The sequence below is a fragment of the Diabrotica virgifera genome, chromosome 1, assembly GCF_917563875.1.
Source record: "Diabrotica virgifera virgifera chromosome 1, PGI_DIABVI_V3a".
NCBI classification, from domain to species: domain Eukaryota; kingdom Metazoa; phylum Arthropoda; class Insecta; order Coleoptera; family Chrysomelidae; genus Diabrotica; species Diabrotica virgifera.
This window is the reverse complement of record NC_065443.1, coordinates 277,131,828-277,240,181: the sequence shown is the minus strand read 5'-3', so window position 1 is coordinate 277,240,181 and position 108,354 is coordinate 277,131,828. Positions and strand designations below refer to the sequence as shown.

Here is a 108,354-nt window from a genome sequence, read left to right as displayed (position 1 = left end):
AAGGACTTTTCTGTAAGTTTTGCCTTTATATAATCATAGTAGCCGTAGTATAGTAGAGTAGAGGCTGGCTTAGGAGATGGACACTAACTCTCCCGGCCCCTCTGACAAAGGGGGCGGGATCTATGCTTTGCTTTCATTGAACTCGCAAATTTTTTTAAATTCCATACACATGCTAGCCCCGAGACATAAAAATAACATTAATTTAATAGAAAAAGAACTCTGTGCTTTAAAAAATAAATTCCAAAACGATCAGATCATGTTAACAGAAGTTAATAACTTATCATCTAGGATTGAAAATATTAGTAGAAGAAAAGTTGAATACAAGGACACTGACTTCGGCCCATTCCTTATTATGATAGAGAGTGACAAGGGAAAAGCAGGAAATATCCATCCTATGGATATTGGGAAAGTATTTCATACAATGGGTACGACTGGAATTAAAGAAATTAGTAGAAACGGCATGAATAGAATTGGAGTAATTTTTAACACCTCCAAACAGGCAAATATGGTACTAAATAGTACAGAAATCCTTGAGAAAGGATTTCTTGCTTATATACCTCAAAAAATGCTAACATCAAGGGGTATTATTAGAGATGTAAGTATAAATATTTCAATGGAAAACATAGTTAACGACAGTAAATTACAAAAAAACGTGAAAATTATATCGGCCAGAAGACTTAACAGAAGAGTTTTAGATAGCAGTGGGACCGTTACATACATTCCAACAGGAACTGTACAACTACTCTTTGACGTAAGAACTCCCCCTAAAGAAATAATCATATATTCAAACTTGGTAACAGTAGATCCATACATCCCTCCTGTACAGCAATGCTTCAAATGCCTAAGATTTGGGCACTCACAAAGACAGTGCAGGGGAAAAGCAAGATGCCCGAAATGTTCCGATGAACATACAGTACAAAGCTGCACAGTTTCTGTACCAAAATGCCTATACTGCGATCTTGATCACCTTGCCACAAATAAAATTTGCAAAGAATTCGAAAGACAGAAAAAGATAAATGAAGTAATGGTCTTCCAAGATCTCACCTTTTTTGAAGCTGCCAAGCTGTTTCCCCCAATTAAGGAAAAGCCAGAGAATTCGAGAATGTTTCAGAGGAGAAGTAGGGATTTTCCTTCTTTACTATCCAGCTCACCCAGAGCATTTACTCAAGCACTTCAAAAATCCCCATCCTCCACTCCCCATTTCCAGAGTCAAAGTCATGTGGTCCCAGTTAAAAGGAAAAATAAAGTAATTCTTAAAGACATTAGTTATGACAAAGAGGCGCATAAAGCTCTATTAAATGAGGATCTAAGCAGAAATTTACCTAGATTACCGATTTTAAACAAATTAAATGATTCACAAAAGTATACGGGATCACAAGGCCCAAGTTTTGCACTCTCATTAACAAGCAATCGTGTACATTCTCAGGATAGTGTATTTTCAAAAAACGTTGATTTAACCTCTGATAATAATATGGATTTTGCAGGTTTTGATGAGTCACATAATACATCTAATTTTAGTAAAAGTAGTGTTGACTGAATTTTCATTTATTTCTTACAGATAATATAATATATTATTTTTTATATTAAAAATAAAAAAAAAATAATAATAGTAACAAATTATATATATAGTTATGATATTTAATATTTTGCATTGGAATATTAATGGTTTCTTTAACAATCAGCAAGATCTAATGGTGTTTCTTAACGAATATGATGTTAATATCATTCTTCTAAATGAAACACATCTGAAATTTTCACAGCACTTGCATATTCCCAATTTTTACTGCTATAGGGATGATAGGATTGATGGATGGGGTGGAATAGCTGTACTTATTCATCAGTCTCTGGCAGCTGATAGGATAGACATTTTACATATTCACTTGCCTGAAAAATGGCAGGCTATCATTATCAAATTTGAAAAAATTTTTATTATAGGATCGTATAAGACACCAGATGTTCGTTTTCGTAAGGAGATCTTTAGAGAATTGGTTCAAATGTGTGATAAACCGTTTTTCTTCATAGGTGACTTGAATTGCCAACATTCTTTATGGGGTTCATCATCTAACAATCCGAACGGCAATCGTCTTGCAGATCTTTTGGAGGAGGATAACTTGTGTTTTCTCAATACGGGTGAGGCGACAAGAATCTCACCGCCTGACTCAAACAGTGTCCCTGACGTAGCTATAGCATCTCCAGGTTTGGCTGTGGACTGCCTCTGGGAAGTTTTTCCAGAGATAGGAGCAAGTGATCACTTTCCTTTTGTAGTGTGTTACGGGCAGGATAGAAATAGTCCCCAAGGAAATGACCCTCTTCAAGATCGCAGTATCTTTAATGTGAAAAAAGCCAATTGGGAACAATTCAACCAATATATTGAGTCTAACATTAACAACATCCCTAATGAGTCTTACACAGATTTTCAAAACCTAATATTAGACGCAGCAAACAGGTTCATCCCTAAGAAAAAGCGTGTTAGATTCCATAAACCACAATTACCTTGGTGGGATGAAGAGTGTTCAGTTTTAATTAAATCAAAGAGGGAGGCAGTCAAGAAGTTCAAACAGGTACCTTCTTTAGAAAACTTCATTAATTTTAAAAAAATTAGGGCACATTGTAAAAAAGAACTTAAATCCAAAAAGAAAAAATCATTTGTTGTGTTTTGTTCCACAATTTCACCTGATACTCCAATATCAGTAATGTGGAGAAAAGTGAGAAGTTTCCATAAGGCTTTCACTAAAGCCTCAGTTAGAACTCCTAGTAATTCATCGTTAGGGGAGGAAATGCTTTGTTCATTGACTCCACCTGTATTTGAGAACATTGCGTCTCACCCAGTGAAATCTAATACTATCGAGTGTGAACTCTTCACTTTAAACGAACTTTCATTGGTTTTGGTTGAACGAAAGGATACTGTGCCGGGCCAGGATGGTATAACATTTTCTATGTTGCAACATCTTCCAGAGTCAGCAATCAAGTTCCTGTTAAAATTTTTCAATTTATGTTTAAATGAGGGAATGCATATTCCCACTCAATGGAAATCACAAACAGTGTGTTTAATTCCCAAACCCAATAAAAATATAAATTGTCTTTCGGGCTGGAGACCAATCGTTTTATCATCGTGTGTTAGTAAACTTTTAGAGAACATGATAAAAATAAGGTTAGATTGGTATGTAGAACATTTTATGATCCTATCGCCTTTCCAGACTGGCTTTCGTAAAGGTAGAGGGGTGTCTGAAAACATAATTCATCTGGTCAATGAAATCTCAATGAATATCTCAAAAAGGAAACCAGCAGCTGCTGTTATGTTAGACATTTCTTCTGCATATGATAAAGTGTCAATCATCCAATTATTGGACGCTTTGGGAGATCTCAATTTGCCATGGTTACTTATTGAATTGGTTAAACATTTATTGACTAATCGTTTGGTGTCTGTTCGTGATCCTATTTCCTTAAATCTGCTAGGACCAAGAACTACCAATGTGGGCCTTCCTCAGGGTTCCCCTTTGAGTCCAGTACTATTTAATATTGTCATCAATATAATTTCATTTTGTGTGCCAGAGGATGTTCTAATTACTCAGTATGCAGACGATGTTGCCCTCTATTGCTCCGGCAACAGCTGGGTGGATGTTGTGGAAAAATTGAATGGTACAGTAGAAAGTATTTCTAATAAACTTCATGATATGGGAATGTGTCTGTCATCTAGCAAGAGTCAAGCAATTTTTTTTGATAGAAATAGGAATAATATTCCGAATTTACTAATATCAGTGAATAACACACGTTTAGATTGGAAACAAGAAGTTTCTCATTTGGGAGTTATTCTAGATAGTTCCCTTTCTTGGAGAAGTCAAATTGAAAAGATGGCATTGAGGACTTCCAGTGGAGTCAATATTATTCGTTGTTTGTGTCGAACTTGGTGGGGAGCACATCCTGCAACTTTACTCACTCTATATAAGGCATACATTAGATCACATCTTGACTATGGATCCATTTTTCTGGGAGGTTGTGCACGTTCTCTACTTGCAAAATTGGATAAGGTTCAGTATAGAGCTCTTAGAGTGGTGGGGGGATTTATGAGGTCTTCTCCAGTTCATATAATTTTGTCAGAGTGTGGAGAAACACCGTTAGATCTCAGAAGAATATGGCTAGCATCTAAATTCATTTTAAAAGTAGTAGCCTATGACAACCCAATATATGCCTCAATTGAGCAATTTCACAATGTCTTTCTGGGTTACTTTAGTTTTTGGAGAAGAAAATATTTCCCACCAATACTGGCTGCTTTCCAGAATACTTTACATGAAATTCATGAGGTAGCACATAGCTCCTTATTTCCTTGTCACTCCTTTCCACTTAATATTCAGATTTCTCCTATGGCTTATGAAACTGTCAATATGGGCAAAGAAGCAAATAACCAAACCAAGTTTATGGAATGGTACCTCAATAACTGGTCGGAATATAAACTTATTTTCACAGATGGATCCAAAGATAAACAAGGTAATGTAGGTATTGGGATATACCTTAACGAGAGAACACAGTTAACAGCAAGATTACCCTCCGCTAATTCAATTTGCTCAGCAGAAGTATTTGCCATTAAAAACGCATTAGAGTTAATCCAACAGAATAATTTTACAAAGTGCCTCATCTGTAGTGATTCTAAGAGTGCTCTAGAAAAAATCACAAGATCAAGCTACAAGGCGGCAATAGACTCACAAACTCTCCAACTAAAACAAAAACTATGTGAATTTGATGAACAACATAGAGAAATTAAATTTGCATGGATTCCAAGTCACACTGGAATTATTGGGAATGATAGAGCTGACCATCTTGCGAATCTTGGAAGAAAGCTGCCCATTAGTGAAGAACCAAAGGCCTCCTTTAAAGATTTTCAAATTAAATATAAAGAAAACCTATGGATCGGTTGGGAAAATCGATTCCAACAAATAGGACAGGCAAAAGGAATTACTTATTGCTCACAAGTTACAGTTCCATATAAAAAGGCATGGTTTACAAAATTTCCCAACCTGGGGAGAGGTATAATCACACAAATGTGTCGTATGAGAAGTGGACATTGTAGTGTTCCTGTACATTTATTTAGATTGAAGGTAGTGAATTCAAACCAGTGTTTATGTGGCAGTGTAGGAACTTTACAACATGTTTTATTGGAATGTACTAGGTTCCAAAGAGAGTCCCAGTTGCTTAGAAGGGAACTAGAAGGTGATCCGACATTAACTGATGTGTTGTTTAAAAATTTAAACTCAAAGACATTAATCGCAGTGCAAAAGTTTTTAACATCAACAATGACTCGTGTGTAGCTTGCTTAAAAACTTTATGACTTTATGCTTGCTTGAAATGCATGTGCTTTGTGCTTAGTGCGGTTTTGCGTGGTAGTACTAGAACTAGACCATTAATAGTAGAACTTTAGTTATGAAACTTATAAACAATTACAAAGTTTTTTTTATCTCTTAATATTTCAGATTCAGGAGCTATGAGCTTAAGCCCAGATGTACCTCAGGTACGGCTCTTGAATATTCAAGTCTATATTCACGGATCCTGGCCGGATAGCCCTGGCAGCTAAGGCCATTAGTATAATATAGGCGGGGTACTGGATCACTTTGGTAACCTGTCCATCAGGGTCTCGGAATTGGAACGTATAGATGTGATGATATGACCTTGGGTGACCTTGAGTGTGTACAAGAAGTACAAGAAGTGATCAACAATGACCAGAGGGTTGTAAGAACTCATCGCTTATCTCAAGATCTCTTCTTCTTCGTGCCCGAAGAAGTGATCAACAATGACCAGAGGGTTGATTTGACCTTGAGTGTGTACAAGAAGTGATCAACAATGACCAGAGGGTTGATTTGACCTTGAGTGTGTACAAGAAGTGATCAACAATGACCAGAGGGTTGATTTGACCTTGAGTGTGTACAAGAAGTGATCAACAATGACCAGAGGGTTGATTTGACCTTGAGTGTGTACAAGAAGTGATCAACAATGACCAGAGGGTTGATTTGACCTTGAGTGTGTACAAGAAGTGATCAACAATGACCAGAGGGTTGTAAGAACTCATCGCTTATCTCAAGATCTCTTCTTCTTCGTGCCCGAAGAAGTGATCAACAATGACCAGAGGGTTGATTTGACCTTGAGTGTGTACAAGAAGTGATCAACAATGACCAGAGGGTTGTAAGAACTCATCGCTTATCTCAAGATCTCTTCTTCTTCGTGCCCAGTGATCAACAATGACCAGAGGGTGTAAGAACGTTGTCACCTGCTTTTACCTGTGTGTCACCTGTATACCTGTATGACGCAAACCTATTGTCACCTGTATACCTGTATGACGCAATAATTGCATGAAGAAGTGATCAACAATGACCAGAGGCTTGTAAGAAGTGGTCGTTTATCTTTTCTTCTTCTTTCCCGGGGCCACCCTGTACGCTGAGTGCAAAAGTGGTCGCTTATCGCTAGATCTCTTCTTCTTTTCAGTAAAAAAGTATAGGGTGGTCGCCCGGCCTAGCCTAGCCTAGCCTCATCTGTATTCTTGAAACTCAATTGGTGGTAAAATAAAACAATATAAATAGATGAGATAATAAATTTCATTCTCAATACATGATTTAAGCAAAAATTTTCTTCTATTCAAATAGAACCAAACATGAAGCTAGTCAAACAACATACCACGCTTGATGTGGAAAACAATTTATTAGAACCAGTTAAAACCACATGTGATAAACATGGCATCTTATTTCCGTCCACAGTTAGATGTATAATAGTTGGTCCTTCAAATTGTGGAAAAACGAATGTGATGATAAATTTGCTTGAGCATCCTAATGGATTGAAATTTGAAAATGTGTATATTTATTCAAAATCATTAATGCAACCTAAATACAAGTATTTAGAAAAGTTGTTAGAACCCATTAAAGGAATAGGACACTATACTTATAGTGGAAGTGCTGATATAATGCACCCGTCTGAAGCTAAGTCAAACTCAATTTTTATTTTTGATGATGTGGCATGTGATAACCAAGATGTGATTAGAGAATATTTCAGCATGTCTAGACATTCTCAAGTGGATCCATTTTATTTGAGTCAGAGTTATGCAAAAATTCCAAAACATCTTATAAGAGACAATGCAAATGTTTTAATTATATTTAAGCAAGACGATTTAAATTTAAAACATATATATATAATGATCATGTTGGAACAGATATGACGTTTGATCAATTTAAAGACATGTGTTCAATCTGTTGGAAAACAAATTATGGATTCATCTCAATTTTTAAGGATTGCAACATTGACAATGGACGATACAGAAAAGAATTTGATACATTTATTATGTTATAAAAAACTTAAAAAAATAAAATAAGACTAAGAAAAAATTAGTTGTTTATTGTTTATTTTAGATACATACTACAATACTATTTTTTAAATTTTTTACGAGTACTTTCATCTTCATCGTCATCATCATCATCACTATAAACATCCGTGATTGATAATTTCTTTTTTGGTGGTGCATCTAGTTCCTCTTCATCGAGGATATTGAATTTGTATGAATTCATCAATCGTTCCAAGACGCTCAGTTCTCTTTCATTCTCCACCTTCGTCCTGACATAGCGGACGGGCATCTTATTGAATTTTTTCCGTAATGTTACGGCCCTAGGTGAATAGCTCAGAATGATAAGGATTCGGTCTTCAGACATCCTTATGTCTGTGACACCATAGCTATAAAAAATAATTGTACGTTAATGCTAAGAAAAAAAAAACAAGAATCACATAAAAAAAATATATTAAATAAGTATTATAATAAAATTAAAATAGTTGGTGTCTGACATGGTCGACTAGTGGAAACGGTAATTGTCTCCCCCTCTGGACTGGGTAGTCTGCATCTCTGCACGGCTCAAGATGAAGTATTCTAATTCTTGGTTGTGGAACGTCGTCCCGTGGATGGTAAAAGTGATATTCGCTGATTAGGAGTCGTTTAGCTGCATTTTTGCGCTGCTTCTTCTCAAACTCAACTACACAACTTTGAACTCCCATCTTTCGCTAGTTCTACTTTTGGAATACACATATCAGACTGAATATGCATAGATTTATATAGTAACTGCATTGTACGGGTCAAAAAAAAACACATCAAATTATACATATAGATTAAGAAATAAGTAAATAAAAAAGTACGTACCTAAATATATGCTTAACAAAAACCATTAGGTCCTCTAATGGTAAATTTTTTTCATCCGTTGTAGTGACAACCAATGTAGTTGGAATTCCGGTCATTTTTAAAACTGAACTTTCAAAACCTTGAAGTAAACTGATAATTTCTACCAGTACACGCAGCTATAAATACTAAAATATTGATATCATGGAAGGTTAAATGAAAGATTTTTACGTAAGCGAAAATGTTATTCAACGTGATTTTATTTCAAAGTCACATTATTATTATCTACGATGCAATTTTCAAAGTCAAGTTATTGATTATACTTATTTTTTACTGTTTAATTGACATCAATAAGTAGTTGTTATTCAAAACTGCATTTTACAGATTAAAAAATCAAATCTGATGCAATTTAGCTATTTGTAATTTTCAAAGTCAAATTATTATTAAATAGGATCCAAACATCTTGTTTTTAACGAATGATTGACGTCAATACGTAGTTGTTATGCAAACTGCATTTTTACGGGTCAAAAAGTTCAAGTCTGATGTAAATAAGTTGTTATCAAACTACAGGTCAAAAAAGGTTAACTCTGATGTAAATAAGTTGTTATCAAACTACAGGTCAAAAAAGGTTAACTCTGATGTAAATAAGTTGTTATTATGCAAATTGTATTTTTACAGGTCAAAAAAAGGTCAAGTATGGCGATTCAACGTGACTGCATTTTTAAGGGGATATGTATAATCAGCATAAGTGAACGTGATCATATTTCAAGTTTATAATTGACGTCAAAGAATTTTTATTTTTATTATTATATATACTAGTTCCAATACAGTTTTCTGCAGCATTAGTTTCTTTATACAGTGTAAGTTAAAAGATGCCTCAAAATATTGACAAAATTTCCACTGAGATGGTCAACAAAATTGAAATGGTGAGTAGACTACTTAAAACAAAAGAACAATTTAACCATTATATTTGTTATTTAAAAAAATCTATTTTAACATTAAAGAAAGCTTTAAAATATAAAACTGTTGGTAATTTAAGTACAGTTGAGAAGAATTTGTCAATCTTAAAATCTTATTTGCAAAAATTTAAATATAAAATCGGAAAGATAGTAAAAAGAAACTTAGTGTGGGAAGATGTGGATTCATGTTTTAATAATAGAATAAAAACTGGAATTATTACTAATTTAAAATTTAAAGATCCTAAAGAATTTTTAAATAACGCCTATAGAATTTTTATGAACAGAATTAAAAAGGAATTAATAAATTCTTTGTTAAAAGTAAATGTTGTATTTCACGCTTTATTTATTAAACCTCAACACCTTGAACGATCTATTAAACATTTTACAACAAAAAATAATATAATTGATCATAATACTGATTTATTAGAATGGTACAAAACAAATGTGATTGACAAAATATTGGCTAAATTGGAAGAATTTCAAGAGCGTGATAGCGGTTGGAGTTTACTTGAGATTTGGCAATTGAAAGTAAATATTAATAAATACAACCCGTTAGGTGGTGGCTTGTCAACATTTGTTGATTTACCTGATTTTATTAAAAATACCAAAAGCGTTGTAAACATTAAAAATAAGGATAATTTTTGTTTCTTATGGTCTGTGGTATGTGAATTATATCCGGTATCCAGCAATTGTAGCCGTACATCTTCCTACCCTCATTTTAGCAAGGTTTTGAAATATGATGGGATTAAATTTCCTATTGAATTTAAGGATATTCCAAAATTTGAATCTTTAAATAAGCTGAGAGTGAATGTGTATAGTTTAAATAATAAAGAGGTTCTTCCTGTAGTAATCAGTAGAGCTAATTTTTCAAAAACAGTTAATTTACTTGTCTTAGTTTCATCTGAACTTGAAAATGCTTGTTTGCATTATGCATGCATTAAAAATTTGGGACGCCTTGTAAGTTTACAAACTGGTAATGTTAAAAATAAAAAATGGTTTTGTGAATGTTGTTTTAATCATTTTAAATGTGAGTCAAACTTGAATAAACATCTAGTTTTGTGTAGGGAGATGAATAAATGTAAGGTTGAAGTGATAGATAAAACCATTACTTTTAAAAATTATCATCATAAATTGCCTGTTCCGTTTGTTATATACGCTGATTTAGAAAGCTTACTTGTTAAATATTCAGATAAAAATCCTGGCAGTAAATCTCAAAGGTTGCAAAAACATGAACCATTTAGCATGGCATATTATTTGAAGTGTTCGTATGATGATTCTTTGTCAGACTTTAAAATGTATACAGGTCCTGATTGCGTTGAATGGTTTGTTTCTCAAATTGAAGAAATTGCTCATAGAGTAGGGTTTATATATTCAAATCCATTGCCCATGAAACCTTTAAGTCAAAGAGACTATTCTAATTATGTTAATTCAGAACAATGTCACATTTGTTGTAATTCATTTAAAGATTCTTCAGACATTAAAGTTAGGGACCATTGCCATTTTACAGGACAGTATCGAGGGGCAAGTCATAGTATCTGCAATCTGCAATATAAAAACCAACGGTTAATTCCTGTTGTGATGCATAATTTGTCTGGATACGATTCTCATTTTATTATTAAGGCTCTTGCTACTAAAATTCCTGGAAAATAGATTTGCTTCCTACTAACAAAGAAAAGTATATTTCTTTTACAAAATATATCAGTATTAATAATTCATATTTTAAGTTCCGTTTTATTGACTCGTTCAGATTTATGCCTAGCAGTTTGGATAAACTGTCGTCTTACCTAGAAAATGATCAAAAAGTGATTACCAAAAAGTACAATACAGATATAGATAAATTCAAGTTGGTAACGCGAAAAGGGGTGTTTCCATATGATTATCTTAACTCTTGGAAACGATTAAAAGAGGATAAATTACCTACTATTGACAAGTTTTTTAATAAAATTAACAACTCTCATATATCTTCAGAAGATTACAATCATGCTTGTAATGTATGGAACACATTTAATATAAAAAATGTACAAGAGTACGCGGAGCTTTATTTAAAAACTGATGTACTTCTTCTTGCTGATGTGTTTGAAAATTTCCGATCAGCTTGTTTTAAAACTTATGAGCTGGACAGTCTTCATTATTATACTGCACCAGGTTTAGTGTTTGATAGTATGCTCAAAATAACAAAAGTGCAATTGACTACACTTGCTGACATAGATATGATATTGTTTATTGAACGAGGAATTAGAGGAGGTGTCTCACAGTGTTCAAACAGATATGGAAAAGCTAATAACAAGTATATGGGCTCAGATTTCAATCCTGATGAACCTACCAGCTATGTCATGTATTTCGATGTTAACAATCTTTACGGTGCAGCAATGAGTGCATCTTTACCTACAGGAAAATTTGAGTGGGTTAACGATATTTATAGTGAAACTGAAATTTTTAACACAAGTGATAATTCTGAATATGGATATATTTTTGAAGTAGATCTTCACTATCCCAAAGAATTATTTGATGTTCATAAGGATTTACCCCTCTGTCCAGAACACTTAGTTCCACCAAGTTCTTCCTCAAATACTACTAAATTATTAACAACACTGTACGATAAAAAAAATTACATAATTCATTACAAAACTTTACAGCAAGCTTTAAATTTGGGGCTTAAATTAGGAAAAATTCATAGGTGTTTAAAATTTGAACAATCAAAGTGGTTAAAAGTATATATTGATTTAAATACAGAATTACGAAAACAAAGTAAAAACGAATTTGAAAAAATTTTTTTTAAGTTAATGAATAATGCTGTCTTCGGAAAATGTATTGAGAATGCTAGGAAATACAAGGACATTAAGTTAGTAACTAGATGGTCGGGAAGATTTGGAGCAAATTATTATATTTCTCAACCAAATTTTAATAGCTGTACAATTTTTGGTAGAGACATGGTTCTAATTGAAATGAATCGAATGAAAATTAAGCTCAATAAACCTATATACGTTGGTTTGTCAGTCCTCGACATTTCAAAAACATATCTTTATGAATTTCATTACAAGTACATAAATAAAAAATTTGGAAATACTGCTAAACTATTATATACAGATACAGACAGTTTAATTTATCATTTTTTTGTTGATGATATTTACAAACACATAAAACAAGATATTCATATGTTTGACACCTCAGACTATCCAAAAAATAATGAATATAATATTCCTTTAAAAAATAAAAAAGTGCTAGGTATAATGAAGGATGAGAATAATGGTAGGGTAATGACTGAATTTATTGGTCTCAGATCAAAAATGTACTCATTTAAATTGTATTACAAGGAAGAGGAACGAGCCAAAAGTATTGAAGAGGCTAAGAGGAATCAAAGTTTTAGTCAATATATTGTCAATAACATTGGAGTTGTAAAAAAAGCTAAAGGGATAACATCTTCTGCACTTAAACATATTACGTTTGATGACTATTATGACTGTTTATTTAACAAAACAATAGTTGAAGTAAAACAAAATGTTATTCAGTCTAAAAACCATTCGGTATTTACGTTAAATCAAACAAAAATTGCACTCAGCCCCTTCGATGACAAAAGAATTATCAATTATGTGTATACTGATACCTTACCGTGGGGATTCCATGGTTAAATTTTTCTTTTTATTATAAGTAAGCTACTCCTTGAAAAAGAAAAAAACTTAAGGTAGTATTAAAAAACACAATACCTTTTGTATCATTAACAAGTTTCAATATTACAGAGTTTGCCGATAAAACAACGCTGGGAAAATGTTTTTACCGATCCAACAAGATTTACCACATTAAAAAGACCAAACAGACGAATAACACCTATTCATCTACCCATCGTAGAATATGAAGATAAATATTACGGTTCAAGGTTTTGCGGAAAATGTAAAAAATTTTTTTGTTTTTGTAGAGATTCTCTACAAAAACATGATCTCGACTTGTATTGTTATGAATCAATGCCAAGTTCTTTATAAGAAAATTTCCTTTTAGTACCACATACCAAAAAGATTGACATATAAAAATATGAAAAAAGATGTTGTTACCAATTCAATGTCATGGTGTGACAACATCTACCAAAGCCAACCCCCGACCGCTGAGGATCATGAAAACATGGAAAAGCATTTTGACAGGGCCTTACTCGAAGATGGAACAACAAGGGTCTATTGGAGATTTGTGAAGACAACAATAACCCACGATCGTATAATACACAATTATTATCAAATACGCAAAAGAAAACATAGCGATTAATAAATATTTTAATAAAAAACAACAAGCGCGTTTTAATAAATGATTCTTTTTAGACTGATATTCCTAGCAAAGATGAGTTGATACGTATTAGAGATGACGTTTTGTATCACATATATCTTCAAGAGCTTGCGTTGTTTACACGACCACCTTATTACGAGCATGACATATGGTATTATAATTATTTATCGGATCACTCTAAGGTTGCTACAGCATTGACAAAGGAATACTGGACTGCAGTTAAACACAACACATGGTACAACATTCAAGTTTTTGAATACAATAAATAATAATATAAATAATTGTGTTTTATTTTACCTTTTATTTGTCCAATAATATATTATGTACAGGTTAATAAATAAAAAAAAACATTTAATTTTTTAAATATTTATTATTAACATTTTTTACAATACTTGTACCAGTAATGAATATTATATACATTGTCCAAGGCACAGCTTAGGTTATCATTGATATGTTGCAAACACTGATGAGATTTGAAAATATTTTTTAACGTTGCATCAGGAAGTAGATCAGGTTCTTCATCCATACAATCAATTCGGTTTTCCATAAATCCTTCCAGAAATTTTTTGGTTTCAGAGTTTTTTACTAATATTGTATCATCTAATATATGATCATGTAAAAATTTTGAAATTTCTTCATATTGTATGTGACAATCATAAGAATACCATGATTGCCAGCTTAGACCATGATGTTTAGCACATTGTTGTTCTGTATACTTGGTATATAATTTATTTAACATTTCTTCTTTAATTGGAAGCACAATCATTCTATGAACATGGTGTTCAGTAAAAGTATTTAAAATGGCAATTTCTCTACAGAGAAAAATATTTTCTGTAGGAAAGGAAAAACCTTGAACGTCTACAATAAACATGTTGAGATTTTTTTTAACTTCTAATCACCAGCACCCATTGCTACTTCTTTTAAGTAAGTACCCCCCACCACCCCTACAGTACATCTCTTTTATTTATCCAAGAGTTGTGAGAATCGTCAAAACCTAACCACTTGACAAAAACTTTGTTTCCTTTTTTCTTCAATATTTTTTCTACTAAATAACTATCTTTGTGTTTAACTTTCTGTAATTGCTCTTTATAAAATCCTCCTAGAATTTCTTCACCTCTATAATCTTTTAACAAGTATGTAATAGGGTTCCCAAGTTTTATTTTATAAACAATGAAAATTTCATTAGACCAATTTGGATTGTATTTTTTGTCAAAAACTCCTCGATATTTTGAAATGCGTACATGATCACCGATATGAAATTTTTGACTTTCCAAATCAACCATTTTAATGTGATTGTATACAGTATTCAACAATAATTTTTCATGTTTCTTTTTAACATCAGCCGGTTTCATGCCTATTGTTGTGTGTACTTTGTTGTTGTATTCATTAACAACTTGATGTAAATTATTAATCCATTTGTAGTTACCATTGAAACTAAACTGTTTCCAAATCTTTGATTTAATCGTGCGAATAACTCGCTCAGCAATCGCAGCCTTTTTCTCACTGTATACATTGTAATGATTAATGTTATATTTTTTCAACAATGTTTTCATATATGGATTAAAAAATTCCGTTCCCATATCTGTTTGAAGATTATTTGGTGTTTGTTGTTTAAACACATGCTCCATACATTTAGCTACTTCGACACCTGATTTATTTTTCAGAGGTAAAGCCCATAAAAATTTTGAGAAACAATTTATTACAACCAAGATATATTTGAAATCTCTGTTTGTATTTGAATACTTTTGCATATCAATCAAGTCAGCTTGGAATAAATCATTAAGAGATTTTATAATAATTCTTCGTCTTTTAAAGTTAATTCTTGCAGGTTTGTGTAACTCATTAACAATATCTCTTTTAACAGACATGATATTTATCCTATAATGTTTGCCTCTTTTAGTTCTTCAATAATTGAGATTATTTCGTTTGTATGTCCTGTATGCCCAGCTAACTGTGATGATAGTAATAACCTCAATCTAGCTACAAGCTCGTTTGGATCATCCCAGTGGACGTAATCTATTTTATTGTTGTTTACTTCCATAAGCAGTCCTTTACCTTCTGTTATTGGTGCAATTATTTTTTTATATTTTTTTAATTTACTACCATCTATCTGTTTACTTGATAAATAATGCCTTCTGTGAGTATTCGTAGCTACAACTATTTTTGTATAGTTATTTACGTCTTGATCTGTAAAATTAGCTGGGTGTTTCTTAAACAAAAGCTCATATAATCCAGACGTACCTTTATATCTTTTGTTTTTTAAAAGAACATCAACACCATCTATATTTATTTCAGAATTCCCAATCAGAAGCTTTTCATATCTTTTATCAAATCTAACTCCATATTTATGATCAAATTCTTTATTTAAAAAATCAGCTTGCATCTCTGTAATATATTTCCTAGGTAATGGATCATACTGATCCAAAAAAAGTGTACGTTTCTGGTTAGTTTCAAACCCAGTTTCAGAGGTTTTATCATTTTTAATCTGTTCTTTTATATCATCCACTTCAATGTTTTCTAATATGGAGTTTTTGATATCACTTGTTTCATCAATTTCATCATCATCATCATCATCATCAACATCATCATCTACTTCGTTGTCTTCTTCTGTTTCATCAATTTCATCATCCACTTTAATGTTGTCTTCTGTTTCCATAATTTCATCATCTACTTCAATGTTGTCTTCTTTGATGTCATCATCATCATCATTTTTAATGTACCTTAAAGGTTCATATTTGGTTGTTTCATTTTCAGAACCTGAATTCTTATTCAACTTGGTCTCAATATTTTTTAAGTGTTTTGTAATTGGATTAAATAAATCTTCTTGGATTATTTGTCCTTCCTTTAGTTTTAATTCAATTTACTTTGAATGTTTTTTCGTTTAGTTATAAGTTGTCTCTTTATATCCTTATTCATTGTAGGGCTCGCAACCTCTGAACAGCTTTGAATCAGGTCTCGATCAGGTCTCGAACAGGTCTTGATCAGCTTTGATCAGGTCTCGAACAGGTCTTGATCAGGTCTTGATCAGGTCTCGAACAGGTCTCGATCAGGTCTTGAACAGGTCTCGAACAGGTCTTGATCAGGTCTTGATCAGGTCTCGAACAGGTCTTGATCAGCTTTGATCAGGTCTCGAACAGGTCTTGATCAGCTTTGATCAGGTCTCGAACAGGTCTTGATCAGCTTTGATCAGATCTCGAACAGGTCTTGATCAGCTTTGATCAGGTCTCGAACAGGTCTTGATCAGCTTTGATCAGGTCTCGAACAGGTCTGAACAGGTTTCAAACTTATCTAAGTATATTTGTTCGTCAGCAAAAAAAAAACAATATTTTTTTAAACTTTTTATTTAAAAAACTACATATTTATTTCACAATAGATAAAATACAGTTAAAACATTTGAACTACATTAGTTAGCGGATTATAATTAACAATACGGTCATGTATAATTATACAATAAGCTGCTGTATTAACTGGTATATTCTTATTGGTTTCAATTTCTATTCTCATATCGACACTTCCCGACTTAACTGATTCATTTTGTCTGCTGCAGTCAATAACAAATATGGGGGCAAAAGAACCAAATTGCTCCAAACTAAGACATGGATCTCCAACTTTATAATAGTACGACGGTTGAAATTGTGCATACATTTCATATGCAATGGCATACTGTTTCTTATCAAAGTTCAAGTTCAAATTGTCATACGGGTACATTTCAGAATTTAGAAATAGTTTTAAGTTTGTAATATTACAATGATCGAAATGGCTCGCATCTTCTTTTATGGCGTTCTTTTTAGCAGTCTGTAAAGCAAACAAAACAAATCGTGGTCTCTCTAGTAGACTAGTAGTTTTTACGTTCCAGTTAAATTTCATTGTTTGTGGCAGTAGCGGAATTTCATGATATTCCCAACTTCTGTATGCAAGTTCTAAATTAGATCCATTTTCAATAAATTTGTATAAACGTAACTTTTCCGAATCTGACACTTGAACATGCGGCATTTTCCATATAAATTTAAATATTTCAATTTTTGGTTTTGCATTTTCCATTGTAGACGTCACTGCATTTAAATCTGTTGAACTTCTTATCAATACAAGTTCCTGGCGGATGTTAACCAGGATTCGAGTAAAATCTTCTGGAAAACCAAGTAACAGTTTGAGTGGAATACATGCACTAAAATTTCCTTTTGCATCAGTCGTTATTGATGATGGTTTTTCATAGTTCCAGCCTATACTTTTGTATCGGTTAGATTCACTTTGCGTAAACGAAACATAGTTTTTTATTGTCGTTGTTATACCTAAATTTCTCACTCTATCTATTACACAGCCTCCAATTTCATATCGTATCTCATCAAATAAATACATCAAACCATTATTAACAAAACGCAAAGTAGTGCTTTCTTTCCCATCATCCGTTAGACGCCCTTCAATATACAGATAACTCTCAGAAGGTAAGGTGTATATATCTTGAGTCTGAATAGGTATCCTTATTTCATCACAATGGTTAAAAGTTGCGTTGGCATAGGGTAAATGACTATGCATTTCTCGACTCACAACTGAATTGTCAACCAATACATGACCTCCAATATTCAAAATGTTAAAACTCATATTCGCTCTTTTTACAAGTACACCTCAAGAAAATCCTAAGTATTCTAGTATTTATAAAAAATCTAATTCTGCACCAAGTATTTCTTATGCTTTTCTTTTTTCCTGACGTTGTTGTTGTTTTTTATTCTAAATCCAAGTGAGGTTAAAAATACTTTGTTTTCAGTTGTCAACTGTTTGAGCGTCTGCTTATCACTAATATTATTGTCAAAACTTTTAGTATTATATACACTGTTCACACCTGGATTAGAGTTGTAAATTACAACCATTATTATATTTTTTTTAAATGTAGTCTTAACGTAATATCTTCTCGTGTGAAATTAACAAGATTACCATCCTGGTCAACTATTTTAATGAAAATTTCATCAATATATCTATTTGTGACAGATAGATAAATTACTTTTTTTGGAATTTCAACAATTTTGTATCCCGGTAAAACATTTGGATAAAACATGTGAATGATATGACCTTGATTTTCATTGACGTATGAATTAGTGATTAGATTACATTCCACACAAATAGAATTAACCTTTGTGATATGCACAGGATTCTCGGCTACGTGAGTCTTTGAAGGTGAAAGCCGTTTTGATGTAAATCCCAATAAGGAGGTAATTGTATGTGGTTTTTCAAAATGAATTACTTTGTTGCTTTTTATTTCACATTTGAGTGTATTGTTATTAATTCTCATTTCCAGACTTGTAGGTTGTTCACTATGATGATGTTTTTTAGCCACACTTTTTACTACGTTTCCTTGCAGTGGTTTCTGTATTATATTTTTATCAATTTCTGTATCATCTTTACCTGGTGTTTGATCTAATTTTAATTCTAATTCAGTTATTTTTTCAGTTAAATATTTTGAAAGATCATCAACTTCATAAGCACCATTTGGAATCGTTATATCGTGACCATTTATATAAAACTTGTTGTTTGTTTGGTCTATATTTGGAATTGTATTGTATGTCATAAAATCAATTAAACCCAGTACATACTGTTCACTTTCGTTTAAAATAATTGGTGGATAAATTTTTGTTGATAACACCGATTCTCTTCCAGATAACACAAAAGTGAACGACATGTTCAAACGAGGATCATACAGTAAATAAAAATTATTCTTTTAAAACAGGTATTTATTTAAAAAATCTAAACACAATTGTCCACAATTTACAGTGTTATAAGATTGATAAATTTTATGATTATATACAATGTGACAATAGCCATTTGAATTAAAGTATGATATAGCTTCCATAGGCGGTCTCAAGTTTCCAAAACTATCAAAATACACAACTTTAGATTTGTTCTTCTTGTACGCTGTCCAATGAGTTCCAGGACCGTCTTTATTATCTAAATTAATAATTCCACTCTCATGTTGCCAAATTTTTTTCGGAAACGCGTTTCTCATAAATACACCTCTGAAATATGGAATTTTCATTAATTTTGCGTATTTTTGTAACTCTACATTTGTCAAAGCATGTTTTGGAATATTTATTTGATCAGCCTTCTTCATAAAAAAATACCCATTCCACTTTTATATGGTTTCAAGTATAAACCTTTTCCAATTGCTAATGCTTCCATTTTACGATTATGACGTTGTTTTTCAACTAAATCTTCTTTAGCTGCTTTTGCATCGTTTATCGTCTTCACGATGGCGGAGGTGCCACCGGCAATAGTGCCCAAAGCGCTTAATCCTGCAAATATGGGTATTAAAGGTAATATACCTCCAGTTTTCGGAACCTGAATTACTCGACCACGTGGTTTTTTTATGTTCTTGTAAGATTTCACAATTCGCAATGCTTGTTGAATAGCTTCCCTTAACGTTCTTGGTTTGCTTTCCAATAGTTTCTTTCTAATGTCTCGAATTACTTTAACTAAACTGAAATACTTTTGTTTTGGAATTTTAGAACCTTTTTTCTTAGAGACCTTCCTTTTAGAGGTCTTTCTTGTCTTTTTCTTACTACCAGTCATGTTAACAGTTACTAATGAATTAACCGTATTGTGCATTTGATCGGACTTTATATATGATCTTCATTGTCGTCGTCGTCGATATTACAACCAGAGACCATTTTTTATGTTTGTTAGTAAATAAAACTAATATAAAGTGTACAAGTTTTTATTTATAATATTACAAATCATATACAAAATTATTATTATTTTTTAATATCTATACATTATATCTTAATTTTTTAATTGCTTGATCATCCATGGTATCGTCATCGTCACGTTTTCTTTTTTGTGTATTGTTCGATATTTCGTTTACGTCAGTTTTTGGTTTTTTAGTACCACTAACAATATGTTCATCACCGATTTTTCGTTTTTCTATTTTTCTTGTGTCTCCTCTATTTATAGAGTCTACAGCGAACTCATTTGAAATGTCTACATCCATATCATCTTCAATTTGCTTCTTTGCTCTTTTGTGATTTAAAAGCTTTCGTTGTATTTTTTGTTTATTTCTCTGCTGGAGATTTTGTTTTCGTTTTCTTGATTTGGAAATAATTAATCCTTGGAGTAATAAAGTACAGTGGTTTATACTTTCAGTTAGTTTTTCTAACATATTTTTAGCTTTGTTCAATTCTTTATTACAACTTTTTGTTACAGCTTTATAATTAGCAGAACTTAGACCCATACCTAATTTCACTTTTGCTTTCATTGCACCAGCTACACCAAGTGCAGCCAACTTTTCAGAAAATGCTGTATTTTTTGATCGAAACTGTTCAAGAGCTTTTTCAGCTAGAATCTTATCAGCTTCATGGCGTTTTGATAACTCTTTGTCTTGAGAGTATGCAATATCATGTTCACGACACGCTTCGTCTAACCCATTTATTCCCCTATCTCCTCTTGCTAATCGTTTATGCAATTTGGTTCCTGGTCCACAAAACCTGTATCCACCAGGGATGTGCATTTCAAAAGGTAATTTATTAATGGCAGCGTTTAACATCTTCATCAACGACTTACAAATTAGTAAATAAAGAGTCTAAGATAAATGTTTATATATATATATATTTTTTTTTTCTCTTCTTTAAACAAATAACCTCACATTTCCCCAAACATACTACTTGGTATATTCTTAGCACCAGATTTAGATTTCAAATATTTTATGTACTCACAATTTATACAATTTAAATTAGGTATGTCAGTCTCTCCTCCACACTTTGGACATTTATACTTCACAGGTACAGGCATATTTATTTTTATCACTCAAAATTTCTTTGTTATCGTTGTTGTTGTCGTTGACTTTAACAAAAATAGGATACGCTCTTTTTACAAAAGCACAATCAGGACTAAATTTTTTGTGATCTTCAATTACATTGTCATTTGATTCCCATTTGTAAATCTCTACACCACACTTGAAACACTTAACTATATCTTCTACTTGAAGAAAGTAAAATCCACAAGCAGCTAACTCTATTTCTGATTTCTTCCCCTTCCAATTGTTAAAAGTTGAAAGTCTTGAATAGAAATCTTCCGGGTTAAGCGTGTACACCTCAAGACACATCTCGATTACTGATTGATGAAATTTATTATCTCATCTATTTATATTGTTTTATTTTACCACCAATTGAGTTTCAAGAATACAGATGAGGCTAGGCTAGGCTAGGCCGGGCGACCACCCTATACTTTTTTACTGAAAAGAAGAAGAGATCTTGCGATAAGCGACCACTTTTGCACTCAGCGTACAGGGTGGTCCCGGGAAAGAAGAAGAAAAGATAAACGACCACTTCTTACAAGCCTCTGGTCATTGTTGATCACTTCTTCATGCAATTATTGCGTCATACAGGTATACAGGTGACAATAGGTTTGCGTCATACAGGTATACAGGTGACACACAGGTAAAAGCAGGTGACAACGTTCTTACACCCTCTGGTCATTGTTGATCACTTCTTGTACTTCTTGTACACCACTCAAGGTCAAATCAACCCTCTGGTCATTGTTGATCACTTCTTCGGGCACGAAGAAGAAGAGATCTTGAGATAAGCGATGAGTTCTTACAACCCTCTGGTCATTGTTGATCACTTCTTGTACTTCTTGTACACCACTCAAGGTCAAATCAACCCTCTGGTCATTGTTGATCACTTCTTCGGGCACGAAGAAGAAGAGATCTTGAGATAAGCGATGAGTTCTTACAACCCTCTGGTCATTGTTGATCACTTCTTGTACTTCTTGTACACACTCAAGGTCACCCAAGGTCATATCATCACATCTATACGTTCCAATTCCGAGACCCTGATGGACAGGTTACCAAAGTGTCCCAGTACCCCGCCTATCTATTACTGCCATTCAAATGAAGAGAAGAAGAAGAAGAACGAAAAAGTCATGAAACGATCACGAAATTGCGCAGTAAACAAAATAACCCATGGAACGTATTATTTTGCTATCTGCGCATAGTTTCGTGATCGATTCATGGAGGTTTTCGTTGTGTTGGAACTTGGAACAAACCAAATGTACCCAAATGTCTTTTAAGGCTGTATGACACTATACATTTTCTTGTATCATTTCTATCCATTTTGATGGAATTCAAACAAATTACAAAAAAAAAACAATTCAAACAAATTACAATTCATACAAATTACAAATTGTAAAAAGCAGTAAGTACACAAAAATAATATACAAACAGAGGTAACTTTTAATTTAAATAATTTAATAATTCATATAAACTTCTTCTTTTTCTCAACGGTCTCTTGCGTAAGCAGTCATCCAGTTGCACGAACTTATATATTAAATATTAAAATTATAATGAATAAAATAAAAAAATATAATTAATTTTACTATTAATTCTGTGTATTCTTTCAGTAATCCGGTTACAATAAGATTTCAGTTCATAATTTGTGTCTTTCTAGATAAATATCTATTTTTCTCGTTTTGTATATTTCCCATACACAAATTTTATCAGAAAAGTATGTTTCAAACCACAAGATAGCGCTACCGTCGAAACTCACAGCCAGATATTCGAACAGTGTTGCCAGACTGTGCAAAATACATAGAAAAAGAGGACTGATTTCGATCTTCATTTTTTTTCTTCTGGGGACGGATAGAGAATAACTTTTGATCCATTGAGGAGGGCGAACTCTCTTACGCTATCACCGGAGACTAAAATGGAGAATGCGATATTAGATAAAATCCTGAAGAAACTTGAAAGATTTGACGTACACAATAAACTAGTGGAAGGAAAGCTGGATAGTATACAGTCGGACCTAAGGAACATATCCACAATTAATGAACAGTTAAAAATGGAAAATAAGGTAATGAAAGAAACAATTAAGGTCCAAACAGAAAGAATAGAAATGCTAGAAAGAAACATAAGAAGGAAGAATGTAATAGTACACGGAATAGAGGAAGCACAAGGAGAAGATTATGCAGAACTTAAAAGCAAAATACAAAAATTAATGCAAACACTAAGAATTGAGATAGACCCTGAACAAGAAATAACGGATACAAAAAGAATAGGAAAGCAAGATGGCCAAAGAATAAAAACAGACCTATTGATTGAAATGAGGAGAGAAACTAAGAGAACAGATGTACTGAAAGGATCCAAGCATCCTAAAGGAACAAAAATATGTATGTGAAGACTTTCCAAAACAAGTAATCGCCGAAAGAAAACAACTCACAGAGCGTATGAAAAAAGCAAGAGAGGAAGGATACCTGGCACATTTAAGATACAATACATTATGGATAAACGGAGAAAGGTATTCTTTCCAACTTCAAAGCGAAGACACAAACGAACCGGCAAGAGAAATATGTCCACTGGGAGAAACAATTGGAGAAGACAGTAGAGCACAGGAAAACAAAAATAATGCTAGGAAATTCAGTCAAAGATCTCCCATGGGAAGCCCAAGCACAGAAGATAATATAGCAAAAATAACAAAGCTAAACAATACTCCAAAAAACTAGGAAATAATTCAGTAAATGATAAAAATCAAGAACGAAAATTTGCTATGAATAAGGAAACGGTTGTAAAGACTATAATAAGAAACAAAAAAAAAATAGAAGTAAAAGAAAAACTATCAGGATAAGAATAGGAACATGGAACATTAAGACTTTATTAAGAGCAGGGAAAATGGAAGAGCTCGCGAATGAGGTGGAAAAGTACAAGATCGAAATCTTAGCGTTACAAGAAATTCGATGGAAAGATCAAGGATCAATAGTAAAAAATAAATACACAATGTTTTATTCCGGAGATACCAAACAAGGACATAATGGTACAGCCTTCCTAATTAGCAGTAAATTAAGGGACAAGGTGATAGATTTCAAAGCAATATGCGGAAGATTATCTTATGTCAGAATAAAGAACAAGCAATGTAATTTAACATTCGTTAATGCATATGCTCCCACTGAGAATGCGAAAGAAGAAGACAAAAACGATTTTTACGAGAAACTCGAAGAGATATATGAAAATATACCCAAGAATGACATTAATTTTACTAGGTGGTTTCAACGCAGTGATAGGAAAGGAAGATATAAACAAGGACGTCGCTGGTAAGGAAACTCTCCACACAATTATGAATACTAATGGGAGAATGCTTTGTAACCTAGCATACAACAGACACATTTATAATGAGCACACACTTCAAACACAAAAAAGAACATAAGGTAACGTGGCTAATACCAGGATCAACTGAGGGTAATCAAATCGATCATATTTTGATTTCAAAAAAGTGGAGGAGAACAATTCAAGATGTCAGATCGTACCGTGGTGCAAATACAGATTCTGACCACTTCCTAGTAATAGGAAATATGGAAATGAAAATAATTAAAGACACAAAGAAATACACGAAAAGAAAAAATTGGAACGTAAGGAAACTAGATTCGGATACTGTTCAGAAAGATTATTCTAAAGAGTTTGAAGCAAATTTAAAAGTTACGAACCCTAATAACATAGAAGAAACGTGGAAAGAAATAAAAGGTCACATTTCGATAGCAGCAGAAAAGGTAATAGGATACAAAGAAATAAAAAGGCAAAAAGAATGGTAGTATGACGAAGACTGCGAAACAGCAACCAGGGAAAAAATCTAGCTCGAAAGAAATGACTGAAGACAGGTAGAGAAGAAGATTTGGAAGAGTATAGGAGAAAAAAGAAAGACTTAGACAAATGCTGTACAACCAAAAAAAAAGATATGGATTGATGAAGTTATAGAAGAGCTGGAAGTAAATAGCAAGAATAATGTAAAGCTTTACAAATATATAAAATCACAAAATAAGAAGAAACCAACAGTTAAGATTGATGCCAAAGTATGGGAGAAATACTACGAAGAGTTATTTAAGGCGAGAGAAAGTTCTCTCGAATATACAGAGGATACAGACCTTGATGATGAAATCGAAAAGCCATCATATGAGGACTTTTTACGTGTGATAAGAAATCTAAAACAAAAGAAAGCAGCAGGTCCAGATGAAATCCCAAACGAGCTAATAAAACGAGGCGGAGAAGAACTAAAACGGAGAATATACGAGCTAATAACAAGGATTTGGGAAGAAGAAAGAATGCCCGAAGAATAGAAAACTGGATGGATATTTCCGATTCTAAAGAAAGGAGACACTACAAAATGCAACAACTATAGAGGAGTAACACTGTTAAACAGCTGCTACAAAATATTGACAGCACTAATCAGAAAAAAACTCTCAAAATACATTGAAACTAAAATAGGAGACTACCAGCACGGATTTAGAGAGGGAAGGTCAACAATAGACGCAGTTCACATAATCACAGTCAATTGAAAAATGTTACGAACATGATATCGACTTACACATCCGTTTCATAGATTTCAAGCAAGCCTTTGACAGTTTAACAAGACCCGACCTAATAGAAGACATGAAAAATCTAGACATACCAATGAAACTTATAAAACTTATGAAAATGACAATGGAGATCAACTGCAGCAATAATTACAGATAACGGTATCACCAAAAATATAGAAATAGCAAGTGGAGCACGACAAGGTGACTCTCTATCAACGTCATTATTTAATGTCGCAATAGAAGGAACAATTAAAGCTACAGAAATAAAAGGTACAATTATAACATCGACGTCGCAACTTGTGCCGTATGCTGACGACATAGCATTAATTAGCAGAAACCTGAACAGTTTAAAGGAAGAATTTACGAAGTTATGCAAGGAAGCATCCAAAAGGGGTTTAGAAATATATCAAAACGAAACAAAATACCTAATATGCTCAAGAAAAAATCCAGTTAATGTGACAAGTCTAAATATTGGTGAATATGAGTTTGAAAAGGTAGAACACTTTAAATATCTTGGAGTCTCAGTTAATGGAACTAATGATAGAAGCATCGTAATCAGTGAAAGAATCCATGCAGGAAACAGAGCCTACTGGAAATACAATAACTTCCTCAAAGATAAGAAGCTTACTCAGAATACTAAATTGAAAATTTACAAAGCAGCAATTAGACCAGTTATCACATATGGTGCTGAAGTAATGTGTCTGACCCAGAAAGAGGAAGAAAGATTGAGGATCCTAGAGAGGAAAATAATTCGGAGGATAGCAGGCCCACTAAACTTAGGTAATAATGAATTTAGAAAACTCATGAACTACGAAGTAAGAGGACTTCTGAAAGAGGAAGACATCGTCAGGTTTATCAAGGCACAGAGACTCAGATGGATGGGACATATAGAAAGAAATCCAGAATCCCTCATCAAGAAAATTTCCAAATGGAGACCTGTATCAGGCAGATCACGAGGAAGACCCAAATCTAGATGGGAGAACCAGGTAGTCGAGGACCTTACGAAGATGGGAGTCAGAGAATGGGTAACCATAAGCAAAAACAGGAACGAATGGAGAAAAATTGTAGAAGATGTCAAGTCACACAACCAATTGTAAAACCAAAATGTTAATGCGGATTGATTCACCGTGACAAACGAATCGGAAGAGCCCAAAGAGAGCGGCAATCACTCCGCTAGGAGTGTGGATGCCATGAAGATGATGATTATAAAGATAAATGTAAAGTTGCCTAAAATTTTTGATAAAAGTGAGATTTTGGTGCTGTATTTAGATTTGGGAAACAAAAAATATGAGGGCCTGATATCAGGACGGCCTGCACTAAGAAACAAGGGGCGCCCGATATAATTTTGAACTAACTATATATCATTTTAGATTTTTTGGGTCATTCGAAAAAAAAACGTATTTTGTAATTATTCTCGTAGTATTGTATCCTTTTCAAGTTATAAACAATTGAAAACTAAAAATACGTGCCGATTGTCAAGGCTCGAAAACATAAGTAAAAAACACCTCATAATTACTGGCAATATCATTTGAAAGTCGTCTACTTTAAAACGTATATTATATCTGAATTGTCAATATGAATGAGTCAGATAAAATTAAATTATTAGAAGAATTCTTTTACCAAGTAACATAAACAAAATTTGTTTATTTTATTAATATTTTGTATGCTGATAATGATTTCCGAAGTGGAAGTCGAAACGTCAAATAAATTTAATTTCCACAAATTAAATTGTGGCTTTATTCCCAAGTAAAATAGTAAATACATTTGTTAAAAAAAGTTTATTTCTAAAAAACATAAATTATGTATTACAAATAACTATACTACAAAGAATATACAGTACAAAATTACTCATAATTATGTATAGGTAAGTAAAATTTTAAAACTTGAAAACAAAATGGGTTTAGTTAAATTTTTAATGATAAATGTAGCTCGCAGTAAAACACGCTTGTCTGGCCACGCACTACGCGACAATTACGCGGCAAATAAAATGGATCCAGGTCCATTCGTTTGCGGCACGACGCGGGACGCCGAAGATGAGACGTTCGATGTAGCTGCAGCGATATTTACAGCTCAGTCTGGCCATCCACTTTATCAGCGTAGGACGGAAATTTCACATTTTTATGTATCAGTATTCTTCTAATGACTATTTAATTTTTTTAGTAAACTCGTTTAGTACAAAATTCAGATTTGTGATTCACAGATTTTTTTTTAGTGTGATTCATAGATTCTTTTCAGTGTGATTCTTTAAATGTGTCTTCAAAAGACCCTTTCTATAAAACAACGTAAAGTATATTTCACATTTATGCACTTTTTCATGATTAAATGTGCTGAAATAACGTCTCAAATGAAACTTGGTGTAAAAACGCGAAGAACAAATCGCACATTCAAAAGTTTCCCTATTACAGGGAATCACAGATTTTTTCAGTGTGATTCTTTAAATGTGTCTTGAAAAGTCCCTTTCTATAAAACGGCCTAAAACAAATTTCACACTTACACTTTTCATGATTAAATGTTCTGAAATGACGTCTCAAAAGAGTCTTGGTGTAAAAATGTGAAGAACAAATCGCACATTTAAAAGAGGTTTTTCCCTAGTACTCATATGTATTTCCAAAACTCCACTTCGAGAAAAATGCTTTAAGCATATTTCACATTTATAATTTCTTTCTCCAGTATGCTTTATCAGATTTTTTTTCAGTGTGATTCTTTAAATGTGTCTTCAAAAGTCCCTTTCTATAAAACGGCGTAAAACAAATTTCACACTTATACACTTTTTCAGGATTATGTGAAATGATATGACGCCTCAAATAACTCTTAGTGTAAAAATGTGAAGAACAAATCGCACATTCAAAAAGTTTTTCCCTAGTACTTGTATGTATTTTCAAATGTCGTTTCAAAACTCCACTTCCAGAAAAATGCTTTAAGCATATTTCACATTTATAATTTCTTTCTCCAGTATGACTTATCATATGGCGTTTCAAATTGCTCTTGCTAAAACACTGTTTATTACAAATCCCACATTGACTAGATTTTTCCCCAGTATGTATTCTTAAGTGGGTTTTCAAATTATTCTTGAAGAAAAACGATTGACTACAAATCTCACATTCATAATTTTTTTCTCCAGTGTGTCTAATTAAATGGTCTTTCAAATTATTCTTGAAGAAAAACGATTGACTACAAATCTCACATTCATAATTTTTTTCTCCAGTGTGTTTAATTAAATGGTCTTTCAAATTATTCTTGAAGAAAAACGATTGACTACAAATGTCACATTGAAAAGGTTTTTCTCCTGTGTGGATTCTCAGATGTCTTTTCAAATGACCCCTACGTGTCATCTGTTTAGAACAAATGTCACATTTGAAAGGCTTTTCGCCAGTGTGCGTTTGAAAATGGCGTTTTAAACCGGCTCTTTGTGAAAACTGCTTGAAGCAAATTTCACATTTACGTGTATTTTTGTGTATTCTTCTATGAATATTTAAATCAGATTTTTTAGTGAACTCCTTAGTACAAAATTCACACTTGTAAGATTTTTCGTCATTATGTAATTGCATATTGCTTTTTAAATCTTTGGAAAAAATCGTACATTTTGATGATTTTTCTTCTCCTTGTCGAATTGTTTGTTCAACTGTAATACATGTGTGTTCAGGTTCAACTATCTCCAATATATTCTTATTTTGAGGAAAACCTGAAACAGAAGCTAAGTTAAATTATTTTTATAGCTTCAGCAAGTTTGTTAGCGTACCTAACACCAATTTAACGGTTAATAAAATAAAATAAAATAAAAATAAATCACTATTATTTTTAATTGTTTGTTTATGTTGTTTCAGTGTCACCACTATTGTTCCACTGTGAAATAAAAAACCCTTAAATGATACTTGCATCCAATTTTCATATTTTATTATAAAGATAAATGTAAAGTTACCTAAAATTTTTGATAAAAGTGAGAGTTTGGTGCTGTATTTAGATTTGGGGAAAAAATATGAGGGCCTGATATCAGGACGGCCTGCACCGAGAAACAAGGGGCGCCCGATACAATTTTGAAGTAACTACGTAGGAAAAATGAAAGAATACCCATGGACGAACATATAAAACACGCTGTATTTTCCTGTCACCGTGTCACACAAAAAATTGGCCATCGCAACTACATGTAATAATTATTGTTACATGTACTTGCACTGGACAATTTTCTTTGTGACACGGTGACAGGAAAATACAGCGTGTTTTATATGTTCGTTCATGGGTATTCTTTCATTTTTCCGACTGTATATATTATTTTAGATTTTTTTGTTCATTCGAAACAAAAAACGTATTTTGTAATTATTCTCGTAGTATCGTATCCTTTTCAAGTTATAAACAATTGCAAACTAAAAAACATGCCGATTGTCAAGGCTCGAAAACATAATAAGTAAAAAACACCTCATGATTACTGGCAATATCATTTGAAAGTCGTCTACTTTAAAATGTATATATCTGAATTGTCAATATGAATGAGTCAGATAAAATTAAATTATTAGAAGAATTCTTTTACGAAGAACATACAACAAAATTTGTTTAATTTATTAATATTTTGAATGTTGATAATGATTTCCGAAGTGGAAGTCGAAATGTCAAATAAATTTAATTTCAAATTTAAATTGTGGCTTAATTCCCAAGTAAAATAGTAAATACATTTCTGTTAAAAAGAAGAATATGTGTATACTTTGTACGCACGTAAGAAGTTATACTTCTATTATAATATAATCTAACTTCGTATTATGATTTCAACGAATTCAATATATCTACTTTAAACAGTTTTTTTGTATTGTATTTAAATATTAAACTAATTTTAGAAAGAACTAAACCAATACCAAACATTAAAAAAAAAGAATATGACTTTGTCTGGATTCGAACGGGGGATCTCTCGATCCGTAGGCGAATGCTCTACCGATAAGCTACCACCGTTGTGTCTACACACGATCATTTCTCGGACATAATTACAATCACGGTGACAGATAGATTAATTGAAAACAAACATTTTCAATAATACTTATTACGAGGAAGACAAATCCACACACAAAAATTATAATAAATATATTTACTAAAAACACTAATAATATAATCTTTTCACGCACACCTTATTTGCGCTACATAACTTAAAATATGTAGCGACTAATACCATACTGTCGGTGTGCGCATGCGCCCAGTAAAATAAAAATTACAAATTCGCGAGCGCCAGTAGTGGCAAGTCTGTAAACGTTTACCGGAAATTTGACATAAATGTCAAAGTGATTAATTTAAAATTAAAAGTAAAAACATTAATATTATAAAAAATATTAGTTGGTCAAAGCTGTGGTATATATTCTTACCTTAAATATACTTACGTTTTAAATACTGAATTTAAGTTTTTTAATGTTCCGTAATATGTAATTATAAATTAATCTTAGCGCCATCTACACGATAATTGTGAAAGTATCCAAAGTAAGAAATTCATATTTTATCAATAGAACGTCAAAATGATTAGCAAAATCTTAAAAAAATCGATTACAGTTTGATGAATTTTTTACGTTGTAAATATTAAGCGATAACAATTAAATAATAAATTTAAAAATTACCGGTGAAAGTTGAATTAGTAATCCGCCAGGAGCGCCACCAGCGAAGATCAGAGCGTATACTACAAAGAATATACAGTACAAAATTACTCATAATTATGTATAGGTAAGTAAAATTTTAAAACAAAATAATTTCGGCGTTAAATGGGTTTAGGGCCGGTATTTCCAACCTCACTTAAGCCAAAGCTTACTTTAAGCCTGAGCTTAAGCCTAGATGCCTGTATTTTCACTTCAAGTTGAGGCTTAAGCATATAGGCTTAAACCAAATAATTTTAAGCTCGCACTGGAGTTGGTTTAAGCCTTTGCTTAAAATTTGTTTTCTGTTTTTTGAGGTTATTTCTATAGATTAATAATTCCAGAGTTATTTTGAAAATCAACTTTTGCGTAACAACATTATTAGTGGATTATTACTAACGATTATTAAAATAAAATTCTTAATCCATTTGGAAGATGTAGGCACATGAAAATTATTTATTTCTACAATGCTTGGGTATATTTATTTTACAAAAGTAAACATATATTCCAATTTGACATTTTAAGGAATATAAAAAATGCAATAAACAAAATTACATAGACGGATTTATTACTTAAATGCAGAATACCAATAAAAAATGTAACCAGAGAAAATATAATATGTACACAATATACTAACAACACATTTACCATGTACATAAAATTAAGTAAAGTAAAAATAAAACTGACACAGATGACAAGATAAAATTAAATGTCAACAGTAGTGGTTTTTACCTCAGAACAGTTAGATCTGGCATTCTGACGTACTCAGAGATACCAATCCAATTAACTTGACAGTTGAGGACGAGTTTAGTTAAGGAAATGATGGAAATACGGCACCCAGCTTAAGCTTCTCCTTTAACTTTTGACAGAGGCTTAGCTAAGCAAAAGCTTAAGTAGCTGTTGAAATACCGGCCCTTAGTTAAATTTTTTATGATAAATGAAGCTCGCAGTAAAAAACGCTTGTCTCGCCACGCAATACGCGGCAAATAAAATGGATCCAGGTTCATTCATTTGCGACACGACGCGTGACGCCCAAGATGAGCCGTTCGATGTCGCTGCAGCGATAGTGACAGCTCAGTTTGCCATCCACTTCTCAGCGTAGGACGGAAATTTCACATCTTTATGGATTTTTGTGTATTCTTCTATGACTATTTAATTTTTTTAGTAAACTCTAGGACAAAATTCAGATTTGTGATTAACAGATTTTTTTAGTGTGATTCATACATTTTTTCAGTGTGATTATTTAAATGTGCCTTCAAAAGACCCTTTCTATAAAACGGTGTAAAACATATTTCATATTTATACACTTTTTCATGATTAAATGTGCTGAAATAACGTCTCAAATGAAACTTGGTGTAAAAACGCGAAGAACAAATCGCACATTCAAAAGTTTCTCTCTTACAGGGAATCACAGATTTTTTTTAGTGTGATTCTTAAAATGTGTCTTCAAAAGTCCCTTTCTATAAAACGGCGTAAAACAAATTTCACACTTATACACTTTTTCAGGATTATGTGAAATGATATGACGGCTCAATTGACTCTTAGTGTAAAAATGTGAAGAACAAATCGCACATTCAAAAAGTTTTTGCCTAGTACTCGTATGTATTTTCAAATGTCGTTTCAAAACTCCACTTCGAGAAAAACGCTTTAAGCATATGTCACATTTATAAGATCTTTCTCCAGTATGCATTATCATATGGTCTTTCAAATTGCCCTTGTGAAAAAACCCTTTATTACAAATGCCGCATTCAAAAGACTTCTCTCCAGTATGTATTTTTAGATGGTCCTTCAAATGACCCTTATAGAAAAAGGATTGACTACAAATCTCACATTCATAATTTTTTTCTCCAGTGTGTCTAATTAAATGGTCTTTCAAATTATTCTTGAAGAAAAACGATTGACTACAAATGTCACATTGAAAAGGTTTTTCTCCTGTGTGGATTCTCAGATGTCTTTTCAAATGACTCCTCTGTGTAATCTGTTTAGAACAAATCTCACATTTGAAAGGTTTTTCGCCAGTGTGCGTTTGCAAATGGCGTTTCAAACCGGTTCTTTGTGAAAACTGCTTGAAGCAAATTTCACATTTATGTGTATTTTTGTGTATTCTTCTATGAATATTTAAATCAGATTTGTTAGTGAACTCCTTAGTACAAATTTCACACTTATAAGATTTTTCGTCATTATGTAATCGCATATTGCTTTTTAAATCTTTGGAAAAACTCGTACATTTTGATTTTTCTTCTCCTTGTCGAATTGTTTGTTCAACTGTAATACATGTGTGTTCAGGTTCAACTATCTCCAATATATTCTTATTTTGAGGAAAACCTGAAACAGAAGCTACGTTAGATTATTTTTATAGCTTCAGCAAGTTTGTTAGCGCAACACCAATTTAACGGTTACGCCAACGTTTAATTTGTATTTTTTCATTTTTGTGTTGTGAAAAATTAATAACTATTATTTTTATGTTTGTTTATGCTGTTTCCGTGTACACCACTATTGTTCCACTGTGAAACAAAAAAACCCTTAAATGATACTTGCATCCAATTTTAATATTTTATTATAAAGATAAATGTAAAGTTACCTAAAATTTTTGATAAAAGTGAGATTTTGGTGCTGTATTTAGATTTGGGAAACAAAAAATATGAGGGCCTGATATCAGGACGGCCTGCACCGAGAAACAAGGGGCGCCCGATATAATTTGGAACTAACTATATATTATTTTAGATTTTTTGGGTCATTCGAAACCAAAAACGTATTTTGTAATTATTCTCGTAGTATCGTATCCTTTTCAAGTTATAAACAATTGAAAACTAAAAAAACATGCCGATTGTCAAGGCTCGAAAACATACTAAAAAACACCTCATAATTACTGGCAATATCATTTGAAAGTCGTCTACTTTAAAATGTATATATCTGAATTGTCCATATGAATGAGTCAGATAAAATTGAATTACTAGAAGAATTCTTTTATTAAGCAATATAAACAAAATTTGTTTAATTTATTAATATTTTGTATGTTGTTAATGATTTCCGAAGTGGAAGTCGAAACGTCAAATAAATTTAATTTCCAACTTAAATTGTGGCTTTATTCCCAAGTAAAATAGTAAATACATTTCTGTTAAAAACAATGATTATTCTAAAAAACAAATTATGTATTACAAATAACTATACTACAAAGAATATACAGTACAAAATTACTCATAATTATGTATAGGTAAGTAAAATTTTAAAACTTGAAAACAAAATAATTCCGGCGTTAAATGTGTTTAGTTAAATTTTTAATGATAAATGTAGCTCGCAGTAAAAAACGCTTGTCTCGCCATGCACTACGCGACAATTAGTCCCGGCGCATATTGAACCTAAGCGAGTCACAACCTGCGCCGGTGGGACGGGTGGCCTGTGCAGATATTTTTCTAGCGTGCTGCATATTAAACACAAGCAGTGTTCCCAGATGACTTTTTTGAGGATCAGGAGGTGTCGCCACGAACGATCAGGAGATTTCAGGAGACTCGCTCGCCTCAAAAATTGGTAGAATTCTGTAGTTTCAGTCTTTACGTTTATAGATTGGCAACTACATGTCGCCACGAAAAATCAGTAGAATCAGTTGGTGGAGTATTTTTACGTTTATAGGTAGGCATGAAACTCTATAAAATCTGTAAGGGACGGCTGTGGCAACGCTAGATGGCGGCTAAAGCATAAAAATAAAAAAAAATGAAATAGGATAAATTTCTGAAAAATTCAAACTTCATACAAAACCGTTCTTGAATCGTTACGCGCATGCGCAATGACGAATAATGCTGCGCAGTAACACATTCTTCGTTACTGCGCATCCTCGTAATCATTCAAGAACGGTTTTGTATCGAGTTGGAACAAAACCAGATGATTTTCAGAATTTCATCACTTCATCAGGAGGTTTAAGGACGCCATCAGTAGATCAGTAGGCGAGGGTCGCCATCAGTAGGTCTCCTGAAATTTCAGGAGGTCTGAGAACACTGAACACAAGCTAACCCGACCATCGGCTGTCGCCGTAACGAATAGAGACGGGCAAAATAAGTGCAACGTGTAACGGTTACTATTGATACCGGTTCTCAGTGGTACTGAGTACAAATACTGATTACAAAACACTGATGTATCTGATCCTTGTACTAAATTGAGTAGGCAACTAAAAAACGGTAGTTCCGTACATGTAACTAGTAACGTTTTAAAAATATCTTACATGTCCCTATATAGTAGTCGTAGCGGTATGACTTTCGAAAACATCGAATTTGATCATAAGCGGGTGCATAAAAAGATATCTTACACTGAGTATTCTATTTCTACATACCTTTATAATAACAAGCATAAGTTAAACACTGCATTGATTGTGATTGCAAAAACGGTTCGCATGATTTAAATAAGATTTTTGCTGATTATGTTTTTGATAAAATATTAAATCACACAAAAAATACAATTCTCAACCATCATTTAATTTTTAACGATAAACAAAAGTCTAATAAATATATGATGACAAGTTTAAAATTGAGCGACTTTGTCGATAACAGTGTCATTAATAAATATTTTTTACCATGAATCATTTTCCAATGATTGTGTGGATTTAGAAATACATACTAAACAATTTTTTGATCTGTATAAAGGAGATTATAATTATGACACATTATGGTACTCCTTATTTTTCAAATAATATGCTCTTGTAAACGCATAACTTTGATTTATTGGCTAAAGCCACACTAACTAGATACTTCACAAGAAATTAAAAATAAGTAACATGTAAAAAATTCACTGTTTTAATCATATAAATTATATTCGCTACTATTGAGCCTACTATATTATATAATAAAATACATATTAAAACAAATAAACGAAAACTTGTAGAGTAGTGCTGATTGATACAACAGAGCAATAAAATGTTATTCATTCAAGATAGTGTAAAATATATCGCCGCTTATTCATTTCAGATATTTCCATCTCGCAAAACAAAAACACGTAAAAATTAACATCTGGCGCTGAGTCACCCGTCCCAATGCCCAGAAAACTGTACGTTGACGACAGACCTTACCAAGCTCGACCTGCGAACGCATGAACTGATAGTAGGATGCGCAGAACGGTCTACGCAACTCGCCGGTGCCAGGTTATGTCTACTTAGGATCAATTTGCGCCGGTACTTACGCGGCAAATAAAATGGATCCAGGTCCATTCGTTTGCGACAGGAGGCGCGACGCCGAAGATGAGACGTTCGATGTCGCTGCAGCGATATTTACAGCTCAGTCTGGCCATCCACTTCACTCACCGTAGGACGGAAATTTCATATCTTTATGGATTATTATTTTTTCTCCTATGACTATTTAATTTTTTTTAGTAAACTCTTTAGTACAAAATTCAGATTTGTGATTCACAGATCTTTTTTCAGTGTGATTCTTAGATTTTTTCCAGTGTGATTCTTTAAATGTGTCTTCAAAAATGTCTTTCTATAAAACGGCGTAAAACATATTTCACACTTTTTCATGATTAAATGTTCTGAAATGACGTCTCAAATGAACCTTGGTGTAAAAACGCGAAGAACAAATTGCACATTCAAAAGTTTCTCTAGTACAGGGAACCCCAGATTTTTTTTTTAGCGTGATTCTTTAAATGTGTCTTCAAAAGTCCCTTTCTATAAAAAGGCGTAACAGAAATTTCACACTTATACACATTTTCATGATTAAATGTTCTGAAATGACGTCTCAAAAGAGTCTTGGTGTAAAAATGTGAAGCACAAATCGCACATTCAAAAGGTTTTCCCTAGTACTCATATGTATTTCCAAATGTCTTTTCAAAACTCCATTTCGAGAAAAATGCTTTAAGCATATTTCACATTTATAATTTCTTTCTCCAGTATGCTTAATCACAGATTTTTTTTTTCAGTGTGATTCTTTAAATGTGTCTTCAAAAGTCCCTTTCTATAAAACGGCGTAAAACAAATTTCACACTTATACACTTTTTCAGGATTATGTGAAATGATATGACGCCTCAAATGACTCTTAGTGTAAAAATGTGAAGAACAAATCGCACATTCAAAAAGTTTTTCCCTAGTACTCGTATGTATTTTCAAATGTCGTTTCAAAACTCCACTTCGAGAAAAATGCTTTAGGCATATTTCACATTTATAATTTCTTTCTCCAGTATGACTTATCATATGGTCTTTCAAATGACCGTTGCTAAAACACTGTTTATTACAAATCCCACATTGACTAGATTTTTCCCCAGTATGTATTCTTAAGTGGGTTTTCAAATTATTCTCGAAGAAAAACGATTGACTACAAATCTCACATTCATAATTTTTTTCTCCAGTGTGTCTAATTAAATGGTCTTTCAAATTATGTTTGTAAAAAAACGATTGACTGCAAATGTCACATTGAAAAGGTCTTTCTCCTGTGTGGATTCTTAAATGTCTTTTCAAATGCCTCCTACGTGTAATCTGTTTAGAACAAATGTCACATTTGAAAGGCTTTTCGCCAGTGTGCGTTTGCAAATGGCGTTTCAAACCGGTTCTTTGTGAAAACTGCTTGAAGCAAACTTCACATTTATGTGTATTTTTGTGTATTCTTCTATGAATATTTAAATCAGATTTTTTAGTGAACTCCTTAGTACAAAATTCACACTTATAAGATTTTTCGTCATTATGTAATTGCATATTGCTTTTTAAATCTTTGGAAAACATCGTACATTTTGATGATTTTTCTTCTCCTTGTCGAATTGTTTGTTCAACTGTAATACATGTATGTTCAGCTTCAATTATCTCCAATATATTCTTATTTTGAGAAAGACCTGAAACAGGAGCTGCATTAGCTTATTTTTACTACAAAAAAAAATAAATAAATAAACTTACGTGCATAGAAATCGGTCCACTTAAAAATTTGGTTCATTTTTGAAGTCTCGTATTTCCTAAACCTGTTGGACGATTTAAGTGATTTTTTTAATATGTTATAGCCTTATTCCTTAACAATATCGATGTAATAATATTATTGCTAAACAAGTAAGTGTTATTGTATACCGGGTGTAACAATGATAGTGTGTTTTTTCCTCAAAGTTCAGAACACCCTGTGGAATATTCTAGCGTATATAAAATATTGATATTAAAACTCAACCGTAGCCTTAGGCTTTCTTAACATTTTGCTTTTTGATTCATTCGCTTACGTTGGATAATAAAAAAGTTAGGTATTTTAACAACTAGCAACGTTCTTCATCAATACAGAGTGTTTCTAAATAAGTGCTACAAACTTCAAGGCAAAATTGTGCATGAAAAATAATGACCGTTTCATTTATAAACAGATGTCCGCAAATGCTTCGTTTTCGAGATACGGGATGTTGAATTTTTTCTTACGAACTGACGATTTATTTACTGCTCTAAAACCGGTTGAGATATGCAAATGAAATTTGGTAGGTTTTAAGAGGTAGTTATTGCGCATTTTTTGGCATACAACTAAGAATTTTATATTCACCATTGGCGTGCATACGGTTAATATGACCGGGTAATATGACCTGTATGCACGCCGATTGTAAATATAAAATTCTTAGTTGTATGCCAAAAAATGCACAAAAGCTACTTCTTAAAACCTACCAAATTTCATTTGCATATCTCAACCGGTTTTAGAGCAGTAAATAAATCGTCAGTTTGTAAAAAAAAATCAACATACCGTATCTCGAAAACAAAGCATTTGTGGACATATTTATTTATTTATTCACGGGCAAGCCCTATTCCGATATAAATTTTACAGTGTTCTAAATTATATAACATAATTATACAATTATATAACATTAATGTTAACCAATTATATAACATAAACTATCGTAATATAACATATAACCAAGTGGTTTGGGAAAAAATAACTCATATGAGTAATACAGTTACAAAAAAGAAAAAAAAAAGAATAAGATAACATTAGGTCAGTACAATTACAAACAAAAGATATCACCTAAATCAATTCGGAAATGTTGTAAGGTATAACGGTTTTAAGTTATCTAATACATACAGGTCATGTAACACTAATCACAATACAAAAGCTCTGGCCGAAAATATTAAAAAGTTAAAAAGTTAGGGAAGAAATTAGGTTTTTAAAGCGGGAAACTGATATATTAAAAATTTCGAGGTTATTTAATGAGTTAGCTAATCGAAGAGTTCTAGGAATAAATGTGTTGTAGGAATAATTGAATCTATGAAAAGAGACATAAAAGGTTTGCACCTGCCTAGTCGAACGACTGGGGACAAATAGAGATATTTTGGAGAGAAGTTCGGGGCAGTTACACAGCCCGTTGATAATTTTAAATAAAATAATTAAGTCTCTTTGTTTTCTGCGTACCTCAAGAGGAGGTAAGTTCAGTATGCGCTCTAATACAGAATAGTCATAGTATACATGCAACTTACTGGCAGTATATCTCAGAAAATTGTGTTGGACAGCCTCAATCTTCAGTTTATGAGTAAAGTAATAGGGGGACCAAATTGTGGAACAGTAATCGAAATGAGATCTAACCAGGGAGAAATAAAGAGATTTAATAGCTGAGATGTTTGTAAAGTCTCTAGTGGTTCTTTTTATAAAGCCAAGCATCTTCATAGACTTCTGTATTGTACTGTAAATGTGTGATTTATAGCTAAGGGCGGAGTCAAGGATCACACCTAGATCCCTAGTTTCAGAGGCAGAATGTAAGGTCAGATTATTTATACTATATTCGAAGATGATTGGATGATGAGTTCGGTGGAAACGAAGAATATGGCATTTGGATGCATTCAAACACATACCATTTTGCATACACCAGTTAGATAGGCGATCAATATCACCTTGTAGACTAAGTGAATCAGCCTCAGATGTGATTATTTTAAAACATTTTAAATCATCAGCGAATAACAAAGTTTCACTTACTTGGAAACAGGGTATTAGATCATTGATAAATATATTAAACAACAGAGGTCCCAAGTGTGATCCCTGTGGTACACCTGAGTTAACAGAGATGGTATGAGAATAGTGATGATTAACCCTGACAATTTGTGATCTTTGCGTAAGATAGTTATATGTTTATAAATGAAACGTTCATTATTTTTCATGCAGAATTTCCCCTTAAAGTTTGTCGCACTTATTTAGAAACACCCTGTATTGATGAAGAACGTTGCTAGTTGTTAAAATTCCTAACTTTTTTATTATCCAACATAAGAGAATGAATCAAAAAGCAAAATATTAAGAAAGCCTAAGCCTACCGTTGCGTTTTAATTTCAATATTTTATATACGCTAGAATATTCCACAGGATGTTCCGAACTTTGAGGAAAAAACACACTATCATTGTTACACCCGGTATACAATAACTCTTACCTGTTTAGCAATAATATTACTACAGCGATATTGTTAAAGAATAAGGCTATAACATATTAAAAAAATCACTTAAATCGGCCAACAGGTTTAGGAAATACGAGACTTCAAAAATGACCTAATTTTTAAGTGGGCCCATTTCTATGCACTTAAGTTTAGATTAAAGTAACAAGTATAAAAAAAAAATGTATTAATTAATTAACGTCTCAAACAAAATTTTTAGCCTAAGTATTATAACGTGTGATCCAAAATTATTGTCACCAAAGGTGGCTTTGAACGACACAGGTAGCTGTACAGTGCATGTCTATTATTAATTCAGATATACATTCCAGTTTACGTCATCTTTGACAGATACTTGTCAGTGTACGTACGTCAACTTAAAAACACTATAATTGAACATAAAAAGTAACAGGAAGCAAAATTTTAACTTTTTACGAATTGAAAGGTCTTGAGATTGGGTATCTTTTCAACGTGTTTTCAATCTCTATTCTTTGTTTGGAAAAGTGATCATAACAACACTGAATATAGCCGCAGTTGGCCGTGACGTCACACTCCGGCGGTCTTTCAGATTAAAACAAGACATACGTAATTTTTTGCACGGATAGCTTTGATCCCAATAGTTGTGGATCGCTCGTTAGTAATATCATTTAGATTCAACAACATATAGGATATGAAAAATAATTAAAAAAAAGAAGTTCTCCATTTTGTGTACCTGAAAGACCAAGGGGAAGACTCAGAGAGAGATGGGAGGACCAGTTCATGAGAGATATCAAAATTCTGAAAGTGAGAAACTAGAGGAAACTATGCACATGTCGAAATGAATGGAAGAAAATTGTAACGAAAGCCAAGTCATACAACAAACTTTGACAACACACAAGAATAGAATAGAATAGAATAGAAAAAAGCTTTATTCTCAGGATTCACAAGTTACATACAAATATAAATTGCCAATAGAGAGAATGGTGTCAATTACAAATTATAATGGTTGCTGTAACAACCTACACTTAACATAAAAGTAATATTAAAATATAATAACAATAACAGTGACATTTAGATTCAGATAAGAGCCCTCAGTCTCCCTGCAGCTCAGCTTGAAGGTACTCTCCCACTTTGTACGGTTCAAGGTGTATGAGCAACTGTTGAACAGACTTTCTATATTTACTTATGTCAGTTTCTATTTTGATGCTGTAAGACAGTTTATTAGATGTAAGAATTTAATACAGGCATATTCTGTGGTTTTTTCAGATGCTGTTAGTCTATGTATTGGTATATTATAGTTTATGAGATTGTTTCGTGTATTAGTATTATGGTTTGTTATGTGAAGAATTTATGTCTATTTTTAAAAATGAAAAGTAAGCATTCATATATGTATGTTCCAGCCATTGTTAGTATGTTGAGCTTTTTGAAATTACCTCTACACGAATCTCTGTATTTCAAGTTAAGTAGAGTTCTGATTGCTCTTTTTTGTAATATAAAAACCTGTTCAGCGCTATTACTCCCCCCCCCCCCAGAAAATTATTCCAAATCGCATTACAGAATGAAAGTTTGAAAAATATACAACTCGTTTACATTTTTCGTCCAAATAATTTGCTGTTATTCTGAAAGAGTAGCAGATAGATGCCAACCTGTTACAAATCTCATCTATATGCACTCCAAAATCTAAATTTTGGTCAATATGTACCCCCAGAAATTTTGTGCTTTGGTTTAGAGTAACCATTTGCGATTGAATTGAGACAGTTTCTGGTAAGGTACTATTATTTGTTTTAGTGACGAAACAGATATAATTTGTTTTTTCTCTGTTCAGTATGAGTTATTCATATTGAGCCATCTCTGTGCTTTATCTAATCTATTATTAGCGATATTCAATAAATTATTCAAGGATGACCCTGCAGTTAAAATGTTAGTATCATCTGCAAATTCTACAATAAGAGTATTCTGATTGTTATCTGTATATGTCTAAAGCTAAATCATTTACATAAAAAACAAAGAGAAGAGGACCCATAATACTTCCCTGAGGAATTCCCACCGAAATGAGACCTTCATCAGAGAAGCAATCTCTTCCCTCATACTCAAATTTTACTTTCTGTTTTCTGTTTGATAGGTATGATTTTATCCAATTATAACCTGGCCCTCTAATGCCATATCTGTAAAGCTTTTCCATTATAGTCTGGGCTGATTATCGGAGAATAGGCCATTTTTGGGAAAAGTTATTTACCAGCAATTTTATTGCTGGGATCGAATTATAAGATCCTATATATTAATAACATAGGTATGCAAAGTCCTCAGATAGTGTGCTACTTTTTTTATAAACAAAATGGCGCCCGAAAATCGTGTTTTTTTCAATTATTGCTCTAGAGCTCCGAAGATTTTAACTTTTCAACAAAAACACTCAAATAAAAATTCACCGTGATTAAATTCTGCATAGAGACGTGTTTTTCCCGATCTGCTCCGTTGAAAATTTTCCTCGGAAAATGCGGGTTTTCCCAACAAAATCTTTAATTTTCAAATAAAGTTTTAGATAAGTAATTATTTAACAATAATTAAATAATTTGGTGACTTAAAAGCCTTCTTGGTTTAGATTATAGTTCCAGAAGCTGGTGAAAATTAAACGAATATTTTAGCAACAATTCAATTGTTAATTAATAATTTACGGTCGCAATAATAACCAAAATAATTATGATACACTGATCAAACTTTGAAATCTTATAAAGATGAGATGCCTATGTAACATTTTGTCTACAAAATATAAATTTTTTATTTTTTTGCATAATCTTTAAATGTTTAAAAAAAATAGTTATAAACAAATTAACGTTTCTCAGAAAGTTTTTATTATATTATAATTTTAAAAAATAGCTAAAATGCGCATTTCAAATATCTTGAAAATGAATGCTTTAAAACTTTTTTGAAACCATTTGCAAAAAAGTTATGAAACAGCAAAGTAAACATACGATTACTACGGTGTTAATAATTTTTTTTTAATTCTTTCAAAGCGTAGAAGTGAGTTTAAAGTACAAGCTAATTATTTATAAAACAATATCGATTATTATCAGGTTAATGGTTATATTTTAATTAAATATTATAAATATATTTTTTTGTAATTTACACGCGCGAAAGTAGAATAATACAGTACCGTAGCTACCCGCCCACATACACAACTCGCGCGAGTTTAAGCGTGTCAGTCGCTTCGAGTGAACATTTTATCTCCGGCTCTGTATCAAGCCTACTTTCGCTCTAAAAATTACAAAAAAAAAGTATTTTTAATCTTTGATTAAAATATAACCATTGCACTAATTTTTGACATTCTTTGTGAGTAATTAGATTGTACCATAGACTCACTTTTAAGCTTTGAAACAAAACAAATTATAAAGAATGGAGATATCGTATATTTATTTTGCTGTTTCCTAACTTTTTTGCAAATGGTTGGAAAATTTTTTTAAAGCATTCATTTTCAAGACCTATGAAATACGCGTTTTAAGTATTTTTAAAATTAGAATATAATAAACAATTTCTAAGAAATGTTAATTTGTTTATAACAATTTTTTTAAACATTTAAAGATTATGCAAAAAAATGAAAAATTTATATTTTGTCGACAAAATATTAAATAGGCATCACACCTTTATAACCTTTCTAAGTTTGAGCAATGTCTCATGATTATTTTGGGTGTTATTGCGACTGTAAATTGTTAATTAACAATTGAGTTGTTACTAAAATATTCGTTTCATTTTAACCGGCTTCTGGATTTATAATCTATACCAAGAAAGCTTTTATTTCACCAAGCTATATAATTATTAATAAATAATTACTGGCCCAAAAAATTTATTTGAAAATTCGAGATTTTGTTGGGAAAACCCACATTTTCCGAGAAAAATTTTCGTCGGAGCAAATCGGGAAAAACATGCCTGTATGTAGAATTAAATTGGGGTGAATTTTTATTTAAATATTTTTGGTGTAAAGTTAAAATCTTCGGAGTTATAGAGCAATAATTGAAAAAAATACGATTTGTCGGCGCCATTTTGTTTATAAAAAAAGTAGCACACTATCTGTGGACTTTGCATACCAATATTAAAATATATAGGATCTTATAATTCGATTAAAGCAATAAAATTGCTGGTAAATAATCTTTCTTTGTACTTTACTAATTAGACCAACGTATATAACTATTTTTTTTTCAAAATTTAAAGATTATGCAAAAAAAAGAAAAATTTATATTTTGTCGATAAAATATTAAACAAGCATCTCATCTTTATAATCTTTATAAGTTTGATCAATGTATCGTGATTATTTTGGTTATTATTGCGATCGTAAATTGTTAATTAACAATTGAATTGTTGCTAAAATATTCGTTTAATTTTCACCGGCTTCTGGAATTACAATCTATACCAAGAAATCTTTGATGTCACTAAGTTAATTAATTATTGATTAATAATTACTTACCTAAAACTTTATTTGAAAATTATAGTTTTTGTTAGGAAAACCCGCATTTTCCGAGGAAAATTTTCGTCGGAGCAAATCGTGAAAAGCATATCTCTATACAGATTTTAATTGCGGTGAATTTTTATTTGGATGTTTTTGTTGTAAAGTTAAAATCTTCTGAGTTATAGAGCAATAATTAAAAAAAATACGATTTGTCGGCGCCATTTTGTTTCTAAAAAAAGTAGCACACTATCTGCGGACTTTGCATACCTATATTATTAATATATAGGATCTTATAATTCGATTTCAGCAATAAAATTGCTGGTAAATAACTTTTCCATGAATTTTGCTAATTAGCCCAGAGTAATTAGTATTTTGTGATTTAAAGTATCAAATGCCCTTGATAAATCTAAAAATAAGCCCATGGATATATCTTTGTTTTCATAACCCTCATTTATCTTTGTTATAAAATCATAAATGGCAGTCTCTATAGATTTTCCCTTAAGGTACCCATGTTGTGCATGGCATAACAGTCCCTCATTATAGAAAAAACTGAGAATCCTGACACACATGACTGTTTCAAAAACCTTAGAGAATGAGGTAAGAGGCTTATTGGACGATAATTTTCTAGTAAAGTGGCATCACCTTTTTTATACACTGGTTTTACTACAGCTATTTTTAAGTCGTTTGGAAATATCCCATTTATGAAGGTATTGTTTATTATATGACATAATGGTCTAGCTAGCTCATATGCACACAGTTTTATTATATTCGTAGGTATCCCATCATAACCTGAAGTGAATTTATTTTTCAATTTTCTAATTAATTAAATTACTTCATTTATAGTTACTGGCGTTAGAAAAAATGAGTTTTTGTTTAATTGTATTTTGGTGCTGAATTCTATTTTTGGTATATTTTCTGAAAGATGTGTCGCAGCATTTAAAAAATATTCATTAAAATTATTACTTACCGTGACTGGATCTCCTAGTATTGCTACATTATTATCGCTAGAATTTGCCTGTGTGATTTTTTTAACGATTTTCCATAGACTTTTTGACTTATTTTGACTATTATATATTTATTGCCCATATTGCATTTTTCGTGAATCGACAAGCATTTTATTATACTGACGTTTTGTTTGTTTGTACTCATCTTTGTAATGGTCATCTATTCTACTTAACATTAGCAAAAGGTCTAAGCGACTTTTATATTGGTTTATTTCATTTGTATTATAGTATTTGATACGTTTTTTATGTTTATTTATATTTTTTTCTGGAAAGCATTGGTCAAATAACAAAGAAATGATTTTCATAAATACAACCCATTGCTTTTCTATATCCCAATTTGGTACTGCAAAAAGCTCCTCCCAGTCTTCATCTTGCAGCATTTGCCTAAAATTTTCTTTACTGTGAGAATCAAAAATTCTTTTCCTAATTTTTATATTTTCTTTTTTGTTTATATGAATACTGAAAGTTATTTTTTGAGCAAGATGATCAGAAATATGAGTATCTAATACTTCTGCTACATAAAGTTCACAGTTTGTAAAAATGTTATCAATGCACGTCTTTGAAGCTCTATATATGCGAGTATACTCAGAAACTGATGGCAATATATTAAATGTTTGTAATAAATAGAGAAAGTCTGCTTTATCTTTAGTCTGACTCCTCAAATCTATATTAAAATCACCTGCAATAAAAACTAGAGAGCTCTCACCTGAAATATACATTAAGACATTTTCTAGAATATCTAAAAATTCTTGCACCCAAGACTTTGGAGTACGATATATACAAAGAATTAAGATTTTGCAATTTAAAAAACACACTTCTACACATGAACATTCAAAAACATGTTTTTGCCTTAGCACTTACATCTTTTCTTATCCTCCATGATAAGCTTTCTTTTATGTAGATTGCTGTGCCCCCATGTTCGCCTTCATCTCTACAGAAAGCAGAAACTAATTTGAAACCCATAAAATTGTGATTTTGTAATTGGGTATTGGATTTCCAATGTGCACTTAAACAAACTGCGATGCACTCTTTATGTTGTAAGATTTCTTCTTGGATTGTATCCATACAATTTCCCACTGATTGAGCATTTTGATGGATGATACTGCTCTTTATAACTGAGGATCCTCCTATATTGGTGGCATCCTCTTTTTCATGAAAAACCTCGAGACTACTGCTCCGTTTGGCCAAGCCTCTCGTTTCCATGCTTCTCTAGAATCGTCTTGTCTGATGGTAACTTTCATTGAGGCATAATGTTCCGGGTGGGATGATGAATGCTCTTCACATTTTACACCTGGGAAATTTGGCTCCAAAAAGGCCTTCAGTTGCTCAGGTTTAGTTCCTGGAGTAAGCCTAGTGACATGAAATGATATAAATTTTGGAACTGCTTGAACCTGGGAAGTATTTTCATTTCGGCCCACCACAAAACGACGGGTTCTACGTTTGGCTACTTGCCACTCATTATTTTTATTAGGTGTGCGTACCTGATCCCCTAATTGTTGGATATCTTGCATGTTACTTGTAATCTGTGCCTGTAAAACTGCACTATTTACTTTTTGCTGAGTGAAAACTTTATTTTGAGGGTTACGTTTATGTACTTTATGAGAAAAAGAGGAAGAGGAAGACGAGGATGGTAAGGTTTTAGGTTGTTGTACCAACTTAGCTTTGTAACTATCATTTGCCTCTATATTTTCTGTAGCATTTACAACAGTTAAAGACTCTTTTGAGTTCGCACTTACGATTTCGGCCATCGTGGCAGTACCAACGAACTGTCAATACTGATGGAATAGGCATGAAGAAAATTAATGCCGCCAACATACAAGAGAGAGATCCTAGAGAGACAGAGAATTTTTCAGGTAAAATTTGACAGGTCGTGTAATTCCAGTTGCCTATATCAACTTAAATCGGGAAAATAGACCTCATATTTTTTAAATTTTAGTAACCTAACTTAATTTTTAAATACTGTCTATCAGCCCTGATACCAAGTTAAAAAAATATGAGGTCCATTTCCCCGATTTAAGTTGATATATTATAGGGCCTGTCAAATTTTACCTGACAAATTCTCTGTCTCTCTCAGGACCTCTCTCTTGTATGTTGGAGTCAATCTTGCTTCACTATTTGAATGGGACGGGGCCATTCCATCCGTATTGACAGTTCATTGGGCAGTACTCACTCCTTTGTTTACAGTTTCATTTTTTTCCATAATTTTAATCTTGACTAGCAATAATTGATTATTTATGTGTAACAAATTATTTTTGTCTCTTACTTCACTTAACAATTCCTTTAAATACTTGTTTTCTAATTCTAGTGATTCAATTTTTTGATCGGCATTTCGTGGTAAACTAACCTCACTTTTACAGCAAATTATTTTATTTCCATTTTCTACGATAATTTTGCCTTTGGCCCGTTCAGCACAACTTTTATGATAAATAGAAAAACATATTTTACAGACATATACTGCACACGATTTGTTACAGCATTTCATTACTACATTTTCTTAATTTTCTTTCGGTAAATATGATGAACCGTCAAGTGGAATGCGGAGTGATTCGCCGCAATAAGCGAATCCGAGAGCTGTAAGTAAGAGCGGCAAACATTCCATCCGGAATGAAAAGCCCTGATGATGATGAAAGGTATTGCCAGCTTGTCTGATTCCAGTTTCCTCTGTTTAGTGGCTGAAGCTATTGTTACATTAGATTAGGTTCTAAACACTGTCATACACTCTTCTTTTCAGACATAGTTAGATCGCTTTTAAATGTTTCTAGTAGTTTTCAAAATGTTGTCCATCCAATATGTATTCATCTTTTTAGTTTATGTGTTTGGATATGTTATAAATATCCTAATTTCATGTCCCAGATATATGTATCCATCAGTCCTATTTCTTCTCCGTTGATATGTTGATTGGTTACTAAATTTGTATTAGAAAGGCAATATTTAAATAAATTCTTCCAGTTATCCGAAATGAGTTCATGTACCATCTCCTTTGCTGTTCGATAATGTTTTAAAATGAAATAAGTCCAAACTACTTATCAAGAACTGATAGAATAAGGTTTGGACTTGAATTTAGATACTTCGTACTTTCAAAAATGATATTACATATTTACTTATGTTTTAGAGCCTTGAAAATCGTCATATTTCGTTTCTATTTAGTTTTAAATTGTTTACAACTCGAAAACGATCACGTTAAGGGGGTAGGCGCAAAATCTTGGTCCAATGCTATTTAAATGCTTTCATTTTTTCGAATCCTAAGAAAACTACTAAGTAAGTATTTTTGATTAATTTAAACGCAGAATGAAAGATTACATTATTACCGAGGGCCAAAAGTCCCATAGAATAAACAAAAAGTTTCTTTTGAATGAAATATGATTTAAAATTAAAATTTTGATTATTAAATTATATTACTAAATTTTATTTTCAAATTAAATTTTCTCTTTTTTTTTCACCCCTGTAACTTACTAAAATAAACATTATGCTTTTTCTCATGAGGATCTTTCAGTGCGTCACAGTTTTTAGATTTATTTCTAACGCATTAAATTGCATGTGACAGAAAAAAACGCACGTCGGTGATTACATTTCGTCGGTGACATTTATAACATTTATTCTAGTTGTCAATAGATGGCGCTATAATCGAAAAAACATTATTTACGAATTATATATCTACGAATATAATCTGTACAATTTATAAGACTATACAAATCAAAGAAAATACCATTTTATAAATGCAATAAACACAATTGATTTGATTTTATGCCAAATTGCAAATAAAATGTGACAACTGTCAGATTTAACTAAAATGTCATGTCACTAAAATGTATACTATCATGGACTTACCTTTTTTCCTATCATTTGTGACGCACTGAAAAATGCTCATGAAAAGAAGCATACCTATAAAAGTTTTCAGGAACATTAGGCCCTCGGTCTTTTCTTCTGTATTTAAATTTTTCAAAAATACTTATTAGTTTTCTCAGGATTCGAATGCATTTAAATAGCATTGAACCAATATTTTGCGCCTATCTTCTTAAGAGAAAAATCACAAAAGATCTTTTTTGTTTTGAATGATCAAAAAATCTAAATGTCTGCCCCGGGCAAAAATTTTTTAGCAGAATTTATTAAAAAAAGTTATTTTTTAATTATTAATTAATTATAGGCAGGGCAAAATTATAATAAGCCACCCCTTCTTGAAGTGAAAACTTCTTTAGGGACGTTGTGCGATTTTTGGATAGGGGAAAAAGCATTGAATTCGCGACCGTCATTGCGACCGTCATCGCAACCGTCATTGCGACCGTCATCGCTTATGCTATAAGTATATTATTTGTATGTATATATAAATTGTACAGAAGTATTTAAATTTAAAATAAATGTAAAACCTATTTTAGGATGGGGAAAAATATTTATTTCGCGACCGTCATCTTTTCGACGAAATAAATTTCGACTATATTATGTGTATCTATACATAAATTGTATAGAAGTATTTAAATTTAAAATAAATGTAAAACTTATTTTTCGATAGGGAAAAAGGATTTATTTCGCGACCGTCACCTCTTCGGCGAAATAAATTTTGTACTATATGTATTGAAGTGAAAACTTCTTTAGGGACGTTGTGCACTTTTTGGATGGGAAAAAGTATTAAATTGGTGACCGTCATCGCTTCGAAGAAATAAAGTTTGAAATGGAAACTTTTTGAGGGTCGTTGTGCACTTTCTGGATGGGGAAAAATTATTAAATTAGTGACCGTCATCGTTTCGACGAAATACATTTTTGAAGTGAAAATTTCTTAAGGGACGTTGTGCACTTTTTAGATAGGGAAAAAGTATTGAATTAGCCACGTCATCGCGACCGTCATCGCTTCGGCGAAATAAATTTTTGAAGTGAAAACTTCTTTAGGGACGTTGTGCACTTTTTGGATGGTGAAAAATTATTAAATTTGGATGGGGAGAAAGTAATAAATAAGCGACTGTCATCGCTTCGACGAAATAAATATTTGAAGTAAAAATTTCTTTAGAGACGGTGTACAGGATTTATATTATCATTCCAAAATAAAAGCAACTCATATTCATTTAATTTTTAAATATCTTAAAACAAACATTGCCTGTTGTTGTAAATAACTAGGTGACACAGATTTCTTAATATAATGCATTTGTTTCAAGAACACCTTAGTCAGCTATTTTGATATAATTATTTCATTAGGTCGAATCGTGTCAACAATCATAATAAACAATTGGGATTGATTATAGATACGTAACAAGTAAAGAAAGAGATCATTCATTATTCAGCATTCATTATTCAACCATCAAGGTAGTTAGGATATAGACTTTCGTCCACTAACTTGTTACTGATAATAATTAGTAGTGTTCAATAAATAAAGTATGGACAAATAGTGTTTTACCAAGACAACCCTCTTCTCCGAGTAACTACCCCACAACAACCAAATTCTTTTATAACGGGACGTGCTCTTTTTGGATGGAAAAAAGTATTAAATTATCGACCGTCATCGCGTCGATAAAATAAATTCGTGAAGTGAAAACTTCTTGAGGGACGTTGTGCACTTTTTGGATGGGGGAAAAGTATTGAATTATGGATCGTCATCGCTTCGACGAAATAAATATTTGAAGTGAAACTTCTTTAGGGACGTTGTGCACTTTTTCGACCCCACAACAACCAAATTCTTTTATATGGCGATCCTTTGGAGAGAACCTTTTGACTTCTGATACAGGAACAAGAAAGATGGAAAGAAACTGGAAATGGAGGCGCAGAAAATTTGGGGTAACGTATCCATCCTCACATTAAATGGTATAAGGTATGCGAGGGGAATATGGAGAGACCTAGCCAGAACGCAGTAGCAGACGTCGGCAGGAACGGGGTTTGGAGACATGGGAGCCACGCCCAACATCGAGAGGACCAGACTTCATAGACAGTAGTGGACAATGACAATAGTGTAAACGTGAGTAACTTTTAAGCTACTTTTTTCATTGCATACAGTCTCACATACACGTATAATTTTCTTTTTTTATTAATAATATAGTGTAAATGCATAATATATAGTTATTTTGGGATAAATTAGGATTAATTGTTTTTAATACAATTAGTAAATTAGGTCTAGTTTTTCGTAATATTCATTGCAAGAAACATTTATTTGACCAGTTACTTGATATTTTAACTACATAAGTGATGTTACATTTTATTTTTTTTTGAAAATAGATGAACTTTGCTTTAAATACCTAGGGGAGTGCAATTAGAACGAAAAGATACAATGTTTCGGAAAAAATCAAACAAGGTTATATTTTTCTAAAACTTTTTTTGTTAGTTTATAAATATGTTAAAGTAAAAAGTTCTACTCACAAATTTCGCCGCTAATTGTTTATTAATTGTTTAAACAATAAAAATTGTTTTATATAAATAATGTTAAGAATATGGGTGAATTCAACATTTTATTTTGATAAAAAATGTTTTTATTTTAGTTTTGATTATGCTGAACCCGAATCTGACATTACAATTTGCAAATTCAAAATGGCGGATTCAAAATGGCGGATTTTTTCCTAAAAATCCTTAAAAAGCAGTTGTAAGATCCGAATTTTTTTTATAAAACGTGTTTGTTTACATATATGTGGATATTTTTGAGAGGATGCTGAACCTAAATCAAATTTTGATAATTTAAATTATAAAATGGCAAATCCAAAATGGTGGATAACTTCAAAAATAGTTGTAAAATCATAATTTCTTTACAAAATGTATTTATTTCTACATATATTTATTTTTGAGAGCTTTGATAAACCTAACTTTAAAGTTAACATTATAAACTATAAAATGGCGGATCCAAAATACGGATTTTCTAAAAAGAACATAAAAAAGAACATTTTTCTAAAACATTTATTGTCTTTATTTTTAACAGGTTGTTGAATCTGAATTAAAGATTAAACATTTAAATTTCAAAATGGCGGATGCAAAATGGCGGATATTTACATAAAAAACAAGTAGAATCCAATCAAACAAATATGGAATTTCATTCTTAAAAAAAAGATAAACAAATAATTTTCACAATAATATTAAAAATTAAAATGTATTAGAAAGAAAGAACAAATTATTCAAAATCTATCTCTTCAATATTCAAAAAATTGTTGCAATGGGATCATAAATAAAAAAGTTATTCTTAGTAAAAAGCTCTGCATATTCTAAGACTTTAAATGCAATCATAAAATATCAATTTTTATCAATTTTTTACAAGATATGTCAATAAATAAAAATTTCAGTTAGTAGTAAAATACCTATATTTTTCATAATACTGAAAATTGTTATTATGGAAAGTTGTTCAGAATTAAAAACGATGTGTCAATATGCAATTACACTCTTCTAATCGAAATATTGTGAACTATAAAGGTACATATTTATTGCGCGAAATATAATTTTTTGACATAAATACCTCGTATAGTATTAATAAAATATAATATTTTATATTTGCATATTAAGTGTTAGACCATGCACAACTATTTATGACGAATAACTTTCTTCATAAAATTAATAAAAAATCACTTATCATAAATAAAAAGTGAAAAATTAATGATGTTGGATATAATTAATTTGAAACAATATTTAAAAACAACAAATTTTCAATTAGAAGGATATAATTACATATTGGAACGTAGTTTTTAATTCCAAACAACTTTTCTTTATAAAAATTTTCGATATTGTGAAATATAAAGGTACTTTACTCCTGAGTGAAATTCATATTTTTTTATATACCTCGTACAAAATAAACAAAATTTGATATTTGATGGTTGCATCTTATGTTATATACGATGCAGAGTATTTTATAAAGAATAACTTTTTTTCGTAAAACTGATATTAAAAAAGTTATCAATAGGTTCCAAGTTACGCAGACATACTGTATAAGAGCAAAAAAAAATTTTTGTTGAACATTTATTATTGTTGAAGCTCATTATTAAATATATTTTTGGTAAGTTTTACAGAAAAAAGTTTTGATCACTCTGTATATACATTTTTTCAGCTGGTAATTTTCGGTTTTTGTATTACATTTTTGTTATCTTTCTTAGCTTTCTCAAAAAGAAATTGTTTATTTCATTTTTAAACTAAAATTATTCAGTGTTATTTAAAGATTACATCCTAAGCTTTAAAAAAATATCAAAAAAATTGTATTAGATTTATTCAAACTTAAGTAATACCGTCTTAAAATGGTGGAAATTCTGTAAAACTACGAAGTTTTCAAAAATTACATTTTTTGAAACGGCGTATTATTTGAATTAAATTTTTGAGATTTTTTTTGAATGAATCATCGTTTAGTAAGATGATTGAGAGGTAAGTTGTGCAAATTTGAGAGTTTTATAAGTAAAATTGTATTAGTTACACATTTTTAAACAAAATTCATGTAAGGCTCACTTTCCGCCCACACCGTACTTATGTCCATAAATTTTATTTCTTTTTATTACAACCATAAGATAGCTTATTTCATCTTCTTTCATGTGCAATTTGTAAAATTTCTTTTGATCCATTAGTTAAAGAATTACATTAAAAAAACTCAACCGTTCACTTCTTCCAACGCTAGTTTACAGTGCGCCAATGTGTGTGAGAAGGGTGACTTTAGCGTTATAAATAAAAAATTACAGAAGCTAGAGATTTAATTTTAGAAAAATCTTTATATAAGGTTTTTTTTTGTAAAATTTTCTGAATTTTTCAATGGTCAAGTCAGTTTTTGTCTAAAAGTTATATTTTCGGAGTTATTTAAAAAACATCTAACTTCGCTGTTCATTTGTTTAATAAAAAATGAAGCACCCACGTCTCGAGTAGAACTTTTTGATATGTTGTTTATTAAACATTTCTTAATAGTCCAAGGCGCATCTGTTTTGAGATGGACGTTGAGAGGTGACTCAAATTTTTTTGCAGAAATTGCTTAAAAATAAATCAAATAATAATATTTGAGTTATCCTCCCTCTCAAAAAGGTCCGGAACATTGTTTAAATAACCAAAATGTCAAAAATTTAAGGAAAAATTCGATTTTTTTCTTGATTTTTTGATTATAACTTTAAAAGTATTCATTTTCAAGAAAAGTTGTACTGACATAAAAGTTGCGTAATTAAATTTCCTACAATATAGAATTGGTTAAAAATTTTAAAAATAGTCACCCTAGTTGCAAAAGAGCAATAATTGCGAAAAAATCATACAAAAACAAGTATTCGCATTTTACGTTTTTCAACCATTTATGCTACAACTAGGACCTTCATATTTCACCCAGAAAAACTTTATGATACAGGAAAACAATACTGTAAATTTCATTAAGATCGGTTCAATAGATTTTGCAAAATAAATTTTGCAATCCAGCTTTCGCAAAAAAAATTAATTTTTTCAAAATGTTACAGGACTGAAAATAAAGCAGATAGCAAGTTGAAATTTTTTTTTGCTTATAGAAGTGTACTGTACCTTTCATTTGCAATTTTCAAAATTAATATCGATTAATTACCACGGCGTCAGTAATTTTTTGAAATAAACAATAATTTTTGGTGCTACGCGCAGGACAGCGGTGTTCGATTCACACAAGTTGATTTGCACCAAAATTTCTTCCAATCTTTATCTAACATATTATTTTCTTACTCTATATTTTGTTGTATTTTAATATTTTAATTCCACAAAAATCAAACTAATTTTATTATTGTTTGTGAAATATTGTTTAAACAATTGCATATGTTTAAAAATAATAAACTTTTATTATTTAAGTTAAAATATATGAACAAAGAAAGTTTTTGCTAATAAAAGTGTTATTTCAAAGGATAGAGCATGTGTTCTTATTTTGCAATAAACAAATTTATTTATTTATATAGAAATATAATAAAAATTAAAATGTATCAATCATTATCAAAGGTCATTGGAATGCCCAATCAGAGCAAAGTATCCGCTGTCCTGCGCGTAGCATCAATAATTCATGTTTATTTAAAAAAAATTCTGACGCCGTGGTGTTAATCGATTTTAAATTTGCAAAATTGCAAATGAAAGGTACGGTACACTTCTATAAGCAAAAAAATTTTCAACTTGCTATTTGCTTTATTTTCAGTCCTGTAACATTTTGAAAAAATTAATTTTTTTTACGAAAGCTGGATTGCAAAATTTATTTTGCAAAATCTGTTGAATTGATCTTAATGAAATTAACAGTATTGTTTTACTGTATCATAAAGTTTTTCAGGGTAAAACATGAAGGTCCTAAGTGTAGCATAAATGGTTGAAAAACGTAAAATGCGAATACTTGTTTTTGTATATTTTTTTCACAATTATTGCTATTTTGCAACAAGGGTGACTATTTTTTAAATATTTGACCAATTTTATATTGTAGTAAAATTAATTACGCAACTTTTATGTCAGTACAACTTTTCCCGGAAATGAATACTTATAAAGTTATAATCAAAAAACCAAGAAAAATATCGAATTTTTCCTTAATTTTTTGATATTTTGATTATTTAAACAATGTTCCGGACCTTTTTGAGAGGGAGGATAACTCAAATATTATTATTTGATTTATTTTCAAGCAATTTCTGCTAAAAAATTTGAGTCACCTCTCAACGTCCAAATGTACTAATATTTTTACAGATCCGCCCTGGTCTATAATGAAATTACAAAAAGTTTTATCTTGTTTGATTTTTTCCGAAGTGAAAATCTAAATGCACTCCCCTAACCTACCTAGATAGAACTTTTAAAAGTGTTTACGATTTTTATTTACATAATAACTATTTTTAACTCAATGTGAGTACATTACATATTATACATAAATCTATTTTTAACTTGAACGGATCAAAATGCTATATCAGGCTTTTATTTGGCATAAAGTATATTCTATTGTGGTTACCTGACCCTGAAATTACGAGTCAGAAATACATAAATCAGGAATTTGCTGAATAGAGTTTTACGCATTACATAAGACATAAAAAATTACTGAAATTACACACTAGGAAAGGTGAATTAGAATTCAATGGAATTACGATAATGAAGAATTTTGAGAATATATTGAATAATATTATTGAGAATATAAGAAACGACAAAGAAATAAACATTTTAAAGAAGAAGAAAGGAAAATACAAACATGATGGACAAGAATAAGTTTCACGGAAAATATGAGTTCCGATATTATGGGACCGTTGAATCAAGATTTAGAGAATTTTTTACCAAGGACAAGACAAAGAAACATTAAAGACGAAAAAAATTAAATACATATATGACTATGGAAAAGAAATTAAATTATTTATATATAGGCTATTGATTATGTACTATAGAAAGGAACTGCAACGTTAACGGGGTTTTATTATTTCATATGGTCAATGAATCTCTATATATGAAAAAACCGCGGAGTGCTACCATTTAAAGGGGTGCGTTTTTGAGAAATGGGTGAATTAGTCCCTGGGCACAGGTTACATTAGGGAGAGTTCTATGAACTTTTGGTACAAACACGTCTACATAAAAATTGTTCCTGGTTAAATTTCCTATCTAAATATAACTTTTTAAAGTCAAGGATACTTTTTTTTACAAAAATATATTCAAAAGAAAAAGCACAAAGAAACCCAAAAGAAAGAAATTTTGTTTTTTGTCCCATAACTTTTGTCCACGGAGATATAGGTATAGACATTGCTTCACAGAAAAAAAACTTACATATTTTCTCTTTAAAATGGTGTTTAGTAGAGGCCATTAGGATTTACATTTTTCGAAATATGATTTTTCAAAGTTTGTCACTCACAGCAATTTTGGGCAATTTTCCTTGTTATTTCGCAAATATTGTTCTGTAACTTTTTTCTACGAAACTTTAGGCATATGCAATGCTACATGTAAGAGGAATAGAAATCAATTACCTTAAAAATGTTCTACTGTATAATGTTGTACGACTTCTGTTAAAGAGGTTATCTTTTTCAAGATTTTATACTTTTAGCGAGTTTTTATATTTTTTACGATTATTTTTTAAATTTCCCATTATAACTTTTTTTCTACATTTAGGTATATATTATAATAAAAAAGAAAGCTTATTCTGTTTACTTTAAAATGGTGTATTATAAAAAGTTCTAGGATTATTTTTGAATAAAATATGGTTTTTCAAAATGTAATAAGTACTTGCATCGATTTTTGATTTTAGGATTATTTTTTAAATTTCTCATTACAACTTTTTTATGTGATTGTGTGTTATGATTGAATCTTATTTTTTATAGGTACCTAATACTTTGGATCCACTTGACTCGGCCGGGCAAACTTCAAAGTATGGATTAATTCCAATATTTACTGTCAAAGCTTCTGCACCACAACTTTGCTTGAAAAAATAGCATGTAAATGTACCAAAGGATGTACAAAAAACTGCGGTTGTAGGAAGATACGAATTAGTTGTTCAATATTCTGCAAAGTGTGCATGTGCATGGGTACTAATTGTGGGAACTCTAAGATAACTGAGGTGTCAGAGAAAGATATTGAAGCTAATGCTAACGAAGAGATGGAATTTGGTTTTGAAAATTTTTTAAATGTCAACGTTTAAATAATTTTAACTAAAGTGACGTTTTCTAAGACTAATGTTTATGTAATTTTTGTAAAAGAAATAATTTTAAATACTACAGGTAAAAAAATATCAAAGAATCACTCGGTTTCCATTATTTAAATATAGATGATACACCATTTTAAAGAAAAGAAAATAAACCCTCTTTATTGAGCAATATATAGTATATTCACTTACAAGAAAAAAAATTATAATGAGAAATTTAAAAAATAATCGTAAAATCAAAAATCGTTGCAAGTACTTATTACATTTTGAAAAATAAAATCTTATTCAAAAATAATCCTAGAATTTTTTGTAATACACCATTTTAAAGTAAACAAAATAAGCTTTTTTTATTATAAAATATAATATATACCTAAATGTAGAAGAAAAAAAGTTATAATGAGAAATTTCAAAAATAATCGTAAAAAATGTAAAAAATAATATTTTTTTATAAATAATATTATATTATATATACTATATATAATATAATATTATATAATACATAATATATTATATAATATTATTTTATTTTTATATTATATTACAAAAAATCGTTAAAAGTATAAAACCTTGAAAAACCATAATCTCTTTCGAAAAGAAAAAGTCGTAGAACGTTATACAGTAGACCATTTTAAAGGTAATTTATTTCTGTTCCTATTACGTGTACCATTGCATATACCTAAAGTTACGTAGAAAAAAGTTACAGAACAATATTTGCGAAAAAACAAGGAAAATTGCCCAAAATTGCTGTGAGTGGCGAACTTTGAAAAATCATATTTCAAAAACTAAATCCTAATGACCTCTACTAAACAACATTTTAAAGAAGAAATATGTAGGTTTTTTTTTTCTGTAAAGCAATGTCTATACCTATATCCTCGTGGACAAAAGTTATGGGACAAAAAACAAAATTTCTTTCTTTTGGGTTTCTTTGTGCTTTTTCTTTTGAATATATTTTTGTAAAAAAAAGTATCATTGACTTTAAAAAGTGATATGTAGATAGGAAATTTAACCAGGAACAATTTTTATGTAGACGTGTTTGTACCAAAAGTTCATAGAACTCACCCTAATGTAACCTGTGCCCAGGGACTAATTCACCCATTTCTCAAAAACGCACCCCTTTAAATGGTAGCACTCCGCGGTTTTTTCATATATAGATGTCCATTGACCATATGAAATAATAAAACCCCGTTAACGTTCTAGTTCCTTTTAGCTATCTTATTTTGAATATAATCAATAGCCTAATACAAGGATATACAAGAATTTTTATACAATGAATTTATGAAGAAATGATGTAAGAAAATGATGTAAAAGTAGTGATGTAAGAAAAATAAAGACATATAGGTTATAATGACGTAAGGAAGTTTATATATTAACAAGAAATCCCATTGGAGGGAAAAGGACAAAAGAAGATTGACAAATATAAGACTTAAAAGTTATCATAATGAAAGACATGTTATTAAGATTATTGTAAAGAAGATTTAATGTCAAAGATACGGAAAACCGAACAATTGAAGAGACTTTTGTAAGGTAAAAAGTACTATTTAAGAAGAATACTTTGTATTTCTTCAGGTAACATATAGACAATAATTAGTATAATAGGTATAAAGTTACTTTAAATTTTTATAATGTAAACTAACTTTAAATTCTATAATATAAAAATACTTATTTAATTCAAATGAAGTCATGTAAGACTGTATCTCAATTAGAGAAATAGAGACTTTTTTGTGACGTAATTAGTGACCATTCGCGAACCGAACCGAACTAAGCTGAACTAAGTGAGAAAAAACCATTATTTAGTAAATAGCAAAATCTCACATTATTTATTTAGCGTTTATTCATAAGTTTTTCTCGTTCTTAACTTTTAGGTTAATTTTATAGGTAGTAGACGTGCACGTAGTATAGGGCCCTAGATAAGAAAAATAACCCTAAATAAGATAGGAAAAATAACCTAGGTAAGAAAAATAACCTAGATAGGAAAAATAACTCTCGATAGGAAAATAACCCTAGATAGGAAAAATAACCCTAGATAGATATATGTTAGATAGATAGATGTTAGGTAGATAGGTGTTAGATGTTATATAGATAAATATGATTGAAAAAGGAATAGTCCTAGCTAGATAGAATATTGATATGATAGGTAAATAGATTTTTCGTGATTTTTTTTAATAAAATATAGTCTATTTTTATTACCACTTTCTTTCGAATTTTTATTGAAGGTTGAAGTTTTGATACCGACAATAAGATTTTTGATTTCAAGTTTTCAATATCGGTTGAATTTTAGTATAAATATGATCTTTTTTAATGTTTTATGATGAATTAAGTAGACAATTGATTTTTTTTTAAATTTATTAGAAGCATAATTAATTAAAGACAATTCAGAAAAAACACACTCTTGTCAAGGAAAAAGGTACAAAATAGACATCAGAAGATTTTAGCATGCTCATTTCATGTTTTGAAGCTAACCGACTCTCATCAAGACTGAGCAGTTCGGATCAGACAGGAATTTAGGGATGCAAAATGTAGAAGATTTTTTTTAAGCGCACAACTATCCATTTTGTCTTTTTGGAACAAACCTTCCCACGACAAAGGACGTGGAGAAAGGACCGGAAGCAAATACAAGGATTGAAAGCTGCGAAAAACCCGCCGAGTAGGTAAGGGTTAGAAAAGGAAGAATATGTGAAGTAAATACGAGTTTAATGAAGAAATATGAAGAAGAAGAAATATGTTTAATAGTACACTATGAAGAAAGTACTAAGTATAAAGAAAATGAAAATATGTATTAGTAAAGTACCAGACAAGGAGAAGAGGAAGAAAACGGGGAAATTTTTTTTAATTGAAGAATATGTAAAAGGTCAGAAAATCAAATAATTATTTTAAAAGTGAAAGAAGTATAACTAAAAAGTAAGTTCAAATGTAAGAATTAAAGTTATAATTTTATTTTAAGTAGGGAAAAGGTAAAATATACATTACAATTTCTGAGTGTAGAATTTCGCGAGATATAAGGAAGTAATAAGTAAGAATAGACGATGTTTGAGGACTAATTTTTTTTATAGGGTAATAAGTTGTATATTTGTATATATTATATTTGTATTTTATATTTGTATATATTTGGATAAATCTTTAACACAGTAATGAGTTGGTGACGTTGTTTAGAAAAATTTTCTTCTGTGTCGGAAAGGCAGAGAAAATAAGGTACATCTCTCAGAAAATTTTTCTTGTAAGGGTAGGGGATGTACAGGATTTATATTATCATTCCAAAATAAAAGAAACTCATATTCATTTAATTTTTAAATATCTTAAAACAAACATTGCCTGTTGTTGTAAATAACTAGGTGACACAGATTTCCCAATATAATGCACTTGTTTCAAGAACACCTTAGTCAGCTATTTTGATATAATTATTTCATTAGGTCGAATCGTGTCAACAATCATAATAAACAATTGGGATTGATTATAGATACGTAACAAGTAAAGAAAGAGATCATTCATTATTCAGCATTCATTATTCAACCATCAAGGTAGTTAGAATATAGACTTTCGTCCACCAAATTGTTACTGATAATAATTAGTAGTGTTCAATAAATAAAGTATGGACAAATAGTGTTTTACCAAGACAACCCTCTTCTCCGAGTAACTACCCCACAACAACCAAATTCTTTTATAACGGGACGTGCTCTTTTTGGATGGAAAAAAGTATTAAATTATCGACCGTCATCGCGTCGATAAAATAAATTCGTGAAGTGAAAACTTCTTGAGGGACGTTGTGCACTTTTTGGATGGGGGAAAAGTATTGAATTATGGATCGTCATCGCTTCGACGAAATAAATATTTGAAGTGAAACTTCTTTAGGGACGTTGTGCACTTTTTCGATGGAAAAAAAATTAAATTAGCGACCGTCATCGCTTCCATGAAATCAATTTTTGAAGAGGAAACTTCTTAAGGGACGTTGTGCACTTTTTGGATGGGGAAAAATATAAATTAGCGACATTTATTGCTTCGACGAAATAAATTTTTGAAGTGAAAACTTCTTTAGGGACGTTGTGCACTTTTTGGATGGTGAAAAATTATTAAATTAGGATGGGGAGAAAGTAATAAATAAGCGACCGTCATCGCTTCAACGAAATAAATAATTGAAGTAAAAACTTCTTTAGGGACGGGACGTGCTCTTTTTGGATGGAAAAAAGTATTAAGTTATCGACCGTCATCCCGACCGTCATCGCGTCGATGAAATAAATTCGTGAAAACAAGAAAAACTTCTTGAGGAACGTTGTGCACTTTTTGGATAGGGGAAAAGTATTGAATTAGGGACCGTCATCGCTTCGACGAAATAAATATTTGAAGTGAAACTTATTTAGGGACGTTGTGCACTTTTTCGATGTAAAAAAGTGTTAAATTAGTGACCGTCATCGCTTGGATGGAATCAATTTTTGAAGTGGAAACTTTTTGAGGGACGTTGTGCACTTTTTGTATAGAAGAAAAGTATTGAATTAGGGCCGTAATCGCTTCGACGAAATAAATATTTGAAGTGAAACTTATTTAGGGACGTTGTGCACGTTTTAGATGTAAAAAAGTATTAAATTAGCGACCATCATCGCTTCGACGAAATAAATATTTGAAGTGAAAACTTCTTGAGCGATGTTGTGCACTTTTTGGATGGGGAAAAAGTAGTAAATTAGCGACCGTTATCGCTTCGACGAAATAAATTTTTGAATTAAAAATTTCTTTAGGGACGTTGTGCACTTCTTTGATGGGGAAAAATTATTAAATTTGCGACCGTCACCACTTCGCTGCAATAAATATTGTACATATATAAATTATATGTATGTATACATAAATAGCATAGGGCATACGCATCGCGTATATCGTATATGATATATGTATAGCACTTCTTTTAGGATGGGGTAAAAGCATTGAGCTCGTAATTTATATACTATAAGAAGTTTTCACTTCTGTCGGCACTCCCACGAGTGCCTTTATTTTTTTTGAAGTTATACTTCTTTACCGGCGATAGAGGGTAAATTTTTATATGGGAAAACCTAGCGACCGGGCGCATGCGCATTATAACTTTGTTCTGATTGGATTGTTCAAATGACATGTCAAAAATTATTCAATATGGCGGCTGTGGCACAGCTGTAGTTAGATTATTTATGGTTGTTGCGTTTTAAAATTTGTGTGAAAAGAAACAACAAACAAAAGTTAGTTAATAGTTATACTGCCTTTTTAAATAGTTTTCATATACCTATATTTTTGGACTTTTGGACTATTTTGGACAAGGAAAACTCATTCTAATTTGGTAAGTAGTTTTTATTATACATAATCATATTGTAATTATACATTTGGATTAGGTTGAAATACATACATTTATTTTCTCAAGAATGCGGATTTTAGAGAGAAATCCCAAATTAGGTTCGATTTTTATTTTTAAATTATGATTTTTTGGCGTAGATTTATTTATCTAGTAGGTATGTAAGACTTTGATTTACATACTTAATTTGATTACCAACAAAAGTTCTACCAATCTTCATCTAATATATTGTTTTCTTACTGTTTTGTTTTTGTTATATTTTTATATTTTCTTCCACAAAATTTACACTACATAATTTAATTTTCAAAACAACTGTCAAACAGTAAAACGTTCAGTTACCGTATTTTTCCACATGATAAATAATATGGGATTGGACGAGTGAGTCTACGCTTCGATTACGAGTCAAAGCGGCACGAAATTCACGGGTTCAATTCCCGATGCAAGTTTTATTTTTTTATTTTTTTATGCATGTTATGATTGTAAGTATATTTGTTATATAATTTTTTTTTTCAGAAAATGCGTATTTAAAATTTTTGCCAACAATTATTATTGTTCAGAAATCATTTTTTCTTTGTGGCATTTTTCAATGTGTTTGTGTGCGTTTTATTCTTTTATTTTTTTAAATTTTTGGTATTGTCTTAAAAATCACATAATATGTAGTATAACTTCTTACGTGCGTACAAAGTACACACACATTCTTGTTTTATCATGTTTGATATACTGAATTACAAATATCAAATAATTTTTATCCATTAACACTTTAAGTGTTCTGTGTAGAAAATAAACTTACCTGCATAGAAATCAGTCCACTTAAAAATTTCGTCATTTTTGATGTCTTGTATTTTCTAAACCTGTTGGCCGATTTAAGTGATTTTTTAATATGTTATAGCCTGATTCTTTAACAATATCGCTGTAATCATATTGTTGCTAAACAGGTACATTTTTATTGTATACCGAGTGTACGAATCAAACTGTGTTTTTTCTCAAAGTTCGCATCATCCTGTGGAGTATTGTGCAGCATTTATAAAATACTGAAATTAAAACCCAACTACAGCATCAGGTTTTCTTAATATTCCGTTTTTTGATTCATTCGTTTATGTTGGATAATAAAAAAGTTAGATACTTTAACAACTAGACACGTTCTTCATCAATACACGGTGTTTCTAAATAAGTGGGACAAACTTTAAGTGGTAATTCTGCATGAAAAAATACTGAAAGTTTGATTTATAAACGTAAGTTTGCAAATGTTTCGTTTTCGAGATACAGGATGTTGAATTTTTTCTTACAGACTGACGACTTATTTATTGTTCTAAAACCAGTTGAAATATGCAAATGAAATTTGGTAGGTTTTAAGAGATAGTTATTGTTGATTTTTGGACATAAAATTAAGAATTTTATATTCACCATTAGCGTTCATACGGGCAATATGATCGGTCATATTATCCGTATATATGCGCGCTAATGGTGAATATTAAATTCTTAATTATATATCAAAATATGTGCAATAACTATAACTACGTTTTAAATCCCATCAAATTTCATTTGCATATCTCAACCAGTTTTAGAGCAATAAATAAATCGTCAGTTTGTAAGAAAAAATTCAACATCCCGTACCCATCTCGGAAACGAAACATTTGCAAACATACGTTTATCAAACAAACTGTCATTATTTTTTCATGCAAAATTACCCCTTAAAGTTTGTCGCACTTATTTAGAAACCCGTGTATTGATGAAGAACATGTCTAGTTGTTAAAGTACCTAACTTTTTTATTATCCAACGTAAACGAATAAATCAAAAAACAGAATGTTAAGAAAACCTGAGGCTATCGATGGGTTTTAAAGTATTTTATAAATGCTAGAATATTCCACAGGATGATGCGAACTTTGACAAAAAAAGTTTGTTTCGTACACACGGTACACAATAAAAATTTACCTGTTTAGCAACAATATTATTACAGTAATATTGCTCAAGAATCAGGCTATAACATATTTAAAAACTCACTTAAATCGGCCAACAGGTTTAGGAAATACGAGACATCAAAAATGACCAAATTTTTAAGAGGGCCGATTTCTATGCACATAAGTTTATATACACAGTAGTCAGGTCCAGGGCGTGTGTGTATAGGTTTCATTCATGGGGAATGGCTGTATTGTGGAACGTAATTTTTTATGGTGCCACATACCCAATCGTAAAATTTAGTTTGACACTTAACATGCTGGATCTTAGGACCTTAGCCCTTAAAAGGCTAATCAGATGATAATTTTATAAATTTATCTTGTATCCCTTTTTATGAAGTAAAATAATTATGCTGTTGTTCAATTCTGTTGGGACATTGGCCTTGTAAGGGCAGTTGACAATTATTAGTTTAAGTTTTTTAAAATTAGTTTTTGTTTTAAATGCTTTATTGCTTTTGCCAATATTTTGTTTTTACTGAAGTTTTATTGTTTTTCATTTTCTTTAAGGCATCTTTGATTTCTAATTTTGTCATATAGGACATCAAATCTAATACTTGGTTTAACCTAGTTTAACCCTTAGCAGTGGCGTAGCTAGCCCCACGGGGGCCCCATATTAAAGTTTGTTGCGGGGCCCTTTTCCACGACTGATATGGAATAGTGCTAAGAAAATGTTCAACAAAAGAAGCAAAACCGTTTGTATAGAATAGAATAGAAATATGCTTTATTGTCACTGAAAATTTATATCAAAAAAGCCGCCGAATTTTGGCATTTGCGGATGATGTGGTGTTACAGGCAAGGGGAAAAAAGAGCTATAAAAGATAGTACAGAAAATAGTAAAAGCAGCGAAGAAAATGGAACTATACCTAAATGAAACTAAAACAAAATGTATGGCGTGGACAGATGGTCATTTCAGGAATGGGCAAAAGTTTAAAGTAGTACTAAGAAACATCATACGAATTCGAAATGGTAGAAAGATTTACATACCTAGTAGCAGTAATATCACGTAAACCGAACATTAAAGAAGAAATACAAGGTAGAATAATGGCAGGAAATAGAAATGTACATGCGCATAATGGAATGTTGAAAAGCAAGTTTTTATTAACAATGGCAAAAATACAGTTATACAAAACAACTATATAACCAAGAGCAACATACTGCAGTGAGACATGGCCAATGACAAAAAATGAACAAAATTTATTGGAGATCTGGGAAAGAAAAACCCTGAGGAAGATGTATGGAGGCATAATAAGGGACAGTTTATGGGTAAAAAGATCAAATAATGAGTTCAATTCAAGGAATTATACAATCAACCTAATATAATAGGAGTGATAAAGGCACAGAGACTTAGATGGCGAGGTCACTTAGGAAGGATGCCGAATACGAGGACTCCAAAAACAGTACTAACACTGGGAAAGGAAGGCCGAAAAATAGATGGAAGCAAGAGGTCGAAAAATATATGGAAAGAATGGGAATATAGAAGACCAGAAAAGAAAAATTAATAACAGGAAGGAATAGAGTACAATCACATATCAAGCCACAGACGATCTCAGTACCTAAAGAAAAGTGAAAAAGAAGAAAGACCAAACTTTTCAAGCCATGGGTCTAAGGCCTTTAGTGCTATTGTACATAATATATTATTACAAAATAAAAGATAAGGAAATAAAACAAAACAATATATGGCAAAATTTAAATAAATTGCAAATTACATAATATATACAACCTTAGGAACTAATATGTTCTGCGTATAACACCCAAATATAGATAATAATAATAAAACTAATTAGCTCTAATAAATCAAATTTGAAAAATATATTTGTATTGTTGAGACTCATTGTTTGAAAACAGATTCAGTTTTTTCAAGCCAATGGTAAATGGACATTGAAAATGAGCTTAAACAAAGAAGCTCCTTTCTAACGGCAAATAGATGTAGGTACATAAATACAATTGATAGATAAAGAACAGATTACACGAAAATATACCCAAACAATACACAAAAATTGCAATTTGACATTATACATTATACAATGTCTCACACACAGCCAACGCAACGGTGAATGGACAATGAAAGGTAGCTTGGAAACAAAAAAGCTCTGTTGATGGAATAGCTGCGAGCGGTAGAGAATAGAAAATAGATACCTAAATATAATTTATATACCTATAGATAAAGAATCCAGTACACGAAAATGTCAATATCCAAACAATATACACTATTTCAATGCGTTTTAATATTGAAATAATTGTAGAATATTTTGTTCAACTTTTTTAAATGAAATTTTGTTTCTACATACTGCACTGGGGCCTCTGAATGTCGGGGGCCCCGTATAATTGATACGGCTGATACGGCGGTAGCTACGCCTCTGACCCTTAGTCTCTCACCACGTTTAGATTTTTTTTAGTTATTTACCAACCGTACTTTTAAGTCTGCCTTATTTTTTTCAGTCATAACTTTTTAAAATAAGCTAAAAGCGTTGTTTTTTCCCAACAATCTTTTAGAGTTTAGAGTACCTACAAATCTTATTTCATATTTAACAAGAAATAGTTTGAATGATATTTGAAGTATTAGACATCAGCTGATAACTAATAATTGATATTTAAAAGAACATTTCATATGAAAGAACATATTTCATAAACAGTAAGTGATCAAATTATTAGAGCCACCTAGTAAAGTTCAATTTAAGAAAAGCATATAGAATTGAGCTGTATATATTAATGCATTTGTTTCCATTTAATTATCTTGTAACACTTTATGAAAGTGCAATAAATAGTCTGGCAATAGTGGCAACACAGCAGGGCGTGGCAATGCGTGACTTAGATGTCATTGTTTTTCAGCGCTGTTCAGCCTAACTTGCAACGCATGTACTTATTATTTTGCATTCTTGATGTTTAGAGTTATAATAAACTTTGAGAGTTTTCATTGCTCTCTATGGCCCCTTTTTAAAGCAGGAATAAGTAGTAGTTCAAATTTACCGATCCCTAATGTTTGTTTGTAATTGGTCCAACCTCGGGCAAGTTTACTTCACTGTTATACATATTGACACTATTGACATTTATTAAATTTTGACACGATTGGATTTTCATAGGTTAATTAAGTTATATCAGCATTTTTTGGGTTTTCTGCGTTATTCCTTTAATTTTTAGATTCTTATTTTGCTTTTATATAAAAAACAGCTGTTTTTAGAACTTCTTAGTGATGTATTAGCATAATATAATATTTATGGATTACTGTCAAAGGCCGATGTTATGATAAACCAAAAAATATATATATTTGGTGATTTTTCTAGTTACTTTCTTGGGTGTGAATCTGCTACTCCTCTTGGTTTAAAAACAAACCATAGTGATATTCTGACAGTCCTCAACTATTTATGACGAATTTAGCAAAAACTGCATGTTCGTTACACCTGTGGTACCAGAACATCATGGGAAAAGCCAAAGATATCTCAGCAAGGAAAACAGAAGACATAAAAACTTTATTTTTCAACACTAATCACTTCAACAGAAACTTCAACTTTGAGGTTTCAAAGGCAACTGTGGATTGTATAAAGAAAAAACTTACATACCATTATTAAACAAAAAGTAAAATTTTCTGAGGTGGCTCCAGTGGTGACTCGTGACAATTGCAGTTGGTGGGGCCTGGGCCACATATAAATTTGACGAAATTACTATAAGAAAAATGAAGAATGAAAACATGGTTCAAAAAATAGACACAGGTACTGTACTGAACTGACCCAATAGCCACACACACATACTTGTACAACCCCAACCTCGAGGGACATGTGTGTTCCAATGGAACAGTGGGACCCACATGTCCGAAGATCAAACCAGTCATACTCCGTAATGGAGTGGTTCCTATCTGACCCCCAAGCTATACAACCAGCTCTCCCAATCGAAGGACATAACAAATGTGGAGGCTTTGTACTGAATGTTACTTTGGATGCCCTGGGTAATGGGATATCCTCTTATTACCTTATGTGGTTAAGCCACCTGACTTTATGGACAGCTATAAAAGCTTTTCTCCATATTAATGACTGAGTTTAATTATTACTTAATCTTTTATTTATTTTTTACACCTAATCGTCTAATTTCATTCTTTTCCTCTATCCCTAACATATAAAATGAACTTTGTAATAAATAGTCTACTTTGTTTATTTTAAATCAACGTTATCACACTGAAACAGCATATTAACTACACAGAAGGGCCACACAAAACAGGCCCCTAAACAGCTTATATGGCCGGGCTAGTATTATTGATGACAGCAGAAAAACATATGCAATGCCATACAGCCGGTACCTACGTGACTACAACGACTAGTCAAAGAAATACTGTTTGGACCAAGGACCAGGGCAAAAGGGCCCGTCGGACGGTTCGATGGTTCCATGTAGCCAGTGCACTGGCTATGAGCTACTGGTTCCATGAGAAAATAAATTATTTAATGCATAATATGTATTTACATAAAATACTATATAATACAATCGTAACTAATTACATATTTTTTGGTGGGGCCGCTCCGCCGCTGGATGGCTCTAATAATTTGATCATACACTGTATTAATGGAAATACATATATTGAAAAATATGTAAAACATTTTCCAATGAATCCTGCATTGATATTAATTTAAATTATGAAAGTAGTTACTGTTTTGTAATTAACTTTTATTGAAAATCGTTTAATACTGTATCGTGGTTCTCAACCTTTCGGAGTCATGTACCTACCACAAAATACTTTTTATTTTTTTTGCACCACCTAACTGAAATACCTATTTGGCTAGGTAATCTAATGAACTATAATAGTGCTGATTTTATATGTGTTTTGCATACCACCACACACAATAATATGTACCACCAGTGGTACATGTATCACATATTGAAAACTGCTGTGTATTGTATTCAGCTTCAGCAAGTTTTTTAAAAGATTTTTCACATTTTTTAATACTCAAGTGTTTTTACTTATTCCCTTACCTGAGCAATGTTCAGCTGGTTCATTTTTAATGTCTTCAATGTCTATAGATGTGCATAGCTGAGTTTCTGCATATATTTTTTCATATTCTCCAAATTCTTCCTTAATTTTTACTTTACTTTCCTCATCTTGGCAATGTTCACCTGATTCACTTTTAATGTCTTCAATGTTTATAGATGTGCATAGGTCAGTGTCTGCTTTTTCATATGCTTTCTTAACTTTTACTTTACTTCCCTCATCTGGGCAGTGTTCACCTGGTTCATTTTTAATGTCTTTAATGTCTATAGATGCCCATAGCTCAGTTTCTGCTTTTTCATATTCTTTCTTAACTTTTACTTTACTTCCCTCATTTGAGCAATGTTCACCTGGTTCATTTTTAATGTCTTCAATATCTATTGATGTGTTTAACTGAGTTTCTGCATAATTTTTTTCATATTCTCCAAAGTCTTCCTTACCATTTACTTCCATAACTAATGAATACAAACAATAGAAATATTTAGGAAATACACATTATTTTATATTGTACTGTTAACTAAACTCGTACCTACGGCATGTGGATGTACTATAAAATAGAATTATAGAATAAATAAAATACAAACAAGTCAACAACAACAACAACCAAGAAAATGTAAACAAATACCGCAAATACCATAACCCCTAACCTCTTCTTCTTTTAGTTTCTTGGCCTCTACCTCTTAGGCATTTGGCCAGTTCTCGTATTTAAGACTTTTAAAGATCTTAAGTGCACTTTACATCAACAATAAATTGAACAATAAATTGACCAAGTTATTCAAGGCCAAATTTGACGTGTTCTCAAAGCACAATTTGACATCCATGTTTGTTCGTTATTAACTTGACGCCAATAAATTCGTGAATTTCTTGAAAGCAAAATTTTCTTGTCCTCAAAAAAATTGAAGGAACTTGGAATAAATGTTGTAAAAATGTCAATATTTTCAGTAGTACCAATGCAATGATTTTTTTATTAGAAGCTTTTGAATGTCGTTTGTTTCTTTGTTTGAGTAAAGTGTTTGATTTGAAACAGAATAGAATAGAACAGATTAATAAAATAAATAAAATAGAGAGATAGATTAGAATAGATATATAGTATAAAATAAACTGAAATAGAATAGAGTAGAATATAATAGAATAGATGTAATATATATGTAGATACTTACTAATAAAGTATTTGATTTAAAACAGAATAGAGTAGAATGTAACAGATTAAATGAAATATATAGATAGATTAGAATAGATATATAGTATAGAATAAAGTAAAATATAATATAATAGGTGAAATGATTGTGAAAAGCAATAGTTTTAAGTACCTAGGATCGGTATTACAGAGTAATGGAGAAATAGATGGAGATGCATGCAGTAGAATTAGGGCTGGATGGATGAAGTGGAAAGAAGCGAGTGGTGTGTTGTGACAGAAAAATTCCAATGAAGCTGAAGGGAAAATTCTATAAAACAGCCACAAGACCGGCTATGATGCGCGGAACTGAATGTTGGGCAGTGAAAAAGAATGCGGAACAATGAATGCATGTGGTGGAAATGAGAATGCTTAGATGGATGAGTGGAGTGACAAAGAAGGATAAAATTAGATATGAGTATATTAGGGGAAGTCTAGGTGTGGCACCAATTGATGCCAAAATGAGAGAGCATAGGTTAAGATGGTTTGGTCATGTTCAACATCGAGACGTTAATCACCCAATACGAAGAATAGCTGAAGTGCAGATTCCTGGAAGGAGTAGGAGAGGAAGACCAAAGAAGACGATAAGGCAGGACATGTTGGTAAAGGGGATTAACATTGATATGACTCAAGATAGAATTGTGTGGAGAAATGCAATTAGGGAAGCCGACACTGCATAGGGATAAGGCAAAGAGAATGATGATGATGATAATAGGTGTAATGTGTAGATACTTATATAGAATAGGTTTGAAATAGAGTAGAATATAATAGAATAAAGATACTATATACCTACATAGATACATCCCTAATAGCACAAGGATGTCCTTCACAGACTTTAGGGAGGTCCGTTTTCGTCCAAGGAACGTCCTATTTTGGTCCAAATGTCGCGCTACCGAATGTCTGTTGGACGTCCACTTAAGGTCCGAAGGGACGTACATTGGACCTTAATCGGACGTCCTAGGGGACGTAAATTGGACCTTAACAGGACGTCCTATTTTGGTCCAAATGCCACGTTGCCAAACGTCCAATGGACGTCCACCTAACGTCCGAGGGGACGTTCAGTGAATGTCAATTGGACCTTCATAGGATGTCCCAGTTTGGTCCAATGTCTTGCTGCCGAACGTCCATCTAACGTCCTGAGAGGACCTCCGGTGGACGTCTAGCATCGATATTTAGACCTGTGGAGAATGTATGGTGGGAAATAAAAAATATATTTTTAAGGAACTTATATTACATCTTATATTAAATTACAATTATTGGATATTACATTATTTACATTAAATTACAATACACTTCTCAAAGAAATTAACGCACCACCTTAAAAATAGGGCATTTTTGATGTCTCGAATTTTCTAAACCTGTTGTCTCATCTGAGTGATTTTTTTATAATATAGCCTAGGCTATAGGTTACATCCTTAAGCTTGTCATGCACTGGTAGCTATACTGTAATATATGTATATTATATCATATCGCTCTCTATAGTAATGAGTGAGCCTGCAGACAGGGAACTAATGGTTCCGTATGTGCAGGCTCACTCATTACTATAGAGAGCGACGTGATATAATGTATATTACAGTATAGCTCCCCGTGCATGACAAGCATAAGGCAGTAACCTATAGCCTCAGGCTATATTATTATAAAAAAATCACTTAGATGGGACAACAGGTTTAGGAAATTCGAGACATCAAAAATGCCCAATTTTTAAGGTGGTGCGTAATGCACTGTATATATAGGTAAACTTATATACAGGCTGTAACAAAAATAAAATTTTTGTGTTTATTTAGTTGGCTATCTATTATAGTGTACAATCATCTAGAATATTTTGAACAAACTAAAAACATGAATATATCATCGAAAAAATAATAAAAAGGTCGTAAAATGCTTGGTTAGATATTAAGATCTAGTTAAAAAGAAACCAAAAACTGTATATTTTCTACAGAACGTAGATTATGAATTTTTAAGCCAGCTAATCCCATTTATTATACAGGGTGTCCCGAAAAGATTGGTCGTAAATTAAATCACATATTCTGGGACCAAAAATAATTAGAATGAACCTAACTTACCTTAGTACAAATATGCACACAAAAAAAGTTACAGCCCTTTGAAGATACAAAATGAAAATTCGATTTTTTCGAATATATCGAAAACTATTAAAGATTTTTTATTGAAAATGGACATGAAGCAATATTATTGCAGTAACATCTTAAAGAAAAATTATAGTGAAATTTGTGCACCCCATAAAAATTTTATGGGGGTTTTGTTCCCTTTAACCCCCCCAAACTTTTGGGTACGTTCCAATTAAATTATTTCTGCGGTACCATTAGTTAAACACTGTGTTTTTAAAACTTTTTTACCTCTTTCTATTTTTTCGATAAAGCTCTTTTTATCAAGATATGGCTTCTTTTTAAAATGGTTCAAAATATACCTAAAAATGTAAATCATAAATAAATTTTCATATTATTAGTCTCTACAATCGTACTTAACCATATACAAATATGTGGTGGATTTGACAAATATTCAAAATATCACGATAAAAACTGACTTCAAAAAAGTACTAAGAGGCAAAAAAGTTTTAAAAACATTGTGTTTAATAGTACCACAATAATAATTCAATTGTAACTTACACAAAAGTTTGGGGGGGGGGGGGGTTTAAACGAACAAAACCCCCATAAAATTTGTATGGGGTGTCGGGTGTCCAAATTTCACTATACAGTGGAACCTCGATTATCTGTCTCTCTATTAACTGTTAACCATTTTGTAAGAGAGACTAAAAACTTTTTTTACAGTCACCTCCTGTTTTCATATGATATTTTTTGACATGTTTTGTAGTAAATTCAATTATCTATTTACTACAAAACATGTCAAAATTTACATGTGAAAACAGATGACCCTAAAAATGGTTTTTCGTCTCCTACAAAATTCATGAAAAAGCAGATAGGAGGTATTGTCACATCACCGACGATATACCAGAAGTATATGTGGCCATACCAAATAATACATCCTTGATAAATATAAACATTTTTATTGCACAAAATATATATATTTCTATATATATATATTTTTTCCATAATCATCACTACGATGATGATTCATTTGTATTGAATTGTACATTGCAATTCTCTGATGTTTGGGAAAAAGGGCTTAAGTCAGAATTGCACATCGATAATGTTTTGATGATTTCTGGACCAGAAAAATCGGCTCTTTTTATTGGTACATACAGTTTAAGTCTGCAACACTTTTTTTATGGTCCAGAAATCATCAAAACATTATTGATGTGCAATTCTGACTTCAGCCCTTTTTGCCAAACATCAGAGAATTACAATCTGGTCATAACTGACCAATGAGCAATTTTAATTTAACCTAAATTACTACTGTTCCTTAAAATGAAGAGCTTACCCTATAGCGTCTTTTATCTAATCTAACAAGATCGTGCACTATTCTAACATACACAGGCACACAAGCACTACGCTCTGCTTTTCACTATCACCTATCACTCAAACTAGTTCAAAAGGCTTTGTCCTCTTCAATCTTCTAGTTTGTCCAGTAGTAGATATCGAGGAGCTGGATTTCCTCAATATTCTCATACTTATGAAGTTGTTGTTGCTCATGACCTCCTGCTATCTTCTTGATGACTATATTATCCAGGTTCCATTCCTAGGTCTTGATATTTGTTTATAAAGTAATATCTTATTATGCATCGACAATGTGGAGTTTCTTCCAACTAGTCAATACACTTTTTATAGGTATCTTTCTTTTGCCTTTCATAGCCACAACAAGGCTATAATACATTTCCTTCCTGGTTTTTTTGTAGACCACTTTCAGCTGATTCTAAAAAATTAAAATGAATGGTAATTTTTCTATTCTTTACAATTAAAAATCAAAAGAAATAGGAAATAGGTACTACTATTTACAGGTAATAATATGCATAAATAATTCGTTTCCTAAAGAATACAGAAAATTGAAAACGTTTTTATAATACTTACATAATTGTTTAAACAAAAGAGACCCAGCCAGAGCAAAACTAACAAACAGAACTGCAAAAAAGCCACTAATTTCCATTTTCCCACCCCCTTATCTTATATGCATTTTCCAATCAAAATTTTTAGGTTGTCATGAACATGAAAGACTCAACCTCAACAAATAATAATAAACAAAAAGCTCTACTTCCACTTCCCGCCAAATGGACACAGGTTGGTGACACTGAATTCACGCCAAATAAATGAAAAAATAGAACAATTTTCTTTTTCGTCTTTCTTCACGTGAAGTTTATAACGAACAAACTTAGATGTCAAAGTGTGCTTTTACACGTCAAATTTGGCCTTGAATAACTTGGTCAATTTCTTGTCCAATTTATTGTTGATGTAAAGTGGACTTTAGAATCATAATATAGAAGCTCTACTACTGGTACTCTCCCAAAATTATTGAGAGACTCATAAAAACCCGACTTATGTCCTTTCTCTTTGATAACAACATTTTATCACAAAATCAGTTCGGCTTTCTAATGTCCACTTTACATCAACAATAAATTGACAAAGTTATTCAAGGCCAAATTTGAGCTTTACAAAATGTATGGTTTGTAAAAGAAAATGAAGGAATTTGATGAAATAGAACAATTGGATATGTTTTATTTTGTCAAATTTCTTTATTTTCTTTTTATTCACGGCAAAATTGGATGTAGAATTGTGTTTTGTATAAGCCAAATTTGGCCTTGAATAACTTGTTGTCAATTTCTTGTTCAATTATTGTTGATGTAAAGTGGACTTAATAAATGTAAGTACTACTGATGCCATGTTTTCTGTACTTCATGAGGTTTACCAAGCACTAAACAATAATCTTTATACTGCCACTATCTTCTGCCAAAGCTTTTGATTGTGTAAATCACGACATTTTGAATAAAATACTAACTTTCTATGGCATTTGAGGTAGGTATTTCTTTGAATTCGTTTCAATCTTAGTTGGCTAATAGGAAACAACTGGTTAGGGTTACAGCAAATGATACTGACTCTAGTCTCAAAAACATTGTATGTGGAGTATCACAAGCTTCAGTATTGGGTCGTCTACTTTTCTTTATCTTTATACATATATTCCTCGAAGATCCCTTCGACGACTCGCGTGTAATGAATTTCGCATCGCTTCAATATTCTGTGAGCAGTTCTGACACTGCCACCTCTTTTTTGTGATTTGAACCACTACTTTCAAAGTTCCTAACCCAAATCTTAACAGCCATGTTAGACGGAACTGCAGCACTGTGCGGCAAATGGTAGTGTAAACGAAACGCTCGTTGTACACGCACAAAACTTTCACCATTTTTGTAATAAGCTTTTACAGCAAATGCGCGTTGTTCACCCGACCACGTCTCCATGACAACTAAACTTCCCACTCTCTGGAGTCACAACGTTTACGTCGCAAGCCAGCGACTCCTCTATTTTATTGTCAGAAGCGTTGTAAAATCGTACCGTTTCACTAAATCATCTTGTATTTATTCAGTTTGATTAATTTAATTTGACAGCTATTTGTTTAATCCAAGTTTTTCTCTAGTGTGAACCCTCGAATGTAGGTACTTTCAAATTCTTTTTTCTAGTAAATTGCTTAAAACAAATTTCACACTTGTGAGAGGTTTTTCCAGACTGGGCACATCCGAATGTGTATTCAAATGACATGTTTAAGAAAATTGTTAAAACAAATTTCACACTTGTTAGTTTCCGCAGTACGAATTCTCATATGTCTTTTCAATTGATATTCTTCTCTAAAGTTCTTAAAACAAATTGTAAGTTTCCCCAGAATGCACTATCATATGTCTTTTCAATTTATGTTCTTCCGTAAACTGCTTAAAACAAATTTCACACTTGTAAGGTATTTCTCCAGTGTGCACTTTTAAATGTCTTTTCAAAGAACTCGGATGACTAAATTGCTTAAAACAAATTTCACACTTGTGAGAGGTTTTTCCAGACTGGGCACATTCGAATGTGTATTCAAATGGCATGTTTGAGAAAATTGTTTAAAACAAATTTCACACTTGTTAGTTTCCGCAGTACGAATTCTCGTATGTCTTTTCAATTGATATTCTTCTCTAAAGTTCTTAAAACAAATTTCACACTTGTAAGTTTCCCCAGAATGCGCTATCGTATGTTTTTTCAAGTTATGTTCTTCTGTAAACTGCTTAAAACAAATTTCACACTTGTAAGGTATTTCTCCAGTGTGCACTTTTAAATGTCTTTTCAAAGAACTCGGATGACTAAATTGCTTAAAACAAATTTCACACTTGTGAGAGGTTTTTCCAGACTGGGCACATTCGAATGTGTATTCAAATGGCATGTTTGAGAAAATTGTTTAAAACAAATTTCACACTTGTTAGTTTCCGCAGTACGAATTCTCGTATGTCTTTTCAATTGATATTCTTCTCTAAAGTTCTTAAAACAAATTTCACACTTGTAAGTTTCCCCAGAATGCGCTATCGTATGTTTTTTCAATTTATGTTCTTCTGTAAACTGCTTAAAACAAATTTCAAACTTATGCGGTTTTTCTTTAGTGTGCACTTCCAAATGTCTTTTCAACAATGCTGCATAGCTAAAATGCTTAAAAAACAAATTTCACACTTGTAAGCTGCTTCCACAGTGTGCACTCTCATATGTCTTTTCAATGCACATACATGTTTAAAACAAATTTCACACGTATATGGTTTTTCCAAAGTGTGCACTATTGCATGTGCTTTCAATTGGTCTAGTTCTCTAAATTTCTTAAAACAAATTTAACACTTGTAAAATGGTTCCACAGTGTGCACTCTCATATGTCTTTTCAATTGACGTACTTCACTAAACTGCTTAAAACAAATTTCACACTTTTGAGGCTTTTCCCCAGTGTGCATACTCAAATGTACATTCAAAGAACATTTTTGGTAAGATGGTTCCATAGTGTGCAATCTCGTAAAATGACTTTTCTGAATCTCATAAAAAGACATATAGCCGCTTCGCAAGAACGTAGGCATAAGTAAAAAAAGACGATTTTCGAGGATAGGCATTTTAAAATTTAATAGATATGATTATGGGCATAACTCCGAATAAGTTGTTGAAATTACCTATACAATTTTGTTAGAAATATATCTAAATACAAACTGTAATAACTAGATACATTTATAAAGTGTTAAAATGGTTAAATTTGATCATTTTGTTACCCATATTAGAGTCGATTCTTTTTTCCTGAGAAACATTTACTTCAACTTTGTTAAAACGCTGACCTAACTACAAAAAGTGTCCTAATTTTAGAGAGAATTTTCACCAAAACTAATCGTAAATATAAGAACAGTCGTCCTTGACGAGAAGTTAACAAGCAAATTGCTTCACATTCTGCGGCGTAACTAACTTGGGTCTGTATTCATACGAAAATGTTAAGTATTAACTACTTTCGCGCCAAACAAATATAGACACTTGTTGCCATCTCTTAGCGACTATTATTATTAACGTCATAAGTCTTATAAAGAAATTTGGGCCAGAAGAAGAAATATGTTATGACGAATCTATGGCTAGATACAACGGAAAGCAATCTTGTAAACGGTTCATAAGGGGAAAGCCAATCAGATTTGGATTTAAAATGTGGTCGCTAAACACAAAAAAAGGTTATCTAATTAATTTTGATATATATATCAGGGAAATAATCCAAAATCCAGCAAAGTAGAAGAAAAATTATATGGAAAAGCTACTGCCCCATTGCTAACCATGTTGCCTGAGTTACCCACAAATAAAAGGAATCTACCATATAAACTCTGTAGACAACTTGTTTACCAGTGTTAACCTATTTTTGAATATGCGAGAAAATTGTATTTGGTACACCGGGACCATTTGTGAAAATCGTTTACCTAAGGGTATATCTTTACCCTTCGAGGTGATTGTAGTGGCGTTATTGAACGTAACAACGGTATAATTTTTGTACGTTGGTCCGACAATAATATTGTTATTGTTGCATCTACCTCTTATCAGTGGCGGCTCGTATAACTTTAGGAAGGTAGTGCCAGAATCCGGGCAGCTGCCTAAATTTTTTGTGGCGGTTTTACGATATGGTCAAAAGGGATATAAAATATAAATAAAAAAAAATAGGCGCAGATATTTTTATCTTATATCTATATATTTACTATTTTTGGGATGCCAAAAAATTTACCAAAATTTATCAAAACAGTTCCGTAAATTAAGTAATTAGCAATAAAATAAATTCAACTTACCACCAGTATTTACTGCTGATGTACTTTTTTTTTGTTTTTTTCATCACTAGGTGGGGAATCTGCAAACAGACGTCGGAGGTAAACATTTCCAACAGTGCTGGGTTCCTGAGCTGAAACCTCATCAGTGTCACGTCGACCAGTTTGGCCCTAAATCGGACCTCCCTGCCCTCCGTAACTCCGATGTGGTCGGGACCAGCTAAACCCCACCCCTCTCATACTAGGGCATCAGGGTGGAATCGCCCGTTAGGGCATGACTTCTCCCCGATGTCCTTCTTTTGTCCGATTCTCAGTCGCTCGTCATCACGCATCAGCTTCCGTCTCTCACACTCATCCGACCACCACGTCCTTTAATCCTATGCTGTCAATGTTTCATTCTTCCTACCACTGCTGATGTACTTGAAGTTTGTTGTTACGATATGGTCTCTAGAGCCTATTTAGAAAATTATAAAAATAACACTATTCTATTATTTACACACACGCACAAAGTTATTTAATATCACTTTTAAAGTTTACGATATGTGAAGTTCATCCTTCTTTCTTTTTTGGAGGCAAAGTTTTCAATGACTTTATTATTAAAATTGTCAATGCCATTTACAAAATGTCTTTCTGTAGACAGCATACCTAAAGCACTTAGTCGTTCTCCCTTCATGGTATTTCTGAGGAATGTCTTAATTCGTTTTAGCATTGAAAAACAACGTTCTGCTTCAGATGTTGACATGGGAATGGTTATTAATATACTTAAAAGTTTAACGGTTTCTTCAAATGTACATTTTAAACCTTCATCATTTAATAAAACAGATAACGGAACAGCCCCAGAGGTAGTACTTAATTCGTCTCGCTGATACAATACTTGTAATTCAGTTTTAAGTCGAGTTTTGTTTAAAAATAAAAATTGTGTGCATGTTTCATTAAGAAATGATTCGGGGAACTTATCCTTATAAGCAGAAAACTTCTCTGACATAAATAAATGAGAAGCAACTAAATGTCCGGAGAAGGTAAACCTTGTTTTTATTTGCAACAAAACTGCATCGCATATCTCTAAGGCTTCCCGTTTTCTGCTGGGCCTGTCCTCTTCAATTCGCGCCTTTTTTTTATTGGTTCATCATTATCGGTTTGTCCCTGTGACGTGTTTATTTCTTCTTGAATACTATCCATAATGACGTACATTTGCTCCCTTATACCTTGAATTGCTGCTGCAAAATTCTCCAAATCTTTTTTCACTTTGACAGAATCAGTGCATACTTTTTGCAATTGATGAAAAATAATTTCTACGTGAGGCATAATTTTATTAAAAATAAATAGCCAAAATACAAAATCTTTATCCTGGAGCTTTAATTTGTAACCATTTGCTTGATTAATGGAAGACAAATCACGTGAAGTACTTTGTATAATGTCCATAACTGCAATGAGGTCTTTTCTATTTTCATGAACAGTATGAACACTTCGTGATTGAAAATTCCAACGTGTTTGGGAAGATTTTGGCAACCTGCGATTAACCACCTCATCCAAAATTTTTGTTCTTTGAGGGGACGTTGAAAAGAATGAGCACAAACCAGATAAATTAGAAAAAAATATCCTAGCCTGCTTATTGATGGAACATGCACTTGTCATAATTAAATTCATTTGGTGTGCATAGCAGTGAACGTAATTTGCAAGAGGATATATCTCCTTAATAATTTTTTGCACACCATTTAAGCCACCACTCATAACAGATGCGCCATCATAACTTTGAGCGATTAATTTGTTTGGAGTATGTTTTAACAATGGATTTAAAACATTTAAAATACATTCAGCGATTGACTTAGCATCATGTCCGCCCGGCACGTAAAATCTCCAAAATCTCTCAACTGGTCGTCCTTTACACAAATATCGAAAGACTATAACTAATTGAAATTCACCAGCAACGTCTGTGGTTTCATCGGCAATCACTACAACATAAGGAGAATTTTCAATTTCTTTCTTAATTTCCTCGTGGTAAACATCTAACATGCACTCCAGTAGTTCATTTTGTGTTGTTTTTGATGTACCTTTAAAAGATTTGGAACTTTGAATGTGAATCTTTAAGTCGTTGTCTAATTCAGCGCTAAAATTGACCAGCTCCTTAAATATGCCTCTGTTGTCTGAATTTTTCGTTTCGTCGTGACCTCTTAGAGCTAACTCAAAAGCTCCACAAAACCTTATACAATTTATGATTTGATTCAAGACATATCGATTCTTATCTACCTGTTCATTATGTTTAATTAGAGTATCACGATAAGCTGAATTTAATTGGGTTTTTATATTTAACTTACCAAGCATTGAAAAGCTAAAAACGTTGTTCATGTGCACTTTAGATTTTTCATGGGATTTCAATTTCTCCCATATATGTACAAGATCATCGGTGCCTTTGTTTGACCAAGTCTCGTCACCTCCAAACAAAACGCATACAAAACAGAAGAGTTTATTAGTTTGTTCGCAACCACAAAACCAGCTATTTTTATCATAAATAATTTTATTAAACTTACGACAGCGAAGTTTTTGTCCATTTCAACTTTGTTTTTCAATTTTTAAATCGGGTAAAGGCCGACCGAGTTCTTTAATTTGTAGTTTTTTTTCTAACGAAAAACCACCAAAAGAGTTTTTTAATATACTAATTTGATTCATTGTCAATAAATAAATTAAACGTAGAAAATAATCAAAATATTATTTTTATACCTACGACACCCACGATCACAACGCACTAACTAATAATTACAAATTAAAAAATATAGTAGAGTATAAACACAAATATACAATACAGTAGTAGACAATAAACACAATAGCGTCAAGCGAACGCGTAAAGAAACTAGAAATATGTAGATCTAAAACATTGTATCTTAAGATCCACTAACTTCCTTTTCGAGATTTCGAGCCTGGCACGGAGACTCCAATTTAAACGTATGTTAAAAGTGCAATACCGCTCTCCCTCTGTCACTTACACAGGATACTCATACAATCTTTCTCTTTTCTCACGAGCCACTATGCCGTTCGGCACTGGGATTTTTATGATTTTCATCCTTTATCCGGTCAGCTGTGGGTGGCCAGAGTCGGTAGATTTGCATTGCGCTACACAGTTGCCAGATTTGATATAATTTATAAAAATAAAGAGAAATATTCACAAAAAAATAAACAGGCATTAAAATGTTTTTAAGATAAAAAATATGTTTCTGCATAGTTAGCAAGGTAGTGCCATGGCTCTATGGCACTACCTCACGGGCCGCCACTGCCTCTTATGGCATCCAACCAATGACACATGTAAAAATGTTTTCTCAAAAAGAGAAGAAAATTATTCAAGTACCTCGTCCGTGTCTCATAGGAAAATATCGATGTGAGAGACGGACTTGAAGGATCAAAATATAGGAAGGTACAGGATTGGTATTAGATCCAAAAAATGGTGGTGGCCATTATTTACATGGTTACTAGAAGAATCATTGGAAAACGCTTGGCATGTTTATAAGAAGACCGGCAATTCTGTAAAACAAATCGATTTTCGCAGATGTACAGTGTGTTTCATTGGGAAAGTAACATACGTTAACTGTAGAAAGAGGACACTTAGGCGGTCTCAAAAATACCATACTTAATGGGTCTTACTCCATTAATAACAAAGATACTGGGTGTTTTATATATTTTCTTAGTCATTTTCTTAATTGGTTCATAACTTTTTAACCACACTGTATATTTATTTTATATTTGGCACGCAAATATCATGTAAGGTGTACAATAAACTAATTTATTTACAATTGTAAAAATCCAGGTCCGGATTAAAAAATATTTGAAAAATGTTCCGACCCAAAAACAACACCCTGTACATTAAATTTTTTTAAAATCGATTTTTCAGTTGAAAAGAGGATGAAAAACCAAATTTAATGGTATACTTTGAATTTTCGGCAAAATGATTTTTTTGGTCAAATTTTGAGTTTGAATTCTGAAATTATGTGAATTGCGAGAGCTCTAAGTAGAAAAAAACTGAAATACAGCTTACAACTTGTCAACCGCACTGTATATTGATTTTATATTTAACACGCGAATATTCTTTTAGGTACCCAATCAATTAATTTACTTACAATTATAAAAAATCCAGGTCCGCATTAAAAAATATTGTATAAATGTTCCGACCCAAAAAAATACCCTGTATATTAAATTTTTTTAATGGATTTTGCATTTGAAAAGAGGATGAAAACTAAATTTAGTGGTATACTTTGAATTTTCGGCAAAATGATTTTTCTGGTAAAATTTTGAATTTGAATTCTGAAATTATGTCAATTGCGAGAGCTCTAAGCAGAAAAAATTAAAATGCGACTTAATTTTAATTAATACCATTATTTAATCTAAATTGGTAAAATGTTAACATTTCAGTGTTTTTTAATTATGTGTGACAAATAGTTTATGGCGAATATTCATCTTTAAATAATGAATAAATAACAAAGGGTCAATAAAGAATACATCAATTTAATCAACAAAGTATCTAAAAATTATAACAAACAGCGAAAATTTGCAGTATAATAACTATTCAAAACTAAAGCACTTATTCAAAATTACCACCATAAAAAATTATTGTTATGTGTGCAAATGTTAATATTTTACCAATTTAGATTAAATAATGGTATTTAATATTAAGTCATATTTTAATTTATTTTACTTGGAGCTTCGCAATGCACATAATTTCAGAATTCAAATTCAAAATTTTACCAGAAAAATCATTTTGCCGAAAATTCAAAGTATACCACTAAATTTAGTTTTTCATATTCTTTTCAAATGCAAAATTCATTTAAAAAAATTTAATATACAGGGTATTTTTTTGGGTCGGAACATTTATACAATATATTTTAATCCGGACCTGGATTTTTTATAATTGTAAATAAATTAATTGATTGGACATCTAAAATAATATTCGCGTGTTAAATATAAAATCAATATGCAATGCGGTTGACAAGTTGTAAGCTGTATTTCAATTTTTTTCTACTTAGAGCTCTCGCAATTCACATAATTTCAGAATTCAAATTCAAAATTTGACCAGAAAAATCATTTTGCCGAAAAATCAAAGTATACCACTAAATTTAGTTTTTCATCCTCTTTTCAACTGAAAAATCTATTTTACAAAAATTTAATGTACAGGGTGTTGTTTTTGAGTCGGAACATTTTTCCAATATTTTTTAATATTATTTAATATTTTTCCAAATATAAAATAAATATATAGTGTGGTTAAAAAGTTATGAAACAATTAAGAAAATGGCAAAATAGATAAAACACCCAGTATCTTTGTTATTAATGGAGCACGACCCACTAAGTATGGTATTTTTGAGACCGCTTAAGTGTCCTCTTTCTACAGTTAACGTAAGGTACTTTCCCAATGAAACACCCTGTATATCCAACTCATATCTTATAAAGCTGTCTCATATAAAATTTATAGTCTGTCATATAAAAATATATAAATTTCAAGCAGTCTCGGTAATCGAATCAGCGACACCGTCAGATTTTATAGACAAGATCACTTCTTGATATACATTCGGAACAAGAAAAGACGACGGTGCGCATTTGAAAATTGCACTTCTGTTGTTAGAAACATGTGTAGAAAGTGTGATTTTGGGTTGTGTATTGATTGTAATGAGCAGTTTCATACACGATAATTCTCTATACATAGTACGTAAAACATATTTTTTGTTTAAATATATAATTTAATAAAGTTTTAGCATTTTCTCTTATTTTGCTCCCTGCATGTTTTAGACTGACATATATTTTAGAGTAAATAACTTTTTTTTGCTAATTTTTTATTGAAAATAAGCTCAGAAACTCCACTACAGGACTCGTACGAACAATAAATTACCATAAAATCTATGATTTTCCAAAAATATAAAAATTCAGGATTTTAAGGGTTAATACATTTATTCAGTTTGAATAATTTAATTGGCAGCTATTTGTTTACTCCAAGTTTTTCTCCAGTGTGAAACCTCGAATGTACCTTCAAATTATTTTTTCTAGTAAATTGCTTAAAACAAATTTCACACTTATAAGTTTCTCTAGTATGCACTTTCGTATGTATTTTCAATTTATGTTCTTCTGTAAACTGCTTAAAACAAATTTCACACTTGTAAGGTGCTTCTCCAGTGTGTACTTTTAAATGTCTTTTCAAAGAACCCGGATGACTAAATTGCTTAAAACAAATTTCACACTTGTGAGATTTTTCCCGAGTGTGCACATTCGAATGTGTATTCAAATGACATGTTTGAGAAAATTGTTTTAAACAAATTTTACACTTGTAAGTTTCCACAGTACGAATTCTCGTATGCCTTTTCAATTGATATCCTTCTCTAAACTCCTTAAGACAAATTTCACACTTGTAAGTTTCACCAGTATGCATTATAGTATGTCTTTTCAATTGATGTTCTTCTCTAAACCGCTTAAAACAAATTTCACACTTATGCGGTTTTTCCTCAGTGTGCACTTCCAAATGTCTTTTCAAATAAGCTGCATAACTAAATTGCTTAAAACAAATTTCACACTTGTAAGCTGTTTCCACAGTGTGCACTCTCATATGCCTTTTCAATATACGTACATGCTTAAAACAAATTTCACACGTATATGGTTTTTCCAAAGTGTGCACTCTCAAATGTGTATTCAAAGTACCTTTATGAGAAAATTGTTTAAAACAAGTTTCACACTGATAAGGTTTTTCCCCAGTGTGCACTATTACATGTGCTTTCAATTGGTCTAGTTCCCTAAACTTCTTAAAACAAATATCACACTTGTAAGATGGTTCCACAGTGTGCACTCTCATATGTCTTTTCAATTGACGTACTTCACTAAACTGCTTAAAACAAATTTCACACTTTTGAGGTTTTTCCCCAGTGTGCACACTCAAATGTACATTCAAGTAACATTTTTGAGAAAATTGTTTAAAACAAATTTCACACTTGTAAGGTTTTTTCCCAGTGTGCACTCGCATATGTCTTTTCAGATTACCATTAATTTTAAACTGCATAAAACAAATTTTACACTTGTAAGGGTTTTCCCCAGTGTGCACTCTCAAATGGTCTTTCAAACTGCCTGCTTGACTAAATTGCTTAGAACAAATTTCACACTTGTAAGGCTTTTCGCCAGTGTGCACTCTCAAATGTTTCTTCAAATGACTTGCTGAAGGAAACTGCTTAAAACAAATGCCACACTTGTAACATTTTTCTCCAGTGTGTACCGTCAAATGTCTTTTCAAACTAGATGTTTGAGAAACGTTCTTCAAGGAAATTTCACAATTATTGTAAGGTCCCTCATCAGCGTACTGACTCACATAGTATTCTTTATCGGACGAATATTTAAAATATGTTTCCATATTGTTCTCCTCTTGAGTAAAACCTAAAATACAAACGAACTATAAACAATTACTACAAACAAAAAATGAATGAATGAACCATAAACAATTAATTCAAAGTGTTATTTCCGAAGAAACAAACTTTTAGGTCTAACACAGATAGAGCGGCGTACGACAAGTCGATCTCCTCAGCGACGTCGAAAGCGACCCTTGTTTAATGTTACTTATATGGAGTGACACACACCAGGCGCTCTCGAAGTTTTCATTGAATCGACGACTGCTCGACCCATGCTTCAAGCCATGTGTTGCTAGTTGTTTTACGACTAACTGGTAGCAAACCATAGTTTTACGACATCCGGTGGCATATCATGAGTGCGCATATAGTGCTTCAACACAGATCAAAGGGAGAAGAAAAAGTGTGATTTTCAAGTTTGTACACATTCAAAATCTGTGAAGACCGGGACAGACATGCAAACTTTAAATACGCGAATTTAAAGATCGCGGACTTCTCGGCTCGCCGTCGCGCGTCGGTGACACACGGTAAACTTACTCATACAACATTGCCATGTCGTCGAGACAAGATGCTTTGTGTTATTTAGGAATTTTATCATATTACATTTTGAAAATTAATAAAAAAAGACGAAATCGAAAAGTGTGGGTAAAGCACTAACTTACAAAAAGAGAGCGTTTATCACATGTGAATTTAGTAAGCGAGTTACGTGAAGATAAGGAAGATTTTCCTAATTATTTTAGAATGCCTGAGACGGTGTACCAAGAACGTTTGCGCTTAGTTATATCAATTATAGCTAAACAAGATACTTGAATGAGAGAAGCTATTTCATACGTTTCATAAAAATAAAAACTTACATTTTACATTATATTTAACAAAAAATATCGTTTATTAAAAAAATAATAATAATAATTTGTCCTGATAGACCACCGTCGTTCATTTATGATTTTTTTTTTGAACAGCTGTGGGTACGATTCATTTCGGATTGGCCCCCAATTATAACCAATATGAAAGTGGATACTTTATTTTTGGTTTTGGATCAAATAAGAAGGTGACATCGCATCTACCCAAAAAGAATAGAAATGTATTACTGGCTTCATCATTTCATCACACTGATACAGCAGACTGAATAGACGAAACTAGCAACATGCCAGAGATGATTTTATTCTATAATTATACCAAATGTGGATATATGTATTTGTATACAGGTCCAGCGATCTTTAAAGGGATCATAGCCAATACATGTATTTCGGCTCTAGGCGGTTGGTAAACAAAATATTTTCAAATAATTATTATATTATACAAGTCCAATACTTCAGTCGACTGCTGGATTCTGAACTAAGCTACGCAAATGCAAAAGCCCGCCTACATTTACCATTTCAGTCTGTTTTAAATCAGCCGAACGAGTCTAGTGGGCTAAATAAAGATACAGTGATATTTTATTTATTGTGATTTTTGTCTGTAACTGAATCAGTCATTGTAAAAACAATACATGTTACAATGTGTAAACTTTTAAGGAAACGTAAAAATATTTTCATTAATAGTTGGACATTCCGAGATAATACAATATTTTATATAAGTATTATGGGTTATAAATGAATCTTTCTGAAAGGCAAAAAAAGTTTAAATGCTTATGTTTATATTTATATGTAAATTTAATGGCGTTGAAAAGCGTCGTCATTTTACCCAAAATATGGTTTTAGATTGTTTTCGCAATGACCGATTCAATTGGGATTTAACAGAGCAACGAAATATTCGTATGTTAAACTCCTAATAAAAAGTGTTACCACTATGGACCATCGTAAAATTCTACACGTGTTATTATTTTGTTTAGGCCACTATTACAAAATTGGGTTTGCTATTAGAACGCATACCATGCCATTAGTGTCAAACAAAAATAGAAAAATTCAGTAGTTTATGGAATGTTTTTATATAAGTGGATGATAATTATGCATCATGTGTAAGATAAAGCTGTCTTATAAAACTTAGACAACTTAAAAAACAAAATTTTAATACATTATTGTTTCCTATAATGCACAAAATGTTGTGAAAATGAAACATTTTGGATGCTTTGCACACACAATAAATAAACTTTATTGTTAACGATGGCTTAAAGGATGAGGAAATCAGCCACAATTTAACTTAAAAAAATGATTTTATTGACGTTTCGACTTTACCTCAGATGTTGTTATCAAAAGTGATATAAGAAAATCATTAAAAATTTAACCAAAATAAAAATACCATTAGCCACTTTAAAAAGAGTTCTACAAGCAACTGCTAAACTTTTAGATTTTCAAAAACTCCAGGAAACGTGAATCCTCTCAAATTACTGCAAGATGTTTCCACATGTTGTAATTCGACATTTTATATGTTGGAAAGATTTATTCAGCTAGAAAAAATTGTTAAGGCTATTATAAGCATAACAAATATTATGTACGTAAACACTAGTTGAACAATGTATGAGTGGAACTTTTCTTGGCAAAATAAGGTTTCGACTAATTCCTTTTAAGGATCCAACAAATGCGGAAATAGCACAGAAAATAGAATCGCTCTTATTGCAGAAAAACTTGGAATGGAACAAAAAGATAAAGGATTTACGGCTTAAATTTTATTAGAACATAAGAAAACATCTGCAGATCCGGATGATATTATGGGATCGCAGGATCGGCCACGAGGCACTACGACAAGCAGGGCAATAATAGAAATGCAAAGATTTAGGGAATGCGATCGGTTGCCGCGAAATGAACATTCGTTAAAATGGCGGAGAGAAAATAAATATATTTTTCCTTATTATGCACAAGTAGCTCAAGAACGCCATAGTGTCATTGGAACATCAGTGACTTGCGAACGGTTATTTCCAAAGCTAGTCTAATTATTTCTGATTGAAGAACATGAGTTAATTATAAAAAGGTTAAAAGGCTGCTATTCTGAAATTTTAATTTAAAAGTAATGTTACGTTATTTTAGGAAATATTACGCGAATTGACTTTTAATTATTATTAAATAAATAAAAGACTTACTTGAAATTGTTTATTTATAACACTTACAATTAACACTTATTTAACAACAATATCTAATTTATTTTACACTTTCTAACATTTAATTTATTTACAAATACGACTTATCTACTTTAAAAATACATACATTTCAGAAACCCAATCAAACAATAAAATTCACGCCTCGATAAAAGTATTCACTGACTGCCCTGCTGCGGTAATCTCTCTTCTTATATACTTCGGTAGCGCTCGCCTCGAACGCCGTGGTAAGGACTGGCCTTTTCTCGTAACGCCGAGAAGCTTCGGAAATAAATAGGCCGGGTTGTGAGCAGCATTATAAATAATGTCACAGTAACAAATAGTAACTAATAAGTATTTGTAGCAAATACTGGTATTTAAAGTTTACTTTGTATTTCGTTTTTAAGAGGGTAGGCGCAAAATTTCGGGACAATGCTTTTTAAATGCATTTATTTCTTTCGAATTATAAGAAAACTAGTAAGTATTTTTTGAAAAATTTAAACGCAGAATAAAAAATTACATAATTACCGAGTGCTGAAAGTCCCTGAAAACTTCGATAATGTGTATTTTAATAAGTTACAGCGGTAAAAAGAAGAGAAAATTGAGTGTGATTTTTAATTTCAAATATTTCATTCAAATGACACTTTTTTATTCTAATGGACTTTCGGCCCTCGATAATAATGTAATCTTTCATTCCGCGTTTATATTTTTCAAAAATACTTATTATTTTCTTAAAATTCGAAAAAAAAGCATTGTCCCGAAATTTGGCGCCTATGCTCTTGTTAGATTTTCTAGTAACAATTAAGACAATGAAAAAAACATCAAATTATTTATTAATGCAATATTATTTTCATTACAAAAACTACTTTATGAATACAATTGTTTCTCATTCTAACAGACCTAATTTTATAATCATGATCTAGACAAAATAATAACACCTGTTGAATTTTTTTGAACATTTTTAATTAGGAGTTTAAAATACGACTATTTTTTTGCTCTGTTAAATCACAATCACAGATAAAAATTACGATCGGTTACATGATTGCAAATACTTCTAGCCCACCTCTAGGTCAGAATCAGGTATTAGGACCGGTTCCTATTTAAGGGTTCGCATCGCGATCGCGCCAAGGAATAGAACCGAACCGACGTGACTACATGCAGAAGGCGATTGCAGAATTTGCAGATCCTTCTAGCTTTTTGTGCATACGCGGTACGAATAGATTATTTTATTTTTATAAGTTTGTGGATACGTACCTATTTAAAACATATTTTTTCACCTAAAATATTGTCTGAAGCTATTTCTTTGTGGCGTTTATGTAATTTATTATTATTCTAAATACGAAATAAGCCACAATTTAACTTAAAAAAATATTTTATTAAATTTTATTTCGAACGTCGTTGTCAAAATATAAAATATTAATAAATTAAACAAAAATGTTGTTGCTTAGTAAAAAAAATCTTTAATAATTGCCGATATGAATGAGTTAAAATAAATTATATTATTAGAAGAAATTCTTTTACTAAGCAACAACATTTTTGTTTAATTTATTAATACTGTGTATTTTGACAACGACGGCCGAAGTGGAGATCGAAACGTTAACAAAATCATTTTTTAAGTTAAATTGTGGCTTATTTCCCATTTAGAATAATAAATTACACAAACGCCACAAAAAAATATCTTTAGAAAAATATACATAATGCCAATCATCATTATCCATAAATAGATACACATGAAATATTTAGCACTATAAATATTAAAATAAATATTTTAGGTTAAATTATATGTTTTAAATACATATCCAAAAACTTATAAAAATAATAACCCATTCGTACCGCGTATCTGCAATCCTTGTCTGTACATGTAGGTAGTGGGTTCGGTTCGGTTCTATTCCTTGGCGCGGTGCGGACCCTTAAGTCGGATTATCTACTTTCGGCTCATTCGGCTGGGCTCGCTATTTTAGTAAACTCCTAAAAAGAGAGATAGAAGTAGGAGGTTCTAGTTCAAAGATATTTTCTACATGCCAATGTTAATGTTGCTATGATTTCTGGTTTTAATGTCTGGAACTTTTATATTGGTCCACTATCTCAAATGCAGTTCAAACACTGTGTCTTAAAAAGCTATTTTCCATATTTCTTTAATTTATACTGTATATGTGGATATATATAAAATACACTTATTTCCCATCTAAATAGTTAATCACCAAATGTGGAGTAGATATTGTACCTAAAATCGCGTCACCTTACAATGTGTCTAGAAATATTAAACAATGGCCACTTGGAATCTTTTTATGGGGTCCTAAATATTCCTAAATATCGCCAGTATAAACGCTTACCAAACATAGATAATAGGTTTGTTCTAGCAAAGAGTCAAACTAGTCAGAAACCGTCAGCAAACAGTTGGTCAGTGAGAAAACATAATACAGTCACCAGTGCTATCCCATCGACTCACGCTGGTCCACTATTCGCTGATGGTTTAAAACCGTTTGAAACTGATGCTAGAACAAACCTATTATGTAACACTAATAGGGAATATACTAAATAACGAAGACAATTTATCAAAAAATTAGGAATAGACCTAGTAAAAAGTTATTTGCAAATTAGGGCGGCATCCTCAGAATTACTTTCTCATATTCGATAAGCTGTTATGACATACTCTGGAATGCCTACACAAAACCGACCTAATCCACCCCAGCTAAAAAAGCATTGCAAATAGTGTAAGAAAAGGAAAACAAGATATTTTGCACACTTTGCAAATGTTGGTTATGCATGGATCTTATCATAAGACTGATGTGAGAAGGGTATTCAGCAAAAAACTGTCCTCATGATTAAATTTTCTATTTTCTGTGTACCTAATTTTGCTGAAATCTTTGTTTTTTAGTAGAGTTTAATTATTGTTTTGATCTAGTTTTGTTAAATAGAAGAATAATTTGATTTGTTGTAAGTGTGGTAAGCTGTCAAAATTAAGATGTGAAATATATCACTTGTTTTTGATCTATTTTAATTTAATACAAGGTAGGCATAAACAAACAAAATATTTTCATCAGGAGGAAGACAACACACTATAAATAATTAGGTTTACTCAAAAACAAGTAATAAAATATAATTTAGTACATATAGCTTAAAATAGTTTTTTACGGTTTTCTCAAAACTTATAAAATGTACCTAACTTGTCTCCTGTCAACAATAAACAATTCAGTTATTTATAGGCAATTTGCTTAATTAGTGAAAATATAGGTGTAACTTAAACGCAATAAAATGACGGCTCGCGGCTCGAAGCAGTGACACACGTTCAGGCTACGAGTAAGATTTCAAACCAGTTGGCTCAACTGCGTAATTAAAGTACACATTCTTACGGTGACACACGTGCGAAAAAGGTCGTCGAGCCATAACTTCTCTTGCTTACTCGCGTGTCTTTACCCCCTATAGGTACAATATATCTGTCAACTGTCAAATATAAGTCAAATTATTAATGTAAACATTGTTAAATCAAAATAACAATTTACTGTTTTTACCATTCTGCAAAATACAGGGTGTTTTATTAAAAAACGTTAAAATGTATAGATACTTACGTAATAGAAAATAGATATTGTACAGGGCGTCAATAATTTATATTTAATGAATGAAATACCATGACGTCACTTTAACTTTTCCTCCAAAGCACAACTTTGCTCCCTACAATCAGGTCCCGAAAAGTATACTTTCGGTAGAGGTAGGTGGAAAAAGATATATTTTTACTTAAATAAAAAATACAAAAATTTTTGTCAAAAATATAAACGTACGTATGGTAGTATGTTACATAAACAGAAAAAAAAATGATAGGCGTATCCAAGTAACAACTAAATTAACTAAAAATATTGAAAACATTAACATAAACATATAGGTGTTTCTATTTTTCCAAAATAATTTAAAATTCTGAACATTTAAAAAACAAAATCATTTAGAAAATTAATGAAGATGAAGGTTCAACATCGGAAGTGTTTGAATCAAAACCAGTAAAGTACCCAAGACTTAATTCTGCCTCTTCAGTTTCCCTTCTTTCAGTTTCTTGTTGAGGCCAAATCCATTCCAAATTTCCAGATTGTCATGTTTTTGGTATGAAGAACTGTTTAAATATTTAAACATGAATACAAGTTTAGCAGCCTTTTCTGTTTCTAAATTATTTCGTAATTTGGAATGCATAAGTCCAAAGCTTGAAAAGCACCTTTCAATGCCTGTCGTTGAGGCTACTGCTGTAAATAATTGGTTAATTCGTTCGAGAAATATGTTTTTATTAGGCCAATCAGATTCAGCGATTGGAACAGACTTCCACCATAATAATGGAAATGTTTTTTTGAAATTTGGACTATACATGAAAGACGGAAAATGTTTAGACTTCGAAGTTAGGGCCATTACAAACGGAACAAAATCTGTGTTGAATTTAAATATTCATAAGCCTGTTCTTTTTGTTCAGCAGTAAGTCTTTCTCCTAAAAAGCGATGGTCCAGTAAGTTTGCCAAAAAATGAGGCGAACCTAGAGCCATATTCCTCCTTTTGTAATAAACGTTCTTAATTTGAATTGGTTGATCACTCAGATCTTTTTCCAGTTGAATCCAAATTTCTACGGCGACAGCAATTGTCGTTGAGTCTCGTTGCATTCTTAGTCCAGGGCGCATCTGTTTTGAGATGGACTTTGAGAGGCGACTCAAATTTTTTTGCAGAAATTGCTTGAAAATAACTCAAATAATAATATTTGAGTTATCCTCCCACTCAAAATGGTCCGGAACATTGTTTAAATAATCAAAATGTCAAAATATGAAGGAAAAATTCAATTTTTTTATTGGTGTTTTGATTATAACTTTAAAACTATTCATTTCTGAGAAAAGTTGTACTGACATAAAAGTTGCGTAATTAAATTTTCTACAATATAGAATTGGTTAAACATTTAAAAAATAGTCACCCTTGTTGCAAAATAGCAATAATTGCGAAAAGTACCATACAAAAACAAGTATTGGCATTTTACGTTTTTCAACCATTTATGCTACACTTAGGACATTCATATTTTACCCAGAAAAACTTTATGATATAGTAAAGCAACACTGTAAATTTCATTAAGATCGGTTTAATAGATTTTGCAATCCAGCTTTCGCAAAAAAAATTATTTTTTTTTAAATGTTGCAGGACTGAAAATAAAGCAGATAGCAAGTTAATTTTTTTTTGCTTACAGAAGTGTACTGTACCTTTCATTTGCAATTTGCAAAATTAAAATCGATTAATTACCACGGCGTCAGGAAATTTTTTAAATACACATTAATTTTTGGTGCTACGCACAGGACAGCGGTATAACAAATAATGCAATAAACAAATTTATTTAGTTCTATCGAAATGTAATAAAAATTAAAATGCATCAATCATTATCAAAGACCTTTAGAATGCCCAATCAGAGCAAACTATCCGCTATCCTGCGCGTAGCACCAACAATTAATGTTTATTTAAAAAAATTCCTGACGCCGTGGTAGTTTATCGATTTTAATTTTGCAAATTGCAAATGAAAGATACAGTTGTACTTCTATACGTAAAAAAAAATTCAACTTGCTATCTGCTTTATTTTCAGTCCTGTAACATTTTGAAAAAATGAATTTTTTTTTGCGAAAGCTGGATTGCAAAATTTATTTTGCAAAATCTATTAAACCAATCTTAATGAAATTTACAGTATTGTTGTACTGTATCATAAAGTCTTTCTGGGTGAAATATGAAGGTCCTAAGTGTAGCATAAATGGTTGAAAAACGTAAAATGCGAATACTTGTTTTTGCATGTTTTCTTTTGCAATTATTGCTATTTTGCAACAAGGGTGACTATTTTTACTTTTAACGTTAACACTTTTAAAGTTATAGTCAAAAACCGAAGAGAAAAATCGAGTTTTTCCTTGATTTTTTGACATTTTGATTATTTAAACAATGTTCCGGACCTTTTTCAGAGGGAGGATAACTCAAATATTATTATTTGAGTTATTTTCAAGCAATTTCTGCAAAACAATTTGAGTCACCTCTCAACATCCAAATGTACTAATATTTTTACAGATGCGCCCTGGTCTATCTATCAACTGCCACTGAAACAGGATGCAATCTTTCTAGAAAGTCCTTAGCATTTGCCACAATGCCTTCTTATGTAAAAATTAGTACGAAATAAAATACTGATATATATCACGATATTTATAATATAAATATCATAATATATATCACGATATATATCGTGATATATATCAATGGATATATATCTTCGCGCTCTGAGTGGAACACTTTCGAATGTAGATGAGTGTAGGCTACACTGGCTAGTTTCAAACAAAAATTATGGGTGTACCACTAAACAAACGAACGTTCTAGTGTAGTTAACCTTTGAGTTACTTGGTTAGGTTAAAAACAACAAAATAAAAAATTTAATCAAAATTTGTAGGTAATTTAGTTTTTAAAATTACTAAAAACTTTTTGAAGTTAAACTAAAAAGAAAAAGATATTTTGTTGGAAACAAGCACACCTGACAGCTAAACAATTGTTAAATTCGGTTGGATGATCCGTTGTGTGATGATACTGCGAAAGATGAGTGTAGTTAGCCACCCTCACAGAAGTAGGTGTAGATTTAACTAGACTAGTGTTACACTTTTTTTCAGGGCACGAGGATATATATCCACTGATATATATCACGATATATATCGTGATATATATCATGATATTTATATTATATATATATCGTGATATATATCAGTATTTTATTTCGTACTAATTTTTACATAAGAAGGTTAAGAAGCGGCAGCGTCGCAACTGCGTTGACTTGCCTTCTAACAGGAATTCAAATCAATCAAGATCAACCAATCCAAATTAAGAACTTTTATTACAAAAGGAGGAATATGGCTCTAGGTTCGTCTAATTTTTTGGCAAACTTACTGGACCATCGCTTTTTGGGAGAAAGACTTACTGCCGAACAAAAACAACAGGCTTGTGAATATTTAAATTCAATCAACACAGATTTTGTTCCGTTTGTCTTAACTTCGAAGTCTAAACCTTTTCCGTCTTTCATGTATGGTCCAAATTTCAAAAAATCATCTCCATTATTATGGTGGAAGTCTGTTCCAATCGCTGAATCTGCTTGGCCTGAAAAAAACATATTTCTCGAACGAATTAACCAATTACTTACAGCAGTAGCCTCAACGGCAAGCATTGAAAGGTGCTTTTCAATCTTTGGACTTGTGCATTCCAAATTACGAAATAATTTAGTAACCAAAAAGGCTGCTAAACTTGCATTCATGTTTAAATATTTAAATAGTTCTTCATACCAAAAACATGACAATTTGGAATGGATTTGTTTTGATTAAGACACTTTCGATGTTGAACCATCATCTTAACTAATTTTCTAAATTTTGATTTTGTTGTTTAAATGTTCAGAATTTTAAGTTATTTGGGAAAAATAGAAATACCTATATGTTTAAGTTAATGTTTTCAATATTTTTAGTTAATTTAGTTGTTACTTGGATACTTGTATCATTTTGTTTTCTGTTTATGTAACATACTACCATACATACGTTTATATTTTTGTATTTTTTATTTAAGTTAAAATCTATCTTTTATACTGTTATATTTTTTTATTTTTTATTTAAAGCAGAAATATATCTTTTATATTGTTACATTCTACATTTAGAGTCTTATTTTGGTCAATTTAGTTTCTCTATTGAAACGTTTTCCAAAATATCATAAATATCATATAAATATCACATTTTGGATATATGTCGGATATATATCATATATATCCGATATTTTGATATTTATATAAATATCATGGATATTTTGTGCCCTGCTTTTTTTTTGCTACAGTTTTCAAAGGAACGACTTAGTGTAGCACTACACCTAACAAAGAAAGCACTTCTACACTTTTTCACAACTAGTGTTACACCGAAAAACAAAGAAACAGACCTATAGTTTAGAAATGGCTTCAACTGCATCATTAATGCCATCACAAATAATAAAAGTAGTGGATTTATCTCACTGATAAACTGGTAGGCTTGTTTTTTGCACATTGTTTAAACATCTTCCAAGAAACCTATGGTCTAACACAGCGATACTCAACCTTTTTCTTTCCTGGGCCACATAGTAGCTATTGCCACAGCTTGCAGACCGCAATCAAGATAAAGTAGTATACAGGGTGTTTCATTGGGAAACGGAAATACTTGAATGGTGAATAGAGGTAAATGAGGCGGTTCTAGACATACTAAATTTATTGCTCCACCGACTTTATAACCGAGTTACAGGGTGTTTTATCAATTTTGGCCATTTCTTTCTGGATCCATAACTTTAGAACCACCTTGTATATTTTTTTGATATTTGGTACACAATATGTCACATTTAGAACCTAAACCACCCAACTACTAATGACAAGAAAAATCCAGGTCCGGATTAAACAAAATTATAAATCCAGTGACCCTGAAACAACATCCTGTATATTGAAATTTTCAAAACCCGTTTGCATTTTTGAAAAGAGCAATAATAGAGCTTCCATTTTTTGCGCAGACAATTCAATGACTTTAATTTTGAAATTATGTCGAAATTTTTAAGAAGTCGTACTTTCAAAACAAAAATTTCGATATAATTATTTCAAAATTATTGTCATTAAATTGTCTGCGCAAAAAATTGAAGCGAGCAATTAAATTTAGTTTTTATGCTCTTTTTAAATTGGCAGAAGAATTTTGAAAATTTTAATATACAGGGTGTTGTTTCAAGGTCACAATTATTTTATTTTTTTTTGTTAATCCGGACCTGAATTTTTTTTGTGATTATTAAATTGGTCCTTGCAATGTAGTAAATAAGTATTGAATATTTTTAAAATGAGTATTTGCTCATTAATTTTAATAATTTATTATTAAAAGTTAATAATACCTTGCTTTTTAATCAGTTCTAATCTTAATGAGTTCTTAACAATTTCAATATAATTTAAAATTAAAGTCAAAATTGTCTGCCTCACTCCCAAACACGCCTCAAATACACATCGGACACTATCAAATAATTAGAGAAAACATGTGAAATTTGACAAATAATTTGATCACAGGGTCCTTTAGTTAGCCTTCGGGCCGCATAAAAAATGCTAGAGGGCCACATGCGGACCGCGGGCTGCAGGTTGAGTATCACTGGTCTAACATGTTTGCTGCAAAATGAGCACCATCCAAGGACATTCTAAATAAAGCATGATCTTTTAAAGCAGATTCCAATATTTCCTTCCAATTTCTATTAATAACGTGCTGCTGTCAATAAAACATCATATTCTAAGCTTATTTTAAGAGTAATTTTTTTTGAAAGTACCAGATTTAAATATGGATGATATTGACGCCTCAGAAGCTAATCCGTGTAAGTTAATAAATGTTTAAGATGAGCGGTTATTGTGAAAGTAGTTGCAGAAAAATAAGGAGTCATTAAAAATAGATAAACCGTCTTTATTTATTATAATATAAGTATTATATTCATAAATACAAACAAGGAAATTATAATATTATTAATAACGTGTGATCCAAAATTATTGTCTCTAGGTGGCTCTGAACGACAGAGATATACAGTGCATGTCTATTATTAATTCAGATATACTTTTCAGTTTACATCAACTTTGACAGATACTTGTCAGTGTACGTACGTCAACTTAAAAAACACTATAATTGAACATAAAAAGTAGCAGAGGAAGCAAAATTTTAACTTTATACGAATTAAGAGGTCTTGAGATTGGGTATCTTTTCAATGTGTTTTCAATCTTTATTCTTTGTTTGGAAAAGTGATATACTGAATATAGCTGCATTTGGCCGTGACTTCACACTCCGGTGGTCTTTCAGATTAAAACAAGACATACGCAATTTTTTGCACGAATAGCTATGATCCCAATAATTGTGGTTCGCTCGTTATTATAATAATATAGGGTCAATCGGGGCTAATATGAAACAAAAATGTAAACTTTGCAATATAACTTATGATCTATTTGCCCCAAGACACAAACAAAAAGTCATTAGTATGTATCTTTGTGTGAAAAATGTATCTGAAATATGAACAAATTTGTGTATAGGCCTAAGCCTTTGCTAACTTCAGTCATTGTTCATACACATTGACACTTCCAGGGAATACATATGTAATTTTTCTGGACTTAAAAGTGGTTACTGGATAAGGTAGAACCGCAACTATTTCCATGAAATCTATATTGAAGATGTCACCTTCCTTATATACAAATTCCGTCATACAGCTGACTAAAAACTTCCAGCTGAAAAAATGCCTACCTTTGACACAGAGTAAAAAAGGAAGAAGCTGCATGAATAAAATAAAAAGACATAACTATTTTGTTTTTAAACGTGGTAGGCGGATACAAATTTTATAATGTAGAATATTTTTGCTTAGAGTGTGTTTTGAAATAATACTGGAGAGTGTTTCACATTAGCCCCAAACACCGTTTCATATTAGCCCCTCGACTTTGGTGGATAATATTTTAGGTTTGGTCAGAGTTAGGACAAACATTTATAGCTAAAAATGCTCATTGACTCTAATAGAATGCATTGTAATTAAATGATTGTGTTTTTAAATGACGTCTCTTAAGCTGGCAGAGCAAGGTCAGCAGAATCGAAAAATTTTTTGTGCAAAATTTAAGGCTAATTAAAGGCTAATTAAATGCCCTAATTAAAAATTTAGGGCTCAATTAGTTTGCCGTAAAATGAATGTTCTGCTAGCTTAAGTTTAAGTCAGCAGAACAATGCGAAAAACAGTGCTAAAACTATTTAATTCGCAATTCTATTGAGCCCTGAATTAAAGGCTATTTAAAGGCTCTAAGAAAAACCAAAAATGAAATTGATTGAATAAACGATTTTCCGAAAAATTAACCATATCTATAATCAGAAGTTCGAACCAGCAGAGCAATGCAGAAAAAGTAATAAAAACTATTTTAATCGAATTTAATCCAACGTCATATTTAAAGGCTATTTAAAGGCTCTAAGAAAAACCGAAAATGAAATTGATTGGAAAAACGATTTTCCGAAAAATTTCCCATTTCTATAATCAGAAGCTCGAACGAGCAGAGCAATACAGAAAAAGTTATAAAAACTATTTAAATCGAAATTTATCCAACGTCATATTTAAAGGCTTTTTAAAGGCTCTAAGAAAAACCGAAAATAAAATTGATTGGAAAAACGATTTTCCGAAAAATTTACCATATCTATAATCAGAAGCTCGAACGAGCAGAGCAATGCAGAAAAGGAAATAAAAACTATTTTAAACGAAATTTATCCAACGTCATATTTAAAGGCTCTAAGATAAACCGAAAATGAAATTGATTGGAAAAACGATTTTCCGAAAACTTAACCATTTCTATAATCAGAAGCTCGAACGAGCAGAGCAATGCAGAAAAAGAAATAAAAACTATTTCAATCGAAATTTATCCAACGTCATATTTAAAGGCTCTTTAAAGGCTCTAAGAAAAACCAAAAATGAAATTGATTGGAAAAACGATTTTCTGAAAAATTTACCATATCTATGATCAGAAGTTCGAACCAGCAGAGCAATGCAGAAAAAGTAATAAAAACTATTTGAATCGAATTCAATCCAACGTCATATTTAAAGGCTATTTAAAGGCTCTAAGAATAACCGAAAATGAAATTGATTGGAAAAACGATTTTCCGAAAAATTTACCATTTCTATAATCAGAAGCTCGAACGAGCAGAGCAATACAGAAAAAGTTATAAAAACTATTTAAATCGAAATTTATTCAACGTCATATTTAAAGGCTATTTAAAGGCTCTAAGAAAAACCTACAATGAAATTGATTGGAAAAACGATTTTCCGAAAACTTAACCATTTCTCTAATCAGAAGCTCGAACGAGCAGAGCAATGCAAAAAAAGTAATAAAAACTATTTTAAACGAAATTTATCCAACGTCATATTTGAAGGCTCTTTAAAGGCTCTAAGGAAAACCGAAAATGAAATTGATTGGAAAAACGATTATCCGAAAAATTTAACATTTCTATTATCAGAAGCTCGAACGAGCAGAGCAGTACAGAAAAAGTTATAAAAACTATTTTAAACGAAATTTATCCAACGTGATATTTAAAGGCTCTAAGGAAAACCGAAAATGAAATTGATTGGAAAAACGATTATCCGAAAAATTTAACATTTCTATTATCAGAAGCTCGAACGAGCAGAGCAATACAGAAAAAGTTATAAAAACTATTTTAAACGAAATTTATCCAACGTGATATTTAAAGGCTCTTTAAAGGCTCTAAGAAAAACCAAAAATGAAATTGATTGGAAGAACGATTTTCCGAAAAATTTACCATATCTATAATCAGAAGTTTGAACCAGCAAAGCAATGCAGAAAAAGTAATAAAAACTATTTTAATCGAATTTAATCCAACGTCATATTTAAAGACTATTTAAAGGCTCTAAGAAAAACCGAAAATGAAATTGATTGGAAAAACGATTGTCCGAAAACTTAACCATTTCTATAATCCGAAGCTCGAACGAGCAGAGCAATGCAGAAAAAGTAATAAAAACTATTTTAAACGAAATTAATCCAACGTCATATTTAAAGGCTCTAAGGAAAACCGAAAATGAAATTGATTGGAAAAACGATTTTCCGAAAAATTTACCATTTCTATAATCAGAAGCTCGAACGAGCAGAGCAATACAGAAAAAGTTATAAAAACTATTTAAATCGAAATTTATTTAACGTCATATTTAAAGGTTATTCCAAGGCTCTAAGAAAAACCTATAATGAAATTGATTGGAAAAACGATTTTCCGAAAACTTAACCATTTCTATAATCAGAAGCTCGAACGAGCAGAGCAATGCAGAAAAAGTAATAAAAACTATTTTAAACGAAATTTATCCAACATTTTTTATCCAAAAATTTTTCACTTTTTCTTCTTTTTCCAGTTTCCGTTTCCGATATTGGAAACCAGAAAGTTTTTTTCTTCCATCAGCCATCTGCAATAATTTAAAAAAATAAATAAAAATACTACAACCCTCTAGCCAGACGTGAGTTTCATTAATGTACAAAAAGAATTGTTTTACAGTCCTCGTTTAATAGGTAGTAACTTTAATAACATTAAATTCGATTAAAATAGTTTTGATTACTTTTTCTGCATTGCTCTGCTGGTTCGAACTTCTGATTATAGATATGGTTAATTTTTCGGAAAATCGTTTTTTCAATCAATTTCATTTTTGGTTTTTCTTAAAGCCTTTAAATAGCCTTCAAATATGACGTTGGATAAATTTCGATTAAAATAGTTTTTATAACTTTTTCTGCATTGCTCTGCTCGTTCGAGCTTCTGATTATAGAAATGGTTAAGTTTTCGGAAAATCGTTTTTCCAATCAATTTCATTTTCGGTTTTCCTTAGAGCCTTTAAAGAGCCTTCAAATATGACGTTGGATAAATTTCGTTTAAAATAGTTTTTATTACTTTTTTTGCATTGCTCTGCTGGTTCGAGCTTCTGATTAGAGAAATGGTTAAGTTTTCGGAAAATCGTTTTTCCAATCAATTTCATTATAGGTTTTTTTTAGAGCCTTTAAATAGCCTTTAAATATGACGTTGAATAAATTTCGATTTAAATAGTTTTTATAACTTTTTCTGTATTGCTCTGCTCGTTCGAGGTTCTGATTATAGAAATGGTAAATTTTTCGGAAAATCGTTTTTCCAATCAATTTCATTTTCGGTTATTCTTAGAGCCTTTAAATAGCCTTTAAATATGACGTTGGATTGAATTCGATTCAAATAGTTTTTATTACTTTTTCTGCATTGCTCTGCTGGTTCGAACTTCTGATCATAGATATGGTAAATTTTTCGGAAAATCGTTTTTCCAATCAATTTCATTTTTGGTTTTTCTTAGAGCCTTTAAAGAGCCTTTAAATATGACGTTGGATAAATTTCGATTGAAATAGTCTTTATTTCTTTTTCTGCATTGCTCTGCTCGTTCGAGCTTCTGATTATAGAAATGGTTAAGTTTTCGGAAAATCGTTTTTCCAATCAATTTCATTTTCGGTTTATCTTAGAGCCTTTAAAGAGCCTTTAAATATGACGTTGGATAAATTTCGTTTAAAATAGTTTTTATTTCCTTTTCTGCATTGCTCTGCTCGTTCGAGCTTCTGATTATAGATATGGTAAATTTTTCGGAAAATCGTTTTTCCAATCAATTTTATTTTCGGTTTTTCTTAGAGCCTTTAAAAAGCCTTTAAATATGACGTTGGATAAATTTCGATTTAAATAGTTTTTATAACTTTTTCTGTATTGCTCTGCTCGTTCGAGCTTCTGATTATAGAAATGGGAAATTTTTCGGAAAATCGTTTTTCCAATCAATTTCATTTTCGGTTTTTCTTAGAGCCTTTAAATAGCCTTTAAATATGACGTTGGATTAAATTCGATTAAAATAGTTTTTATTACTTTTTCTGCATTGCTCTGCTGGTTCGAACTTCTGATTATAGATATGGTTAATTTTTCGGAAAATCGTTTATTCAATCAATTTCATTTTTGGTTTTTCTTAGAGCCTTTAAATAGCCTTTAATTCAGGGCTCAATAGAATTGCGAATTAAATAGTTTTAGCACTGTTTTTCGCATTGTTCTGCTGACTTAAACTTAAGCTAGCAGAACATTCATTTTACGGCAAACTAATTGAGCCCTAAATTTTTAATTAGGGCATTTAATTAGCCTTTAATTAGCCTTAAATTTTGCACAAAAAATTTTTCGATTCTGCTGACCTTGCTCTGCCAGCTTAAGAGACGTTTTTAAATGTATTTTTTAATGCCTGAGAAAAAGTTTTGGCATTCCGATTAAAAGTTTTTTTCCTTAAAATTGCAAGTCTATGATTTTTATATTTTTCTATACACAGTTAGGTGGATTTTGACTATGTTTGATATGGGGTTTAATTAATTAATGTACTAGCTACAAAATGACATATACTCCACATCTTCATCTACTAAAACTTTAAAGTTATTTACATGTTTCAGATTAGCCCCAATGTTTTGTGTGTTTCACATTAGCCCCGATTGACCCTACATCTCATACATCATGTTTAGAGAAAATTTGACTACATTGTTTGACTTCTGAAGTATCCATATATATCAGCATATAAATATCATGATATTTATTGTGACCTATCGTGATAATATCCCTGCTACCATTTGCAACAATGGTATATGGAGAATAAGGTTCAACCACGAGTTATACCAATATTACACAGAACCCTCTATAGCAAATTGTGCAAAAATACAAAGATTGTGCTGGGCAGATCACCTTATAAGAATGGATAATGACAGAATATCTGGTAGAATGGTTAGCGGAACTATGGTGGGACTTACTCCAGTAGGAACACCAAGGAAGAGGTGGATAAACTAAATGAGAACCAATGCTAAAGACATATTGAGGATGGACAACCTGAGGAGAGCTGTATATTTGGAGGCGGATGCTGGGGGAGGCCAGGGTCCAACTTGGGCTGTAGCGCCTTAGGAAAGAGAGATATATATCTTTCAAACCCTGACGTATGAGTACGATGTACGTAGGTACATATTGATATTACTTGAAAATAATATGAACTGAAAAATGAATGTAACTATATATTATATTACTTACCTTCTTCAGTCTTTTGTTTTGCTTTAAAACAGGTCAGTTTATTTCCATCTTCGTCTAATTCAGTCTTTACGGGAAATTCCTTTAAGGCTAAACAATTCAAAATATTATCATCTGTAGTTTCTGTATCAGATTCCTTCTTAATTTCACATTTAAAACCATCCAGAGGAGGATTATCTAAGTCGTTATACTCTATTTCTACTTTACACGTCTTACTATATTCTTGTATTTCTTCCATTTCTTAATAAAGATTAAACCTGATTTTCACGTATTTTAATAATAATTTAATATATAATTTTATTTTACCTTTAATGCAACCTAACCTAACATAAATCCAACCAAGCTGTCAATGCAAAAAAATAGTCACACGCTCACACGATTCCACAGCCACCTAAAGCTAATAAGCCGTGAAATGCGAAAATTGGCAACGTTGGAGGTAGTCCGATATTACAGTAGACTATTTTTTACTGTGTTAACGTGGAGAGATCGTGCTAATCTGGTTGTTTTTTTCTATTATTTATTCGAATTATTGGATTAAAAAATAAAAAGGTATGTACGTCTTACGTAGATTGTAATAATTGTGTGATTACTAATATGGACAAATAATAGGTATTACGAACTGTTAAGGCCGCGTCTCACCATCAAATAATTTGATCAAACAGTTTGCGCAAACTTGACGTACATGAGGAAGTACGTCAAAGTGACGTCACAATTGCAGTTTTTTTGAAATTCTAAAAATCTGTGCTCTCACTATCAGTCTAGCTTGATCAAATTTTTTGTATTGAGTTGTCTAACTTGTTTGTACTTTATTTAAAATTAAAATTTTTCAATATTATCCACAATGAACACTCAGGATGTGACGTCACTAACTGTCACTTTCAGTTTGCTCAAATTAGTTTGATCAAATTATTTGATGGTGGGACGCGGTCTTAAAGTCACATATAGGACTTTTCAACGCTTCTTAGTTGTTTCGAGCTTCTGTCATATGTCGTATATTAATATTATGCACGGAGTAGGTATACGACATATGACAAAAGCTCGAAACAAATGAGAAGCGTTGAAAAGTCTTATTGCTTCAGTAACTACAACTACAGTCCCCAATTCGATGCTAATACGTGTTAATTAATTCATTGGTACAGGGAGCAGTAAAATATTTTATTTTAAGACATTTTTTTAATTACAGATGCCGAGACACTGCAGTGTACCAAACTGAAAGTCAAATTATGGAACTACTTTTAAAGTACGAAAAGGCCTAATAGTCCGTTCTTTAAAGGTAAAATATTGCAAAACCTCTAAATTTTAAAGAACCGCTTGGATTGACATGAAATTTGGCATACACATAGCTAACAAGTCAAAGAAAAAAAGTGATATTGTGCCGATATGTGCTTTTGCCCTGGGGGTGGTTATATGGGGTGGGGGGAAAATATTCGTCCAAAGAAAGTCAGGAAATGGATAAACTGGCTAATTCTAAGTAACTTTTGTTCTATAGAGTTTTTTCACTAAGTCAATACTTTCCGAGTTATTTGGCAGTGAATATGTTCATTTTTTCAACAAAATAACCACGCTTTTAGACGGTTTTTCGCAAATAACTCAAATAGTAAGTATATTGTCGAAAATACATTCTTAGTAAAAATATAGCCTGTAAAAAATTTAAAAAAAATGGTGTATATATCACGTCTCTACACCTAGTAGAAGCAGAGTTATAGCTAATGAAAAATAGGTTCATATTCGTCAAATTCCAAATGGAATATTTTAACGTGAAATAACCAAAAATGAAGCACATTTCGGGGAAAACTCATTACAACTTATTTAAAGTGTTTGAAATAATCTTCATTTTTGTTTTATAAAAAAAATTCCTAGCATTAAAATTAAACAAGTTACGCTCAAAATACAGTTAGTCCCTTTTGGTTTTGGTAAAAAAATCGAGAAAATCACCCCCTAATTAGTATCTTAAATGAACTTAATCGTTACGACTTCACAAGTTTCTTGACTCATGTATATATTGTTTATATGATCTGAAAGTTTCATCCATTCAAAGTCCTTATTATTGAAAGGGCTGTAGTTAAAAGGGGTTGAACGAGTCACTGACCACGAGTGTATGCAAATTTAGAAACACCAAATCTTAATCAATTTTTGTCTAACAGAGAAACAAAAAATACATAATATTCAGAAAAGCAAATCTGACTTTTTTTGTTTTTCGAGATTTTTGGTATCTCTAACAATTTTTAAGTTATTTTGAAAAAAAGC

The 108,354-nt window shown here is 31.6% G+C and overlaps 3 protein-coding genes across 8 annotated transcripts; 1 reads left to right on the top strand and 2 right to left on the bottom strand.

Moving 5' to 3' along the window:
• The first annotated feature begins 10,847 nt into the window (after positions 1–10,847).
• LOC126893427 (uncharacterized) lies at positions 10,848–12,725 on the top strand. Its single transcript, XM_050663616.1, has one exon. The coding sequence runs from the start codon at positions 10,848–10,850 to the stop codon at positions 12,723–12,725; it is 1,878 nt and encodes a 625-aa protein (XP_050519573.1).
• A 14,724-nt stretch (positions 12,726–27,449) lies between these two features.
• Positions 27,450–71,780, bottom strand: LOC114327615 (gastrula zinc finger protein XlCGF57.1). Of its 6 annotated transcripts, XR_007698128.1 has the most exons (4): positions 70,763–71,386; positions 46,007–46,427; positions 37,982–38,090; positions 31,347–33,505 (listed from the first exon to the last, which is right to left on the bottom strand). XR_007698128.1 is itself a non-coding variant. In XM_050650751.1 (3 exons), exons 1-3 carry the CDS (start codon positions 71,226–71,228, stop codon positions 29,336–29,338), a joined length of 558 nt encoding a protein of 185 aa, XP_050506708.1. In that variant the 5' UTR covers positions 71,229–71,763; the 3' UTR covers positions 29,216–29,335. The 6 variants fall into 6 exon arrangements, 4 of the variants coding, with proteins under 4 accessions (XP_050506688.1, XP_050506708.1, XP_050506703.1 ...); XR_007698121.1 differs by lacking the exons at positions 31,347–33,505; positions 46,007–46,427 and adding an exon at positions 27,450–27,646 and having other exon boundaries at positions 36,449–38,090; positions 70,763–71,767; XM_050650751.1 differs by lacking the exons at positions 31,347–33,505; positions 37,982–38,090; positions 46,007–46,427 and adding exons at positions 29,216–29,368; positions 31,275–31,333 and having other exon boundaries at positions 70,763–71,763.
• A 14,263-nt stretch (positions 71,781–86,043) lies between these two features.
• On the bottom strand, positions 86,044–106,442 carry LOC114327614 (zinc finger protein 226-like). The gene is made up of 2 exons (XM_028276285.2): positions 106,111–106,442; positions 86,044–87,526 (listed from the first exon to the last, which is right to left on the bottom strand). Exons 1-2 carry the CDS (start codon positions 106,343–106,345, stop codon positions 86,091–86,093), a joined length of 1,671 nt encoding a protein of 556 aa, XP_028132086.1. The 5' UTR covers positions 106,346–106,442; the 3' UTR covers positions 86,044–86,090.
• Between the last annotated feature and the right edge of the window lie 1,912 nt (positions 106,443–108,354).

Bases quoted from the DNA above. Each gene is read 5' to 3' on its own strand.
- LOC114327614 (XM_028276285.2), bottom strand. From the start codon at position 106,345: ATGGAAGAAATACAAGAATATAGTAAGACGTGTAAAGTAGAAATAGAG. The intron at 87,527-106,110 runs GTAAGTAATATA...TTTGTATTTTAG, and splicing joins AAAACAAAAGACTGAAGAAG to GTTTTACTCAAGAGGAGAAC.
- LOC114327615 (XM_050650731.1), bottom strand. From the start codon at position 71,228: ATGGAAGTAAATGGTAAGGAAGACTTTGGAGAATATGAAAAAAATTAT. The intron at 29,369-70,762 runs GTAAGGGAATAA...CTTCTGTTTCAG, and splicing joins ACCAGCTGAACATTGCTCAG to GTTTTCCTCAAAATAAGAAT.
- LOC126893427 (XM_050663616.1), top strand. From the start codon at position 10,848: ATGCCTAGCAGTTTGGATAAACTGTCGTCTTACCTAGAAAATGATCAA.